This window comes from Phocoena phocoena, chromosome 8 (assembly GCF_963924675.1).
Source record: "Phocoena phocoena chromosome 8, mPhoPho1.1, whole genome shotgun sequence".
Classification (NCBI taxonomy): domain Eukaryota; kingdom Metazoa; phylum Chordata; class Mammalia; order Artiodactyla; family Phocoenidae; genus Phocoena; species Phocoena phocoena.
In genome coordinates, this window is record NC_089226.1 from 40,800,106 (window position 1) to 40,944,284 (window position 144,179).

Below are 144,179 nucleotides of genomic sequence, written 5' to 3' on the forward strand. Positions count from 1 at the left end.
CTCTGTGAGCACAGCCCCGCGTGTTCCACCTCTTCCTCCACGCCTCGAGCAGAGCCTGGCACATAGGAGGTGCTCAGGAAGGTTTGGGTGGATGGGTAAAGGATCAAATGGAGATCAGAAAAGTCGGTGCCTCCGGGTTCTCTTCGGCCCCAGTGAGGCTGCCGCAGCCTGCAGTCAGGCCCCGGGCTCGGGCAGGAAGGGAGCCACGGTCCTGGGATCTGCAGGCTGCCGGCGGTTCAGCGCTGGAGGTTAGCTGGGGAGACGGTGGGATTTAGAACAGTGAAGTAAATAGGTGGAGCCTTGGAAGGGAGAAGGGTGCCCCCCTTTCCGCTGAGTGGAGGCGGCATAGTTAGTGCTTCCAAGTCCCTTTGTGTCATGAAAGCAGTCTTGTTCATCTGGTGCCCAGCACCTGGCCAGCTGCCCCTGGAGCTGAGGGGCCCTGTCTCAGTGTGCCGGTCACCTGTGCACAGCACACCTGCAGAAGTGCTGACGGTGATAGAGCCCCAGGAGCGTCCTGCTTAGCTCCACCACCCACCACTCAGAGGGGCTACGAGACCTCTTCTGTCCTTAATCCTTGGGCTGCTAAGCTGCAGATACTCTTCCTGGTTTAGCGTTTGCCTTTGACTTTGCGATTCCTTTTCCTTTCAGTCCGTTCATTCTTGATCATGGTTCTCTCTACAGGAGATTCTGCACCCTGACCAGAGGAGCGTGACCCTTCCTTCAAATCCCTCTCCGGACGCACCCTCCTAGCATCCCCTAGGAAAGATGCGGCAGCTCAAGGGGAAGCCCAAGAAGGAGACGTCCAAGGATAAGAAGGAGCGAAAGCAGGCCATGCAGGAGGCCCGGCAGCAGATCACCACGGTGGTACTGCCCACGCTGGCTGTGGTCGTGCTGCTGATCGTGGTGTTCGTGTACGTGGCCACGCGCCCCGCCATCACCGAGTGAGGGACCTCCCCCCCAGAGCGGAGGCGCGGGAGGGGAGAGCAGAAGAAGAATGGCTTTCATCTGCAGAGATTTTCCTGATGCTGAGCTCTGAGCCAGAGGACCCTGTCTTCTCTGGTCTGTGACTTGATTAAAGTTTCTCCACTTTTCTTGGGAGGGAATAGGGAACGCTTTATCAGTGAATGTGCCACACACCTTATGGTCCACTTCATGTGCCTTTCAGACTTCAAAGCCGTGTGTGTGTGTGTGTGTGTGTGTGTGTGTGCGCGCTTCTCGCCTACAATCGATATGTAGCTCCACCTGGTGAGAGGAGGAATCTCTGGGTCATGGATCAGTTGGAATCAGTGCTCACCCCATCCCCTTTGCTTTGAACATGACTCTTTGCTACACGTGTTCATGATTTCCAAAGGGACTGTATTTCTTCTCTGTGCTTCATGTGATTTGAAATATGTCGACTCAAAAGTGAAATATTTATTTTTTGAATAAAGGAGATAATAGCCTTAAACTGGATGTTTATCTTGTTTTGCCAGGAGGTGGCCTTGCTCTCCCGGGAGCACAGGAAGGTGCTCTCCGTGCGGGTCCCCTGGCTGGGAGGTATGTCCCTCTCACCTCCAGTCCTCTGGGCTTTCTCCGTCTCCCCCCCTTCACTCCCTGCTGTGAATCACTTCCGGTAAAATTGTGTTTTTTGACGGGCTCGTTTTAAGATTGAGAGCCTCTTGAGAGGGCCAGAAAGGATGCATAAATTGGACTGTTTCAGCAAAAATAAGAGTTCTAATTGGAATGAGACCACAACTGCTTTTGACACCAGTTAGCAAACAGCAGCAACACAGATGTGGTCCTGGAGGTAAAGGTCAGGCTTGGTTCAGTTCCTGCAGAAAGGGTACAAATTGTCAACAGTCCAGCTGAGTTTGGGATGCAAATTGGCTGTGCTGGAAGGGTTGCTTCATTGTATTTTAGGGCATCGTTAGCCGTCCTGGTGGCTGGTGGAGTGGGCCCCTTTTGGAAGTCAGATTCATGGTTACTGCTCTGAGGGTGTCTGCTCCTCTGTCATTGCTGATTAGGGGGAGATCTGTGGGGAGACAAGTGCTTGTCTAATCTCCGTGGCTGCATGACTCGCTCACTGATTGCACAGGCGTGTTCTGGGGGCATGGAGCGTCTTGGAGTGAGTCTCTAAGAAGACGAAGCAGCTGCTGGAAGGAAGGGCTCCAGCTGAAGCTCGGATGCTGGGCTGGGCAGCGCCGACGGAGCTCTGCGGGCCTCCGAGGGAGACCGCGTGCTGCCCCACGCTCACTCCAGTGCCTGTGGCCCTGGAAAGAGATTCGCTGAAACATTTATCAAATGCAGAGGCTGCTAGCATCAAGTTCCCCTTAGGTTTCCGTTTTCCTCCCCCTTATTTGGTTCTCTGAGGAGCCTTAGTGCTTGCTGGTCTGAGAAAGCCTGGAGCCTCCTGCCCCCAGGACGGCTCATTGGGGTGAAGGAGGGGGCGGGGCTTCTGCACCATCCCTGCCCTCACGATGGCCACTTAGCCACGAAATGCAGAGCTCCGCCCCTCCCTCCCCAAGGACAGCCTGTGTGAGGACAGCCTGTCCGCTCCAGAAGGAAGAGCCCAGGCTGTGCTGGGTCCTGGCCTCATCTGTGTTCAGTTTCCAGCCTACCCCTCAGAGCTGTGGATTTCCCAAACCCCCAGAGCTCAGTTTCCCCATCTGTAGTAGGCAGTCCAGGCACTTTCAGGGAAGTGGGCCTCTAGGGGAAACAAGGCTTTTAGAGCCAACCTGACTTTTTATGCAGGTTTTGCTGCCAGAACCCCTCTCAGTCCACTTCCTCCTGTGAAAATGGAGGCTCTCTTGCCTCGTAGGACTGTTGGGAGGAATCAATTGAAACAATACATTTGTGATGCCAAGTCTAGCACCTGGGATGTAGTAGTTACTCTGTAGTAATTTCTAGCATTTGACATGTATTCATGTAATACAGGTAATGTATACATGCACTGTTTTCCACGTATTAACTCATTTATTTCTCATATAGCCCTAGGAGTAGGTACTGTTAGCACTCAATTTTACTGCTGAGGAAACTGAGGTGGGCCAAAGGACTTGTTGCTGTCATACAGCTAGTCAGCGGAGGAACCCAGGTTTGCTTATTTTAATGCTTTTGTTATGGGAAGTTTCGCACATACACAAAAATAGAACGGTAATACAATATACCTCACATACACCTCGACCAGCTTCAGCAAACCGCAACACGTGGCCACTCCTGCTCACCCATCTCCACTGCCCCTCACACCCAGACACCTTCCTGTGCACACGCACACCGGATTATTCTGTAGCAGGACAGGAGATGGGATTTAAACCCGGGCAGTCTGGCTCCAGAGTCCGTGCTCTTCATTATGAAGACCTGTTACCTCTTAATAAACACTAATTTCCCCCTCTCCACTCTCCCAGCCTAAAGTAAGCTTTCCTGCCCAGGTGTGTGAACAGCCCTCACTTGCCCACAGCTGCCGTGAACAACCTTAGATGCCATCTTTGGACCAACAGGCCGTAGTTTAGCTTTACCCACTGAGCGTCTGACACCCTGCTCAATCTCTCACCCTGTAGCGATCAAGGAGAAATACCTGTTTCGTGGGCTTCTCAGTATTCGTGCTTCGGACATTTCGGGTGTGACGTGAAAAGAGCCTGAGGTTTGGGGAGCAAAGACACGTGTGAATCCTCACCCCGCCACTTTCTAACCAGATGACCTCAGTCAGGTCCCGTGACCTGAGCTGTAGTTGCCCCACATCTGTCAGGTAAGGTTCATTTTAACTATGTAGAGGATGTTGGGAGGATAAATGGAAATAAAAAAGGGGTGTGACATTGTTCCTAGGACATTGTAGATGCTCAATAAATAGCCATTCTCTGTTTGTCAGTGCGTTCAAACCTCACAGGACATGGATGAAGGAAGGCCAGCCTCCCAGGGTGTCACTTGCCAGACTGACACAAGACCTCACACTGGATGACAGATCCTGAGGTGCTTCTGGCCCTTATTTTCTCCCACTGTTTTTCTCTTTTGTTGTCCATCGGGAAGCCTGGTGGAGTTGCACTGGATTTTCAGGTGAAGGCAATTACCAGGCAGGCTTGGTGAAAGCAGGCTGAAGATGGACTTCTGAAAGTTAACATAACTTTGATGTGAGCCCCCTCCTGGCGGGAACGAGGTGCCAATTTATTGTGGACTTGCTGGGTGGAATCGAACGATTCTCAGGGTAAACGGTACTCTCGTGTGGAGGCCCTGGGTGATGATTTGAGACACCAGCTTCCAAACTGGGCTCAGTTATTCAGTGGCTTCAAGGCAAAACCGAGTGATTTATTAGGAGTTTCACAGAAGGTCATGCTGGGGTTCTGCAACAGGATCTGGGGCTCTTGGCTTTCGGGGTCCTCATTTCAAAGCCTAACATTTCTCGAAGAGCAAATTCCAAAAGAGGAATCAGATTAGAAACAGGAATAGAAACCATTGTCGTTGGTTTGAAAGGCGTCACTTGTTGTCTTTTAAGAAAATCATACCAAGATGTATTTGTGTGTCTGCCGGTTCTAAAACCACCAGCTTTAATTCCTTCTCAGTCGGTTCAAAGGCAGAACAGCACACGCCTGTCTTTCCTTCCTGCATCCTTCGTGAGGTAACAGGAAGGAAACCTGTAGCCAGACTCATCTGTAAACTGGAGATGGTTTTTAACACCTGCCTCAGGTTTGTTTCGGAAGATGAACGAGATGACTGTCTTTCCCTTTTCCCCCAAAGGGTCTCACATCATTATTTACTTGCTAGAGGTAGAAAAAGAAGGAAGTCAATTATGGCTCTTGGATTTCGTTTTGGAAGGCTGCCATCACATATATGTGTGTGTGTATGTATTTGTGTGTGTGCATATACATGAATATATGTATCTTTTTTTTTTTTTTTTTTTTTTTTTTTTTTGCGGTACACAGGCCTCTCACTGTTGTGGCCTCTCCCACTTACGGAGCACAGGCTCCAGACGCGCAGGCTCAGCGGCCATGGCTCATGGGCCCAGCCGCTCCGCGGCACGTGGGATCCTCCCAGACCGGGGCACGAACCCGAGTCCCCTGCATCGGCAGGCGGACTCTCAACCACTGCGCCACCAGGGAAGCCCTGAATATATGTATCTTTTATAGCTCTGTGTTGAAAATGCCCCACGTGCTCTGTCACCGGAAGATGTCTGCCTTACTTTGAATGCAATTTCTTTTTCGGGAACCACCTTTAATTCTGTGTTCTCTACAACAGCGGTCCCCAACCTTTTCGGCACCAGGGACTGGTTTCGTGGAAGACAATCTTTCCGTGGACTGGGGGTGGGGGGATGGTTCAGGCGGTAATGGGAGCGATGGGGAGCGGCTGTAAATACAGATGAAGCTTCGCTCGCTCACTGCTCACCTCCTGCTGTGTGGCCTGGTTCCTAACAGGCCGCGGACTGGTAGTGGTCTGAGGCCCTGGGGTTGGGGACCCCTGCTCGACAATATTTGTCATGGACTCGCTTAAGCATTAAAAATCAGATACAGAATCTTTGGATCAAGGAGATAGATGAGTACCTTCCTCAGCTCTTCCAGAACATCTGTACTAGGATTGGGTAGGGGCTTGCACATCCTCGGAGGCCTGTCCCACCTGCCCCTGTGCCTCAGAGATCGGGGAAGAGCAGTTGTGCACGTATGTCCTGCCTCACCCACTGCATCAGGCTTAATTTTTCCTTATGAGTCTATGTCGTGCAGTAGCCAGGCTGTCCTCTTCTGTTCTGAGTATTTTCTCATTACTCTACAAGGCAAATGTTTCTGACTTCAGACTATGTCAGTTGGGTCATCTGTATTATCCCCCCGCCTGCCAGTTCTGTGGAAAGGAGCCAGTCTTTTCAAAAAGATTTTAATCACTTCAGCTGTTGAGTAATAACTTCAGGAGGGTAGACCAGAGTGAGCTTTGGGTACTCAGTGATGCCACGGTTAAGGGTCTCTCTCCTTCTTTTGTTCACTTCCTAATCATTGCATGAAGGCTGTCTCTTTGAACCCTCCCAGGAAGGAAACTTCTCCAACCTGTGACTGTTCCTTTTCCAACTGAAACAAAGCACAGCTGGCCACACGGATCACAGCCACTCTTGCAGAAAGCACAGTGAACTCTTTGGGATAAGGCCCAACTCCCAAGGCATCAACTCGTTTGGATTGGAATAAATTAAGAAAGCCCGTGATGAACTCCTCCTGCAAGGCCCTCCACCTGGAGTTACTTCTGCCTCTTACTGCATTACTGGTTCATTGAAAGTCTTCCATTTAATTCATCCACCCACATTCTCCAGAGACATTGTAATTCCCTGCCTCACACAGTCCTCCCAGGTTGGGCTTTAAAAGATGTAGCAATATCTACAAAAGATATATTTAAAGCAAAATTATACTAAAGATTGAAAATTTAAAAGATGGAAAAAATATGTGTCAGGCAGATTGAACAAAAGCCATGGTAGCAGTTTTAACATTAGCAAAACAGTTGTAAGATGAATATGCCATAAGGGGCAAAGGATGTCATATTAGTAGTAACAAATGATATTTTATCGTGGACATGTATGTTGCCATCAATATAGCCTCAAAATATATAAAGCAAGTGACTATCACCAGACTAGAAAGTTTTAGTTGAAGATTTTAAGATATACCGTGCAGAAATGGATAGATCAAAAGCTGAAAAGAGCAGAGATATAGATTTGAATTGTAAAATTAATGAACTTGATCTAGTAGATAAATATAGATCTTTTCACTCAAGAGAGAATAAAGACTTTTTAAGAGCACACATGGTACAGAAACAAAAGCTAGCTTAAACATTTTCAAATTTGATGAAAAATATAAACCCATAGATTCAAGATGTATAACAATTTCAAGTAAGATTAAACACAAAGAAAATGACACTTAGGCACCTCAAGGTCAAATTGCTGAAAACCAAAACTAAATTGTACTGGGGTAGAAATCAGAGAGGCCTCAAACTTCTCTCTTTTAGTATTTGGCACTAGAAAAGCCATGCTGACAAAATTCTCAGAAGGAAAAAGCCCAACCCCAAACCTTTTTTTGTAATTTTCCTTTGTATATTGTTCATTTAACAAATATTTATAGTGCAGCTATGTGCCAGCTACTGTTCTTGGCATCGGAGATACACCAGTGAGCAAAACAGACACACGTTCCTGCCTGTGTAGTGTATACTCTAGTGAGGGAATATGTCAGACTGCCACTTATGTTTGAGTGTAATACATCGACGTTTATAAACATGGGAGAATTGACTGTATTTCTTATGAGCATTTCATGAAAAAACTGCAAGAGGATAAGCTCCAAACAAGCGGTAAATGAGAAATCACAGCAAAGGAATTTGCTATAGGATGAAGACAGGATCCACAGTGGAAGTTACAGTTACAAAAGTTGGAAGTAAGAGAAGGTAAGAGGTGGCATAAGTATTCTGATTTCTTACTCTTTTATTATTAGGAGTAAAAAAGTTCATAATATACTTTATCAATTTATTTATTTATTTTTGTCTGCATTGTTTCTTCGTTGCTGCACGTGGGCTTTCTCTAGTTGCAGCAAGCGGGGTGTGCGTGCTTCTCACTGCAGTGGCTTCTCTTGTTGTGGAACACAGGCTCTAGGCGTGCGGGCTTCAGTAGTTGCAGCACGCGGGCTCAGTAGTTGTGTCTCGCAGGCTCTAGAGTGCAGGCTCAGTAGTTGTGGCGCACGGGCTTAGTTGCTCTGCGGCACGTGGCATCTTCCTGGACCAGGGCTCAGACCTGTGGCCCCCGCATTGGCAGGCGGATTCTTAACCACTGCGCCACCAGGGAAATCCAGTAATATACTTTAAAGTATAAAGGTAAGTACTGAAAGAATAAATAGAAATAATCAGCTAATTTAGTGGAGAGGAGAGTATGAGGAAGTAAAAGCATACCATTATTTTATTTTTTATATATGGTGTCAGTAGATAGAAGCTAAGAAATAGAGCGTTCATCAATAGGATAACCGCTGAAAGGTAAGACAGCGTAAACATTTTTTGAATGATCAGAACACATACATGAGCAAAGGAAACAAACCATATATTGGAAGTTATTTTAAAGCATCAATGGAAATAGTTTGTGTAATGTAAAACATGATGACAGAAACAAGACCAAACAGCCGTCCTATCTGTAAATGTAAATGGTCCAGATATACTTAAAGAAAAAGGCTCAAATTGGATTATAAGGAAAACCCAAGTATATGCTATATAAAAAAAGATACACCTTGAAGTGATTCAGAACAGTTGAAAGTAAAAGGATGGGCAAAATGTATGTCAGTGATACATGTGGAAAATAACAATACCATTAAAGGAGTGCTGAGAGGAACATTCACAGCTTTAAATACTTATATCTGTAAACATGAAGAAATGACACTGTCAGAGAAGAAGGAAACAGTGTTCACAGCCTCACTGTTAAAGTTGAATGGGAACGAGATATAAGAGGGAGAAAGGACACATGATAAAGTATATAATTCATGATGAAGATCTAAAAATTATGGATATGTATAAAAATCACATTTTTCTCAACAAAAATTACAGGAACTACAAAGCAATAGAAGCATATCAGTAAATGGAGACTTTAGTTCACCATATTCAGCCCATGAGAGAGCAAGTAAGTAAAAGATAAGGGTTTATAAGACCTAAACAACATAATAAAATAGACCTGACTCATATATATCAAATTCTGTCCTAACGATAGAGGCTGTGTCTTTTCAGGTTCCAGAAATATTTACAAAAATTATGTTACTGGGGCTTCCCTGGTGGCACAGTGGTTGAGAGTCCGCCTGCCGATGCAGGGGACACGGGTTCGTGCCCCGGTCCGGAAGGATCCCACATGCCGTGGAGCGGCTGGGCCTGTGAGCCATGGCCGCTGAGCCTGCGCGTCCGGAGCCTGTGCTCCGCAACGGGAGAGGTCACAACAGTGAGAGGCCTGCGTACCGCAAAAAACAAAAAAACAAACAAACAAAAAAAGTTACTTATGTTTGTCTACTTCCTGTAAATGATGAGCTCTGTGAGATGAAAAGGGAAATTTTAGAACCTTAGAGCTGAAAGCTCTATAGAAATGACTGGTTTAATCGCCTACTTCTTCCTGTATCACCCTGATAACCCTTTATCCCAGGAAGTAACAGAGGTGACCAATAAATATTTTTGAGTAAGTGAAAGAACAATGCACAAAAGAAAAACATAAATGGTCAATAAGCTCATGGGGGAAAAAAAGCACAACTTTATAACCAAAGTTATTTCTATTCAGATATCATAAGAATATAATTTTACCTATCAAGTTGGCAAAGCTTAAAAAAAAATAACATGCTCTAAATCCTTGCTTTATATATATATAAATGCATACCTAGATACTGTGTCAGCTCTGCAAAATGTCAAGCAGAACAGGTAACACACACGGTTCTTCCCAGTTCCAGATCCTCTCACGCAAACGTCCAAGGTGAGCCATGACCTTGAGGAAATGTACTACTTGTGTTAGGTCACATTCTAACTTTCCCTTTATTTCAGTGGGTGGCGTGGCCACAGGCAAGATGGCATCTCATCCTGATAGGCCCACAGCTGAGGTCGACCCATTTCCGAACAGCGCCCAGGAACTCTCTGCTTAGCTGCTCTTGCCCGTCACTGTGAGTCTGCCCCGCTTTGGTGCTCTCCCCCAAGGGAGTATCTACCCTAGGCTGACATTTAGCCTATAGCTGACGTGTAAATTTGCTACATGAAACTCAGAGTGCATTTCCACATAGCAATAAAAGGTGCATATTTCATGGTTAGGTTTCCAGACTGGCCCACAAAAAACTGTTTGAATTTTAGAAGCTTAGAGCTGAAAGCTCTATAGAAATGACTGGTTTAATCGCCTACTTCTTCCTGTATCACCCTGATAGATTCTGATTAGGTATCTAGGATTAGGAGAGCCTACAACTGGAGAGGATGGGCCCCAAATGCTTGTATTAATGAAACAAAATCAAAAGCAGGCGAAAGGGTGTTGAAGAAGATTCCACATCCAAAAACTTCCTCCTTCAAGTTAGGCTTTTGGGATTTGACCTCCTGCCTTCTTGTCTAACCACCTCCAGTTATGATGAGAGCTCATCTCAGCTACATCCAGAGTGGTAATTTGAGTCCATGTGCCTGAAGTAACCATGGGGCTGGGGCACATGATGACAAACCCAGATGTCATGTTAAACCCTTACAACCACTTTAATTCCTCATGTGTCGGCGCAGACTATGATTATTTAAATAAAGACCTCTGGTTAATGAAGGCGAGTCAAACACATGCTCCCTCCTGACGATAAAACAACAGTGAAGGAAAAGGAACTAAATTCCCAGGAAGAAGAGAAAGTGAGAGGCCCTTTTTCCACATCTAGGCCCCCAGAATGCGTCAAGGAGGATCATAAACTTCAGACAGAAGAGTATCTTCTCCAGGTAATTTAATAGACCCAGGAGAAAAGACCTAAGGACTAATGTTGTGGGCTCCCCAAGGAAGCGATCTATTTGGATTAGCCTTCAGTAGAGCCCTGGGCTTCAGTAAGCTCCACCAAGCCTCACCCACGACGCAGAGCTTTTTAGTGCCTCACCCTTACATACAATCAGACAGCTAAGGATCACAATACAATTGTTAAGAGGCCAAAATAAACAATTACAAAGCAATGCAGCGGAAACAGAGACCACACCGAATGGCTGGGTAATGACTGCTGTATTGGATGAAAGATTTCCTAACAGGAATGTGAATACGGATGCTTTAAATATGGTATTAAATTTTTTGTGTGTACTGCACAGTGGACAAAACTGAGATCGTTAACGGGAAGACTGAGAAAGTTAATACCAGTCCATGCAATTTAAACAGAACTCCTGTTCAGAGAGCAACCATATTTACATGGACCACAGCAGAGTTGAATAAAACAAACAACTAGCATCCATGATGCGGTGAATATCCGGGATGTAGGAAAATAGGGGTGGCGTATAACTGGAGAAGATGCGCTCACAATACTGATATGAGAGCAACGATAAGAGAAAGAGGATTTTGAAGAATCCAAATCCGGAGGGGGTTTCATACCCACTGCTCTTATCCCCTTCCAGGTTAACTTTGGGAATGGACACTTGCCACCTAGGAAACCGCTGCAAAAAGTGTAAGAACTAACTACTGTAAACACATTTTAAGACCTCTGATTGTGTCTAGATTTCTCTAAAGTTTTAGCATCTAAGACAGCATTGAAGGAACATGTAGTGTTTCTTGTTGTTTGCATTAAGCTCTATAAACTACTACAGCCTGTGGGCCAAATTCAGGCTACCACCTGTTTTTGAACAGATGGAGAGCTAAGAATAGTTACTTTTTAAAAAATTAAGCCTTTTATTTTGAGATAATTGTAGATTCAAATGCAGTTGTAAAAAGTAATACAGAGCGATCCTATGTTTCCTCTACCTAGTTCTCCCCAATATTAACTTCTTCAAACCTGTAGTACAATGACCTAGTACAACCAGGATATTGACACTGGCACAGTCAACGGAGGATACAAGGACGCTCTGTTCCCCTTTTATAGCTACACCGACTTCCCTCTTGCCCCACTCCCTCCATTGTCCCGTGGTGACCACTAACCTGGTCTCTATTTCAATGGCTTTGTTATGTATATATTTGTTATATAACAAAATGTACCCATTTAGGCTTTTTTTGCTCAGCGTAATTCTCTGGAGAGTCCTCTAGGTTTTATATAAGTCAGTTTTTTGTTTGTTTTTTTTTTTAATTGCTGTGTGGTTATTTCATGATAAGGATGTACCCTGTACCACTCCCCCGTTAAACTATTCACCTGTTGAAGGACATCTGTGTTGTTTCCAGTTTGGGGCTGTTATGAATAAGGCGGCTATGAACATTCATGTATAGCTTTTTGTGTGTGAACATAAGTCTTTACTTCTCTGGGATAAATGCCAAGGAGTGCAATTGCTGGGTCATGTGGTAGCTACCAAACGGTTTTCTAGAGTTGTGGCGGTACCACTTTACATTCCTACCAGCAATATAGTCCAATTTCTCTGTGTTCTTGCCAGCATTTCGTGTTGTCACTATTTTAAAATTTTAACTATGCTGATAGATCTGTAATGATACCTTACTGTGGTTTTAATTTGCATTTCCCTAACGACTAAACATGTTGAACATCTTTTTATGTGCTTATTTGTAACCTGTATATCCTCTTCAGTGAAATGTGTCTTCATATTTTTTACCCATATTCTAATTGGATTATTTGTTTTTTTGCTGTTGAGTTTTGAGAGATTTGTATACATTCAGATGCTAGCTCTTTTTCAGATGTGTGATTTGCAAATATTTTCTCCTGGTGGTAGCTTTTTTCATTCTCTTAATAGGGCCTTTAGCAGAGCAAAAGTTTTAAATTTCGATGACTTCCAATTTATCAATTTTCCCTTTTATGGAATGTGCTTTTCCTTTACATCTAAGAACTCTTCACCTAGCCCCAGGTCTCATAGCTTTTCTCGTATGTTTTGTTCTAAAACTTTTATAGTTTTACATTTAAGTCCATGATCCATTTTTGTATAATTAATTTTATAATTTTTTAATTACCAAAAAAGTTAATTATTGTATAAAGCATGACAAATTCTCTTGGTTTTCCTTCAGCTGAGAGTGTCTTGACTTCACTCTCATGCCTGAAGGACTTTTTCACTGTGTATAAGATACCGGGTTAATAGTTCTTTTCTTTCAGCCCTCAAAAATATTGTGCCAGTTACTTCTGGTCTCCATGATTTCTGATTAGAAATTTGCTTTAATTAAAATTGTTTTCTCTTTATAGCTAAGGTGTTGTTTCTCTCTTGATGCTTCCAAGATTGTTTTGTTTTGTTTTCAGAAGTTTGACTATAATATAGGCTTCCCCTGTTACCTGAAAGTAGAGCATTCCTGTGAAGCCTTTTGTAAGCCGAAACGGTGTAAAGCAAAGAAGCAATTCTTTTTTTCATAAAAGCAAAAGTTTTCTTCAGATTCCTTTTAGTGAGTGAAAACAGATACTAGCATAGGTCTTTTGTAGAAGCAAAGTGGTTTAAAGCAAACTTGCGAAAAGTAGGAGACACCTGTATGTCACAATGTGGATTTCCTTGGGTTTATCCCATTTGGGGTTTGCTCAGCCTCTTGGGAAATTTTCAGGCATGATTTCTTTGAGTACTTTTTTAGCCCTTGCCTTTCTCTCCTCTCCTTCCAAGACTCCAGTGACACAATTGTTGGGTCCCTTGTTATAGTTTCACATGTTCCTGAGAATCTGTTGATTTTCATTTTCATTCTGTTTTCTCCATGTTGTTCAGGTTGGGTAATTTCTATTGTTCACTGATTGTTTCTTGCATCTCCTCCATTCTGCTTGAGCCCCTCTGCTGAGTTTTTATTTGATATGGTATTTTTCAGTTCTAAGATTTCCATTTGGTTTTACTTTACATCTTCTATTTCTCTGCTGAAACTTCCCTTATTTTCATTTCTTCCTGTTACGTTTCTGATTGCTTGCTGAAGCATTTTATGGTGGCTGCTTGAAATCTTCGTTGGTTCATTCTAACGTCTGTGTCATCTCCGTGTTGTCCCTCATTGATTGTCTTTTCTCATTCAGGTTGAGATCTTCCTGGTTCTTGGTATGACAGTTGATTGAAACCTGGATATTTCGGGCATTATATAATGAGATTCAGGATCTTAATTAAAGCTTGTGTTTTAGTGGGCCTATTCTGACAATGTTAGAGCACAGATGGGGTGCAGCATCGTTCCCATCAGATGGTAGAGGAAACCCCAGTTTTTGACTCAGCTTCTATTGACACCTGGGGAGAGGGGTTCCTCATTACTGCTGGATGGGTGGGAGTTCTGGCCCCCCGGTAGTCTGTTACTGATACCACCCTGGCTGAGAGGGGCAGGGGTTCCTCATTACTGCTTCTGACATGGACTCCAGTCTCACTGTGGGGCACAGGAGGGTGGCCTCATTACCACCCAGCTGTGGTTAATATCCTGACTCTCCACTAGACCTCACTGATGCCCCCTAGTGGAGAAGGGTAAGGATGTTTTGTTACTGCCTCCTGGGGGCACCCCACATTAGTCTCCACTGGTACTCCTGAGGTGATGCCTCCTTACCTGCTGGCTGGGATGAAAGTGCTGCTGTTCTGCGGCCCTCTTGACACCACTTTGGTGGGGGATTTGGGTTGACGGTGGAAATCTAGGTGCTCTGCCTACCTTTGCTGGTGTGGTGGGAGAGGGGCTCCAGGTTGCTCTGTGGTGTTTGGCTCAATTAGAGTGGTTGTTGTCTAGAGGTTTTCTGCCTTGCTCTGCTGCCCCTTTCCTTGTCTTTTGTCTAGAGAGAGCAGACTCTGCGGGGGCTTTTTTGTTTGGGCCCATTGCCCTTTCAAGGTTGTCAGCGTTTTCAGCTCCAAGTCTGGGATATATAAGTGGATTAGTTTGCCTGGGCTCCTGTAACAGAGTACTACAAACTGGGTGGCTTAAATAATAGACGCAAAATTTGGAGTGCCTTATACATCTAGCATAGTGTCTTCAATTAAATAAATGCATTTTCTCCAAAATGAAGCTTTTATGTTTGGCCATTAAATCCTTTATTTCCTAAAGTACTCGTTTTTTTTTTTTTTTTTGCGGTGCGCGGGCCTCTCACTGTTGTGGCCTCTCCCGTTGCGGAGCACAGGCTCCGGACGCGCAGGCTCAGCGGCCATGGCTCACGGGCCCAGCCGCTCTGTGGCATGTGGGATCCTCCTGGACCGGGGCACGAACCCGTGTCCCCTGCATCGGCAGGCGGACTCTCAACCACTGCGCCACCAGGGAAGCCCTCATATTTTTAATATTCAAGTAGCGTCTAAACTAAGTTTTTATTTTCTAACCTCTGAGACTTATTTTTTTAACTTATTTTATTTTTATTTATTTTTGGCTGTGTTGGTCTTTGTTGCTGCACACGGGCTTTCTCCAGTTGCAGTGAGCAGGGGCTACTCTTCATTTTGGTGCGCAGGCTTCTCACTGTGGTGGCTTCTCTTGTTGCGGAACGTGGGCTCTAGGCGCGCGGGCTTCAGTAGGCTCGAACCCATGTCCCCTGCATTGGCAGGCGGATTCTTAACCACTGTGCCACCAGGGAAGCCCTGAGACTGTTTTTAAAATTAATTAATTAATTAATCAATTTATTCATTTTGGCTGCATTGGGTGTTTGTTGCTACATGCGGGATTTCTCTAGTTGTGGCAAGCAGGGGCTACTCGTGGTGAGCGGGCTTCTCATTGCGGTGGCTTCTCTTGTTGTGGAGCACAGGCCCTATGCACGTGGGCTTCAGTAATTGTGGCACGTGGGCTCAGTACTTGTGGCCTGCGGGCTCTAGAGCACAGGCCCAATAGTTGTGGCACAAGGGCTTAATTACTCAGTGGCATGTGGGATCTTCCTGGACACTGGACAAGGGCTCAAACCCATGTCCCCTGCATTGGCAGGCAGACTCTTAACCACTGCGCCACCAGGGAAGTCCCACTGAGACTGTTTTGATTCATGCTTGTTTTTGTAAACTACTGTATTGAGATATAATTGACATATTAAAAAGCTGTGCATATTTAATGTATACAACTTGATGAGTTTAGAGATAAATATACATCTGTGAAATCATCTGTGCCGTTAACTTATCTATCAACTTCAAAAGTTTCTCCCCCTCTTTATTTATTATTTTACTGATGATTATTTTCAGAACATTGTGTGTATATATGTATGTATGTGTATACGTTGCTTACATATACATACACGTCTATGTACATATACACACATTTGTGTGTATACATATATATGTATATGTTTATTTTCCTGAAATTCTTGGGTGCAACTCTTGTTAATATAAAAACCTTTTGTTATAAGCTAAACATTTTATGCAGCAAATGAAGCCAAAGAGCTGTTTTAATTTGGTTACTCATCATTTTATCCATCAAAGTCATTTGGGAGTGACTCATCAAATAATTTATCTCAGCTGAGAGATATGTTTGGGATTGGAAATGGTTTGAACTGAAACAGTACTGACTTTTGGAAAATTTTCCTCAAGCTGATGAAAATGAGGAATTTCAAAGCTGTTCTGATTTTCAGAAACAAACAAACAAAAAAGAAAAAGAAATCAAACCAAAATGGGAAGAATGTTAGCTCAGTTCTTTTTTTTTTTTTGCAGTACGCGGGCCTCTCACTGTTGTGGCCTCTCCCGTTGCGGAGCATAGGCTCCGGATGCGCAGGCTCAGCGGCCATGGCTCACGGGCCCAGCCGCTCTGCGGCATGTGGGATCTTCCTGGACCGGGACACGAACCCATGTCCCCTGCATCAGCAGGCGGACCCTCAACCACTGCGCCACCAGGGAAGCCCAGCTCAGTTCTTTTCTATTTTGTCACTTTAATGTATAAAATTTTCTGATATAGATCTGTTATGTGCACCTCAAGTACAGCATAGCATCTACTTAGTATGGGCCCTTTGGCCTCATCTTATATAATAATCCTTTAGGTGGTTCACCATCCCTGATAAAAGGCATGTTGACTGGATAAGTGAGAAGCCTAGTTCTTTATTTTATGTGAAGCACACAGAGCCAAATAAATTTTATTGCTGATGGTTCTTCCTGTTAAAGGAGCAACCATATCATTTCTGTGTGAGTAAACAAAATTTAGGGAGTCACACATCAGGCTTCTCTTAATCTAGAAGCGATCTGGATTATCAGTTGTCAACTGTCATTGTCAAAACAAGTGTGGTTCAGTCTGACCACTTATGTCCTTGGGCATATTTTGTTTTTCCCCTCCTTGGCAGGCAGGGGAGGAAGGTGTACCAGTTTAAACTGTTAAGTGCAGCCTCTGCCATTAGGTGCCTTCCCGAGAGGGTTTACCTCTATCATGCTGAGTGGGATTCCTAAGGCAATGATTCTCAATGGGGCTTTAAAGAAGGGAGAACCCTGGGCTGTGGGTGGCATCCCTGCTGCCAGCAACTCGTATTGCAGGGAGTCACAAGTCTTTCTTTGATTAAAAAAAACCCCAAACGTGGATAGATTAAGTCATCCACAAAAAAGGATTGTTTTTAGTGGTGACTCTGGGGGTTGGGGGTCACCTTATAAAGCCCTATGTCTGTTTAGAGGCAGTGTGACCTGGTAGAAGCAGCATGGACTTTGCAGTCCCACTGACTGGACATATTCCAGATATCTGACCTTGAGATAAATCACTCAATCTTTTAAGTCTCAAAATAAAATGGGCCTAATTATTATTTTGAGGGGTTATTATAAAGATTACATTTAATGTAAAAGTCACCAATCATCGAAATTGACTCAAGAAGAAATAGAAAACCTTAATGGATCTATAACAAGGAGAAAAATTGAATTAATTACTAAAATTTTCTCACAAACAAAAACCCAGGTCCAGATAGCTTCACTAGTGAAATCCATCAGATATTTGAAGAAATAATGCTAGTTCTTTACAAACTCTTCCACAAAATAGAGGAGTAAGGGAAACTTCCCAGTTTGTTCTATGATGTAAAAACTGGGTTTCCCCTGGTGGTGCAGTGGTTAAGAATCCGCCTGCTAATGCAGGGGACACGGGTTCGAGCCCTGGTCCAGGAAGATCCCACATGCGGCAGAGCAACTAACCCCATGTGCCATAACTCCTGAGCCTGTGCTCTAGAGCCCGCATGCCACACTACTCAGCCTGTGTGCCACAACCACTGAAGCCTGTGTGCCTAGAGCCCGTGATCAACAACAAGAGAAGCCCACACAATGAGAAGCCCGCGTGCTGCAACGAAGAGTAGCCCCTGCTCGATGCAACTAAAGAAAGCTCGCGTGCAGCAGCGAAGACCCAACACAGCCAAAAATAAATAAATAAATAAGTAAAACTTTTTAAAGATTAAAAAGATAAAATAAAATAAAAATTGCCCTGATACCAAAGCCAGATAAGACATGACAAGAAAACTGCAAACCATTATTGCTTATGAATATAGACACAAAATCCTCAACAAAATGTTAGTAAACCAAATCCAACAGCGTGTAAGAAAGGATTATACATTATGATTAAGCAGGATTTGTCCCAAGAATGCAAGATTGGTTCATCCTAAAAATAAGTTTATATAATATACTATATTAATAAAGAACAAAAACCACATGATCACCTCAATAGATGCAAAAAAAGCATTTGACAAAATCTAACAGCCAGTCATGAAAGCTTTCAACAAATTAGGAATAGATGGGAACTTCCTTAACCTGATAAAAAGCATATAGAAAAAAACCTACAGCTAACATCATGCTTAATGGTGAAAGACTGAAACATTTTCCATAAGATCAGGCACAAGGAAAACATGGTTGCTTTCACTACTTCAAGTTGACATTGTACTGGAGTTTCCAGCTAGTGCAATCAGGTAAGAAAGAAAAAAAAAGACAGTGCACCCAGAATGGAAAGGAAGAAGTAAAAGCTGTCTTTATTTAAAGACAACATGATCCTTATGTAGAAAATTTTCTCTTTTACGGACTGTGATTTTGGCATCATAGCTAAGAAATATTTGCTTGACTCAACGACACAAATATTTTCTGCTACATTTTCTTCTAAAAGTTTTACAGTTTCAGGTTTTACATCAGGTTTATGATCCACTCTTAGTTAACATTTTTGTATAGTGTAAGGGTCTAGATTCTTCCTTTTACATGCAGATGGATACCCCATTGTTCCAGACCATTTGTTGAAGACTATTCTTTACCCCATTGAATTATCTTGGTACTTTTTGTTGAAAAATCAACTGACCATAAATATAAAGCTTTATTTCTAGACTCTTAATTATTTCCCATTGATCTATATGTTTTTCCTTATGCCACTACCACAGTCTTTTTTTTGAATATTGGAATTTTATTTCATTTCTTTATACAGCAGGTTCTTATTAGTTATCTGTTTTAGACATATAAGTGTATACATGTCAATCCCAATCTGCCAATTCATCACACCCCACCCCCACCGCCCAGAATAAATGAGCTCAGCAAAGTCACAGATGACAAGACCAATGTACAAAAATTGATTATATTTGGACTGGCTAAAAGTGCCTTCAGTTTTTAAGTAAAAATAAAAGACACATTTTTCATTTTCACCGAGAACTTGATAGAACAACGTATTCATCCTTTTGTTCCACTACCTTCTGCAATTTTTCCAGGACAACATTAAACACAACATTTGCAGTATAGGGGTCCCAGAAGGTGAAGAGAGAGAGAAAGGACCCGAGAAAATATTTGAAGAGATTATAGTTGAAAACTTCCCTAACATGGGACAGGAAATAGCCACCCAAGTCCAGGAAGTGCAGAGAGTCCCAGGCAGGATAAACCCAAGGAAAAACGTGCCGAGACACATAGTAATCAAATTGACAAAAATTAAAGGCAAAGAAAAATTATTGAAAGCAACAAGGGAAAAATGACAAATAACATAAAAGGGAACTCCCATAAAGTTAACAGCTGATTTCTCAGCAGAAACTCTACAAGCCAGAAGGGAGTGGCACAATATGTTTAAAGTGATGAAAGGGAAGAACCTACAACAAAGATTACACTACCCGGCAAGTATCTCATTCAGATTCGATGGAGAAATCAAAAGCTTTACAGACAAGCAAAAGCTAAGAGAATTCAGGAGCACCAAACCAGCTCTACAACAAATGGTGAAGGAACTTCTCTAAGTGGGAAACACAAGAGAAGAAAAGGACCTACAAAAACAAACTCAAAACAATTAAGAAACTGGTAATAGGACCATACATATCGATAATTACCTTAAACGTGAATGGATTAAATGCTCCAACCAAAAGACACAGGCTTGCTGAATGGATACATAAACAAGACCCGTACATAGGCTGTCTACAAGAGACCCACTTCCGTCCTAGGGACACATAAAGACTGAAAGTGAGGGGATGGAAAAACGTATTCCATGAATGGAGATCAAAAGAAAGCTGGAGTATCAATGCTCATATCAGATAAAAGACTTTAAAATAATGAATGTTACAAGAGACAAGGAAGGACACTACATAATGATCAAGGGATCAATCCAAGAAGAAGATATAACAATTACAAATATATATGCACCCAACATAGGAGCACCTCAATACATAAGGTAACTGCTAACAGCTATAAAAGAGGAAATTGACAGTAACACAATAATAGTGGGGGAGTTTAACACCTTAATTACACCAATGGACAGATCATCCAAAATGAAAATAAATAAGGAAACAGAAGCTTTAAATGACACAATAGACCAGATAGATTTAATTGATATTTATAGGACATTCCATCCAAAAACAGCAGGTTACACTTTCTTCTCAAGTGCGCATGGAACATTCTCCAGGATAGATGACACCTTGGGTCACAAATCAAGCCTCCAAAAATTTAAGAAAATTGAAAGCATATCAAGAATCTGTCCTGACCACAATGCTATGAGATTAGAAATGAATTACAGGGAAAAAAACGTAAAAAACCACAAACACATGGAGGCTAAACAATATGTTACTAAATAACAAAGAAATCACTGAAGAAATCAAAGAAGAAATCAGAAAATACCCAGAGACAAATTACAACGAAAACACGATGACCAAAAACCTATGGGATGCAGTAAAAGCACTTCTAAGAGGGAAGTTTATAGCAATACGCACCTACGTCAAGAAACAAGAAAAATCTCCAATAAACAATCTAATCTTAGACTTAAAGGAACTAGAGAAAGAAGAACAAACAAAACCCAAAGTTAGTAGAAGGAAAGAAATCATAAAGATCAGAGCAGAAATAAATGAAATAGAAACAAAGAAAACAATAGGAAAGATCAGTAAAGCTAAAAGCTGGTTCTTTGAGAAGATAAAAAAAATTGATAAACCTTTAGCCAGACTCATCAAGAAAAAGAGGGAGAGGACTCAAATCAATAAAATTAGAAATGAAAAAGGAAAAGTTACAACAGACACCACAGAAATACAAAGCATCCTAGAGACTACTACAAGCAACTCTATGCCACTAAAATGGACAACCTGGAGGAAATGGACAAATTCTTAGAAAGGTATAAACTTCCAAGCCTGAACCAGGAAGAAATAGAAAATATGAAAAGAGCAATCACAAGTAATGAAATTGAAACTGTGATTAAAAATCTTCCAACAAACAGAAGTCCAGGACCAGATGGCTTCACAGGTGAATTCTATCAAACATTTAGAGAAGAGTTAACACCCATCCTTCTCAAACTCTTCCAAAAAATTGAAGAGGAAGGAACACTCCCAAACTCATTCTATGAGGCCATTCTATGAGGCCTGATACCAAAACCAGATGAAGATGCTAGAATAAAAGAAAATTACAGACCAATATCACTGATGGCTATAGATGCAAAAATTCTCAACAAAATACCAGCAAACAGGGCTTCCCTGGTGGCACAGTGGTTGAGAGTCCGCCTGCCGATGCAGGGGACACGGGTTCGTGCCCCGGTCCGGGAAGATCCCACATACTGCAGAGTGGCTGGGACCGTGAGCCATGGCCGCTGAGCCTGAGCGTCCAGAGCCTGTGCTCCGCAACGGGAGAGGCCACAACAGTGAGAGGCCCGCGTACCGCAAAAAAAAAAAAAAAAAAAAAACACCAGCAAACAGAATCCAACAACACATTAAAAGGATCATACACCGTGACCAAGTGGGATTTATCCCAGGGATGCAAGGATTCTTCAATATATGCAAATCAATCAACGTGATACACCATATTAACAAATTGAAGAATAAAAACCATATGGTCGTCTCAAAAGATGCAGAAAAAGCTTTCAACAAAATTTAACACCCATTTATGATAAAAACTCTCCAGAAAGTGGGCATAGAGGAAACCTACCTCAACATAATAAAGGCCATTTATAACAAACCCACAGCAAACATCATTCTCATTGGTGAAAAACATAAAGCATTTTCTCTAAGATCAAGAACAAGACAAGGATGTCCACTCTCGCCACTATTATTCAACGTAGTTTAGAAAGTCCTAGCCACAGCAGTCAGAGAAGAAAAAGAATTAAAAGGAATACAAATTGGAAAAGAAGAAGTAAAACTGTCACTGTTTGCAGATGACATGATACTATACATAGAGAACCCTAAAGATGCTACCAGAAAACTACTAGAGCTAATCAATGAATTTGGTAAAGTTGCAGGATACAAAATTAATGCACAGATATCTCTTGCATTCCTATACACTAATGATGAAAAATCTGAAAGAGGAATTAAGGAAACACTCCCATTTACCACTGCAACAAAAAGAATAAAATACCTAGGAATAAACCTACCTAGGGAGCCAAAGACCTGTATGCAGAAAACTATAAGACACTGATGAAAGAAATTAAAGACAATACAAACAAATGGAGAGATATACCATGTTCTTGGTTTGGAAGAATCAATATTGTGAAAATGACTCTACTACCCAAAGCAATCTACAGATTCAATGCAATCCCTATCAAATTACCAATGGCATTTTTTACAGAACTAGAACAAAAAATCTTAAAATTTGTATGGAGACACAAAAGACCCCGAATAGCCTCAAGCAGTCTTGAGGGGAAAAAACGGAGCTGGAGGAATCAGGCTCCCTGACTTCAGACTATACTATAAAGCTACAGTAACCAAGACACTATGATACTGGCACAAAAGCAGAAATATAGATCAATGGAACAGGATAGAAAGCCCAGAGATAAACCCACGCACCTATGGTCAACTAGTCTATGACAAAGGAGGCAAGGATATACAATGGAGAAAAGACAGTCTCTTCAATAAGTGGTGCTGGGAAAACTGGACAGCTACATGTAAAAGAACAAAATTAGAACACTCCCTAACACCGTACACAAAATTAAACTCTAAATGGATTACAGACCTAAATGTAAGACTGGACACTATAAAACTCTTAGAGGAAAACATAGGAAGGACACTCTTTGACATAAATCACAGCAAGATCTTTTTTGACCCACGTCCTAGAGTATGGAAATAAAAACAAAAATACACAAATGGGACCTAATGAAACTTAAAAGCTTTTGCAAAGCAAAGGAAACTACAAACAAGACGAAAAGACAACCCTCAGAATGGGAGAAAATATTTGCAAATGAATCAATGGACAAAGGAGTAATCTCCAAAATATATAAACAGCTCATGCAGCTCGATATTAAAGAAAAAACAACCCAATCCAAAAATGGGCAGAAGACCTCAATAGACATTTCTCCAAAGAAGACATACAAATGGCCAAGAGGCACATGAAAAGCTGCTCAACATCACTAATTATTAGAGAAATGCAAATCAAAACTACAATGAGGTATCACCTCACAGCAGTTAGAATGGGCATCATCAGAAAATCTACAAACAACAAACGCTGGAGAGGGCGTGGAGAAAAGGGAACCCTCTTGCACTGTTGGTGGGAATGTAAATTGTTACAGCCACTATGGAGAATAGTATGGAGGCTCCTTAAAGAACTAAAAATAGAATTACCATATGACCCAGCAATCTCACTACTGGGTATACCCAGAGAAAACCATAATTCAAAAAGACACATGTACCCCAATGTTCATTGCAGCACTATTTACGATAGCCAGGTCATGGAAGCAACCTAAATGCCCATCGACAGACAAATGGATAAAGAAGATGTGCTACATATATACAATGGAATATTACTCAGACATAAAAACGAATGAAATTGGGTCGTTTGTAGAGGCGTTAATGGATCTAGAGATTGTCATACAGAGTGAAGTAAGTCAGAAAGAGAAAAACAAATATCGTATATTAATGCATGTATGTGGAACCTAGAAAAATGGTACAGATGAACCGGTTTGCAGGGAAGAAATAGAGATGCAGATGTAGAGAAGAAACGAATGCATACCAAGGGGGAAAGTGGCGGCAGGAGGGTGGTGGTGTTGTGATGAATTGGGATATTGAGATTGACATATATACAGTAATATGTATAAAATAGGTAACTATTAAGAACCTCCTGTATAAAAAAATAAAATTCAAGTTTTCAAAAGAAAAGACTATGTGGTAGTGGCATAAGGATAAACATATAGATCAATGGAAAATAACTGAGTCTAGAAATAAAGCCTTATATTTATGGTCAGTTGATTTTTCAACAAAAAGTACCAAGATAATTCAATGGGGTTAAGAATAGTCTTCAACAAATGGTCTGGGACAATGGGGTATCCATCTGCATGTAAAAGGATGAATCTAGACCCTTGCACTATACAAAAATGTTAACTAAGAGTGGATCATAAACCTGATGTAAAACCTGAAACTGTAAAACTTTTAGAAGAAAATGTAGCAGAAAATATTTGTGTCGTTGAGTCAAGCAAATATTTCTTAGCTATGATGCCAAAATCACAGTCCGTAAAAGAGAAAATTGATTAACTGTACTACATCAAAATTCAAAACTTTATGTGCTTCAAAAGACACCATGAAGAAAACGAAAAGAGAAGCCACAGACTGGGAGAGAATATATGCAAATCATATATCTGATAAAGCATTTATATCCAAAATATATAAAGAATTCTTATAGCTCAATAAAAGAAGAAATAATTATAAAATGGGCAAAAGATCTGAACAGACATTTCACCAAAAAAAATATATGAATACTCAATAAGCACACAAAAGATGCTCACATGATTAGTCATTAGGGAAATGCAAGTTAAAACTAGCATGAAATACCACTCACACCCACTGAAATGACTCACCAAAAAGATAGTACCAGGCATGGGAGAGGATATGGAGAAATCGGAACTCTTAGGCCTTGCTGGTAGGAATGTAAAATGGTGTAGCTACTTAGGAAAACAGTTGGACAGTTTCTTTTAAAAGTTAAACATAAATTTACCATGTGACTCAAATTCTACTCATAGGAATGTACTAAATAGAAACAAAAAGATGTCCACACACAGACTTGTATGTAAACGTTCATCATGGCTTTATTCATAATAGCCTCAGTGGAAACAACTCAGATGTCAATGAACTCGTGCAATGGACAAAGGGAAATGTGGTTTATTGATACAACAGAACACTATTCAGCAACAATAAAAACAACAAAATATCAATACATGCTACAGTATGGACCACAAAAACATACCAAATGAAAGAAGCCAGATGCAAAAACCCACACTGTATATGAATCCATTTATACGAAATGTCCAGGTAAGTCATAGAGACAAAGTAGTTTAGCAGCTTCCTGGGGTCGGGCGTGGGAAGGGGGGTGACGGCACATGGGCACTAGGGATCTTTGGGGAATGATGGAAATGTCGTAAAATTGGGTTGTGGCAATGGTTGCAAAACTTTGTAAATTTAGTAAAAATCATTGCATTATACCCTTGAAATGGCTGAATTTTATGGCTTGTAAATTATTAATAGAACTGTTAATGATTAAATGAGTATATATTATAGTGGCCGGCACGTGGTCCTCCATAAATGATAGTCTTATTCTTTGAAGATGTATTTTCTCTTCTATGCCTCAAGAGGGCAAGGATGGCACGTGCTCACAGCTAGCATTTACTGAGTACTCACTGTTCCAGACTCTTTGCTAACCGTTTTATGTGTATTGCCTTCTTTAATCTCACAACTCTCTGACATTGTGCCTGTTCTACAGAAAAGGAAACGGAAGCTTTGTTATGGTCCTGGGGTCAAGGCATGAAGAATACCTGGCCTCCAACAGATCTAACCTGTCCAAATGTGTCAGGAACCTTTAAGACCTAAGAATTTCTAGTCTGTTCATGGGTCTGGCTAGGTGGCTCTGAGCATCTCCTTTGTGCTCTGCTTGGCCCTCCTGAAGCCTTTGCTGTTTGAAGCCTTGCTGTTCTAGATTACCTGGCAGTTCTGTGCAGTGAAATTGCTGGTCACCATAGCAATAATTACCTGGCTGACTCTGACTCATGTTTCTCCTTGTCACAAGACTGTGACTGCTCTTTGAGGTGTCAAAAATTTTTTTGAATGAAGTATAGTTGATTTACCATGTTTCAGGTGTACAGCATAGTGATTCAGTTTTGTATATATACACACACACACATATATAAACATATATATGTGTTTTTCGGATTCTTTTCTATTATAGGTTATTACAAGATATTGAGTATAGTTCCCTGTGCTATACAGTAGGTCCTTGTTGTTTATCTATTTTATATATAGTGGTGTGTATCCATTAAACCCAAACTCCTAATTTTTCCCTCCCCTGCCTTCCCCTATGGTAACCATAAGTTTGTTTTCCATGTCTATGAGTCTTTCTGTTTTGTAAATAAATTCATTTTTATCGTTTTTTTTTTTTAGATTCCACATAGAAGTGATATCATATATTTGTCTTCCTCTGACTTACTTCACTTAGTATGATAATCTCTTGATCCATCCATGTTGCTGCAAATGGCATTATTTCATTCTTTTTTATGGCTGAATAATATTCTATTGTATATGTCTAACACATCTTCTTTATCCATTCATCTGTCGATGAGCATTTAGGTTGCTTCCAGGTCTTGGCTATTGTACATAGTGCTGCTGTGAACATTGGGTGCATGTATCTTTTTGAATTAGAGTTTTTGTCTTTTCTGGATATATGCCCAGAAGTGGGATTGCTGGATCATATGGTAACTCTATCTTTAGTTTTTTAAGGAACTGTTCTCCATAGTGGCTTCACCACTTTACATTCCCACCAACAGTGTAGAGGGCTCCCTTTTTGCCACACCTTCTCCGGCATTTATTATTTGTAGACTTTTTAACGGTGGCCATTCTGACCGGTGTGAAGTGATACCTCATTGAGGTTTTGATTTGCATTTCTCTAATAATTAGCAACACTGAGCTTCTTTTCATGTGCCTGTTGGCCATCTTTATGTCTTCTTTGGAGAAATGTCTATTTAGGTCTTCTGCCCATTGTTTGATTTGTTTGTTTGTTTGTTATTGAGCTTCATGAGCTACTGTGACCCTTCTTGACCCGTGTTGGAGGATGGTGCTGTGTGGCAGGTAGCCTCTGAACACTGCCCAGTTGGCTTCTGTGACTTGTGCCAATGTTTTTGCCTCATGCCTGCCTTGGGAGTCCCTGGTGGTCATGAAAATTTTTCCCCAGGCTCTTCCCTCAGCCAGGACTCATAGGCCCATTGCGCATTCATTGTCATCCCTGGCACAGTGAGTGCATCCTCTCTGTAGCAGGAAAGAGCCTTTCATCAGTTTGGAATGCTTTATCCCTTAGGGTTTAGCTCTTGGTGATGCTCTAGGCTGTGGGATTGGGAGGGTAGGACAGAGTTTCAGTTGCTAGTTGGGTATAAGTCCCTGGGCCCAAATCCCTCTCACAATCCTGGGATTCTAATGGTTTCATTTGCTCTATTAAGCACCATGGCTGCTGTTCTATATTAGATTCCTATTAGACATTAGTTAAAACACATAAAAGGAGTGTGTAGATGCTCAGATGGTCCTACGTTAGGTCAAGTATGAAGTGAAAATCTCCCCCCACGCCCATCACCATTCAGACAAATTCACAGTTCTGTGCTCCTTTCTGCAGCTGACAATTTGATATGGCTAGTAGTTTGTCTTGTATCTAAACTGCCTCAAACTTCCCCTACTTTTTGCCTTTGCTAAAGGCATTCCCCATGTTTGGATTCAATCCACCCACTGACTGCTACTTATCCAATACCTCCCTGTGCTAGGTGCACAGGGGAGGCAAAGAAGCCTAATACTCCTCTTTTCTAGGAGCTTTCAGGCCAGTTGGAGAGACTGGAGGCGCATGTATAAAGAGGAAATGTACATTAAGTGAGATAACGGGATGGGGAGGGGATAACTGCACAGCACTGTGAAAACCACGATTACGGATTGCTTGGGTCAGGTTAACCATGGTTGAGGCATGGCAGGGATCTAGACAAACTCACTGCAGGGCAGGCCTCTGTTTAGGCAGCCCAAGCTGCTGAGCTGATTTCTCTCCCAGAGGGGAGGGCGCTGTCTCAGGATCATGGTCCTGGGGCGACTGCATCCCACTTAGCTGGAGGGCGCTGTTGACAGATAATCCAGAGCTGTCCATCATTTTGTTTTAACTGACATTTGGGGGTTATCTGTGTTTTTCCAGCAGCCTTCCCTCCTTCAAATTTGGTTGATTCTCAAACCAGTTTGCTCCTGGATAATTAAGAAGTAAAAGTATATATTTAGGCCATTACAATGCAAAAGTTAACTCAAGTCCCACCTCCTCTTTGAGTTGACTCCCAGCGTTAGGTGACCTGATTGGTCTTTCTCCTGCGGCTCTGCTTCTACTCCTTCCATTGTGTTTTAGCTCAATCATGGGCTAAACTGACTTTTGTAATATGAAGGGGGTTATAACCCTCTTCATGGCATGGTTTCTGTAGGAAACTGTATTCTGTCCTGAGGTAGTAACAGCACAGCTGCCTCTCCTTCGACCCCTCCCACAGCAACACATGGGCAACTGCTCTGTCAACTCCCTGGGTCCGGGGAGGGGAGGGGACGGGAGGAGGGGGGGGAGGGGAGGGGAGGGGCTGGGAGGGGGGGAGGGGAGGGGAGGGGCTGGGAGGGGGAGGGGACTGGAGGGGAGGGGAGGGGAAGAGGAGGGAGGGGAGGGGGAAGAGCAGGGAGGGGGGGGAGGAGGGGAGAGGGGCTGGGAGGGGGAGGGAGGGGGGGCTGGGGGGGAGGGGGAAGGGGAGGGCGGGGAAGGGAGGAGCAGCAGGTAGGCCTCACTCCTCTCCTTTCACCATTCAACCAGAGCTGCTTGCTTTTTATCTTGACTGTATATATGTTGGGCTTCAGCATATGATTCCTTTCAAACATTGAATCCTGCAGTTAAGCAAAAACTATTGAAAACCAGTGTTTTAAGAAAGTGGGTATGAAGAGGAATGCCGAACCTAGTGATTTAAAAGAAGTTTGCTCGTGGACTTGACATAATAATCTGGAGGGGCAAATGCACTGTGAGTCCTGGCCATATTCCAGGTTCATGCTCTCTTGACTTTGTTAAGTTTTAAAATCATTGTAGTCCAGAGTCTTCGATTCAGCATGCAGACGTAGCGTATTTTAAAGATACGTACCTTTAAATTTTTGCATTGTTTGCATTTGCATTAGGGATATAAAGGTTTTAGAATTTGTTTATGGACTGTCCTTCACCTAAACATACTTTTTCTTCCCATCTTCTAAAGATAACACTGAAAAGTATTCTATTTTCTCTGTGTCCAGGCTAGAAATTACTAAATTTCTAATTAAAGGTATGGTCACGGGCTATTTTCCTCATGTGGGTCATTGTACCCTCTGATGTTTTGCCATGAAACATGGCTTCTGTGGATAGAGCACTGCTCACCACCTGCTTGCTGACAAGACATAATGCTGGGAAGTGGTAAGAGCCAGAGCTGGGAATCAGAGGCTGGCGTCTCTGACTCTTGCTCACCGTGATTCTAGTAAGTTCTTAACAGCTTGATTCCCAGGAACAAGGATACTAGCCTTGCTGACTGCACAGGCTTGTTTTGGGCTGAAATAAATAATGCTCTCTGAAGGCTTTTTGCAAATATCAAGAGCTCTACAAACCCACGTGGTTGTTTCAGCTGAAGTGAACAGGGCTCTGCATTTCCCGTGGCAATGACACTTGTCTAAGGACATTGTGACTTATCTTTCCGTATGTGGAGATTTAGTTTCTTCAAAGAGAAAAAGAAAACTATAAAAACTGTAGGACTTAACCTGGAGTAATGACATGGGGATTTTTCGTAATCTTTATATAAATGTCATTTTTAAAGAAAGAAAAATGGATTATCATGCTTGTGTATCTGGAACTTGAGTTTCCTTGTTCACCACCACGCTATTACTATTCTTTACAGACTTGGCATTTATGTTTTAAGTCCAAAGAATTTCTCATTCTTTAATTGTATTTAAAACAGAGGTATGACAAAGGAGAAGGTAACAACAGCAGTGCTTTATAGTTTCTTTATCTTATGTCCATGAAGTAATAATTAGTACGAACAGGAAAGCATTAATATTTGGCACGTATGTTTTAAGTGTGCAAACAGCACATTCCAGGTCTTTTGTGTTAAAACAGAGAGACAGGGGGCTTCCCTCGTAGCGCAGTGGTTGAGAGTCCGCCTGACGATACAGGGGACACGGGTTCGTGCCCCGGTCTGGGAAAGATCCCACATGCCGCGGAGCGGCTGGGCCCGTGAGCCATGGCCGCTGAGCCTGCGCGTCCGAAGCCTGTGCTCTGCAACAGGAGAGGCCACAACAGTGAGAGGCCCGCGTACCAAAAAACAAACAAACAAACAAAAAACAGAGAGACATTACAAAGATGAATGCAGTAACAGTAAGCTGTATCTTTTTTTCCTAAAAGAAATGTTAGGATGTTTACATAGCTATTCGTTTCAAAAAATCATTGGGTTTTCAAACCTAGTACAACAGAGCTGCACTTGATCTGTTTGTATTTAGAATATAGTGTGTCCCTTTCCCTCATCATGTGTTGTTACAGAGGAAATGGGTTTCAGTATACATGATTCAGGGGGGGAAAAAACTGCATATTTAATTCCAAACTATTCCTCAGACTGGAGAAAAAAATCTCTTTTGGAGAAGTCATGTTTATTTTAGAGTAACTGTAGCTGAACAATTTGTTTGTTAATGCAGAAATACAAACAGCTTTATTGAACAAAATACTATTTTCTAGCTGCCTTACAGAAATGATTTACTCAGGAAAACAGAACAAAATTTCTCAGTTTCGTGAATCAGCTTTGTAAATATTTTGCCAGAGCTTTTTTCCTTGGGGTGGGCGAAGCAAATAAAAAAGTTTAAAAGCTCATATGTGTCTGTTTTGTTTTAGCTTGGTGTATTTATTAAGAGTAAATTCTGTGTGTCTTTGCAGTTCATCAATATGTGTATTCAGAAGTTTTTCAAGTTCTTTTGCTCGCTTCTCCTCCTCCAGAAAGAAATGCTGTGCGGCCAAAGAAGCGGGGAAGGCTATATCTGGGGGCGACTAAAAAAAGAAAAAGAAAAGTTAGATGAGGAACACAAGGTCTTTTACAAAAAGTTTTCATATTTCTTGGTAAGCTTCACCCCTGACAAAACACCGCGACTCTTAATGAAATAATGTGTCTTAAGCTGAACTCTCTACACCAGTGTAATACAGCTGCTGCTAATGAAACCCTTAAGGAACGAAAACAGCAAGTGAAGAGTACAGTCGAGTCGGGCAAAGAAAGCTTATAGAGGAAAGAAACTTAAGGCTGGGCTTCAAGGGAGCTCGCTGCTGCATGGCGGTGGCCAGGTGAGGTGGGATAAAAGCATGATGTATAGTGGAGGTGGGTGCGTAATGCTGGGGCTATCTTGTTTGTCCAACTGCAGTTGAGAACACTTCAGTGATGAGTGCCTGCTTCCACCCTTCATGTGGTATGGAAGTGCTCAGTTAACTGTGACCTGTGTAGTGCTTATTTACACACGCACACATATACAATGTGTGGCTGAGGAATAAAGGGCAATGATACCATAATTTTAGTGTTTCATTCAAAATAATTTGTTCAGTTTAAAAAAAAAAATAAGTTGGGGAAATCTGTACTTTAATTTTTTTAGTTCTGCGGCACCCCCCAGACTTTTCTTCAACTTTTGTTTTATGGGAAGAATGGGATTTTTATAAAGCGTTTGGAGAGTCAGCGATCTGTATGCAGGTGAACTGTTATAGGGGGATGTAGTTCACAAGTCTGGCCTCTGCCAGAAGTGTAGGGATTGTGGCAGATGACAGTGGAGTACTGCCAGCTTATCCAAGTAGTAGCCCCAACTGTAGCTGCCGTGCCAGGTATCACATCTTTACTGAAGTAGAATGTCACAGTCTTGGGGACATGGTATGCTGCTGTTGATCTGGCAAATGCATTCTTTTTAATACTCAGCAAGGAGGAAGATCAGAAGCAGTTAGCATTCTCATGGGATAGACGGTACACATCCATGTTCTCGCCCCAACATGTTTTATGTTAACGATGCTGTCATAATACACTCTCAAGGAGCCTGGACCACCTGGACGTTCCACGGACTGCAGACTATAGGACATGATACAGTAACATGAACATCATGCTAAGCCCTGATGAGCAAGAATTGGCAAGCATGTTGAAGGCTTGGAAAGACACAGGTACTCCAGAGAGTGAAAGGTAAACCCCAGAAGCAATTCAAGGCTTGACACTTTGTTTGTAGGTGTCTGGTGATATGGAACATGTCAGGACATCTCCTTTTAAGCACAAATTAATGTGCCTTGCATTTCTTATCACTACGAAAGGAGCATAAAGCTTGGTAGGTCTCTTCGGGTTTGGAAGGCAGCATGTTCCACTCTTGGGAGGAATAACCTGACTCATTTATTAAGTGGACACAGAGGTAGTTTTGTTTGTTTTTGAGCAGGGCCCAGAGCAAGAAAGGGCTTTGCAGTAAGTTGGGAATGGGGGGGAAAGCAGTCCTGCTAGTTGGGTGAAATGACTTAGCAGCTCTCATACTAGAAGAATTTCTCATAGAGAAAAGTGCTCTGTGGAGCCTTTGGCAAGGTTTGGCGGGGAGTTGTGTTACAAACCCTTGAGATTCTGCAGCAAGGCCATGCCATCTGCTGCAGAAAACTGTATACTATGTGCAGAACAGTTCCTGTCACGCTAGTGTGCCCCGGTTGAGACAGAGCATCTAAGAAGTAGACAGGATGACTTGATCTAGCTTCTGTCCTTGGCCACTCCAGTGGAAATTATGCATGGGCCGAACAGCACCATCTCCCTTTTACCCAGGTTCATCTAGCTGCTGTTCCTGTTGAATGGCTGATCTGCTTGCAGTAGAGGCCAAAGCTGAGCTTCTGATACGGCACCGTCCCTCAAGGACATCAACCAGCCTCTCGGTGGCAATTAGATTACATCAGGTCCCTTACACTTTGGAAAGGGCAATGTGTTATCCTTACCAGAACTGATGGGTATCCTATAATTTGCCTTTCCTGCCTGCAGGGCCTCGGTCAGCACCACTATCCGAGGGCTCATAGAGTAACTGATTTACTGACATGAGATCCTGATTAATAATAAACGAACCTACTTTACAGCAGAGGAGTATGGCAGTGAGGGCATGACCGGGTATCTACTGGTTCTACCACATACAGCATGAAGTGTCTCCAGAGGATGCTGGCCTGATAGGCTTCTTGAAGGCACAGCTGAGGAATTAGCTTGGAAATCATATCCCGTGAGGATGGGGTGCCATTCTTCAGCATATGGTAGAGACTTTAAACCAATGGCTGTTATAGGCTACTGTGTTTGTAACAGTGATCTGGGAACAGAAGGGAGGATGTAGGAATGGCTTCACTCCTGTTGGCCCTCTTGGAGAATTTGTTCCTTCTGTCTCTGTCTGGTTGGTCTACAGGTCTTTGGTCTCAGAGAAGCAATGCCTCTCACCAAGTGAGACTGTAAGAGTCTCCCTAAACTTAAAGCTTTGGCTGTACCTACTCACTTTGGCCTCCTAATGCTGACAGATCAGAGGCACAGAAAAGAGGTACTATACTGGCGGCAGTAACTGACCCCAAGCATCACGAAGAGGTAAGTCTACTACTACATAATGGAAGCAGTGAGGAATATGTTTGCAACTCAGGTAATCCACTGAGGTGGTCTTTTGGTGCTCTCATGCCCAGATTTAACTGTAGATGACAAACCACATCCTGATAAGGGCACGGGAACCAGGGGCTCACCCCACGAGGCAAGCCACCTGGACCAACAGAAGTGCCAGCTGAGGGGGCCGGGAACCTAGAGTGGGTGAGGAGATGATGAGTATCAGTTAAGCCCTTGAGACAGCATCAAGGGCTGTAGTTTGCTCTACCAACCCTCCTCTGCAAATTTTCCCAGAAATTATAACCAGCCAGAATCTTGGAGAAGCTATGCCTGAATGGAATGAACAACATGAAAAGCACATGTGGCTCCGAGTGGTTCAAGAAGTGGACCGCAGTGGATGCCGCTGGTGCTCCACCTGGATCCCTTCACCAGGCTGGTGCACCTATCCTCCAGCTGCTGTGGGTTTCGGCTGCTAACAGCTCAGAGCTGGCCACTTCTCTGGAGATCTGCCTGTGGCTAAACTGGAGCCTCCTGCCTCACCTGGGAAGTTACTCTTCCCCCCCTCTTCTCAGAGGCAGTGACTGATTGACACAGGGCCCAAAACACCAGCCAAGAAGATGGCAGAGTAGAAAGGCCCTGAGCTCACGTCCTCTCACAGGCACATCACAATCACAACTGTCTGCAGAACAACCATCGATGAAAAAGACTGGAACCTTCCAGGAAAGATCTTCTACGATGAAAGGCATAGAGAAGGAACCACAACAAGACGGGACTTGCGATATAATCAAATCCCATACCCTCCCAGGTGGGCGACTCACAAATGGGAGAATAATTATATTGTAGAGGTTCTCCCACAGGTGTGAGAGTCCTGAGCCCCACATCAGGCTCCCCAGCCTGGGGTTCCACCACTGGGAAGAGAAGCCCCCAGAGCATTTGGCTTTGAAGGCCAGCAGGGCTTAACTGCAGGAGCCCCACAAGACTAGGGGAAATAAAGACTTCACTCTTAAAGGGCTCACACAAAACCTCACGTGCACCAGGACCCAGGGCAAAAGTAGTAATTTGATAAGAGCCTGGGTCAGATCTACCTGCTGACCTTGGAGAGTCTCCTGGAGAGGTAAGGAGTGGCTGTGGCTAACCCTGGGGACAAAGACACTGGTGTCAGACATACCGGGAAACATTCAACTGCATGAACACTCCTGACAACTGACATCTTGGATCATTAGCACCAAGACCAGGCCCCACCCGACAGCCAGCAGGCTCCAGTGCTGGGGTGCTTCAGGCCAAACAACTAAGTGCGCAGGGACACAACCCTACCCATCAGCAGACAGGCTGCCTACAGACTAAAGAACCTACAGCCGCCTGTGGACACACCCCTAGACAGGGCCCAGCCCACCAGAGGGCCAAGACCCAACTCTACCTACCAGTGGGCAGGCACTGGCCCCTCTTGCCAGGAAGCCTGCACAAACCTCTAGATCAGCCTCACCCACCACAGAGCAGACACCAGAAGCAAGAAAACTACAATCCCACAATGCAGGCCTCCTGGGACTAGCTGGGCCCTGGCCCTGCCCAGTAGCAGGCCAACGCAACCTTCCAGACACCTTGGACCCCATAGTCAACTGCCTCCCCCCACAGTGATCTGAAATGAGCTCTGGGATCCCAGGGCCCTGCAGCCAGACTCTAGGAACCAGCTCTCCCTGCCACTATTCCAGCACTAACCCCAGGATCTGGCTTTACCTGCCAGTGAGTTGGCAACAGCCTCAGTCTTTGGGACCCTGATTCCACCCACCAGTGAGCACTAGCCCCAGGGCCCCCTAGGATTCCACAACCAGCTGCCTCGTGACCAGGCCCCACTAAACAGCAGCCAGCAGCAACTGCACAAGGCAGGGCCTGGAAATCAACCAGACTAGGGGCCAACCAAGCCTACCAGACCACCCACATAGCCTGTCATAAGAGGAGGACCCACCCAGCCCTCTTAGGGGGAACCCCTAGAGCATATACCGTGGGTGCACTGCTCGGATGCATAGGATGCCTTCTCCAAGGTCGAGAAACGTTAACTTACCAACCACATACATAAAAATACAAATAGCAACTTAGACAAAATGAGGTGGTAGAGGAGTATGTTCCAGACAAGATAAACCTTTAGAAGAAGAACTAAGTGATATGGAGATAGTCAATCTACCCGAGAAGGAGTTCAGAGTAATGATCATAAAGATGATCAAAGAACTCAGGAGGAGAATGGATACACAGAGCAAGAAGTTAGAAGTTTTTAACTAAGAGTTAGAAAACATAGAGAACAACCAGAGATGAAGAATACAATAACTCAAATGAAAAATACACTAGAAGGAATCAATAATAGAATAAATGATTCAGAAGAATGGATCAGTGAGCTGGAAGACAGAGTAGTAGACATCACTGTTGCCGAACAGAAAAAAGAATGAAAAGAAATGAGGACAGTTAAGAGACCTCTGGGACAACATCAGGTGCACTAATATTCACATTATAGGGGTCCCAGAAGGAGAAGGGAGAGAAAGTGCCCAAGAAAATATCTGAAGAGGTAATAGCTGAAAACCTCCCTAACCTGGGAAAGGAAATAGTTACCTAAGTCCAGGAAATGCAGAGACTCCCATACAGGATTAAGCCACAGAGGAGTACACTAAGACACATAGTAACCAAAATGAAAAAAAAATTAAAGATAAAGAGAGAATACTAAAAGCAGCAAGGGAAAAGCAACAAATAACATACAAGGGCATCCCCATAAGGCTATCAGCTGATTTTTCAGCAGAAACTCTGCAGTTCAGAAGGAAGTGGCATAATATATTTAAAATAATGAAAGGGAAAAACCTACAATCAAGAATACTCTACCCAGCAAGGCTCTCATTCAGATTGGATGGAGAGATCAAAAGCTTTATAGACAAACAAAAGCTAAAAGAATTCAGTACCACCAAACCAGCTTTACAACAAATATTAAAGGAACTTCTCTAGGCAAAAAAGAAAGGCCACAACTAGAAACAAGAAAATTATGGAAGGAAACCCCTCACCAGTAAAGGAAAACATAGGAAATCATCCACACACAAAGCTAGTAGGGAGGTTAAAACACAAAAGTAGTAAAATTGTCTATATCCACAATAAGCAGTTAAGGGATACACAAAACAATTAGATGTAAAATATGATATCAAAAACAGTAATTGGGCTTCCCTGGTGGTGCAGTAGTTGAGAGTCTCCCTGCCAATGCAGGGGACACAGGTTCGTTCCCCAGTCCAGGAAGATCCCACATGCCACGGAGCGGCTGTGCCCGTGAGCCATGGCCGCTGAGCCTGCGCATCCGGAGCCTGTGCTCCGCAACGGAAGAGGCCACAACAGTGAGAGGCCCGCGTACCGCAAACAACAACAACAAAAAACAAACAAACAAACAGTAATCATGAGGGAAGGAGAGTACAAATGCAAGGCATTTAAAATGCATCTGAAATTAAGAGATTAGCAACTTAAAACAATCATGTATATATGTAGACTGCTATACCAAAACCTCATTGTAACTACAAATGAAAAATCTATAATAGATAAACACACAAAAAAGAAAAAGGAATCCAAACATAACACTAAAGATAGTAATCAAATCACAAAAGAAGAGAACGAAGAAAAGGAAAAAAAAAAAGACCTACAGAAACGATTAACAAAATGGCAATAAGCACATACATATCAATAATTACCTTAAATGTAAATGGATTAAATGCTCCACTAAAATACACACACTGGCTGAATGGATACCAAAACAAGACCTGTATATTTGCTGCCTACAAATTACCCACTTCAGTTCTAGAGACACATACAGGCTAAAAGTGGGGGGGTGGAAAAAGATATTCTATGCAAATGGAAATCAAAAGAAAGCCAGAGTTGCAGTACTTATATCAGGCAAAATAGACTTTAAAATAAAGGCTGTTAAAGAGACAAAGATGGACACTACATAATGATCAAAGGATCAATCCAAGAAGAAGATATAACAATTGTCAATATATATGCACCCAACATAGGAGCACCTCAATATATAAGGCAGATGTTAACAGACATAAAAGAAATTTACAGTAATATACTAATAGTGGGGGACTTTAACACCCCACTTACATCAATGGACAGATCATCCAGACAAAATCAATAAGGAAACACAGGTCTTAAATACCACATTAGACCAAATGGACTTAATTGATATTTATAGAGCACTCCACCCAAAAGCAGCAGAATACACATTCTCTTCAAGTGCACATGGAACATTCTCCAGGATAGATCGTGTGCTAGGCCACAAAACAAGCCTTGGTAAATTTAAGAAACCTGAAATCAAATCATGCATCTTTTCTGATCACAACGTTATAAGACTAGAAATCAACTACAAGAAAAAGAATTGCAAAAAGCACAAACATGTGGAGGCTAAACAATATGCTACTGAACAACCAATGGATCACTGAAGAAATCAAAGAGGAAATTAAAAAAATACCTAGAGCACAGCGATCCAACACCTCTGGGATGCAGCAATAGCAGTTCTAAGAGGAAAGTTTATAGCAATACAATCCTACCTCAGGAAACAAGAAAGATCCCAAATAAACAACCTAACCTTACACCTAAAGCAACTAGAGAAAGGAGAACAAACAAAGCAAAAAGTTAGTAGAAGGAAAGAAATCATAAAGATCAAAGCAGAAATAAATGAAATAGAGACTAAAAAAATAGAAAAGATCAATTAAATTAAAAGCTGGGTCTTTGAAAAGATAAATAAAATTGATACATTTTTTTAGCCAGACTCACCAAGAAAAAAGAGAGGACCCATATCTTAGAAATGAAAAAGCAGAAGTTACAATGCAACCAACACAACATAAATACAAAAGATCATAAGAGACTACTATGAGCAACTATGTACCAATAAAATGGACAACCTAGAAATGGACAAATTCTTATAAAGGTATTGATACAATCTCCCAACACTGAGAAATAGAAAATATGAACAGACCAATTACCAGTACTGACATTAAATCAGTAATTTTAAAACTTCCAACAAAAAAAGTCCAGGACCAAATGGCTTCACGGGTGAATTCTATCAAACATTTAGAGAAGAGTTAAGACCTATCCTTTTGAAACTATTCCAAACAACTGCAGAGGAAGGAACACTTCTGAACTCATTCTGTGAGGCCATCACCCTGATACTAAAACCAGAAAAAGATATCACAAAAAAAGAAAATTACAGACCAATATCACTGATGAACATAGAAGCAAAAATTCTCAACAAAATACTAGCAAACAGAATCCAACAACACATTAAAAGGAGCAAGTGGGATTTATCCCAGGGATGCAAGGATTCTTCAATATATACAAATCAATCAATGTGATACACCATATTAAGAAATTGAAGGAGAAAAACCATATGATCATCTCAATAGATGCAGTAAAAGCTTTTAATAAAATTCAACATTCATTTACGATAAAAACTCTCCAGAAAGTGGGCATAGAGGGAACATACCTCAATATTAATAAAGGCCATACAGACAAACCCCCAACTAACATCATACTCAATGGTGAAAAGCTGAAAGCATTCCCTCTAAGATCAGGAACAAGATAAGGATGTCCACTCTTGCCACGTTTATTCAACATAGTTTTAGAAGTTCTAGCCACAGCAATCAGAGAAGAAAAAGAAATAAAAGGAATCCAAATTGGAAAGAAGTAAAACTGTCACTGTTTGCAGATGACATGATGCTATACATAGAAAGTCCCAAAGACGCTACCAGAAAACTACTGGAGCTCATCAATGAATTTGGTAAAGTTGTAGGATACAAAATTAATATACAGAAATCTGTTGCAGTTCTATACATTAACAAGAAAATATCAGAAAGAAACTTAAGGAAACAATTCCATTTACCATCGTATCAAAAAGAATAAAATACCTAGGAATAAACCTACATAAGGATGCAAAAGACCTGTACTCCAAAAGCTCTAAGACACTAATGAAAGAAATTGAAGACCACACAAACAGATGGAAAGATATACCATGTTCTTGGATTGGAAGAATCAATATTGTTAAAAATGACCATACTACTCATGGCAATCTACAGATTCAATGCAATCCCTATCAAATTACTAGTGGCATTTTCCACAGACCTAGAACAAAGGATTTTTAAATTTGTATGGAAACACAAAAGTCCCCAAATAGCCAAAACAATCTTGAGAAAGAACGGAGCTGGAGGACTCATAATCCCTAACTTCAAACTGTACTACAAAGCTACTGTAATTAAAACAGTATGGTACTAGCACAAAAACAGACACATAAATCAATGGAACAGGACAGAAAGCCCAGAAATAAACCCATGCACTTACGGTCAATTACTCTATGAGAAAGGAGGCAATAATATACGATGGAGAAAAGATCATCTCTTCAATAAGTGGTGCTGGGAAAAGTGGATAGCTACAGGTAAAAGAATGAAATTAGAAGATTCTCTAACACCATATACAAAAATAAACTCAAAATGGTTTAAAGGCCGAAATGTAGGACCAGATACTATAAAACTCCTAGAGGAAAACGTAGGGGAACACTTCATTTCAGGCACCCACTCCCGTGGTCATATTCTTGACATTGTCATCAGTGATAACTGCATTACTTACTAATAAAGATTTTATGCAACCCACCTATTATCCTTCCATCTGACTTAGTCTAGTATTCCCACTTTCTCATATCTTCCATTCTTTTCTAACTCTGCTCATATTCCATATCCATTATGGTAACCATTCAGCAACTTGTCCCTCCCTATATCCTGGCTCTATCCTAGGTATTTGGTATAACCCAGGCCTAATTAAACTGCCTGCACCATGCCTGTACCTGAGCAACTGAATGCTGGGCAGGTGGATGGAGGAGAAATTACATTACTGTAGGGACTGGTTTCACTTGAAATTCATGACCACAAATTCAAATGGTTAGTTAGCACTGCCTGGCCATTCTACTGCACTTCCCTAGTATGTTCACTTTCTCACTCATGGCATTGTGGCATTGCCTCTTTCTCAGGTGGAAACTCCTTCATCTCTCCACACCACTTGCACCTGGAGCCATATTTTAGACCATACTCTGTTTCAGAAGTCTTCCTTCTACCTACACTGTGGATTCTATTCCTTCTTACCTGCTTAATGACTTCTACAAATGAACCTCATCCCTCCCTGGGTCCCACCCCCACCTCTTTCACCATCAAACTTTCCTCCTCTCCTTGAAGATGCCCATTGGACCATTAAATGTTATGGTTTAAGGCTCTGTCTTGGGAAAACTTTTCCATTTATACTCTTTTAAGTATTATCAACCAGTCTGATAGATTTAAGTATCAGCCTTATGCTGATTACTCCCATATTTTATTTCCAGCTCTGATCTTTTCCTTGATTAACAGGTTCACATATCTATTGCCTATTTAATATCTCCATTTGAATGTTTAATAAACACTTTAAATGTCTAACCTAGAAATCATGATTTTCTCCTCTAACCCTGGCTCCTTCCTAGCCTTCCATGTCAGAGAGTGGTATGAGCATCTACCTGAGGCTCAGGCTGAGATCCTAGGAGTCATCTTTGAGTCCTCTCTTTCCCTCGCTCCCATAGCCAATCCACTGTCAAGTCTGATCTCTCCAAAACATTTCCTGGATCTAACATGTGGTTCCACCTCCACCGTTCCCAAGCCAGCAGCATCATCCCTTGCTTCGACTACTGAAATAGGCTGACAATTGTTCTCCCCACTTCTACCTTTGCCCATCTATAATTTATAATTTATTCTTTATTTGGCAGTCAAATGGATCTCTTAAAAATTTTTAAACAGATCATATACTCCCCCACTTGCAACTTTCCCATGGCTTCCCATTGCTTTAAAATAAAATCCAAATTCCTTCCCATGGCCTACAGTCTCTACATACCTGGACTTCCCCTGCCTATTTCTCTGTCCCCATTTCATTACATTCTCTCTCTGTCCTTCTAAGCTCCAGACCACCCCCTTCCCTTTTTCTGCTTCTCAAACTTACCAAACTTCTTCCTGCCATACAGATTTGCACCAGTGGTTCCCTCTGCCCGAAGTGCTCTACTTCCAGATCTTTTCAAGGCTGGATCTTTTTTTGTTATTTAGGTCTCATCCTAAACGTCCCCTCCTCAGTAATCATTTTCTTGGCCACTCAACCTAAAGTCATCCCCCATACTCTCATCACTTCCTATCACATCGTCTGCTTTCTTTTCATCATTTTTTATAGCATTTATAACTTTTTGATATTTTCTTACTTGTTCATTTGTTTCTAGTCATTAACTGTTCCCTCTTTTTTGAGATAAAATGCACATAAAGTAAGATTAACCATTTCAAAATGAACAATTCAGTGGATTTAGCATATTCACAATGTACTAAAACCACACCTCTATCTAGTTCCAAAATATTTTCATCATCCCAAAAGGAAACTCTATAGCCATTAAGCCACTGCTCCCTAATCCTCCCTCCCCCTTTACTCCTGGTAACCACCAACCTTCATTCTGTTTCTATGTATTTACCTATTCTGGGCATTTTGTATAAATGGAATCATATAATATACGACCTTTTGTGTCTGGCTTCCTTCACGTAGCATAATATTATCCAGGTTCATCCACATTATAGCATATATCAGTACTTTACTCCTTTTTGTGACTGACTAGTATCGCACCATGTATACATACCACTCTTTGTTTATCCATTCACCCATTGATGGAGTTCTCCTCATTTTTCACCAGTCTATAGACTTGTCTGTCTCATCAAAGATGTGTTTAGAACAGAACCTGCCATACAGTGAGTGCTTAATACATGTTTATTTTATCAGTGACTGAGTGAATGATGAACTCTAGTATTTAAGGGACAGGTATAGGAGGGAGAACCTTGGAAGCAGACTGGGAAAGAGTAACCAGAAAGGCAGTAGGGGAATCAGTGGAGAACAGCATCTTAGAAGTCAGAGAACATAAGAGTATCAAGAGAAAAGGGTTAAGGAAGATGAGTTCTTTAAACTGTGTATTTAATTAACAACTAGGATGTCACTGGTGGTCTGAGTAGGAACACTATTGGTGTAGAAGTAAAAATGCAGCAGTGGATGGAAATCACTGGACCCAGAACGGTGGGTTGGGCTATGTCTTTCAGGAAATTCTACGGCCACCATCACTTCTTAAGTTCCCTGTGCCCAGACCTACAACAGTAGAGAATTTTCTTTCCTGGTTGACTCTGTAGTTATGAACTCTTCAAAGGAATAATGTAGAATTTTAGAGGTGGAAAGAAACCCCGTGTTAAGTTATACAATACCCTTGAATGCTTTTTGTGCCTGCTAGTGCCAGGCACTGTTTTAGGTGTTGGGGTTAAAACAGAAAACAAAAATAGAAAAAAAAAATCCTACTTTAATGCAGCTTAAGTTCTAGAAGAGGGAGGCAAACAAACAAAATATCTTATGGTAAAGTGCTATGGAAAAACAAAAAATAGGATGAGGGGACAGGGAGTCTACAAAGGAGGTGCTACTGTAGGGTAGCTGTGCAGGTGTTTCTGATGAGGTGATATTTGAGCAGAGACAAATCATCCTAAAATCATCTGATATTAGAACAATGAAGGATTTAGCAGTTTATCCCTTTTTTTTCTCTTGCTGGACTGGAGTATGTGCTTACTTTGGAGTACTTAAAGATCAGTTTTGTTGATCAAAATTTGCTAAGTCCCCTTAGATGTTCCCTTAGCTTAAATGAGGAAATTTATGTACTTTACTTTATTGTTATGGAATTTTATTCTGTTCAAATAATTTTGGCATTTTATGTTGAGATGAAACAAAAGAGCATTTCAGGGCTATAGAGATCTCTAAAACATCCAAAGTTAATGGACTTACGTCTTCTTCTTCCACAATAGCTTAAATCTTACTACCAGTCTCACCCAAAGAAGGTGATAGATTCCAGAAAAGCAGAAAAGTACTCATGGGATGCCTAACCAGTTTAAACATTTTCTGGGTTTTTTTGTTATTGTTTGTTTTTATAATTTGTATCTAATAGTGGTATATCATGGAGAGGCACTGAAAAATTACATAATACACTTTGAATATAAGCAAAGGTAACTGCTAAGAGTACTACTAGTTTCTGAGGTGAAAAACCTACATATCTTTTAAAAATATGTGATTATGTTCAGTAAATCAAATCACAAGGTAGAAAATTTCAGCCAAGAACTGGAAACTAAAAAGAAAAATCAAATGAAAATCCAAGAACAGAAAAATAATAAAACTGAAATTAACCTACATGAGGCCACTTCCTCAAGCCTGGGAGAGGTCAAGGCTGGGAGAGGTGGCTCTTTATCTTATGCAGAGAAACCAACACAGAGAGTCCGGGAAAAGGAAGAACAAAGGAATATGAAATTTAAAACCCTTCCCACCTATTTTATGAGGTCGGCAAAATATGATACCAATGCTTGACAAAGACAACAAAGAAACATTACAGACTAATTTTTCTCATGAACATAAAGCAAAAATTCTAAACCAATATGAACAGACCAAAGCCAGTAATCAAGTGTGTTTATTCTAAGAATTCAAAGTTGGGTTAACAATCTAACGTCAAGAAAAAAACACCACATTAACAGAGCAAAGGAGAAATTATATGGTCATTTCAATAGCAGTGGAAAAAGCATTTGATAAATTCAATATCAACTCGTGAAAACAAATTTAGCAACCTAGGAATAAAAGGAACCTTCTTAATCTTTTAAAAGGAACCTACAAAATATATATAGCAAATATTATGTACAATGATGACATATTGAATGCTTTCCCTTTGCAATTGAAAATAAGAGAAAGATGCTGGCAATACCACTTTTACTACTGAACATTTACTAGAGGTCCTAGTGTACAATAAGGCAAGAAGAAGAAAAGAAAGGTATAAAGATTTGAAAGTAGGAAGTCTAACTATCATTATTTTGATTCTGAATATAGAAAATTCAAAGAATCTACAGAACTGGAAAACATGTATAAATTCAATTGAGTATTTCCATGGGAAAAGGGACTGAGGTCATACCTTGCACTAAATGCAAAAAATTAATTCCAGGTGTATACTTAAGTAAAAAATAAAGAGCCAAAGCTTCCAGAAGATAACATAGGATAATATCTTTTATAACTTTGGGACAGACAAAAGCTTTAAGTAGGACACCAAAAATATGAAGCATAAAGGAAAAGATTCATAAGTACGAATGTATTAAAACTAGGAACTTCTGGTTATCAAAACATTCCATTAAGGGAAGAGGCAAGCAAGAGTGCGAGAAGATACTTGCAATACATATACTCAACAAAGGGCTTATATCTAGAATATACCAAGAACTCCTATAAATCAAGAAGAATAAAGAGAATCCAGTAGAAAATTAGGCAAGAAAATCAAACAGATACTTTACAAAGGAGAATATCAAAATAGCCAATAAATTTATGAAGAGGTGCTCACCTCATTAGTCACCAGGAAACAAGAATTAAAATCACAATAAGATGTTGCTACACACTGACCATAAAGGTTAAAATTAAGACCAATAACACCAACTGTTAGAATATAGAAAAGGAGACTACTCACACACTACTTGTAGGGATAAGAACTGACTCAAACAGTTAGGAAAACAGCTTGACAGTACCTGCTAAAGCTGACCTTATGCATATTCTATAACCTAGCAATTCCACTCTTAGATATAGGTCCAATGGAAACATGTACACATGTGCACCAAAGGACACTTGCAAGAATGTTTTTAGAAGCAGTATTTGTAATTGCCCCAAACAGCAATAATTCAAATATCTGTCAATAGTAGGATGGATAAATTGTATCAGTATCATTATATAACACTATCATTATATATAGTATTTATATACAATGTAATACTATAGAGAAACAAAAAGGGATAAACTACAGCCAACAATATGGATGATGACTCTCATCAAACAATGTTGAAACAATGTTGAGCAAGGGAAGCTATACAAAAGAACACATATAGTGTAATACCATTTATATAAAATTTACAAATTGCCACAACTAATTTACGATGTTAAAGGTCAAGACAGTGGTTATCTTGAGAGCAAATCAGAGTGACTGGAAGGGCACAGAAGGGAGCCTCTGGAGTACAACTAATGCTCTTTTTATTACTTGGGTGGTAGTTACACTGCTGTGTTCCCTTTTCAATAATTCATCAAGCTGTCCAGTTCTGATTTGCACATGTTTCTGTATGTATGTCAGAGTCAACAAAAGTTGTTTGTTTTTTTTTAAAAAAAACAGGCACAAAAAATCACTTGTAGCTCTTTAAAATATACAGATCTTTGAGAGGTCTTAGAATGTGCAGAGGTGACTTGCATTTTTTTAAAAAAAGAGTCACCAGTAATTCTGGCCTGTTCTATAAGTGAAATACTTCATGAAACATTATGGATCCTTTCCTTCTATAGGTAGTCATGGCCAGATGATTCACAAGACCCATCTTGGAGTCCTATTCAAGGAGCAATGTTTTTTTTTTAACCACTATGTACACATCAGTATATCAGTATCAGTGTAAGAGTAATCACCCTATAAAGGAAAAAACAATAACCAATAATCAGCAACTCACCACTGGGAATACTTCATCATCACTAACCAAAGGACTTGTCATTTCTTTGGTTTGAAATGGCGAAGGTGGCAACGAAGGTGTTGCACTTTTGTTTGGCTCACGATCGTGGTTAAATCTAAAAGAGAAGGACTGGTTGTCGTTATTGCTCCCAAGGACACCTGCTTATTTATGGGGCTAAGGATTTAAATATCTCTGATATCTAACTGTGAGGAAAACACAACAAAACGTTTGTGCTTGTTATCTAGGTATTTCTTGGAAAATAATTTTCCTGATAATTTCTATTCCACTTAAAAGACTTAGAACAATTAATAATGAAGCAGAAAACTTTTATAATTGTTAAAAAATATTCTGCCATTCTTATTGCCTACGTTTTTTCCCTTTCTGTGTTTTACTGTTTTATCTCTTGGCCATTTAATTAAATAATATTAAAACAGTTTGAGAAAAATTTCAAAACAGTTAACACGGCTGCCCTTGACAGTTATAAATAGGTACTCTTTTTTTTTAAATTTTTTATTTCACTTAACCTCACTGGCTTTCTTAGCAGAGTTATTCCTTTTTTTTTTTTTGATGCTAATACGTCTCTGTATAATAATAATTCTAATTTCTAAGGAGCTTAATAATTTATAGCATGTTTTCAATTTACATCATCTCTTGAACTCCTCCACCCTTAGTTGTATGACCTTGAGCAGGTGACTATATCTTTCTGTGACCTTAATTTTTTCATTTATAAAAAAAGGTTGTTATGAGAATTGAACTCCACAATTTGATGAAAGGCGCCGTATAGAATTTGCTGTTTATGCTAAGATATGGGGTAGAAGATGAGACTGAACAAAGTACCAGTGAGATTTTAAATTTTGGTATGCTGACTAAACAAATGAATAATGAAACAAAGAAAGAAACTTACCCTAAAATTTTACACAAAAAGGTCCTAACAGTAGGGGCTGTTTGGAGCTTGATAAATATTTTTTCTGAACCTTAATTCATGAAAATGGGGTTTAAATTTAATCAAAATCATCAAAGACCATGAAAACATAAAAACCCCTTGAATTTAAAATTATTTATTTTTACTAATAATCCAAATTCTCCACAGGTATTGATTAACCATTTTCAAAGTCTTCATATTTTAACTTCACACCATTCAAAAAAGTTTCATTCTTTTCCTCTGTTCTTATCCAAAGACTATCTATATAAACTTGTTTTTTATTATGCAAACATTTTCAAAGCTATGCATACAAATAGCAATAAAAGGTAAGTGAGGCATCTGTAAACTGGTACATAAAAACAAACACAACATGCTTTACATTTTTACTTATCTTGAAATAGATCTTTTTTTAAAATTCGTTCTTCCAAACCATAATTACCATGGAAACAGAACAGCAAATTAAACTGAAATAACATGGTTTATGATGTGCACAATAAAATGAAACATCCCACAATTCAAGTAGAATTACAACAATTGCCTAGTACATCTGCATAGAGTCTTCAGCTGAACCTTTTAATTTGAGTGAGGCTACCATCTACACTTCAAAGCACAGTGGGGAAAAAATAAGATAATTATAGAAGTGGTTCAAGAAATATACGTCTCTCTATAATCTCAACTATACAGAGAATTCAGGGAAAGTATTATTTGTCTTAAATTATCTAAATAATTATCTCAATTATCCATTTGGCTTTGGATGTATAGATACAATTGTACGGTCTTAACTACTAAAATTTATGTACGAACATTCTCTTTATTGTAAGATCAATAAAATGTAGAAATTGAAAGGAAAGACTACATTATGAAGTAAAGTACTTTTGCTTTAAATCATCTTTATATCTAAGTTGTTCTTCTAGAATACAGCTATTCAAATACTTCATAAAACCACCTTGCAAAAACACGCTAAGAATATCAATTTAAAAGCTATCTTAAAAATTATTTCAGAAGGCTTTTAATACACTCTCACAAGCCGGTCTGTTCAATTAGCTTTTCCACAGGCCCCATTCTAAGGCCTCTGCCTACTTTGCCAGGAGTGCAGGACCTGGCTGCTTTGTTGGGGAGCAGAACTCTATCCAACGGGAGTCAGCTTGAGACCTCAGTCAACTCTGCACAGTTTACAGAGTTGTCCGACTGTACATCCAATCCTGGCCCTCCATTAATTTTATAACCCTCCTTGGGCTGTCGCGTAATGTCCTCAGCATGGAACAGGATCCCTGCACAAACTATGCTAATTTACCTGCTTCCAGCCTTGCCTTCTAACACTCCACATAACGCTCCCTTATTCTATGAACTACTCATTATTTCCTGGCCTAGAACTCTTTCGCCTGCTGTGTTTTTCTCCTGATTAAGCAACACCATGGTGCCAAAACTTACTCAACTTACTTTTTTTGCTTCTAACCAGCTATTCATTCCTTGACAAGGGATCCTGTAGAGTGATTAAGACAAGCCTGACTTTGTGGTTTTTTAGTATTACAAACTTTTAATTTATTGACTAGATTTGCTTGTGAATACCAAAATCTTTCCAGTACAGGATATAATTTTTAAAGCTGTATATTCAGTTTTAAGTATGAATCGTATATAAAGCTCCATTTATTATAAAACTGATTTGCCATTAAAATTAGTTGTATATTAATAGCTCTGGATACCACTACTCTAAGTGAGAATGTAAATGATCCTTAAACTTCAAAACTCTAATTTAAAAAACTTTTAAGACATTTAATGCATCCTCACCAAATTCAATTTCATCTCATTCATTAATTTTTTTTAAAGTGCTGAATAACTTTCTTATTGGAAAGTAAATCCTCTGGAATATCCTAAAATGCTTCACATTTTAAGTGGATGAGCATGAAAATTTTCTTATCACTTCTAACAGGAGTGAAAAACAACAACAAAAACTGAGTCACCTCCAAGTGGATAAAAGATTATTTTAATAATACAGTATACAAATCTTCCTCAGGTAAAAGCAAGAAGTGGCTAAAAATTAGACTACAGACTTAAAAATTTTGTGGAACGTTATCTTTATATACCTTTACCTAAAAGCTTTTTCCTTTCTAAAATAGCTTAATATGACCTTATTGCATTAACCATTGATATGTAAATATGACTATGTATTTTTTAAAATTATTTTCTGCCTAATCAATACACACAGCTTTCACTATTTGACTTCACTGAGCCGTGCTGTGAGGGAAGGAAAGCACATTGCCTTTTTCACTTGCTAAAATTAATAGATATGTGCTTTACAGTTCTCCACTGGTGAGTTCACAGTGTCCTTGCCTCTCAACAACTCTTTCCCCATAGTGGGTTTTACATGGTAATAATTTATTCAGAACATTTGAAATGCTGTTTCTTTTAAAAAAAAAAAAATCAGGTCACTGGAGAACACTGAAATCAGACAAGCCATTAAAACAAATTTAATGAAACTTTCAACAAATCAGACTGGCAGGACACAAGGCTTTGCAGCAGGAATAGTCACCCAAACTGCTTATTAAGAGTCTCCTGCTGAGCATTTTACCTCTTATGCTGCTCTCTGTGTCCCCTACTGTCTTGTTTTCGTCAGGCATGTTTAACACATTCCCTACTGCCTGGCAAAGAGAAAAGGGAGCAATCCAAACAATAAAAACACTCTTTTAAAATAGTAAAAAGCAGAGTAGCTGTCTTTTTGTTTAAATAACAACACCTAGTACCTTCATCCAAGGCTTTCAAAGTTATTCCCAACAAGCAAGAATAGGAAACAGTGTTGTGCATCTAATGGGCACTCAACACAGACCAGTGACTAAGATACACTGGAAGATCCTTTGTAACACAGGGGCCTGCTTTCTCCTACAATGAGAAACTATACAGATGGGGTGGTGAGTTGACCCATGGAGAAATGAATCCATAGTGTAGGGAAGCACTTTGTAAAGCGTTCATTCTATATTAGAAAATACATTCTTACCCTCAAATCAAGATTAGGCCCCTTTGGACAGATTTTCAGTTATACTGGCCGGTCAACGTGGGCACGCTCACCAGAGAACCGGGCCCTGGTGGCGCAGTGCCCGCTTTCATCCTCCCCACACTGCTTTTGTGCTGCTGCTCCCACCCCATCACAGCACCCCATGCACAGTGCTTGTTTTGGGTAGCAGCCAGTCTTCCCTCATTCCCTTCCCTAACCACCTGAAGAGGAGTTATTACTTTAGCACTTCTGAATGCTTTCTGTTTCTTACATCAGTTTAGAATATATCCCTCTAATACATACAGGGCTGGGGCGGTGAAAGTGGGAGAGAGCTGTACTACATCCGCAAGAATGCTGAGCAGACATTTTTAGTACGGCCCCTGGATTTATGGATTTATCTACCTGTAGAACTGGACCGCTTAGTTACAAAAATGAGCCTGGCATCACTCCTCCCCAACAGGACTATCTTTTGAGGAAATGTCAGATTCAGCCATTCGTTTATCCACCAAAATAATATAGTTTTTAGGTACTGTGAGTTGTTGGAGCAGTATTAACATTATTATAAATACTAACAATTTTGTTGGTAATAATAACATCAATGATAATGGCTAACATTTAGGGGACTATATATTTTACATGGAAATATGTTTTCTCCTATAATCCTCAGAAAACCCCTATAACTATTATCTGTATTTGTCAGATGGGAAAACAAAGGTTAAGTGAATTTCCCAAAGTTGCAAATATTAATTATATTTTATGAAAACAATATGTAAAGTTTTCATGCTAAGTATTATGAGCTTCAAAGCAAAAGTTGTATTGAAGTTGGGTCTGGACTTATTAATTTGCCGTTTCTAAGCACCATGGAATGTTAATAAATCAAATAAGTTTGGGGAATGTTGCACATCATACCTGTTCCTGGAAACTCACAATGTAATTAGCAATATTAATGGCTTTGAGAAATCCTGTAGAAAAGAAACTTGTTTGTCTTGCTGAGCATTTTCCAAGTATGGGAAAATGGTGAAAGAACTCCAGAGACAGTTCTGACTCCATAAATACTTTACTAAAGTTGAAGAAATTAGCCAATTTTATGGCTGATGTATTTACTTAAATTTTGAACTAAGACTTTTTTTTTTTTTTTTTTTTGCGGTACGCAGGCCTCTCACTGTTGTGGCCTCTCCTGTTGCGGAGCACAGGCTCCGGACGCGCAGGCTCAGCGGCCATGGCTCACGGGCCCAGCCGCTCCGCGGCATGTGGGATCTTCCCGGACCGGAACACGAACCCGCGTCCCCTGCATCGGCAGGCAGACTCTCAACCACTGCACCACCAGGGAAGCCCTGAACTAAGACATTTTAAAGAGCCTGGGGATAACGAGGGCAGCAGATATTGATTTTCCACACTCTTCTTTTCACACAGAAAAGACCTCTCTTACACATTCATAGATTCTTTCCTATGAAATGACCACAGTTTTTCACCACTGCCGGGGTGTCAATATAAAGTGTATATATATTTGAAGTTAAGTCAGACATGCTATCTTCCTATATTTTGACGTAAAAAATAAGATTACTTATTTGTATATTTTGTGTGCCACATCAGGTTCTAAGAAGGGTGTGAAGTGACGAAAACTCATTTTAACATTCTACCCATTTCACTGTTATACTTTGAAAGCTATTGGCAACACAGAATTTCATATAAAAAACGGTATATCTAGACTATTGAATTATCACCATAAAATAAATGTTAAACAACTGAAGAGAAAGTATATAAAATTATAATTTGAATTGTTTAAAAATAAATGTCTGTACATTTATGTCCTTATGTGATGGTGTCAGCATACCAATCTTCATTTTTTCCCTTATTTTTTTGGCTCTGATAGGCATACCTTCCTGTTTCTTTGTAGGTATTTTGGTTAGCCCATGCTGATTTTCCAATGGCATGAAGTTTTGCAAGACCATTTCGGAGCCTTTCATTCTCATATTCCAGTTTGTTAATAGATGTATGCCTTGCATGTTCCCTGTTAGTGAAGTCCATACTCTAGAGAATAAAATAAACTATCATTGAAAAAATTGTTACTTACAAGTGACACACGTTGGAAAGACCCTTTAATTTGAGTCAAGTGATGTCGCTCTACTCCTGTATGCCTCCTTAATGCCTCTTCTCACCCCCGCCTTCTCACAACACAGGTACTCAGGGACAGCTGCCACTGAACACATCGCAGTAAAAGGGGTGCACACACTACTGCCCACGCTCCAGTACAGAAAAGGCTCACTCCATGCATTACCGTTCTCTGCAGCTAGAAGAAATTGGCTAGATAAAGGAGTTTTTGTGTTTATAGGGTATGCCTTCTAGTGCTGATTAATAATGGAACCAGAATTAACATAGCTTTCAATTTTAAAAGATTTTTTTCTGATTAAAACAATACGTGTCATTATAGAAAATCACACATCAATTCCCCACTGTTGGGTGATGCAACAAATTATATACTAAATCCATGTAGACTGGGATATGATTCTGGACCATTCTATACCAAGATCATTAGATCCTGGTTGAGACCGTGCCAAAACCACACAGTTTTGAGCAATGTAGCTACATGATAAAGTTTTACTCTCTAGTACGGGCAACCCAATTTTAATGTCTTCATAAAAGAATAAGCAGCATATTTAAATCACAAAATGAGAGGTTTAGAGCAAGAAGAAAGATTCCTGATGCTGTTTTAATTAAATGCTGTAAGAAGTTTCTTAGGGAGAGTCTAAACTTTTTTTTTTTTTTTTTTTTTTTTTTGCGGTACTCGGGCCTCTCACTGTTGTGGCCTCTCCCATTGCGGAGCAACAGGCTCCGGACGCGCAGGCTCAGTGGCCATGGCTCACGGCCCCAGCCGCTCCGCGGCATGTGGGATCTTCCCGGACCGGGGCATGAACCCATGTCCCCTGCATGGGCAGGCAGACTCTCAACCACTGCGCCACCAGGGAAGCCCTAAACTTTTTTCTCACAAAAATTTAAAAAACAGGATATATACTCACATGAAAATGCTTTAAATGACCCCATGTAGTCCTTTACAGTGTTACGATTCGAATACCCATGAATTATGTAGTTGCTGATTAAACAATAGCTCTCTGCTTTCAGAAGGATAATATTTTAGCACAAAAAGCATGGCATGAGTAAAATATCTTTTGAAGCTACACATGTCTATGTTTCAAAGCTCATAAGACTATAGTTGATTATGGCTTAGAACTTTCATTTATAAGTTTCTAAATTTAAGGCTTTGAGTGCCATTTCATATGGGCTGCCATGCCATAAAGTCATTCAAAAATTTTTGACTAATTGCACATTTAAAATCATTCATATACTATCATATTAGTATCAACATTGATACGTATAGAACTATATATTAGGCATTTAAAATGTTTACCTATTTGTTTTATTTTTTGCTTCACAGGCAAAGTCTGTTTATTAAAATTTTTGTTTACTGCCTAATGTATTATAGAAGTTTATGAATTTTAGAAAGATCTTACTTTTGAATGAAAAAAAAAAGTGCTCCAGGAGATCAAGTGTCCTCAAAACAGTACAGCAAGGGTTATATACTTATATGTCTATTGACCAAGATGCCCTTTGGGAAAGAAGAGCCATTCAAGGTATTTCTCTGCTTGTTAGGCCCTTGCCTTTAGTATATCTCAACTTTGCTCATTTGAGATACACTGGTGCATATAAAAGAGTAATCTATAATCTGCTTTAAAAGAGAAAGGATTGTTTATTCTAAAATTAGAGATTTGTGATAAACATAAAGGAGGCAGATCTTATAAAATTTGTACTCATAAGGAGAATACTCATATGCACAGATCTGTTTGAAAAAGATCTTGGAAAAGATTCAAAATTTTACTCCTAAAAAGACATCTACTGGTCAAAATCTATAATTCTTGATGGTCTGCTGCTCTGTTACAATTTTATTCAAAAATTTTCTATAAAATTAGATTTCATCTGTGACTCTTTGGCCCAGTGTTGGTTTAAAGTAATTAAGAATGATAGTAATGATTTTTTTAAAAACCCAGAATTTTCTAAATGCACCAAAATTAAATGTGTTGTGAACATGACCTGAAAGAATTACACAGGTAATGTATTTACACGATTTGTATTTAAAAGCATCTTCCAGTTTCCTGGACAACATTTTGGGGCTCTCTCATTTTATTTTTTTCCTAAATACTTTTCTAGGGATTTCAGAAATGTATCCTCCACTAGATGGTTATCATGCATTGATTAAACTTTACCTCTGTACTGCTGATGGGTTCTTTTACAGGCCCATTATCTCAATTTCTTGTTTTTTTCCTCCCAAATTTTAGGGTTTCATAGTTTTAATCGACTTTTTTTCTTGAAATGGAAAAACCTGCTGGTGCCTGTTTACTTGAACTCACTGGCTCAAGGCCATCTGAGTTGCTGAACTGTCTGAATGATAGTACTTTGTATGTGCACTTTTCCTCTTAAATTCATGTGTATTCTACAATAGTAATTAGGCTAACAAAGTACTTCTACAGAAGGACTGGCTTTAATCATGTTAATTTAAGGTTACTATATTAATTTTTAGTATATAAATGGATGTTTTAGATGCTTATGAGGGTACTAATTTTTTATACTGTTATTTTGTTTAGCAAACTTTATGGATAGTGAAAGGCAAATTAGCCTTAAAATTACCATATATTCTGAGTTCTGATTAAATCTAACTGGATTACACCTTCATTAAATAAAAGAAAATTTAACAAATACAAATATAGGTCTAAATAAATATGGAATCACAAAAATCTATCATGATAAAATTGATTCTTCATAATTTACCCAGGAGCAGAATAAAGATAAACCCCTCACTTTTCTCCATACAGTCAAGTTTTTGCACAAAAAACCTCTTGCTGGTACTGTTCCTATTCTAAGTGTCTCACTGAGACCGTCGGAAAACTTACATACCAGGTGGATAGTCCCAACAGTAAATTCTCCAGAGGAAAATGGGGGTGGTCACAGCCCCAGGTATGCAATAGGTTAGAACTGAGTGCAGGGCTGCTGTTCCTACCTGGGTAGGTCCTACCACTGGGTGGGTGTCATTTTTCAACCTTTTTTTCCCCTAAGTGTAAATAATCAGGGAGTTTCACAATTAATTAAGCAGAAAAGTTCTCAAAGCTCTAGTTATTCAGAAATGACCTACCTTTATATCAGTAATTCCATTTGTCTAGGAAGGAAAAAATAATTGTTATTTTAATATTATACAAATACTACATATTTTAGAAGATCTAAAAATAATGATGTAAATATTATGTTTCTTATTGCACGAGGTAAAGTTTCAGCACAAATTATTTAATTGTATGTTTACTTATTAATTTTAGTGATTTCAGAGCAAATTAACTATCTAATTATGGGATTTTAACATATAGCAGATACGAGTTTTCTTTATTTAATCTTTAAACAGATAAGTGCTAAATAGGTGACAATAGATTATAAAGGCTTAAAGAGCCGAGTCATATTGAATTCTTTTTTATTATTCAATAGACACAAGATTTTTCTCTTTGGGCAGTGGCTTGACTATTTCAATTATCAAAGTCAATTCCAAATCTTCATATATAAAAAATGGAGAGCAATTATAAAGTCAACTTCCTATGAGGGGAATGTGTTCAAGATGGCATAGTAGGAAGATCCTGAACTCACCTTGTCCCAGGGGCACACCAAAATTACAACTACTTATAGAGCAACTACCTATGAGAACGACCTGAAGACTAGCAGAGAAGATTTTCCATGACTAAAGTTATAAAGAAAGAACCACAGTGAGACGGGTAGAAGGGGTGGAGACATGGTATGGTCAGGACCCACATTCCTGGATCAGCAACTTTCAAACCGGAAGAATATCATAATTGCAGAAGTTCTCCCCAAGGAGCAAGGGATCTGAGCCCCACATCAGACTCCCCAGACTGGGGGTCCTGTACCAGGAAGATGAGCCCCTAGGATGTCTGGCTTTGAACACCAGCAGGACTTATGTTAAGCCGGATGGCTCTAGGGAACAGAGACTCTGCTCTTCAAGAAAACACACAAAATTTCTCATGCTCCAAGTCTCAGCACAGAGGCAGAATTTGAAAGGATCCGGGATCAGATAAACTTGCTAATCTTGGAGAGCCTCCTGGAGAGGCAGGAGGCAACTAGGACTCCCCTGGGGATGATGATACAGGTGGCAGCCATTCTTGGGAGCTCATTCTACCACATGGACACCAGCACTGGCAAGCGCCATTTTGGAGACCTCCCTCTAGCCTCTTAGTGCCAGGGGTTACCTGCCCACCAGCTGGATGGCACCAGTCCCAGGACTTCATGGGCTGCACATCCAGCTGTGCCAGGACATGGCCCCACCTATCAGAGGTCTGGAACCAGCCTCAGGCCCCACAGGCCCCATGGTCAGCTATGCTGGGGCCCAACCCCACCCACCTGTGGGCCAGCATTCACCACATGAGGCAAAGCCTGGCAGCCACCCTCGCAAGGGCCCAGCCCTGACAACTAGTGTGCCCACAGTAGTTAGCCATGCCATAAGAGAAGGGTTCATGCAGCCCACATATGAGGCATCCCAAGAGCACACAACTCTGGTGAATAGAGGGGAGTGTTCTGCTGGGCCCCATAGGACATCTCCTACATAAGGCCACTTCTCCAAAATCAGGAATCATAATCAACCTACCTACTATGAAGAAATAAAAACAGAAAATTAGGCAAAATGAGGTGAGAGAGATATATATTCCATATGTAGAAGAGGTAGGTGAAGGGAGATAAGCAATCTACCCAATAAAGAGTTCAAGGCAATGATTTTAAAGATGCTCAATGAGCTCAGGAGAAGAATGGATGAACACAATGATAAGTTTAACAAAGAGTTAGAAAATACAAAGAAGAACCAAAAAGAGCTGAAGAATACAATAACTGAAAAAATACACTAGAAGGGATCAATAGGAGATTAGATGATAGAGAGGAATGGGCCAGTGAACTGGAAGACAGTAGTGGAAATCACCCAACCTGAACAGAAAAAAGAAAAAATAATTTAAAAAAATGAGGACAGTTTAAGATACCTTTGGGACAACATCAAGGATACTAATATTCACATTATAGGGGTCACAGAAGGAGAAGGGAGAGGGAAAGGAGCAGAGAACTTACTGGAGGAAATAATAGCTGTAAATCTCCCTAACCTGGGGAAGGAAACAGACATCTAGGTCCAGGAAGCACAGAGAGTCCCAAATAAGATGAACCCAAAGGGCCCTTCACCAAGACACATTATAATTAAAATGGAAAAAAATTAAGGTAAAGAGAATCTTAAAAGCAGTAAGAGAAAGCAACTAGTTACATACAAGGGAACTCCGAAAGACTGTCAGCTGACTTTTCAGCAGAAACTTTGCAGTGCATCAGAGGATGGCATGATATATTTAAAGTGATGAAAGGGAAAAGCCTACAACCAGGAATACTCTACCCAGTAAGGCTATTATTAAGATTTGAAGGAGAGACAAAGCTTTTAGCAAAAGCTATAAGTGTTCAGCACCACTAAACCAGATTTACAGGAAATGTTACAGGGACTTCCTTAAGCAGAAAAGAAAAGGTCACTACTAGAAATATGAAAATTAGGAAAGGAAAAACTCTCATTGGTAAAGGCAAACATACAGAAGGTAGTAAAGCTAGTAGAAGGTTAAAAGACAAAAGTATTAAAATCATCTATATGTAAAGATGTACAGCTTTACATATGTAAAGCTAGTAGAAGGTTAAAAGACAAAAGTATTAAAATCATCTATATCTATAATAAATAGTTAAGGAATACACAAAACAAAGAGATATAAAACATGACCTCAAAAACATTAAACGTGAGTGGGGAGTAGAGTTGTCATGTACAAATGTAGAGTTGTCAAAATGCATCTGAACTTAAGAAATCATCATAAACATAGTCATCAAATCACAAGGAAAAAAGCAAAAGAAGAAGAAAAGAACAAAAAAGAACTATGAAAACAATGAACAAGATGGCAGTAAGCACATAATTATTAATAATTACTTTAAATATAAGTGGCCCAAACACTCCAATCAAAAGACACAGAGTGGCTGAACAGATTAAAAAACAAGACCCATATATATGCTGCCTACAAGAGACACACTTAGATCTAAAGACACAAACAGACTGAAAGTGAGGGGATGGAAAAAGGTGTTCTATGCAAATGGAAATGAAAAGAAAGTTGGGGTAGCAATACTATCAGACAAAATAGACTTTAAAACGAAGACTATAACGAGCCAAAGAAGGACATAGCATAATGACAAAGGGATCAATTCAAGAAAAAGATATAACAATTGTAAATATATATGCACCCAACATGGGAGCACCTAAATACACAAGCAAATATTAACAAACATAAAAGGAGAAAGTGAAAGTAATACAATAATAGTAGGGGACTATAACAACCTACTTACATCAATGGACTCATCATCCAGATAGAAAATCAATAAGGAAATACTGCCCATAAATGACACACTAGAGCAGTTAGAGTTAATAGATACATACAAAACATTTCATCCCAAACCAGCAGAATACACATTCTTTTCAAGTGCACATGGAAAATTCTCTAGAATAGATCACATGCTAGGCCAGAAACAAGTCTCAATACATTTAAGAAAATTGAAATGATATCAAGCATCTTTTTCGACTACAATACTATAAGACTAGAAATAACTAAATGGAAAATTGTAAAAACAAAACAAAACAAAACAAAACATGCTGTTAAACAACAAATTGGTCACTGAAGAAATAAAGAGAAAATACAAATATCTGGAGACAAATGAAAATGGAAACACAATTTGAAATCTATGGGAATGAAGCAAAAGCAGTTCCAAGAGAGAAGTTTATAGTGATACCAGCCTACCTCAGGAAACAATAAAAATCTCAAACAATCTAACCTTGCACCTAAAGAAACTAGAAAAAGAAGAATAAACAAAACCCACACTTAGCAGAAGGAAAGAAATCATAAGATCAGAGCATAAATAGATGAATTAGAAGCTAAAAAAATAGAAAACATTAATGACACTAAGAGCTGCTCCTTTTAAAAGACAAAAAATTGATAAACTTTTTAAAAGATAAAAAATTGATAAACTTTTAAAATGAGTCAGACTCATAAAGAAAAAAAAAAGAAATACAGCCCAAATAAATAAAATCAGAAATGAAAATGGAGAAATTACAACTGACACCACAGAAACACCAAGGATTGTAAAAGATTATTATGAATAATTATACACCAATAAAATGGACAACAAGAGGAAATAGATAAATTTTTAGAAATGTACAATCTTCCCAAACTGAATCAAGAAGTAGAAAATATGAACAGACATTACCAGTCATGAAATTAAAGCAGTAATCAAAAAACTCCCGATAAATAAAAGTTAAGGATCAGACAACTTCACGGGTTAATTCTACCAAACATTTAAAGAAGAGTTAATGCTGATCCTTTTCAAACTATTCCAAAATATTGAGGGGGAAGGAATGCTTCTGAACTCATTCTGTGAGGTCAGCATCAGATTGATGCTGAAACCAAACAAAGACACCATACACATACACACACACACACACACACACACACACACACACACACACATACACACCCCACAGGCCAATATCACTGCTGAACACAGATGCAAAAGTCCTCAACAAAATACCAGCAAATCTAGCTCAACAACACTTTAAAAAGATCATACACCATGATCAAGTGGGATTTATCCCAGGGATGCATGGATGGTTGAATATCTGCAAATCAATCAATTTGATACACCACAGTAACAAATTGAAGAATAAAAGTTATGTGATCATCACAATAGATACAGATAAAGCTTTTGACAAAATTCAACATCCATTTATGATAAAAGCTCTCCAGAAAGTGGGCATAGAGGGAACATACCTCAACATAATAGAGGCCCTATATGACAAACCCACAGTTAACATCATACTCAACAGTGAAAAGCTGAAAGCAATTCCTCTAAGATCAATACCAAGACAAGGATACCCACTCTTGCCACTTATTTAACATAGTACTGGAAGTCCTAGCCACAGTAATGAGACAAGAAAAACAAATAAAAGGATTTCAAATTGGAAAAGAAGAAGTAAAACTGTCACTGTTTGTAGATGACACGAAACGATATATAGAAAACCCTCAAGATGCCACCAAAAAACTATTAGATGTAATAAATGAATTCAATAAGTTTCAGGATACAAAATTAATATACAGAAATCCTTTGCATTCCTATACACTAATAATGAACTATCAGAAAGAGAAATTAAAAAAACATTCCCATTTATAATCACATTAAAAAAATAAAATACCTAGGAATAAATCGACCTAAGGGGGTGAAAGACCTATACCTGGAAAACTATAAGACACTGATGAAAGAAACTGAAGATTACTGAAACAAATGGAAAGATATACTGTGCCCATAAGTTGGAAGAATTAATATTGTTAAAATGACCCTTTTCCCCAAGGCAATCTACAGATTCAATGCAATCCCTTTCAAAATACCAACCGTATTTTTCACAGCACTAGCAGAAATAATTCTAAAACTTGTTTAGAAATGCAAAAGACCTTGAATAACCAAAAGAAATCTTGAGAATGGAGAACAAAGCTGGATATATCATGCTCCCTGACTTTAGACTATACTACAAAGCTACTGTAATCAAAATAGTATGGCACTGGCACAAAAATAGTACATTGATCAATGGAACAGACTAGAGAGCCCAGAAATAAATCCACACTTATATGGTCATTAATCTACAACAAAGGAGGCAAGAATATACAATGGGAAAAAGCCTCTTCAATAAATGGTGTTGGGAAAACTGGACAGCTACATGCAAAAGAATCAAACTGGACTACTCTCAACGCCATTCACAAAATAAACACAGAATGGATTAAACATTTAAATGTAAGACCTGAAACCAAAGAACTCCTAGAAGGAAACATAGGCAGTATACTCATTTACACTGGTCTTAGTAATATCGTTTTTGGATCTGTCTCCTCAGGCAAGGGAAACAAAAGCAAAAATAAACAAGTGTGTTTACATCAAACTAAAAAGCTTTTGCACAGGGAAGGAAACTATAAACAAAATGAAAAGGCAGCTTAACAAATGGGAGAAGATATTTGTAAATGATACATCTGATAAGGGGTTAATATCCAAAATATATAAAGAACTGATACAACTCAACATCAAAAAATAAAACTGATTAAAAAATGTGGATGTCAATAGACATACAGATGACTAAAAGACATGAAAAGATGCTCAACATCACTAATCATCAAGGAAATGCAAATCAAAACCACAATGTGATTATCTGTTAACACCTGTTAGAAAGGCTATCATAAAAAAGACAGAAAATAACAAGTGTTGGTGAGGATGTGGAGAAAAGCAATGTTCGTGCACTACTGGGGGGAATATAAATTGGTACAGCCTCTAAGGAAAAAAATATGGAGGTTCCTCAAAAAATTAAAAACAGAACTGTCATATGATCCAGCAATTTCACATCTGGGTATTTACCTAAAGAAAACAAAAACACTAACTCAATAGCTAAGATACGGAAACAACCTAAATGTCTATCAATAGACAAATGGATAAAGAAGATGTGGTGTATATATACAATGGAATATTATTCAGCCATAATTTTAAAAAAATGAAATCTTGCTATTTGGGACAACAAGTGGATCTAGTGGATGGATCTAGAGGCTATTATGCTAACTGAAATAAGTCAGACTGAGAAGGACAAATACCATATAATCTCACTTATACGTGGAATCTAAAAAACAAAACAAAACAGACTCAAGGATACACAGAACAAACTGATGGTTGCCAGAGTGGAGGGCGTAAGGGTGGATGGGTGAAATAAGTGAAGGGGATTAAGAGGTACAAATCTCCAGGTATAAAATAAATAAGCAATGGGATGTACTAAACAGCATATGGAATATGGTCAATAATACTGAAATAACTTTATATGGGACAGATGGTTACTAGACGATTGTGATCATTTCATAATATATGCAAATGTTAAATCACTATGAGGCACACCTGAAACCAACATATTTTATGTCAAGTACATTTCAATTAAAATAACCTTCCTGTATGAAGTAAAATGTTACATAAAATATATATGATTAAATGCTATTTTAATAAGTTCACATTGAAGGCTATACATCAATGGCATTCCATTTTATGATAGCCCATTAACAAATCTTTAGACATATATATTATATATGTATATATATATATATATATATATATGTGCTAAGTTCTCCAGATGTAATCAAATATCAAAAAGTGACTCCGCCTTTATGGAAAATATAATAAAATTGAGTAGGCTAAAGTAACATGTATGAAAAAATAGTAAATAATATAGATATGGTATAATTATGTGTTAAATTATGTTGCACCAAGTAGGAACTCTAATGTTTTCTGAATCAATGAATGTCAACAATTATTGGGATTGAGATCATCCAGAAAGTGAGATAAGACAAGGCTTCAGTGATCTTTTTAATGATATTAGAAATGATTTTCATGATAACTTATTCATGCTTCTTAGACTACAGGTGAGTCCCATAAATCCGCAAGTATTCATTGAGTCCTACACTATACCAAACCCTACATGAAGAAAAAGTATAAAACATAGTCCACTTCTTCCCTCAAGAAGTCTATGATTGATGAGACAAAACATACCCATACTAAATAATTAAAAAACTAAAAGAAGACAATTCTAAACTTAGTGCTAAACTGTTATAACTAAGTGCTAAAGAAAGTCAAAGACAGGAGAACTAAATGGGCCCTAGAGTAATGGGAAATGAATTCATGGAGGAAATAAAATTTAATCTAGTCCCTTAAGGGACTGGTAGGATTTCTTTTTTTTTTTTTTGCAGTACGCGGGCCTCTCACTGTTGTGGCCTCTCGCATTGCGGAACACAGGCTCCGGACGCGCAGGCTCAGCGGCCATGGCTCACGGGCCCAGCCGCTCCGTGGCACGTGGGATCCTCCCGGACCGGGGCACGAACCCGTGTCCCCTGCATCGGCAGGCGGACTCTCAACCACTGCGCCACCAGGGAAGCCCGGGACTGGTAGGATTTAATAAAGAAAAGGGTATGTCTTTACTCTCGTAAAGTAAAGGAAAGGTGGAGGACATATAATAGGTTAATTAATTCATCATTCACTCATTCATTTATTCATTCACTCAACCAACAGAAGATTTTTTCAGTGCCTCCTATATTCAGGCACTATAGTAAGTGCTGAGGTACAATGGTAAACTAGGACCATAACTGCCCTCAGTGAGCCTACTGGTAAGGGAATGGGTAGCTGACAAGAAACAGGTAATTTTAATATTGTGGTATGATAGGTGTTAAGTAAAGGATGCTATGATGGCTTCGAGGAGGGACTCTTAACAGAGGAAAATCGGGGAAGATTTCGTATAACATGTAAAATTTATGTGGAGAGACTTGAAACATTAATAGGGCATGGCCATGTGAAGTAGGGAAAGGGGATTTTTAGGTAGAAGGAAAAGCATGTGCAAAGGCCTGGTAATAAGAAAGAACATGAGAAATGAGCATCACACACACAGATGAGAATAAGCTACTCTAGCTATAGTGGAGGCTTTGTGTAAGTCGCTACAGGGAAACAAAGTGGGTGAGCCAGATTAAGGAAGCCGTGGAATGTAAAGAGTTCTGACTTCCTATGAGAAATTGAGCACATGTTCTACAAGGAAAGCTTATGTAAAGAAAGCATATCTGGTCTGAGAAGTGCCCAACTTGGAAGCCATTCTATGATCCAGAAGAGATAACTGACATTATCTCTATCCTTTAAGAGAACGTACACAGCCAGAGAAGCAGAGGGCCAAGGCCAAATCTGAAGGATGAGTAGAGGAAGAAGGGTGAGGAGCCAGTGAAGAAAACAGAAGAAACAGAACCACGGGATATAATAACAGTTAATATCATGCACTTGGAGTTATCAAGCTATGTGATCTTGGGCAAATTACTTACAAGCTATGTGATCTTGGGCAAATTACTTAAAAACTTAAAGATTTCATTTCTTTTTCTGTGAAATGGGGATAATAATACCTACCCTACACACACGGTATAAGGATGTAGACACTAATGTATGTAAAGTATTCGGCAGAGGGCAAGGCATGTAGTAAACACCCAATGAACAGCAGCTCTTTGTTGTTATACAGTTCTACCAGTCTCCCTGACTTTTTATCTCTAGTCTCTGTTCATTATATTACCTTATCATGACTCATTCCCACTACTCTGTCTGGCTAATTATTCCTCAGATGCCTTTTCTGACTCCCAATACTGGGTTAGGTAACCCCTATACAGCCCCCTGCACTCTGCAATTTCCTATCACTCTTTAGCATAACTATCTAGTTAATTGTCTGTATCCACTAATGTATGTCTCCTTCCACTAATATTAAGCTCCATGAATTCAAGGATGTAGTCTGACTTACAATCCTAACATACTGCCTGACACATAGCAGACATTCAATAAGTATTTATAGAATGAATGAAAACATTCTGTGGTGATTGTGGCATGCGATAAATACAGAACAGAATAGAGAACCCAGAAATAAACCCATACATGTACAGTCAACTAATCTTTGACAAGGGCACCAAGAACACACCATGGGGAAAGGATGGTCTTTTCAATAAGTGTTGTTGGGAAAACTAGACGTTCACAAGCAAACAAATGAAACTAGACCTCTATCGTAGACTACTCACAAAAACTAACTCAAAATAGATTAAAGACTTAAATGTAAAACCTGAAGCTGTGAAACTCTTAGAAGAAAACACAAGGGAAACAGCTGTTTAACATGGGCCCTGGCAATGATATTTTAGATATAATACCAAAAGCACAGGCAACAAAAGCAAGAATAGACAAGTGGGACTACACCAAACTGAAAAGCTTCCTGCACGGCAAAGGAAACAATCAACAGAGTGAAGAGGCAACCTATGGAATGGGAGAAAATATTTGCCAACCATATATATGAAAAGGGGTTAATTTCCACAATGTATAACAAACTCATTCAACTTAACAGCAAAAATACGAACAATAAAAATTGGGCAAAGGGCCTGAATAGACATTTTTCTAAAGAAGACATACAAATGGCAAGAGACACATGAAAAAGTTATTAACATCACTAATCATCAAGGAAATGCAAATCGAAACCGCAATGAGATATCACCTCACACCTGTTAGGATGGCTAGTATCAAAATGGCAAAAGATAACAAGTGTTGGTGAGAATGTGGAGCAAAGAGAACTCTTGTACACTGCTGATGGGAATATAAAGTGGAGAAGCCACTATGGAAAACTGTACGGAGGTTCCTGAAAAAATTAAAAATAGAACTACCATATGACCCAGCAATCCCACATCTGGGTATATATCTAAAGGAAATGAAATCAGTATTTTGAAGAGATATCTGCACTCCCATGTTCATTGCAGCATTGTTCACAATAGCTAAAATATGGAAACAACCTAAGTGTCTATGAATGGATGAATGGATACAGAAAATTCCACATAATGGAATATTATTCAGCCATGAAAAGAAGGAAATCCTGCCATTTGTGACAACATGGGTGAACCTGGAGGACATTATGCTAAGTGACATGATCCAGACAGAGAAAAACAAATGCTGTATGATTGCAGTTATATGTGGAATTTCTTTAAAAAGTCAAACTGATAGAAGCAGAGAGTAGAATGGTGGTTGCCAGGGGCTATCTGGGTGGGGGGGTGGAATGAGCAGATGTTGAATCAAAGAATACAAACTTTCATTTATAAGGTGAAAAACTTCAGGAGATCTAATGTACAGCATAATGACTATAGTTAATAATACTGTATTGTACACTGAGAATTAGCAAAGAGAGTAGATCTTAAGTGTTCTTACCACGTACACACACAAATGGTAACTATGTGAGTGAAGGATGTGTTAAATAATTTGTGGTAATCATTTCACAATGTATATATACATCAAATCGTCACATTGTATACTTTAAATATATACAATTTTACTTGTCAATTATATCTTAATAAATCTAGGGGGGAACAAAAGAAAGCTTTAAGAAACCAATGTGAAACTGACTAACTTCATTAAAACTTGAGTGCTAACTTCTCTGTGGGATATATATTTTCTAATATTCTTGTTTTGAGGAGTGAGGGAGACTTCGAAGTTGGCATCTTGCTGCATCTCCCCTGTACCATGTTTACTTCTAACCTTTTGCTCCTGAGCCAAGTGAGTGAGGCTCCTGTCGGGGAAAGCTGGTGAAGACTCCTTCCCTCCCTCAGAGCAAGCAGGGCCACGTAACCTAGGAGGGGCTTGGCTGGGTCATATTAGCCCTCTTGGGTGTGCCTGATCGTCCAGTTCTCAGAGACCAAGCCCACTCTATGACTGGCAGAGTGCATTTGAAGAGAAACATATAGGAAAACATTTCACAGCAAAATTGATGGGATGCAGCAAAAGCTATATCCAGAGGAACACATAGAGCTTTAAAAACCCTTACAATTAAAGAAAAAGATATAAAATTAAGAAATTCAGTATTTATCTTACGATATTAGACAAAGTACAACAAAACAAATCAGGAAGAGGAAATTAATAAAAGACAGTAATAATGAAATTAGGAAGAATAACTAATAACAAATCCAAAGTCAATACTTTTAATACTAATAAAATAAGCAATGATTCTGTGTGCCAGACTTAAAAAAGAGAGAGAGTTAAACTATACAAACTTAGAATTAAGAAAGGAAACAAATACAGAATATAGAAGAGATGCAAAGAACTTTAGGATATTACTCCCTTTGGTAACAAGGAAACATACTGGAATGGGTAAAGATTTCCTAGAAAAATAAAAATGACCACAAACAACCTAAGAAGAAGTGAAATTTGAATATACCAGGTACCCTGAAAGAGAATAGAAAGGTAATTGAAAATCTACTTCGCTGAAACTTCAGTTACATATATATACATTCTTTTTTATATTCTTTTCCATTATGGTTTATCTTCACTGGTTCAACGTCCAGACAGTTTCATAGCTAAGCTCCTTCTAACCTTTAAAGAACTGTAATTCCAATATTATTTAAACCATGCTAGACTGCTCATAAATATGGAAAGCCCCCAATTTATGTTATAAAGACAGCATAACTGTATTACAAGAAAAAAGAGAACTATACACAAATCTCATTTATATACACACATCTTAATTTCTAAATAAAATATTACCACATAGAATCCAGAAATATATCAAAACTGTTAGACTGTGATATGTTGAAGTCCTAACCATTATTAATGCCGTAGAATGGGACTTTACTTGTAAACAGGATCTTTACTGAGGTAATCAAATAAAAAACGAGGTCATTAGGGTGGACCCTAATCCAATATGACAGGTATTCTATAAAAAAGGGAAATGTGGACACCGGGAAAGACATGCATAGAGGGAAGATGATATGAAGAAACAGAAAGAAGATGGCCATGTGAAGACAAAGCATTGGAGTGATGCATCTACAATCCAAGGATTGCCAAAGATTGTTGGCAAATCACTAGAGGCTATAAACAGGCAAGGATGAATCCTCCCACACAGGTTTCAGAGGGAGCATGGCCCTGTTGACACCTTGATTTTAGACTTCTAGCTTCCAGAACTATACAACAGTTTCTATTGTTTTAAGCCTTTGTGGTACTTTGTTATGACAGCACTAGAAAGTGAATACAATGACCAAGAAGGTTTATTCCAGGAATTCAAAGGTGGATCAATATCAGCAAATCTGTCAATCATAGTCTATTACACATTGACAAATTAATGGACAAAAACTACATGATGTCACATATGCTGAAAAGGCATTTGATAAAACCGGCAGCAAATCTTAAAAACCCTAATTAGGAATAGAAAGACAAAATAAAGACCATAAGTCAAGAATAAATATTATCCTAAACAGTAAAATTCTAAAACAATTTCATCAATTAGACAAATTTGTCAACAATCACTATTATTATTTAATATTCTCTTGGAAGTGCTAGCAAGTTCAATATGACAAAAATTACTGATATGAACAGGAGAAAGGAAGAGATACAGCTATTTTTGTTGAGACAACTGCATATCTCAAAAAACTTAAGAATCTCTAGTAAAATGCCTACTAAAATTAAAAGATAATTTGGCTTTTTTTTCTATATTAGCAGTAAGTTTTTAGATATGGAAAAAGGAAAATATTCTACTTACAATAGTGACAAGAATTATAAAATGCTTGAGAACAAATTTAAAAAGAAAGGCACAGAATTTATACAAAGATGATTGTAAGGTCTTATTGAAGAGCATAAAATAAGAGATGAAGAAATGGAAAGCCATGCCATATTCTTGGATGGCAAATTTTACTATTATAAAAATGCCAATTCTTTCAAAGATAATATATAAACTTAATTCAATTCCAAATAGAATCCAACAGGAAATTATCAGGAGAAACTGGATTAATTGAGCTTAATATTTATATAAAAATTTAAATCGGATCCCTGTTTTATATCACACGCAAAAGTGTAATTCAAATGGATTAAAGACTTAGATGAAGAATATAAAAATCTTTGAATAAACTATATGTATTGTCTAGAAGTTGGAAGAACCATGTTACATACACAAGGAAGGAAATTCAGATGCTATAAACAAAAGGATGTACATGTTTGACAAATAAAAGTTAAAAAATTTTTGTATGATAAAAAGATATCATAAATAAAATTAGAAACAACAACTTTAGAAAAACGCTGTTATAAATTGACAAGATTGCCCAAAGAAAATGAGCTTGAGCTTTGCTCAAGAAAAACGAGCAAAGAATATAACTAATTTATAGTACATTGTCAATAAATACACAAAAATATGCTTACTGTAGTCAGGGAAATGCAAATTACACTACTACTGAGATATCACTTTACACCCATCAGACCGACAAAAATATAAAAGAGCAATAACACCTGTTATTGCCACTAAGGATGAAAGAAAAGGGTACTCTCATACAGAGATGGCAGAAATATGATTCAACAAATATTTTAAAATTAAAACATATTCTTTGAATTGGCAATTCCATTCTCAGAAAGCTATTCCGAGATGTATGTACAAGGATGATTTTGACAGTATTGTGTATCTGTGTAAAAATCTAGAAACAGTTATTAATTATGAATGAATTACAGTTGACCCTTGAACAACAGGGGTTTGAACTGTGTGGGCCCACTATACATGGATTTTTTTCACTAAATACGTACCACAGTACTACAAGACCCACAGTTGGTTGAATCCTCAGATATGCAGAAGGGCTGACTATAAAGTTATGTACAGACTTTTGACTGCATGGAGTCAGCACCCTTGACCCCTGCGTTATTCAAGGGTCAACCATAATTCTGAAAAAATAGCTGAATAACTTTTGATACATTCACATCATGGGATATTATTAAGCTACTCTATACAATCAAATAAGACCTAAACTTGTTGACATAGGATCTGCAGAGGATACAAGACACAGAGAAGTGTGTAAAATCGAAACCATTTAAAAAAAAAAATTAAAACCACTAAATAGGTATATGACTACACACACACACAAACATATATGAGAAAACACAAAATGATACATACTGAATAGTTAACGTGCTATCTGGTGGATGGGTTATGAGGTGGCTAGAGAAATGGAGGAAAGGGGAAGGGGAGAAGCAAGAGAAAAAGAGAGACTGCACTAAAATCACTAGTGTGTAAGTTACTCTTCAATTCATTAAAATTTGTATATACCTTACATGACTATATATACATTTATTTTTTCTAAGAAATTAAGAAAAATAAAAAGGTGTTTCTCTCCTGACTTGTAGAGATGTCCGTGATACATAGTCAAAAGGCAGTTTAGAATAATGTATATATTACACATGTATTTCTGTAAAACAACACTCAGCTCATCCTTCCTAAGTGCGTACACCAGCAAGGAAAAAGTTAAAGAAGGCTACACACTAGCTGGTTAGCACTGAATATCTCTGGAGTCCAAACTGGGATTGGGGATAGGAGCAGAGATAATTAGCTTCTTCTTTACACATCTTCACGTGTTTTATTTCTTGAAAAAATGAAAACCAATAAATGAACAAAGCCAAATGCCTACAGGAGCCAGAGTGAAGCAGGCTTAGTTGGGGGCTGTGACGAACTGTGAATACACAGCTTTTTTAGTTTTAGTTGTGAATGCACAACTAAAAACATCCAGAATGGAGGCTTCCCTGGTGGCGCAGTGGTTGAGAGTCCACCTGCCGATGCAGCGGACACGGGTTCGTGCCCCAGTCCGGGAAGATCCCACATGCCGCAGAGCGGCTGGGCCCGTGAGCCATGGCCGCTGAGCCTGCGCGTCCGGAGCCTGTGCTCTGCAACGAGAGAGGCCACAACAGTGAGAGGCCCGTGTACCGCAAAAAAAAAAAAAAAAAAAAAATCCAGATTGAAATGTAAAAAATTAACATAAAAACCATATATTTGAGAGAGAAAAAGACACAGATGAGGGCAGGATTCTAAATAACGTTTTCGTGTGTCCAGTTTAGAAAAAAAAGTCCTTGTGTTAAACAGATTTTCTGTAACAGACAGGGAAATCACACATACTTTACTTTTTATCCATTTATACTCCAATCACAGGATCCATAACAAGGCCGAAAGAAGAATGCAGAATGCTTCTATTCTTTGATGCTAGAATACAGACTATTAGGAGAACAAGGACATACTATCACAGAAATATAGTATCATCATAGGCAGAACACGCTTTGACATAAATTGTAGCAATATTTTTCTGGATCTGTCTCCTAAAGCAAAGGAAATAAAAGCAAAAAAAACACAAATGAGACCTAATTAAACTTAAAAGCTTTTGCATAACAAAGGAAACCATCAACAAAATGAGAAGACAACCTACTGAATGGGAGAAAATATTTGCAAATGATATGACCAATAAGGGTTAATATCAAAAACAGCTCATACACTCAACATCAAAAAAACAAACAACCCGATTAAAAAATAGGCAGAAGAACTGACTAGACATTTTTCCAACGAGGACATTCAGATGGCCAACAGGCACATGAAAAAATGCTCAACATTCTTAATCATCAGAGAAATGCAAATTAAAACCACAATGAGATATCACCTCACACCTGTTGGAATGGCTCTCATCAAAAAGAACACAAATAACAAATGTTGGTGAGAATGTGGAGAAAAGGAACTGTCACACACTGTTGATGGGAATGTAAATTGGTGCAGTCACTGTGGAAAACAGTATGGAGGTTTTTCAGAAAACTAAAAATAGAAATACCATATGACCCAGCAATTTCATTCACGGGTATGTATCTGAGAAAAACAAAAAACACTGATTCAAAAAGATATATGCACCCCAATGTTCACAGCAGCATTATTTACAATTGCCAAGATACAGAAGCAACCTAAGTGTCCACCAACAGATGAATGGATAAAGATGATGTGGTACACACACACACACACACACACACACACACACACACACACAATGGAGTACTACTCAGCCATAAAAAAGAATGAAATTTTGCCATGTGCAACAACATGGATGGACTTGGAGGGTATTATGCTAAGTGAAATAAGTCAGAGAAAGACAAATACTGTATGATATCACTTATATGTATAATCTAAAAAATACAACAAACTGGTGAACATAACAAAAAAGAAAGAGATTCACAGATATAGAGATAGGGCTAGGGGATTAAGAGGTACAAACTATCATGTATAAAATAAACTATGAGGATATATTGTATAACACAGGGACTATAGCCAATATTTTATAACTATAAATAGTGTATAACCTTTAAAACTGTGAGTCACTATGTAGTATACCTGTAACTTATATAATATTGTAAATCAACTATACTTCAATTAAAAAAGCAAAAATAAAATACTGACAAAAAAAGACATACAGTATCCTGGCTTAAGAAAGGACCTTGGAAAATGCCCGATCCAACTTCCTCACTTTACAGCTGAGGAACGTGAGGCCAGGTTAAGCGACTGCCGTACTCGATTCCCTCCATTCCCTGCATGGCAGAAAATTATTTTATCTCAGAATTTTCACTCAGAGCAAATAAATGGTAGACAAGTAACAATGGTATTTCATTAGTTCAATAAATAAAAGTTCTTCTATTTTACATGTAAAAAACCAACCCTCAACTGTTATATTAAACATTTGAAATGAAAGGCACAGAACCTGTTTAAGTTGCCTTGTGTAAACCTGTAAAGACACTGCTTGAAACCACACGGTCAGTCCTCAATCATTCGCTGATCCATCCTATTTATTCAACCAGCATTCACTGAACACCGTCTATACTCCTGACGCTGGGAGGTACTCTTGACACACACATTAGTGAGGCACAGTCTTTGTTCACCATCCAGTGGGGAAGTGATAAGCTATGAAACAAGTTGGACCCAAAATACAAACCAAGTGTAGATGGAATGATTTATTCTGACTGGAGTTTCAGGAGCAGCTTCATCAAGGGGAAAGTTGACACATGAGTCAGGCCATGTAGGATGTAGGATTCCAGAGGCAACAGCAAGAGCAAAAGCAAGGAAGTAGTGTGTTTGAGGAAATGATCAGAATTGAGCCCAACGCAAGAAAAGAACAAGGGAGAAAACTAGAAATTCACATGTTCTAGCCTGAGGATAAAAGTAAATTCAATCTAAGTGCAAGATAATTTGCCACCCCATCTCCTGCATGCCTGACATGTGGGAAGCATTCAGTAAAGAATGTCTGGGTAAATCCTGACCAACTAAGTAATCTCTCTGTTCAAGTTACTGAATGATTTCAGCATATTACCATGTACCGTCCAGGGTCTAAATCTCCCATCATGCCTTTCAGGTGTGTGTTTTCAGTTCTGACAGCTTTATCTCTCTTATCTGAGACCTGAAAGGAGATTAGTAGTTAAAAGTGAATGTAAAATTCATAATAAAAGTTCACAATTCTATGAAAATTAATTTTATTTTGTTAATGTAAATATTTTCAAAGTGTAGCGAAGGGAAACACTTCTGAGGCAGGATCATCATAAATCAGGTATTTTCATTCAGTTCGCAGATCTTTAGCAGGCCCCATTTTACCCTCCTTTTCTGATTGGTGCTAAATTAAAAATAGATACTTACAATAATGATTCATTATACTTTTCTATTCCAAAATTCCATTTCTCACTTCTATTTTTTTATGGTATGCAAATTACCATCAGAAAAATTACAGTTTTAAAAACATGCTTGAATAATAGTGTCCGTTAAATTTGTTCATGACCTGATTAATTTTTACAGTATGCAAATATGATTTCATGTTTAATTTTGTTCTTCTTGATACTTCTGCCAAATTTCCTTCTTTTTTGTGACAACTTCATTTTGTCTCCTCATTTATTTTTTCCCCTAATTTCTTCTACTTAAGAGCGCTTAGACATAGCATTTGCCCTTTTATTTATCTAGGGCTCATTTCCATATAAAACACTTCCCTTAAAAAGGTTTACTTTTGTAAATTACAAAATATATTCTCCTTGACAAAAATCTAAAAATATAGAAGAATGTAAAGGTGAAAATAAAAATCATTCATGATCCAACTACCCAGATCACTGTTAACACCTGTAAAAATATCATTTCCTTTACAGGTGCAACCAATGCTATTGTCCTATCTATGCTGTTTTCCTGTAACATTATACAAATTAATCACAGTTTAAAGCTTATAATTGGGCAAAGGCAGAATCTTTTCTTGTTTTTACAATATTCAGGATTGAAATAGCCCTGTTATTTATGAAGTAACCCTCATATGCCTAGAAAATTATTGAATGGTGCTCTCAAAAACCCTATTTGGTGGTGAGATGAATTGGGAGATTGGGATTGACATATATACACTGATATGTATAAAATAGCTAACAAATAAGAACTTGCTGTATAAAAATGAATAAATAAAATAAAATTTAAAAATCCCTCTATATTTGGGGTAAAAACACTGAGAAACCCTATACTTTCAGTAGCAGGCCACCAATTTGATGATGAGTATGGGACTGAGGGAATTTCAAAATGAATAGGAGGGGAGGGAGGGAGGGAAGACTTAGAAGTCACTTGCAGTATTTTAACAGTAGAACGTTATAATGGCTGTTTTTCCCCATGAACCACGCTACGCATTGAGTGAATGTTCAGTAAATATGAACTAATCTTTGTGTTTCATGTCCATTTTTTAAAACTCTAAAATAAAGGTATGAAATGTCCAAGAAAAACTGGAGTAGAAGCTTTTTTTAAGATACAAATGTTAATAGAAGAGAACTATGGAAAACAAATTCAGGAAGAAACCTTTGACCAGAGCATGCTGTGGGAGGTGATCAGAATATGGGTCACTAGAAAATGTTAGCATGAGATTTAAAGAAATTTTCTTGTGCTGTCACTTGTTTCCCTGGTTCTTGTTTGATGACACTTTGCATTATCTCACCAAGGTTTTATGTGACTCCACAAAGCATTCCTGTGCTGTTAGTCTCAGAAACAATACAAGAAATACAACCCTTTTATTAATCAATAAGGAAGGCGACTATTTGCACTGAGCAAGAGTGACCTGGACAGGTGCTTCCTGCCGCTTGCATACCTGTTGTTTCACCAACATTTTCTCTTTTATTTCTAACTCCATTTTTAACCGTCTTTCCAGAAATGCAGCTTTCTTCATGATAGTTGCTATAGTGATTTCCTTCTGATGAAGCTCCTCTGTTAGGTCAGAGATTTCATTCCTCATTCTTTCCTGCTCAGAGCTATGGTACTCTTCCTCCTGACAGAGTTGGCTTCTTATCTGCAGCAGCTGTTTTCCAGAAAATAGTAACAAATCCTTTATACAGCAGCTGAAAGGTTTTATTAGCCATGTTCGGTCTTCCCATCCTATCTTAAAACTTTGCCAGACCTCACTTTACCCTCCTTTTCTGATCAATGCTAAATGAAAAAGATACTTACAATAATGGTTCATTTACTTTTTCCTTCCAATTTCAAAATTTTGTTTTCACTTCTATTTTCTATTGTATATAAGTCCTCACCAACTACTGATACCACTTTAATGACGACTTTGACAGGAAGGTGAGGAAAGTATTATCAAGCACTTTCCCCCCAGCTTCATTGAGGTATAATTGCTATACAAAAACTGTACATAGTTCGTGGATAAAATTTGGTGAGTTTGGACATACACTTGTGTTACTATCACCATAATCAAGAAAATAAACATGACCATTACCCCTAAAAGTTTCTTTGTGTCCCTTTGTTGTTTTAATTTTGTGTACGTGTGGTAAGAATACTTAACTCAAGCTCTACCTTCTTAACACATTTTTAAGTGCACAATACCTTATTGTTTACTGTTGCACTGTGTTGTACAGCAGACTGTGGAACTCACTCATCTCGTGTAACTTACTTGATACCCATTAAACCACCACCCCGGACTTGGTGCCATGGAAGAGCTCTGGACCCACAGCGCAGAGGCTGATGAACCATTTTTTAGGGAGAAAATAATTGGCTAAGAGAGGTTAAGTGACCTGCTCAAATTCATAAAACTATTAACTGGCAGAGTTAGGTCTAGAACTTAGGACTGTTGGATCTAAATTCAGTGCTTTTTGGGACTAAATCATGCTGTACTATTTGCGACTGAACACTATGTTTTTTAGAATCTTGCTACAATAAATTTCAAACTTAAAGTGTCCATCAAAAAGCAACACCTACATTTCTTAAGCCGGTGGAGTCTCATATTCTTAACTTTAGCTAAACCTTCCACGGTAGAAACCTCTGGATCACCCTGGACTCCTCCCGTCCCTCATCCTCCCAAATCAAGTCAGGTAGCAAATTCTGTCCCTTCTGTTTCAACCTCTCTTAAATCTCACCTCTGCTTTCCATTCCTACTACCACTGTCTTAGTCCAGACTCCTCCCGTCTTTCTAGAAATCTTTCACTCTCTCTAATTCTTGAGGTTCAGAGATAAAGTATGTAATTACCGGCCTCAAAAAAAAAAAAAAAAAATCACAGTCCATCGGGGGAAACAGGAAAATAAACAGTTAGAACACAGTGTAGCAACTGATATCAGCAGTATGTAGTGGAGTAGGGCTTACTCCAGCCTGGGGATGCCAGGATAGGATTCCCAGAGGAAGGGACATCGCACTGAATACTGAAGGATGAATGGAAGCCAGATGGAAGAGAGTGATGGAGGTGAGCTCCCAGGCAACGAATGCAGTGAAGGAGTGGGGTCAGAGGGAGAAGGCACACTCAGTGAACCAAAAGGAGTTTGGAGTGGCTGGGACTTGGCGCGTTGTGAGAAGTAAGGCTGGACAGTTAAGGAGGGGCCATTCACAAAGAGATTTATATGAATTTACCCCTCGGAACTTACTTCAAAAACTTTTTTTCCATTTCATCTTTAAACATCTATATCTCTAAAAGAATAGCGGTGTGCTCTCTCTCTTTTCTAACATAACCAGAATACCATTATAATGTCTTAAAAATATTAACAACAATTCCTCGATATCATACAATATCCAGGCACTATCAAATTTAAAATTATATCAGAAGTGTAATGAATGGTTTTCAGGTTTGCTTATTTGAATTGAGATCTAAATATGGTCCACACATTGAGACTGGCACCTATCTTCTTTTTTTTTTCCGGTACGCGGGCCTCTCACTGTTGTGGCCTCTCCCGTTGCAGAGCACAGGCTCCGGACACGCAGGCTCAGCGGCCATGGCTCATGGGCCCAGCCGCTCCGCGGCACGTGGGATCTTCCCGGACCGGGGCACGAACCCATGTCCTCTGCATCGGCAGGCGGACTCAACCACTGCACCACCAGGGAAGCCCCTGGCACCTATCTTTTTAAAGCCGCTCTTTGTGCATGCATGTGTGTGTGCACGTGTGTGTGTGTGTGTTCTGAGTACTCTGCATACATCGTCTTATTTAATCACCACAATCTCTATATTCCAGAGCAGAAAATTAAGATACATAACTGTTCACAGTCACATTCTTGGTGACAGGCAGTCCGATTCCAGGTCCTTACCCATTGTTCTATGTAACCTCTGTGAGCATAGCCCTAGAATGTGGTTCCCACATTGGAAAAAAGCCAGAGTGGGATGACCTAACATGGAAAGTTCTCAGGTCAGTAAGGCAACCATGGTCCAGCCTCAGGCTTTATACCATCAATTTCTCATCTGAGTCTATTCTTTTTACTAAAATTTTTAGAATTTCAGAGTTGGACATAACCTTAGAAATCACATGGTCTAACTCCATCATTAAAAAAATGGAAAAACAAAGGCTCATAGGGAAAGGAACTGACTGGGTCTAAGTTATCCAGCTCCTAAGAGCAGAAACGTAGACTAGGAGACTGAAGTACAAATACCCTCACCCCAGGACAATATTACACATCTCCCATCTTCTCTCTCCAATTTTTTCTCTTATAATTTATTTGATGAACAATGGGGTTGTTCTATCATTTGCCCCAATTTGGATTTTGCTGATTGCATCCCCATGGTGTAGTTTAACATGTTCTCTTAAAATGGTATTTTTTAAAATGTGGGGAAAAAAAGAATATATTATCATGAAGAAGGAGTAAACTATTTTCATTATTTTCACAACATTTAGATATTAAAACACGCTATACTGCAAAATTTCTTTTTAAATGAGATTAATTTACCTAGCTGTAAATGACTTTTGGCTTTATTAAAAATGTCAATTTTGTCACAAAATAAGTTACTAAAAATCGTTCTATATTGACAAAAGAGAAAGAAATAAAACACTTGCAAGATTCATAATACATGGCTCTTGTTGGTTTTATTACAAGAGAATGAAAATGCTCTCTACAAACACTTCCCAGAAACTATAGCTATTTATACACAATTCATTTGTTACCTTTTCTGCACAGCAATGCATTATCTAGAGGTCTCCCAGAGTCTGTAAAGAGATTTGTGTCTTGCAGTCTCTCCCTCCACATCAAAACTGTGCAAAATCAGTAGATTCCTTCTAAGTTTTATTACTCTACTTAAATCTATGAGGTTAAGAACGGTGTAACTATACTTTAGGAGGATTTAATCAACCTTTTATCATAATGTATTCACTGGGGACTCCAGTCAAGAACAGTTTTTAAAGTTATATTTTAAAATATCAGTAAAATAAGTTTCATGGGATTATGTGAAAAATATAAGGAAAATGATAATTAATTCATAACACCTTTTCTACACTTAATAGTTGCCTGACAGTCAATTCTTCAGGAGATGGGATTTGGCTTTTACATTATTATATTTCCTACAGAAATAAGCAGTACAGCAACAGTCCTACTAGATACTCAATAAATGTTTGGTTAATTTATACAAACAACTGAATTTATGACCCTATACAATTATGGGAGACTTCAGCCTTAATATTAATTAATTTGTTCTCTAAATATTTATTTTCACTCATCGTGTGTCAGGCACTTTGCTGGGCACTGGATGATAATTCAAAGCCACATCCAGTATTTTCCTGCTTTTAACAATTGTTTAGACTATATAGCATTGAATATTCTGTGTAATCCTTAAACTGAAAGACCAGAGAAGTGGGTAGCAGCCGTGAGAAACTCATGGGAAAGCCACTACTGAATTTGATGAGAGGATGAAGAGAAGACAGTTTTTGTAGCTGCCTAGCTCCTGGCAGAGTACTTGGCACATGTTAGGTGCTCAATGACAAAATGTGGGTGTCACCAATAACAATAGCAGCCAACATCTATTAGGTGCCTCCTCTGAGCTAGGTAGGCCCCATTTTAAGCACTTTACTTGCATTACTTTATGGATTTAATGGAAGAGTATGAATTCACACTCTTAAAGGAAGAGTATGAATTCTGGAGCCAGATTGCCTGGATTCAAATCCGGCCACTGCTACTTACTATTTATATAATATTGGTGGAAATTACTGACCTTCTCTGTGCCTTAGCTTCCTTAAGTGTAAAGGAGTAAAGGAGGATAGTATTAGTACCTACCTTATAAGATGGTTGTGAGGAATACATGAATTAGGATTTGTTAAGCCCTTAGAACAGCTTCTGGCACATGGCAAGAGTTGTTTAAGCTTGTTTAATCCTCATCACAACCTTGTGAGGTAGGGCGAATTATCCCACCCCCATCCTAGAAATGAGAAACATAAGCAGCTCGCATAGGCAACTTCCCAAAGCTCATGCACCTAGTGTGTGGTTGAGTGCAGGCCTCTGCTCTCACACTTCCTGCACTCAGCTACCCTGCACCGAGCCACAGGCCCTCTGTGTTTCCTGGGCAGTCTCCCAGCAGCAGAGTGATGACCTAAGTTTGTCTTTCTTATAGCATCACACAGAAGAGTGTCAGAATTAGCAGCTCGGTAGGTTATTATCTTAGGAGAAAACACAGAAGGAAAAAGAAGGGAGTGTGGGGGCTTCCCTGGTGGCGCAGTGGTTGAAAGTCCGCCTGCCGATGCAGGGGACACGGGTTCGTGCCCTGGTCCAGGAAGATCCCACATGCCGCGGAGAGGCTGGGCCCGTGAGCCATGGCCGCTGAGCCTAGGCCACGACAGTGAGAGGCCCGCGTACCGCAAAAAAAAAAAAAAAAAGAACAGAGTGAGAGGGAAGATGTTTTTCCCCCTATGTATTCAGAGACTTCAGATCTGCCTGGAAGAACAAAGCTTTTTTTTATTTGCCATACCTTGTTCAATTCTTTTTCATGATTTGGTTGATCTGGGGTCACTGCAAACAGCTCTTTCCGTTGTTTTTCTGATTCTTTAATAGATGGTGAATAAGATGATTCAAGTCTACAAATTATAATGAGTAAAAATTAAGCTTAACTTGATAAATTGTTATGATTATATTGTTAATTTAGGCCATCATAGGATGCAGAGATAGATTATTAGTCTGCTGGAAACATTTCTAGTTACAGAAATGGCAAGTTCTAATACATTCAGGTCCTATAAGTATTTGCATATTTAACTGAGTGCAAATAGTCTTAGTGAAAAAAATAAAACCTAGTTATTAATATGGAATTTCAATTATACATTAAAAATTGGCTGAATACTGGATTTGCATATGTAGATAAGATTTTTGGATAAGATGAAAAGACTGTTTGGTATAATAAAATAGCTTGGGAGCCAGTTTAAAAAAGAAAATACACCTGACCTGCTTCTACATAGTGGAAAGGAACTATGTCAGGAGATGTCCGAGGGGAGCCGCTACTCTGTAAAAGTGATTCAAAATGATTAAATCTGACAGGCTACCCAGAGAGAGTGCAAATATGTCTATTTTTTGGCTGCTCAATTTATAAAATGGAATAGCAACCATATATGGACACTAGAGAGGAAAGGCAGAAACTAGTATAAAAAGTACCATTTCCAAAGGAAGGTTGGAGAACTAGAAACAGGTAATGTTCACTTCCACATCAGGGAGGTTGGTAAAATTAAAAAAACATTAAAACAAAAAAATAAAGATAACCAGGCAAGGAAAGAAACATGCTTTCCACTATTGCTGGACTAACCTGGTAGAGTCTGGGGTTTTGAGGAATGTACCCACCTATAAGTGAGCATAATTTTAGATTTCCAAAGAGCTTTTAAAAAAGTTCCACAAATCAAAAACTTAAGCCACACATTCAAACACAACAAAATCTGAGTAATGATAGAGAAATAGCTAATGTAAAGATGGAAAATAAAGGGCTCTTTTAAAAGGTATAAATGAATAGTGATATCCCTGACGTACATATGTCTGGACTGGACTGCTTTTTTTCTGATTATCAAATATACATGTTAAGTGTAGAAAACAGTTTATCAGAGTATATACTGTGATAAATTGTCATCTAGGAAAAACTGTTGTCAGCATTTTTGTGTATATTAATTGTCTTTTTTGCCTGTGCATATGTGTATAAAAACATACATGTTTCCTGTACAATTAGAATGTACTGAACACATTATTTTTCAGTCCCCTTTTGTTTCCCACTCAGTAATATATTGTGAGTGTTTTATCCAATATTCTCCTAAAACATTATTTCAGGATCAATCTTAAATTTCTCTTGTTTGCTATGATTTTAAAAAGGTGAAAAATGAAATTTCCTATTTTTTTAATTCTTCCTAAGCACTTCAGGGAGTGGAATGCTGAACTGAATGGTAAAACCTCATAATGATCTTATAAATTTCAGTGAGTGAATGGAACAAACGTCAAGCTTTAATGTGGACAAGTTCAAAGAAGAAAACAATAATCATGCTAATATAAAGGAACTATTATTTAGCTTGTAAGAAGGGAATGTAGAAATTATTTTTATAACTCTCAGAACATATCAGTCCAAGGTGTTTCTATAAGTGAGAAAAGAAAAAGCTAACAAAATCTTAGCATTATGGAGAAAGGCTCTGAAAATGAAGACATTATAATGCTACTATTATAAAGCTATTGTGTGTCTACAGTCAGTCGCCTTGGCTGCTTCACCTTAATAGAGCTGTAAAGACAAAACAGAGTCTAAATAAAAAAAAAAACCAAAACGATAAAGAGGATAGAATCATGTTCATATGAGAACAAACTAAAAGAATTAGAAACTTTCAGTGGGAAAGATGAAGGCTGAGAAGACCCTGCCCAAAGTCTAAAATACAATGGAAGCTGTGAAAAGTTAAATATCTATCTTTTCATCAAATCTCAGAATACTAGAACTGAAGAATATCCTCCAAGTTAGAAAGATGTAGCTTGGAGACCAAAATATATACCAACTTAAATAGAAGACGGCAAGCAGGCATACCAGAAGAGTCGTATTAGCCAAATATGCGAATAACTGCAAGATTTTAGATTAAATCATGTATTGAAGGACAGTTGGCAATGTCTGGAATTCAGCATTGGCCTTGTGAGGAAGTTCCAGAGAAAATACCTACAATGCTCTTCACAAACCAGAGCTAGACATGGGTTGAATGGTTTGCTCTTGTAGGAAACTTCTTACGTTTTTAGGCATATACATTCCTTGCGCGAAGACATTTCTCACCAACTCACCACGCTGGGACAGTGCCTTGCACATAATATATTTCCAATGGATTTATTAATGATCAGTAGTGATGACATATAGCTTATATATTTGAGCATTCTATAATGCTAACTGGCTAACAGGCATTCTACCATCCCTGGTTAGATGCACAGTAGGTCATTTTTACGGATCTTAATTTGCCATTTGTTGTTAAGTGTAGATCTCAAAGAAATGCTAGCAGATCCCACAACTTTGAAGAAATAGTTATTGCCTTTAAAATAATGTAATTATCCTTCAATAAAATATCCCTTACCATTTAGCTATTCAGTTTCTAAAGTCCTATCATTGGTCTGGCATTAGCCTTCAGATGTATGAAGGATTCAAGTTCTAATGAGAATTAGAACATCAGTGAATAGTTAGAACAGTCAAACTGTCTATTCACAAACATAAACATTTAATAATCCTCTGAAGTCCCATTTCCTTTGTGGTTATGTAGTACACAATATCTGTCTGATTTTAAAAAAGGGAAAAAAAGTCTGGTCTAACAAAACATCTAATGGAACTGACACGGTGGTGAGCGTGGAGGCCAAAATAAATACAACATTTATGAGTGAAAAGTTAGTAACAGGTTTAAGGCCAATAAAATAAAAACATTTGAAAACTATGGAATAAATCTTATGTATCAACACTGATAATTAAATACCAGCTCTATACTATTGCTTTTACGATATTCTGAAGAATAAAGTTCTAAGAAAGTCTCTAACTTCATTATGACACATAAATATCCACATATCAGAACATGATATAATTTTCTAGGTGAGTAAAGATACTGATTTTGAAGATAAAATAATCACTAACTTTTTTTTTTTTTGCGGTATTCGGGCCTCTCACTGTTGTGGCCTCTCCCGTTGCAGAGCACAGGCTCCGGACGCGCAGGCTCAGCGGACATGGCTCACAGGCCCAGCCGCTCCGCGGACCTGTGCACGACCGGGGCACGATCCCGTGTCCCCTGCATCGGCAGGCGGACTCTCAACCACTGCGCCACCAGGGAAGCCCCCACTAACTTTATTTTTAATATTACCTAATAATTAACAGCATGTTAATATAAAACTGACTTTTAATTCTAGTTTCAAATATAAAACTCTTAAAAATATTCAAACATGATGTTTTGAATAGTTTTTCTCTGGCTGCTGAATATAAAAATATACCTTTTTTTATTTTCTGGAGCACTTTGGCACTCTCCTAGCTTTAATAATTCTCTGTGCAACTGCAATCGTTCCATTTCTATAATTCTCAAGAGATCATCACGTGATTGTAACTCACTTTTCACCTCTGAGAGTCCTGCTGCCATGGCCTAAATAAAAACATCAAAACATTTCAATCCTCACATTTGGATACCATGATGTATAATACTTTTAAAAATATTTAACATCTATGAAGCAGCCTAATTTCCAATGAACTGATATATAATCCTTTGCTGGCTCTGTCTTACAGAATTTCATTCATTTATTCAACAAATATTTACTGAGCTCTTACTCTATGCTCAGCACTGAGGATACAGTCACAGGATCTGTCCTCATGAGCTTACAGTCTAGTGATAAAGACAAAGAAGCATCCAAATATGGCCATACTGTATGAAAGAGGGAAACATAAAAAGTATGAATAAAATATCAATGCATAAAATTTGAATTAATGCAAATAATTCCCAATTTAAATAAGATAATAGCCAAGAAAAATCTAATTTCAAAGCTGGCCAACAAAGTGAATTATAAACCATGGTTTACGGTTCCACTATTGCCCAATAGTAGCCCTACTTCAGCTGGTAACTAGAAATACCAGCAATCCTGTGAGCCCAGTGTTTTATTTGGCTAATAGCAAGGGATTTGAGCAAGTTTAGAAGCTGTTGGGAAGGATCTAGTTGGGAGAGAGAAGGGGTAATACTAACAGTGTCAGGTTCCTGAGAAGGTAGGTGAGGTGGGTCCCAAAGCACAAGTGAAAGAACTGCCTAAAGCAAAAGAGTCCCTCTGCTCCTGCAGTAGGAAAGAAGGAAGGAAGATGGAATGGAGACACGTATATGCATTTGGAAATGGGGAGCTAGGAGAGGGGCTACCTGTTGGCTTTTATTTTCCTTGTGAAGGAAAAAGGCAATGTCAGGTCAGTGGAAGGAGAGGTGGAGGTGGGGGTAAGGGAGGGGTTTTTGAGAGTGGAGAAGGTTTGAGATGGCCTTCAATGGGCATGGGAGAGTTAGTTGTTTGGAGCAACACAGTAGGACTCCTGGTAATGTTGATACTCATTTGAGGTTTGTGCCCATGACCTGTTGAGTGATCTTCTCCAGCAGAACTTGGCTGTTCTCTGGGAGAGAGGAATGGAAGAGTCCTTTCATATCAACAGGTCTCCTCCACTCAATTACACAGAGAAATGAACATTTATTAATGTAATTAATATTAAATACATATTAATATATTTGATGACCCAAGTCATCAAATCCATCGCCATTTTTATAGATGAGGAAATTGAGGGCCAGACTTGGTCCAAAGTTACATAGCTCATAACTGGCAGATTCTGGAATGGAAAAATCCAGATCTTTTGTCTACTAGTCCAGTTAGAACATTCAAGACGCAAAAATAATTGTTTCGTGCAAAATAAGTAAAGCAGACCTGTAGCTTATCGGTAAAGATGGGGGGGGATGTTGCTCTGAGGGCACTGCTAATAAAGGCTGTAAAGAAACCACTGTTGACATTTTCAAAAAATCATTTGTTCAATAATGCTTTATATATCAATAATAGATTCATTCAAATATAATCCATATACCATAAGATGCACCCACTTAAAGTGTACAGTTCGGTGGATTTGAGAATATTCACAAAGTTGTGCAAGCATCACCACTATCTAACTCCAGAACAGTTTCATCACTCCTAAAATAAACCACATACCCATTAGCAACCGCTCCTCATTTTCCCTTCCTTCCAACCCCTGGCAACCACTACCGTATGTTGTGTCTCTATGGAATTACCTATTCAGCACAATTCATACAAATGGAATCATATGACATGTGGCCTTTTGTGATTGGTGTCTTTCTCTGGGCATAACGCTTCCAAGGTTCATCCATGTTGTAGCATGTATCAGTACTTCATTCCTTTTTATTAATAATATTTAATTGTATAGATATACCACTTTATTTATTCATCAATTGATGAACGTTTGGGTATTTCCTTTTTTTAGCTATTACGAATAATGCTGTTATGAAATTCATGTATAAGCTTTTACGTGGACATACGTTTTCTTATTCATTAATTCTTATGCAAAAATTCACAGCTTAGAATTATAATCATGTAGACAGTATAGGACATATGGGTTCCCAGATAAACTTTCTTTTTTTTTTTTTACCAAAGCCTTAAATATAATGTATTATTTTCCAGGAGACCTAGAGACCTGGGCTCAGTAAAAGACCTAGCTGCAATACTTTAGCCCCAGAAATTCCTGGCTGATTTGGAAATAAGAATGAAAATATATTCAAATAGGTGACCTAACAGACTTGTTTGGATAAAGTCCTTGTCTCAAACAGCGGGGATTTTTCAGATGAGGTTAAAATTCCAAAATAAACAAAAGAAATGTGAAACAATAGATTAGCAAATAGAAAGACAAATTAACTTGATGTGAATTTCATCGATTACTTTACCCAATTGAGGAAGGCACTCTCCCGGCTCCCTGCATTGCAGATTTACTACCAGGAAGCAATCTAACATGAACCTGCATGTAGAAGAGTGGGCCTGCCTTCACTTGCGGAAGGGGTGGGGTACAAAAGGGCTCTAACTCCAGGACAATGAAATGTAGTGTCACCATGGAATTCTGTAAAATGTGATAACAATGGAGTCTATTTGTGTACTGTCATTAGAAAATAATACCTAAAAGAGAGACATTTGGGGCTTCCCTGGTGGCACAGTGGTTGAGAGTCCACCTGCCGATGCAGGGGACATGGGTTCGTGCTCCGGTCCGGGAGGATCCCATGTGCCACGGAGCGGCTGGGCCCGTGAGCCATGGCCACTGAGCCTGAGCGTCTGGAGCCTGTGCTCCGCAACGGGAGAGGCCACAACTGTGAGAGGCCCACGTACCGCCAAAAAAAAAGAGTGACATTTGGAGATATCATTAAGGGAAAAAAAAGCTTATTTGTGATCTAGCTGCACAGGTAGAAGAATTTATGTTAGAATTGAAACTTTTACAATAATAATGATTTGACAGGTTTTTCTAACATGAAGGAATATGTGAAAGTTTTTAATTATAATTGACAGCATTATGTAAAATTGACTAGAAAGTGCAAAAAAAGAAGCTTTGTTGATAGTGATAAATTGATTTGTTTTTTGACTTGTGTAGTATCCCTTTGAATTCAATGTTAATAATACTGAGTTGACACAAGAATTGGTGATTTAACTTAGATTAGGTGATTTAAAATTAGCATGCTTTTGTATAAAAGTCAAATCAATTATTTGTCAGTGTGGATGCAAATATTCAGGAAAAATGATTCTTTGGTACTTGATTCAGTTACTGGAACACTTTCAAGTTTGCTTGGAACAACTTGGGTATGTAAATCTCTACTTTTTTAACTGTAAATTTTATGAAATCTTAATACAGATTGGGAACTTCCGGTGAATACTAAACATCCAAATTGAGATGTGTAAGTGTAACATACACACCAGATTTTGAAGACTTAGTATGAAAAGAAATGTAAAATACTTCATTAATAATTTTTTACATTGATTATATGTTGAAATGATAACTCTTTGGATATATGTTGTGTTACATAAAGTTTATTACTATTATCTATTAATTTCATCCATTTTGTATTACTTCTTTTAGTGTGGCTACTAGAAAAGTTTAAATTACGTTTGTGGTTTGCATTATATTTCTATTGGACAGTGCTGCTCTAGTACCTTAATGACACATTAACAAGCAAACAAAAAAGGTCCATTTTTTGGGCATAGATATTAGAAAAAATGCTGAACAATTTATTTCTGTCATTAACTGCCAATGGGAAATATTGTACACTTTCAAAATGTGAGTAATGCAGCACAGTAAATAAACATACGCAAAGGAATTAATAGCTATGCTGACACATTTCAAGGTTGTGGAAAGACAAGTGAGAAGATGTGATTCGTGTGAAAATTCAGAAGCAGCTGGCATTAAAGTGTGTTGTAAACTAAAGAGAATTTTATATACAATCAGTGACAGTAATTCAGACTGAAATGGTTGTCTTTTTAAATTCATGTGCAAGACGTGGAACACCATCATATGACAGTTTTGCAAAAAGAGAAGAGAAACTTCTTTCTAAATACATGCACTGGTTACAGTGATTATTCACTTCTAATTATTCCCATTTGGTAAAATATAAATTTTGTAAAACTAGTTTGAGGCCCATCTGTTTAGTTAGAAATTTGCTTAATGGTTTGAGAGAAGCAGTGAGTTTGAACCCTCAATCAGCTATCAAGCAGTAAATAATTGATACTTATTCTAAAGCAAAAGAATGAAACGTAAGTAAAATTTGGAAGTAAAACAGGGAAAAGGCCAAACAAAAGCATCATTTTCAGCATTTTTTTCTAGTTGCATCAAAATTAATTAGTGTTTTCCTGGAAGTAGAAATCTTAGCTTTTAGACACCTTGAAGTTTTTGAAGCAAATTACTTCTCAAAAATCTTTTCATTAGAACTATAATATATATTTTTTGTGTGTGTGTGAAACATACTCCAGAATAATTTGCTTTTTTTTCCTGCAAGTGAACCCTTGTGATCCTGGTACAGCCTCTAGCAGTATAAAGACAGCTGCAAAATGTAAATTTAAGTCGTCTTTAAATCAGGGCCAGAGGTGTGACCCGTGGCCCCTGTCCAGGGGGATGAAGGGGAAGCAGCCCCTGGGAGGAAGGGGAGCCTGTCAGAACTAGTAGTCACGCAAACCCAGCTCCACCAGGACTGGTGGGCTGATGGCGAGCTAAACACTAGAAAACTAGAACCTGGACAAGCTCTAGAGCAGAAGAGGGGGGCTCGTCTCACTTACATTCTAGTGAATCCAGAGAAAGCATCATGGATAACTTTTCTGTTTCTAGAAGATATATGACTTTCTCAGTGTTTAGCATTTGTGGTTTAGCCTGGTTTGTGTACATCTGCTTTCTCATTTGTATTGGAATAACACCCCCTCCCCAAACAAAGCTGGAGTTTGGGGTGGGAAGCTGTACTTCTCGTAGAAATGCCACAGGATAGGAGAAGCTGGGAGCCTGTGCTCTGTCCCCTTCCCAACGTGGGGACAGGGGAACACAGAAGATAGATGCTGGCAGAGAAAGAAGTGAAAGGATGAATCCCACACGTAATCCCACATACAATGTGGCAGAAGGAGGGAAGGAGAAGTCGGCCCAACACTAAGAAGTGACCCTGGGAAGAAGAGCCTGAGGTGGAATATCTTAGAGAAGTGGGAGTCTGCTCAGGCAATGACCTGGAAAGGTGACCTCAGCCTGAGGAGGGAATAGAGCGGAACTAAGAAATGGGCCAACTGACACAGAGGAATCAGTAGAAAGAGGCTGAATGTTTGCTGGTGGGAGATAAGACCTAGAATGGGAGAGAAAACCACAGAATGTCTCAAGTAACTGGGAGAGCCATGAATAAGAAATACATATTTAGTCGAGAAATTGGTAATGATCAATTTTGATGAATTCTGCATAACCTTCTTAGCGGTTCCAAGAGAGAGACAAAAAAAAGATTTTTGAGTTAAGAAAAAAATTAATCCTTGGAAAAACCATCCATCACATCTACCAAGGTGGAGTTACCTCCTATTTGGTAAACGATTATGATAAGGTTAATGGTGATAAATCACAGGGAGTGACCCTCATGCCTCTCAGGGAGGTGATTAGATTGTCAAACCCTTAATCATTTCCTGGATCTCCAGCCCAGGATTCCTGAGAGGCGAAGAGGCACAGTGTCAGAGAGAATGAACACTGGGGACAGAGGGTGTGGTGTGGCTAAAGGGCCATGGCTTTTAGGAAGAGAGGTCTGTGAGAGACCACTGTTCTACTGCACTGGTAATATTTATTATCACGTCGCTGCAGAACCTGAGTGCACCTAGTGGGGAAAAGTACCCATGGAAATACTGAATTTACTCATCAAGTAAGAATTACTTATTAAGAGGAAATATGAGCTGGATTTACATATGTAATAAAAAATTAGCTTTCTAATCCACATGGCTGTTGAGTCATCATTTGTACAACTCATGGGCTACAACAGTTGAAAAACAAATAAATCTTTACCTGGCACTGTCTTTGGTACATTTTCAGTTCTTGTAAGAGCTTCTGATTTTCATCTTGTAACTTATTCCTGCTTAACGCTATTTCACTCACAGCTGATTTTAATTTTTCAATAATGAACTCATCTCTTTCATTGGTTTCACAACTGGTATCTGGTTCGCATATCCAAGGAATTTCAGAGCTGCTGTCTTCTTCTATGCCCTGTTTTTTACTATTTAGTGGAGTTTGGTAACTTTGCGCCTGTTTCTGAGAAATATGAAAATTGTGTCAGTTAAGTGAAGAATATCATATTTAAGCTTACATAAAGCTCAAGAATGATAGAAAAGAATTAGTAAAAAATCTTTAAATATATTATTAGATAATGAAGCTTTGTCCTTCATAATTCAGTCTTGGGTTTATTCTAAAACCTCAATTTCAGGTGGCATAAAGAGAAAATATATCTGTATAACCTCAGAGCAAAGATGCAGAGTAGAGCAGATGGCTTTTGCTAGGGAATTCTTATTCAGCAAAAAAGAAAATATAGAAGATATGAAAAAAAGCATAGATTCAATTACATAATAGCTGAAAATGTCTCTATGACAAAAAATAAACAAAATAAAACAAAAAATCTGGATTGTACAAAAAAGTTGTCAACATGTATAACAAGGGTAGTTTCTGATGTACAAAAACTTCTACACATCAATAAGAAAAAGACAAACAACACAAAAGAAAAGTGGGCAAAGTTTATGCACAGGCAATTCACAGAAGAGGAAATGAAAAAGGCTGAGAAACACAAGAAGAGATGCTCAACCTTACAAGTAGTCAGAGAAACGTAAAGCAAATGAAGTCAAGGTTACTATTAGTCCATCAAGTTAGTAAAAATCAAAAGACAGATAGTCCATGCTGGTGAGAGTAGGGGTAGTCTTGTTGCCTGTTCATGAATTATAAATTACTATCATTTTTAAGAAAGGAATCTGCTATTTATTAAAATTTTGAATGAACACACCCTTTGGCTCAGCGATCATTTCTAGGATTTTTATTTAACAAAACGAAAGTATTCGTATTTAAAGATGTACATACAAGGGTATTTGTTACACTACTGTAATAGCAGAAAACTGGAAACAACCTGAGTGTTAGTTAATAAGGAAATGATTGAAAGAATTATGGTACATCTGCGATATACTATGGTATATATGATATATATACACTATATACTTTGAAATATTTTAATTAAGTAGTGACTCAAAAGGCTATTCATGGCTTATTAAGTAAAAAAGCAAAATTTAAAAAAGAAAAATATACAATTTCCACACAAGCATATATTTACATATCTGTACAAACAAAAGAAAATGTATGTGAAGATAAACACCTAATTGTTAACAGTGTTTATATTAAATGGATAAGAATGAAATAGAGGATGAGGCTATCAGTTTTACATCACATTATTTTGTATTGTTTAATTCAGGGAACATGTATAACATATAATTCAAGTAACTTAAAGAAAGAATGAAAAATAAGTATATATCAAACAAAAATGTTTCTTACCAGCTTTAATAAAAATTCAAAATTCCTTAGGTAAGCCTTTAAGGCTTATTACAATCTAATATCCAACTCGCCAGCCTTCCCTCCCGCCTACTGCCCCTTCACCTCCCACATGGACTTCTAGCCAATTGGCCCACTTTCCATTCCCTGAATTTGCCTTTTGCTCTCTTGCCTCAGTGACTTTGCTCATGTTATTTCCACCACCTGGAATACATTCTCTCTTGTCTCAAAGTATAGCCATTCTTCTTCTAGGCCCAGGCCTAGGCCCACCCCTGCTGAAGGATGTTTCCTGACTATCTCAGTCCAAATTTTTCTCTTACTCCTTCGACCTCCAAAAGGATTTGTATCCTTTTCATTCTCTTGTCAGTAATTATCTGTAAACCTGTACATGTATTATCTGTGTCTAGGCTGTAAGGTTCTAGAGTGCCAGGACCAAGCAATCTTAAGACTTTCTAAATGACTTGCTCATAGGCATGCAAAAACATGTTATTTAATGACATAATAACAATGGAGACTTTTAATAGCACCACCTTCTGAGACATACAGACTAAAGTCACCATTACAGATATTTCATGCACTTGTAACTCTACCCAGTGTTGGACCTACTCTGGTTATTTTCCCTTAGTTGGCATTTGTATCTGTAGAAGGATTACATGCTGAATGGTAAAAAGAGTAATAGTATTTAACCTCTAATTTATTCTGATTTAGAGGATAGTATTAGATAATGTACCTGAAATTGATTACACTTCTCAGATAATACTTTTTGTTGAGCATCTAAAGAAACCAGATGAGTCTGATATAGTATCTCCTGCTTGTCCCATTCTCTTGACTTTGCTCCAAATTCCTGTAAAAAGTGGAGAGAGAAATATAAATTGAAAAAATTATTCATTTTAAAGCACAATGAACAGGGCTTCTTTCATTTGTACATCTTCTGAGAAAAAAAGTAAATCCATTCTTTCCCCATTAGGAAAACAAAAAAGTATCAAATCACTCATCTTGGATTTACTAATAGATATATCTTCTAATTTTTGCTAGGAAAGTATGGAATTGAATCCACTATTTTATTTTTATTTTTATTGGAGTATCGTTCCTCTACTGCATCTTTTTAAAAATAAGGATTTTGTTTGTTAAAAATATAAACAAATTTTATAACAAATACTGATAACAAATAGCAGAGTTTCAAACAATTTTTTGCATCAACCAGTACTTCCTTTCTATTTCCTGAGCTGACACCAGAAGTTTTTTTCCCTTCTTTCATTCTTTACACTCAGTCACCAAACCTGCTCCCTTGTTTTTGAGGGGGTGGGGCTTGGACTGATTTAGTGCCCTTGTCCCCTGTGGCTTTCAAAACTGTTATCCCAGGTGAAGCCAAGATTGACCCATTCTTGAGAACAGACAGAACAACCATCTCAGGCCTCCGTTAGGCAGTACCAACTGGGCTAAGCTGGAGAAGAAGTGGTAGAACTCCTTGATACAGCATGCTCTCAGTTCTTCACCGTTTTGCTCAAGTAGTGTCTTCATGGAGCCTGGTTATCTGTTCACAAATTTATAAGAGGAAAGAATGTGGCTTTGGGAATCCCAAAGAAAACTTCACTGCTTCTCAATTTTGCCTAGGGCTGGCCATCATATCTCATCTTTCTGTCCAGGCTGTAAGCAACTTAAGGGTAAGGACTATGTATTTCATTATTTTGTATTGCTCACAGTGCATGACAAAGTGCCAGGCACCACGTACAGGGATGTACAAACAAAAGCATGGTATTAATATTTCCAAAAATGTAAACATTTCTCACTAAATTTTGCAAAGAAAACAATGTGGTTGGAAACAAACTCTATAGCTACTAAGTCCATAGCGATATATTACTGAATGTAGATACATGGCATGAATGCACCGATGTTTCCAATTATCAACTCAGTAGTATTAAGTGTAGTATTAGTAGTATTAGTGTCCAGCAGGTACTGTGGAGAGAGGAGAATTTGGAAGTATTTCATGATTAAAAGAAACAAATTTTTGAAAGAAAAAATCAATTTATATATAAAATAAAGTAGGGAAATGTACATGTAAATAATTGTGAAGTATTAGTACAATAATAGTGCCACATAAAAGCCATGCAGATGATGCCATGATTATCTTAGCCATCCCCAATAATACGTCAATTGGAAAAGAGTTCATTTGGCTAGAGAGATTGGCGATGTTTTGAAGATGGTTGAAATGACTGGATTGGCTAGCTGGAAAATAAATATACTAATTTAGAGAATGAAAGCTACAACTTGCTTAAAATGAGAATATGGCATATAGAGAAATGATTTTAAAGACTATTTGGGGAAATCTTCATTTTATAAATCCAAAAGTCCCAAAATAATCAGTGAAAGAAGGCTATAAATTGGGAGGCTTTTATAGTAATTAAAGGTGACCTGAAATTGAGTGGTGGTAAGAAAGATGGAGAAATATAGATAGACCCTGTTTTAAATATATAATAATACCCTGATAAATAGACCATATTTATTAAGATAAATGGACACAGTTCATTTAAAGTTATTGACTTTGATTCTGATATTTGACAATTTAAAATTAGGTACATGAAAACAGGGTCTTCAGAAATAGTGACAAATTTACAAAACTAGGTACACTTCAAATCAGTACAAGGTGGATTAAAAAATTGCTGTTTAATTTAGAAAGGAGTATTTGGAGTCAGAAGTCAAAATGTGGGCAAGGTTGACTTGCACAGTTCATATCTTTCAATGATATTAATACTTAACACCCAACAATCTCAATCTTGACAATAAATATTTCCTAGCATGCTTTAGGAGGAGGCAGGAACATCAGCCTCACTTCCTTACAAATTCTACAACAGGTAGAAATGAGGCCAAAAATTAGGCCAAACAAGGCTAAAAATGTGTGTCACAAGCATATAGGCTGGTCCTTATAACAGTCCTGGCTTCCTTGGTCTTACAGATGTATTGGTTTCAAGATCAGCAAACAAGCAAGCACATCTCCAGCAGTCATGGGGCCGTGCAAAGACAGAGAAAAGCTTTATGAGGATTTTGTAGAGACTGGAGGTGTCGGCCCAGGCTCCAGTTCCAGAGGCTCTGTACACTTGCTTAAACCTCCAGAGTACGTTCTCCACAGCTAGAAACCTTTTCTGGGTCTTGAAGTTTGAGAGTGGATCAGAGGCATTAAATCAAAGTTTCTAGCAGAAGCTATATAATTATATATAGCTTTTAATCCCTCTACTAAATCTTGAGAGGTAGAATGACCATTTCTTTAGTGATTACTGTATGTCAGGGACTCTACAAACCTCCACTTGCAAGATAGTCTTAACTTTTTAGTATGAAAATGTCCATACTTACATAAAAGTAGAGAGTAAAACAAACTCCCATATACCCTTCACCCAGCTTAACTACTGTCAACTCAGTCCATCTATATTTCATCTATCGCTCCACCCATTCTTGTTGGAGTATTTTAAGGCAACTTCCAGACTTCATGTATTTTTACCCCCAAATGCTTGAGTGTGCATCTAAACACACATACACACACATATATTTTTTTCTTCCATAACCACAATGTCACTTATATTTTTAGTCCCCATTTATTGGTGAAAACTGTAATCTCTGTGAAGTTAACAGCTTGTCTAAAGGTCACAGGGCAAATAAATGAGTCAGTCAGGTCCTATTTTAAGTTGTAAACTGTCAGGTTCTTCCACTATAGCAAGCTGCTTCCCATTGCTCGATCGCTGTACCAGTGTATAAATGTTTGTCCCCAAGGAGAAACATGCTTAGATGTAGACTAAAACTGGAACAGCCCATCTCCTACACATTAATTTTTCAGATGCTTCTAAGCAAAAACAGGTACATGAAGCATTTCTGTAATAAAATAGATTAAACTGTATCTACATAGTGTGCTTAAAAATGTTTGTATAAGTACAAACATATCAAGTCATACTTTGCTACTAATTTCCACTATAATTTCATGAGATACATTTTATATAAATATTTAGCTCCCTAAATGTAAAATGTATACACACAAAGTACTTAATTTAAGGCTTTTTCTTTGTCCAAACAATTTATATGAATGTAATTCTCCCACTAATCCCCATGAGAAGTCAATCAATTGGAACATCAGTGACTTAACTGCATTTTCAGTGAAAGCTCGTGTATATTATGTCGCAGTCTTTGGGCATCTTCTGTGAGACCAGAATATTTCAGAAGCCAGTCGAGTTACACCACTGCAAGAGCCAGGGAGTTATACACAGTGCATTTTCCTAGAGGGTCAACCTTACTCAGTGGTAGTAATTTTGTATTTAAAAGAAGGTACATTTATTATTCAGTACAATATAAAATTTGCAGGAATTTAAAAACTAAAACCAAAGACTTCCAACAAAGTTCTTGCAATAGGCTGGTTTTAGGACTGTGATTCCAGATTTTTTTTTTTTCCTGCTCTTAAAAATATTTTGGAGGAAAAGTTTGAGAAGGACTTAATTGAAGAGTCATGATAAAGATGAAGAAGTATGAAACAGGGCAAGGACAATTAGATAGGAGAAAGACAGAGATAAGAGGCATTAGACAAAGGAAAGGGGCAAATCTGGGCTGGAATATGAGAGTAAGAGAAAGGAACACATCAAAGATTCCTCAGGGGTTTCTACCTGGTTGATTGGGAAGTACAGAACCATTACCTATTAACAAAGTAGAAGAAACTGAAATCATTGGCTGACGGTGGGAGAAGCTGGGGTTTAGGGCTTGAGAACAGTGAAAAAAAAATGACTGGGATAACATGATAGGGGTCAACTTGAGGTCAATTAAAAAACAATGATTGAGCAGCGCTGGGAATTTAGCTAAGGTTAGAGAACAGGGATTCATACTAGAATCTATTTGCTGTTATGTGACCAGTAGCAGGAATGCTCAAGGGCACAGGGAAGAAAAATAGCTGGTTTATTTTTTCCAAGGTTGGAAAGTTAAGGGGATTAAAATAAGTGTATCTATGTCATAGTAAACCTTTATAGGGACTGAGATTTTAGAATTTCCGGGTAACATGGGGTAGCTATATTGGAGTGGCACTACCTCTTCAAAGAAAAGATCCTGAAACTTCAAGCTCTGTTCTGAAAACTGCTATGAGGCTTCATTGGGATTTAAGTACCTCATAGTTAAACAGCCATTAAAAGATTTACTAGACACTCGCTTTAAGTGACCCCAGGGATGTCCTTCAACTTCACTCAACATCTGCATTCCTTTGAACTTTTTTTTTTGCTCTCCAAAAATGCTGATATACATAAAAGATGTATAAATCGAAGTGATGTTTTAATTCACTAAGTGCCTGAAGGGAAGGTGCACTAAGAAAATATATTCAATGAGAAGTTGATTTCTAATGGAGTTTGTTACCACAGCGGTACATGTCATTGTGTACACTAGAGACAAATAGCCCTCAACAGCAACAACAAAAACCCATCTCAATACACAGGGAGAAACTAAGAAAATATAGCTCACCTCTAATTTCTGGTTCAAATTGCTCAGTTCAAAGGGTATTTCTTCTTTGACGTGTGGTACTTCTTTTTGTCGAAATTTATTTTGTTTCATCTGGTGTAATCTCAGTTTTTCAAAGCTATTAGTTAGTTTGGAGAACTGTAAATAATACAGAATGATAACATTTTACTATTGGTTATTTCTAACTCGATTTCACGATAGTTCTTTTCTTGTGTACCTCTTTCAAAATTTAAGTCACGATTAGCAAATGCAGTAAAGCTTAAATGTTCCAATTAGTGAAGATAGAACTAGTTATTAAAACTAAATTATTGAAGTTGAACGCAATTCAGCTTTCATGTAAATTTGGAACTTCATTAACTGCCCAGTTAAACAGCGATTCACTTGATAAAATGTTTTGTTCAGTTTTGTCTTAACCATATGTAGCAAGGCTCAAAATTTAAAACAACCAAGTTTTTTTCTTATTTTTATTTAGTGACATCTTGTGTTGACGATTTTAATTTCAGTAACTCAATCTATAAAATAACCAACTTATACTCCATTTAAGAAAACTGAGGACTTAATTTAAAAGATACAAACAACATACACTTATTCATGTTGATATAAGTTTAAATAAAATTAAATATCAAGCTTGATATGATCTTTTTCTTACCAGTAATTCTTGTTATAACTTAGACTCTGTATTATTTTTTTTCTTGCTTCTACTTTCAAGTAATTGATTATAAGTGTCATGGTCTATCAACATCTGTTGATAGGAAATTTCTAAATAACAAGATTTTTTGTTTTTTTTTTTATCTTGAAATAAGTATAGATTCAGAGGAAGTTGCAAAGATATTACAGAGGGGTTCTGGGTCCTCTTCATCCAGTTTCCCCAAATATTTACATCTTATTGAACTATATAGTACAGTATCAAACCCAGGAAATTTATGTCGGTACAATATGTGCATGAGTGTATCAATAGTTCATTCCTTTTAATTGCTCAGTATTATTCCATGGTATGGATGTAACCACAGTTTGTTTGACCATTCACGTATTGAGACCTTTTTGGTTGCTCCCAGTTTTTGACTATTATAAGTAAATCTGTGACAATTGTGTCTACTTTATCTGACAGTAATGTAGTCATTGCTGCTTCCTTTTTCCTTCTCACATTGTTTTTAAAATTGATATATAATTCACCTACTATAAAATTCACCCTTTAGAGTATATATTTCATTGGTTTCTAGTATATTCATAGTTGTATAACTATCACACTATCTAATTTCAGAGTATTTTCATCACCTCCGTTAGAAACCCTATATCTATTAACAGTGACTACACATTTCCTCCTTCCCCAAGGCCTGGCAACAACTAATCTACTTTCTGTTTCTATAGATTTGCCTATTCTGATCATTTCATATTAATGGAGTCATACAACATGTAGTCTTTTGTGTCTGGTTTCTTTCACTTAGCATAATGTTTTCAAGGTTCATCCATGTTGTAGCATGTATCAACATTTCATTCCTTTTAATGGCTGAATAATATTTCATTGCATGGATATACCACATTTTGTTTATCAATTGATGGACATTTGGATTGTTTCCACTTTTTGGATATTATGGAAAAATGCTGCTATGAACATCTGTGTACAAGTTTTTGTGTGGATATATGTTTTAATTTCTCTTGGGTATATACCTAGGAGTAGAATAGCTGGGTCATATGGAAACTCTAAGTTTAACTTTTTAAGGAACTGCCAAACAGTTTTCCAAAGTGGCTGCACCATTTTTCATTTCCAGTGGTAATGTATAGGGTTCCGATTTCTCCATATCCTCACCAACATTTGCTGTTATCTATCATTTGGTTATAGCTATCAGCAGGTGTGAAGGGGTATCTCATTATGGTTTTGATTTGCATTTCCCTAATGACTAATGATGTTCAGCACTTTTTCATGTGCTTATTGGTCATTTATATATCTCCTTTATAGAAACGCCTATTTATACCTATGCCCATTTTAAAATTTGGTCTTCTTTTTATTGTTGACTAGTAAGAGTTTTTTTCTTTTAATTCTGGACACTAGTCCCTTATCAAATATATGATTTGCAAATGTTTTCTCCCATTTTGTCGGTTGTCTTTTCACTTTCTTTTGGTGTGCTCTGAAGCACAAAGGTTTTTAAAATTTTCATGAAATCAAGTTTACCTAATTTTTCTTGTGCTTTTGGTGCCAAATCTAAGAAACTATTGCCTAATCCGAAATCATGAGGATTTACTCCTATGTTTTCTTCTAAGAGTTTTACAGATTTAGTTTTTATATTTAGGTCTTTGATCCATTTTGAGTTAATTTTTTTCTATGGTAAGGGTTGAACTTAATTCTTTTTCATGTGGATATCCAGCTGTCCTGTCACTGTTGAAAAGACTATTTTTTCTCCATTGAATTATTTTGGCACCACTTCTGCTTTCTGTTGATTAATATTTGTAGGGTACATATTTTTCTATTTTTTTTGTTTTTTCTATTTTTTACTTTCAATTTACATATGTAGTTATATTTGAAGTGAGTTTCTGGAACACAGCATATAATTTGGTCATTTTAAAAATTTACTCTGTAAATCTCTATCTTTTAACACGTGTATTTAGACCATTTTCATTTAATGTAATTATTATTATGTTAGGGTTTAAGCCCGACATTTTTTTGTTTTCTGTTTGTTATCCAGGTTTTGTTTTCTCTGTTTTAGCTTTCCTGACTTCCTCTGGGTTCTTTGAACATTATTTAGAATTCCATTTTGATTTATCTATAGTATTTTTGAATGTATTTCTCTGTATAGCATTTTTAGTTATTGCTCTAGGTGTAATATTATAGATACATAGCTTATTACAATCTACTGGTGTCAACATTTTACCAGTTCAAGTGAAGTGCAGCATCTTAGTTCTCTTTATTTCCCTTTGCCATGACCCATTTCTAACATTATTGTCTTTAAGAAATTTCTCAATATACATTAAGAATCACTTTAGACACTGTTATAATTTTTGCTTCAGCTGTCAAACAATTTATCAATAGAAAACTCAAGAGAAGTAAAGTCTATTGCATTTACCCATGTTTTCACTTTTTCCATTTTTTTTCTTCCTTCCTGATGTCTCAAAAGTCTTTATCATTTCCTTTCTACCAAGAGAACTTCCTTTGGCTATCCTTTTAGGGCAGATCTATTACTGACAAAATCTCTTAGTTTTCCTTCATTTGAGAATTTCTCAATTTCCTCTTGATTCTTAAGGATATTTTCTCTGAACATGGAATTCTGGGTTGACACTTTTTCTCTTTCAGCAATTGAAAAACATTCCACTTCCTTCTGGCCTCCGTGGTCTCTGATAAGAAATCCATTATCTGAATTGGTTTTTCTATATAGGCAAAGTGTTATTTCTCTCTTCCTGTTTCCAAGACTTTGTCTTAGTTTTCAGAACTTTGACCATGATGTGTCTTGGTGTAGATTTGTTTGGATTTATCATATTTGAGTGTCACACAGCCTCTTGAATCTTTTGCCAGGTTTTGAAACTTTTCAGTCATTACTTCTTTGAATACTTTTTCAGTCCTACCCTTTTTTCTCCTCTTTTCTGGGACTCTGATGATACAAGTTTTCAACCTCTTGTAATAATACTACAGGTCCTTGAGGTTCATTTTCTTTTAGTCTGTTTTCTCTCTGTTGTTCAGATTGGGTAATTTCTATTTTGCTATATTCAGGTTCACTGATTATGTCCTCTGTCCTCTCCATTCTGCTTTTGAGCCTATCCATTGAATTTTTTTAGTTTGGTTATTGTATTTTTCAGTTATAAAATTTCTAACTGCTTGCTCTTTAGTTTTATTTCTTTGCTAAAACGTTCTAATTTAATTTGTTTCAGGGATGTTTGTAATTGCTCACTGAAGCATTTTTATAATAGCTGCTTTAAACTCCTTGTCAGATAATTCTAACACCTATATCAACTCAGTGTTGGTGTCTCTTGATTTCCTATTCTCATTCAAGTTGAGATCTTCCTTGTCTTTGGCGTGATGAGCGATTTTTTAACTGAGGCCAGTTTTGGGTATTGTGTTACATGACTCTGGATTTTATTTAAATATTGTGTTTTAGCAGTCCTTTTCTGACAACATCCCAGTAGGGAAGAATAGAATGCTGCCTCGTTGCTGTCAGCTGGCAGGGAAAGTCCAGGTCTTAACTTGGCCTCAGCTGGTAACTGGGAGGAGGTATTCCTCATTACTGCTGAGTGGGAGTGAGAGTTCAGGCTCCCCACATTTTCCACTGACAACACTTTGATTGGAGGGGCATAGGTGCCTTGTTACTGCTTCTCACACGGCCTTCAATGATGCTGTAGTGAGGGGCATAGCCCTGTTACTATGGAGAGGTGGTGAATGTCCTGACTCCTCATTAGGCTTCCTTGGATACCATTCCAGAGAAGAGGAGGAGGGCTGCCTCATCACCACCAGATGGGCAGAGAAGTCCAGGCTCTCCACATGGTCTCCACTGACACCATGGGCTGGGGAGGGCCTTGTTGACACCCTGTGGTGATGAAACTCCTGGATTTCCACTCAGTCTTCTCTGATTCCATCCAGGTTGGGGCCTGAGCTACCTCATTATAGATAGTAAGGGTGGAACTGAGGCTGTCCACTCAGTCTCTGCCAGTGAAGTGGGTTTGCAGCCATAGTCTTATTCTGTGGCCTTTGGCTAGTGTCAAGCAGTTATTATCTAAAAGTGTTTAATCTTGGTAGGTTGTCTTTTCTTCTGGTTTTTCAGTTGTAGGCAACAGGCTTTCCTTGGGGCTCTTTTTGTTTGATTGTGTCCACTGGAGTGTCTGGGTTGCTGGCTTCTCTGTTATCCAGTCTGGGATATAAGAGGTAAAAAGAAATTCCAGGAACTCATCACCATGTTGTTCTTTGGATCCCAAGGTCCTAGTTGGTCTGTCTTTCCTCTCCACTTCTCAGAGTCTTCTTATTGTTTTATAAATAATGCCCAGGATTTCTAGTTCCATTTAGCAGGAAGAATAGGGGAAAGTACATTGACTCCATCTTTCCAGAAGTAGAAATCTCAAATATATATATAATTATAGTTTTATAATGGTTAGAAGGAAAAGAAAATATCCCATTTTATAAAAGGAAGCAATTTCTACAAGAAAATTTTGACAGAGTTGAGTTTTTTAAGACAGAGTATGGTAAAATGTACCCTTAAGAAATTTTAGGAAAATAAGGTTGTAAAGAAATGAGGAATTTCAAAGAAAGAAGCAGTAGAGTGAGCCAGCAGCAACAAAAGCATGTTTGCCACAAGATATCATTTTCTGGTTAGAGAAATGACATAATACTAGTTATTATGCAAACCAAGTCATATACATAGTACTTTTCTTTTTCTCTCTTTTTCCCTCCTTTCCTCTTCCTTCTCTTCTGCCTTCTCCCCCCAACTCTCTCCTTTCTTTTCTTTTAACCAGAGAAGAAAAGAGAGGCAGAAAACTGCAGCGGAAGCATATGGCTGTTCTCTCAACAACAATGTAGTGTTTCCAAAGTGTATTCTATGAAATACCTGTTTATGGTGTTTACACTGTAGCTGTGCTATGGTGTTAGTTGGTTTTAGTTTAAAAAACAAAAGGGTTCCATGGTCAAATATGTTTGAAAAATGATGGATTAAAAAGGCTAAATGGATGTTTTTAAAGCAAGACTTCTCACAGCCTGTAATATGCCACTATGCACTGTGAATGTCCAGGAGAAGAGGAAGAGTAAATAGCATTTCCTAAGCTTTCAGTGTTAGTACACAGAACAAATTTTTGTGAAAATTGCCGTAAAGACATTTGTTGGCTAGCTGGCAGTTGAGTAATAAAATAGAGCTGCAAAGCATCAAATGGCAAGGATTCATATATTAAATGACTGCTCAGTGCCTGTAAACAAGCCCAAAACTTTTTACCAACAGACATGAAAAAAAAAAATCCAGAAATTAAAGATCTGGTAAGCTGCAGCTGAACTCGTTAAATATAATTTAGAGATGGTACTTAACTTGTATCTAGATTTCTGTATTTTTTCAAACTTATTCCAGGTTGTGATCTCTTTGTTTATACTGAAAAATTATAGTGATTCAGTATTTATGTTGCTATGTTAGAGCTTCATCTTTATAGAAAAAGTAAGGTTGATTGACTTAAGTGTTAAATGCTTAGAGTCTTAACTAGGAAAACCCATATAAAGTTTCATAATTCAAGCTACCATCTAGCAGCAGCTATTTAAATTGCAGGCAAAATATCTAGGTAGACTTAAGAGCTAGTCTTGTAAGATCATACCCATTAAGTGGAATCAAATGCTTCATATTCCTATTGTAATGGCTGATCACCTCCCTAAAAAGGTACATAAGGAGAAACTTTAACTTCTTTGGGCTCCTTTAACTATATTATCATCTGTGAAATCTCTGCACTCCAGAGAAAGCTGGTTATAAAGTAAAATTCATAATCAAACCATATTTCCCATTGATTAATTTACTAAGTGAAGCAAGGATACAGTACCTATGAGACCTGAGATGCTCAGATGCTTATTGCCCTATGTGTCACCTGTGGGAAGAAAGAGAAGACTTTTTGCTTCCTAGCACAGTGGGGAGTATAATATAGGGATAAATCAGAAAGAAATCAGTATCCCTCTCATCATATATGCAGAAGCCCTCTCATTTATGAAACAGCCCTACTAGTAATAAAGCAATAAAGACCAGTTTTGTTCTTTCAAATATCTATTTCATAATAGCAAACCTCCATATTTTAAATTGCCATAGAAGAAAGGACACCCCTATTAGGAAGTAGTGACTACAAAAGATAATACTTTGTTTTTGTTGTTCACAAAGCTAATTATCATGATATAATTAATCTACTAATCACTTGATAAATAGAAAGCCATTGGTCTAGCACTGTGCTAAGAGTTAAAGGGATACAGAGCTGACAATCTAATAAAAGAGACAAAATCAATACACATAAAACAATGAAAGACAGGGCCAAACATATAACCTGTAGTTGAAATACTGGAACTTTTGCTTGTACTAAAAATAATTCATTTTAACAAAATTAACACAATTTTATAGGTCAAAACATATACCAAAACATATAATATTAAATTGTAATAAGTTTCCTTACTTGAGCTCTTAGGGTTTGTAGTTGTCCTTCGTAATTCTGAGTCATTGCTAAGTTACATTTTTCCAAACTGTCCAACTTCTGTCTAAGTAACCCCACCTGAATTAAGAATAAAATTTAATTTTTCTAAATTTTGCCTGACAAAATCAGAAAATATACAAAAGAGGAGTACAGTTCAAATAAAACTGCTGTACCAAACCAAGAATAAATATTTGTACTGTGGTTCTTAGAATAGTTATTAATAATTAAATTCACAAAAACCAAATGTAGCTAGCACTATTCCACTGGGTACACATTAAGACAGTATGGTATGGATGTTTGACAAAAGATCCTTCTCACCGGCACATTCTAAAGCAAGATTTAAAATTTACTTCACATTATCTTTTTGGGAGGCTTATGTCATCGTTCCTGGGGCAGAACCTCTGCAGACACACTTCAGCCTTTATTTTAGGTGCTACTACCTTCAATGGGAGCTCTGTTTTAGTGGTGTTGTGGAATAATTGTTACATTTTTATAAGAACTAACAAATTAAAAAGAAAAAGAAAAATGTCTAAGAGGAGTTCTTAGGGATTTGGCTTACAGAATTTGTCTGCTTAAAAAGTAGGCGAGGCCCCTGTTCACACATCTGTATTGTGACAGGTACAAAAGTGAGAAAGTAGTCCCTTCCATATGCCAGGTCTTATGACCTGCCTCTATTGATAACTAACTAGGCCAAACATTAACTTAGTTAACCATGACAAAAAACTAAGTTCCATTGAGAGGCCACTAGAGTTAGAAAAACGGCCACTGAACAAGTTGACTTGATGTTTTAGTTATTAGCATGTGATCAGTAAACATGTTTCTTATGCCTCACCCCAAAGAAAAATTCACAGACATGAAAGTCCACATCAGGTGAAGCGTATGCCTTTCCTGAACTCCTCTGCAGGCCCGAGAGCACTCAGACCTCCTTCTACCATCACCAGCTTGGCCACAAGCACCTTCACCGGGGCCCAGGGCATTCCTCCCAAGTGGGCGCCCAGGTAGACACACACTCCCTTCACCAAACTGTTTTCTCTCTTGTTATGCAATCAAGGCTTTACCTTTTACTTCTTTTAGGAAAGATTTTTCTAGCAGATGAGAAAAGGCAAATGCTCCTGAACTCTGCCTCATCCAAAGGCACAGCTTTGTTGACTACTTTGTTTCTACAGCAGCAAAAGCACGGACATCTTTGCTTGCAAACAGCATTTACTTCACATACGTATTGAATGTTTGTTCACTTCCCTAGAGGACATTGACTAGACTCTATTTCTGTCTGCATTGGCAAATTACTACCGGTTTAAGCTCTGCTTGCCGCTTATTTGATAGAATACACGTAGCACACTGTGACAGAATTTCAAGCTATGAATGCTATTGCTGATGCCTGATAAAAAGTATGTGTAATGAAAAATATATTCGGACAGGACAAATACTATTTATAACAGTCTGAGGAATTAACAATTTATTAACACATCTATGCAGTACCTCTTGACCTTTCTGTTCTAAACAAGTTTGTGCACTTGCCAACTCTTGATCCCGAAGATCTAATCGTGTCTCCAGAGCCCGCATCTTCCTTTCCCAATCCAGTTTTTTGTTGTTTACCATGATGTCAATTTGTTCCATTAATTCCTTAAGCTCAGCCTCACAAGGAGAAACTCTGGCAATTGTAGAAAAGTAAAATACATTTAAAAAGAGTGAAATGTGAGAACAAGAAAAATTATGATCTTGCTTTGAATAGCTTGATCGTTATTTCCTCAAATTGTTCAATTATTTAAATAGGAAGAATTCCGAAAACCAGAGGTTAACGTTTTAAATTAAAACTAAAAGCTAATTTCAGAGCTAACAGTGTACATACTTTTCAAAGGCATTTTAAAAAGTACAGTTGCTGCCATAATATAATGCAATATATTGATAGTCACTGCCTGCATTTCTCTTATGTACTGGTGGTAATGCATGGATCTCCCTGGCCCAAAAGTTTTGACTTAGACAAGGGAGTCCTAAAATGAAAAAAATATTGTGTGGATTACATCAAAAATAAGGTCACAATAAAGAAAGTTAGTTTAAAAATAATAAATTAATTAATTTTAGAGTGGGCTAATTCAAAGGAAAATTCTAATTATGAAAAATGATTCCATGCTCTTACATGTAAATATACATATACCTATGTGCCTATCGTAAGTTGAGGAGGTTTGACGGCAGGTCAGCTGGGGCTTCAATTGTGCCTGCCAGGGAGAGAGGAACAAGCCCAGGCTAGGTAGGCCCAGATTCAAATGTACTATCTGGGCTACACTGCTGCTCCTTCGGGAGAGAAACTTGGTGTGATCTGGCTGGTGGTATCTCTTCGGAAGGAATCTAAGTAGGCAGGTGTGGGCAGAGTAATGTAAGATTTTAGACAACGGGGATATTATTAGTCAGAAAAGTGGTAATATTTTGAGTCTAGGAAGGTCTACTGTGTTTGAAACAAGACGCTTGATGATAACTAGAATTACAGAGACCGAGAGTAGGAGAGATTGCTAAGTGCTTCCAGGGCAGGGTTCTCCTTCATAGAAGCTGAAGCATTCTGCAAGGACCTGGTATAAATCCAGTCATTCAGCCTGGATAAGTAGGTAGATGTTGAGACCTCAGACTTCAGCTTAAAGAACACACAAATGTCCAGATGAGAAAAGCAAGTTACTTCAGTATCCATTCAGTGGTGCTAATAGGGCTTCCAATATATTTGCCTAGCTGGGAGGAAGGCAGGAGAGGCAGGTGTAAAAGACATCATTTCCTCCATTTAGTTGCACCAAATCAGAATTTTAGGGCTAATTAAGGATCATTTAGCATTTTTAAAAAACTGAAGCCCAGAGACATCAAGGTCACACATTAATTAATGGAAGAGACAGAACTAGATCTTAGACGGCTGCTTCCCGTCTTAATTAAGCTCCTTCCTGTATACCACACAGCAAAAGACATGATGTTTTGCATAAGAACTTGTTTGAAAAATGTAGTACAAATTAGCTCTGTTGCAATAGGTTTAGAAATAGGTATTTGAACTCAAAGAACTCAGAATTTCCAGAATCCCTTTCTCAAGTACCCAGAGTCATCCTGAACAAGAGATGTCCCTTTGATTGGCTTATTCAACAGCAGATTCACCAGTTTTGACACCACAGAGGTTTTAAGTACAAAATGCCATTCTTAAGTCTTCTAACATTCCTGGGCTAAGGCCCAAAGGCTCTCAATTTTTACTTAAAACCTAAAACAAGTCTGAGGAAAGGAAATACTAGTTCCTCTATAAAAAACTTGATTGGATTTTGGTTGGAGTTCTGATGTGGGGAAAAACAACAGAACGAAAAGAATGGTTTTCACACCATTTTTATTTCATAACAACATGTATCACCCTTTACTGTAAATACATTTTGTCTATTTTTTTCTGCTGGTGTAAGCTCTGAAAGATAAAGGACTACATCAGTCTTGTTCATCACCATCTCCCCAAGGCTTAGCACAGTGCTCCAGCACATAGCAGATGCTCAATAAATCTCTGAAGAGTCAACAAATGAGTTTTTTCCATTACTATCTCCTTGGCATATAGGAATGTACTATGCTAATAGAATTAAAATATAGGCCTAAAGTAGAGTGTGGCATAATATGAGCTACTCAATCAGTATTGTTAAATAAGTGAACAAAGTGTTTATTTCCTGGTTATGACTATGATATGCAAAAGTAAGAATATTAGACTTCAAGGTGGAAGGGCTTTTACAAGTCATCTAGTCCAACTACCCATTCAGTGTTTGCATACCTTCCATAAATGTTTCTGGAGAGAATCATCTATCATAACCCACTGATCAGATTCAGCAAATCTAGGACAGAGCCCAGATTCTGCATTAGTAACAAAGGTATCAAGTACATGCCACTTGGTGCATGCCAAAGTTTGTGATCTATTTTGTAATATCACTGCCAAGAGGTCACCCAGCCTAGGTCTGAACTTTTCCTTTAGCAGGTAACCACTGTCTGAGATTGCATCTAAACAGAAGTGGGTTTTTAAAAGTTCTTTCTTATACTGAAGAACTTTTTCATCCACTGGTCCTAATTTGATCCATTGTAACCATTGATAACAAATGCCTTTTCAACACTGTAGACTATAAAATACTTGAATACAGTTATCAATATGCTGAATACAGTTATCAGTGTACCTCCAGATTCTCCCTGAGTCTTCTCAATGTTCAATATTTGAGACTGAACATACTAACAGACAATGCCAGAATATACGGTAATGGATTCTGACCCAAAACCTTTGCAGCAACAGTCCTAGAATGGTCAAGACTTGGTCAATGACTGACAGCTTCCCCAATTTTGCCTCCACTTCCAACTCAGGACCAACCAGAGAAAGGCAAATACGTTCCCCAAACCAATCACATAGGAGGCCCTGCTTCTAACCATCCTGCCTCTAGCTTCCCCATGTCGACGGCCTAGGGCTGAGGCATACCTGAAGCCTTCTGGTTTTTCACTGTTAAGCCTTCCCACTCTCCTGCCTGTCTTTGAGTCTGCCAAATGCAAGTGATAGCTGACTCCCTTTTTATAGAAATCTTTGAATAAATAGCCTTCATTTGTTCTTATTGGGTGGTCTTTGTTTATTTTCACAAGTTATCTTTATTTCCTTCAATTGCTTGTAGAGATTTTTTTTTCTCTACCATTCACTACCTAGTATACTGTCTAGGAAATACTACATGCTTAATATACAGTTGTTGAACTGTGTATTGGTTGAAGAAATGAATGACTATTTTAAGATTTTCAGAACCTTCATAATCCTGATGGCTCTCCTCTGAACAAGTTCCTTCCTGTTTGTCGATTTCCTCCTTGAAATGTATTGTTCAGAACTTTAACATGGTACCCAAGGTATGGTCTAATTAGCTCAGAGAGGGACTCTCACATCCTTTGTTTTAGGTGATACATACTTTCATTCAAGCAGATGAAGATCACCTCAGCTTTGAATTTGGGAGGGGGAAGGGTAAAGCAGTGATATCATATGACTTTTAAGGAGTTTTTTCTTGCTAAACACGCTTTTTCCTTTTCATGAATGCTATGAGTAGAGCCACCTACTCACTATCTTGTGATTGTTTCATTTTGGGGGATGCTCCAAGGGCAGGGATTTATATTTATTTTCATTACATTTCAGTGTTACAGTTTCAGCCTCGATGTAGGTTGTCATCACTGATTCTTTAAGGAAGCAAACATTCACAGGTGACTTCTCCCCACTGTGAGAGGAACTAGGAAGATAGAGACACAAGACCAACTGCCTGTGTGTAGGAAGACTTGCAAGGCAGGCAGGTACAGTAACAGATTGATGAATACATACAGTTCTTTTGGGAACAGAAAGGAGGGGCCCGAATACCCCTTGGGTATTGGACAGCGTGGACTATCACAGAAGACTTCCTGAAAGAGGTAACACCTGAGCATATATTTTGTGATCCTGGTACTGTCAGAGAATATATTCACTATACCTCCCAATTTTGTGTCAGCAGCAGATTTGATAAGCATTACTTGTTTTACATATACAGTTTTTTTTCATACAAGTGATTGTTAAATGTCATAAAGGACAGGAGACAGGACAGAGCCCTCTGGCCTTCCATTATCAAGCCCTTCAGGGTCACAGTGATCTGTTGATTATTTCTTTTATTATAATCAGATGTTAATCCACTTAATTAACCTTACTTTTTTTCCCCACAAAATATGTGGTGAAAAGCCCTATAAAATATGCCAAAGCCCAAGTACATCTCTGTCTATATGTTCTCTGATGTACCAGCATATTTGCACATTGAAGCAAGGCTGGTCTAGCATGCAGTGGTCCAGGTGCATCCACGCTGAGTCCTGGTGGCCACTGCTTTCTCTTCTGGATGCTCACAAACCACTGATAATCTTTACCAGAGTCTTACCTAAGATTTAGTCAAACACACTTTTATATCAAATTCAGCTTTTGGTCATATTTAATACTCCCTTTTGAAAGTCAATGGTCTAATCTTGTAGTATATTTTCCCTTCTTCAGTTTCTCAGAGATAATTAATAGTAGTTCAGCTGTCTCAGTATCAATATCTGTTCCTAAATCTAGTGAACTTTAAAATAAAATACAAAAGGCTTAGTTTAGCCTCCTCCATAACTGGACAGTACATTATTTATATTTGTATTTCTTCCTTTAGTCAAATGCTGACTAACACTATGCTAATTACTTTCCTGTACTTCCTGTCATGAAGCCTCATAACATCCCATAAAGTAGACCTTATTATTCCAAGTTTAGAAAAGTTGACTGAGGAGCTAAAAAAGAAAAAAAAAATTCTCCGAATCTTTCAGCATTGGAGACTGGTTGGATTGTGCTGGATAACACTACTTAAGACATGTAAACCCCCGCCCTAACTATTGGGTTTACCCTTGGGAGCAATTCACAAGAGAAAGATCCTGAGGTCAGGACAGCAGTCTGAATGCATTAAGCCAGAAAGGAGGGGGCACATTGAGACTTGCAGGGTAACATATCAGTCTGGGGATCCTAGAGTTAAAATATCAGGACATCATCATTTGGAGATGAAGAGAGAACAAACTAGAAAGCTGGTGATGTAAATGGAGGCAGTAGTGGCAAGTGTGTTGGGAAAGGGCAGGGGAATGGAATGTGGAGAGAGTCATTCAGAGTAAAAGGGGCTAGAGTAAGATACATGTAATATATGTCACCCCAAAGTCCTTTAACAATGGGCTTAGGTGCTGATTCTTTTTTTGTGTGTGTGTGATAGGCAGGCCTCTCACTGTTGTGGCCTCTCCCGTTGCAGAGCACAGGCTCCGGACGCGCAGGCTCAGCGGCCATGGCTCATGGGCCCAGCCACTCCACGGCATGTGGGCTCTTCCCAGACTGGGGCACGAACCCATGTCCCCTGCATAGGCAGGCGGACTCTCAACCACTGCATCACCAGGGAAGCCCAGGTGCTGATTCTTAAAAGGCAGATCTTCATCAGACAGATAACTATGGTGACCATATGATTTGTTATCCAACCCAGGACAATTTTAAAAGTGAAAGGGGCACTAATGTTAATTATTCCAGGACAACAGGTATAAACAGTGGCTGTTCTCGGCAAACTGAAATGTAGGGTCAGTCTATACATCACCAGTCTGGAAAACAGAAGAGGATAACAGGTCTATTTTAAAAAAAAAAAAAGAGTGAGTTCAGTTTAGGACATGAGAGGTGTCTGACAGAAATGGATCTTCACCTTGGGAGAGAGAAGAGGGGCTTTGCCTTAAAAAACAAATATAGAAGTCATCACGGAGAAAGGGGAGGGAGAGAGGAAGGGAAGCAGGGAGAAAAAATAAAGAGGACACTATTTCATGCAACATGGACAAGCCTAAGAAAATGAGTTTCCAAAAGGCTGATGAGCAATCTTATCAGGTCTTACCTTTTTCAAAATATTCTAATAAAACTCATTTTAAAAATGTATTAACATACTATCTGTCTTAGTTATATTACTATTATTTAGTTCTACTAAATGTATAGTGACACAATGTATTCAAAGTGGTGAAAGAAAAAAATTTTCAACCAAGACTATTCTAACCAGCAAAAGTTATCATTCAGAAAAGATATAAAGAATTTTCCAGAAAAGCAAAAGCTAAAGGAGTTCATCACCACTAAATTGGCCTGACAGGAAATGTTAAAGGAACTTCTTGAAGCTGAAAAGAAAGGGCACTGATTAATAACAAAAACACATATGAAAGAATAAATCTCACTGGAAAGGTAAATATATAGTAAAGGTAGTGAGTTAATCACTTATAAAGCTAGTAAGAAAATTCAAAAACAGGTAGTAAAAATAACTATGATTACAACAATTAAGGGATATACAAGATGAAAAGATGTAAAATGTGACATCAAAAACATTAAATGCAGCAAGGGGAAGAGTAAGAATGTTGAGCTTTACAATGGTATCAAACTTAAGTTATTATCAACTTTATATCAACTGTTATAGATAGCAATTGTTACATGTAAACCTCATGGTAACCACAAAGCAACAACCTATAGTAAATACCCAAAAGACAAAGGAATATAAGCATACCACTAAAAAAAGTCATCAAATCACAAAGGAAGAGAGCAAGAGAAGAAGAAAGGAACAGAGAGGAACTGTAAAAACAGCTAGAAAACAATTAACAAAGTGGCAGTAAGTGCACAGCTATCAATAATTACTTTAGGGATTTTCCTGGTGGTCCAGTGGGTAAGACTCCACACTCTGAACACAGGGGCCTGGATTCCATCCCTGGTCAGGGAACTAAATCCCACATGCATGCCACAACTAAGAGTTCACATGCTGCAACTAAGAGTCCGCACGCCACAACTAAGAAGTCCACATGCCGCAACTAAGAAGCCCTCATGCCACAACTAAGAGTCTGAATGTCACAGCTAAGAAGTCCACATGCCACAACTGAGACCCAGCACAGGCAAAATGAATAAATAATAAATAAAAATAATTTTTAAAATTGAAAAAAATAATTACTTTAAATGTAAATGGACTAAATTCTCCAATCAAAAGACACAGAGTGGCTGAACAGATAAGAAAATAAGGCCCATCTATATGCTGCCTACAAGACGCTCATTTAGGATGTAAGAACACACATAGACTGAAAGTGAAGGGATGGAAAAAGATATCTCATACAAATGGAAACTGAAAAAAAAGTTGGAGTAGCTATACTTTTATCAGACAAAATAGACTTTAAAACAAAAACTGTAACAGAGACAAAAAAGGGCATTGTATAATGATAAAGAAGTCAATCCAACAAGAAGATATAACATTTGTAAATATTTACACACCCAACATAGGAGCACCTAAATATATAAAGCAAATATTAACAGACCTAAAGGGAGAAATAGACAGCAATACACTAATAGTAGGACACTATAATACTCCACTTACATTAATGGATAGATCATCCAGACAGATAATCAATTAAAAAACATCAGCCTTTAAACAACACATTAGACCAGATGGACTTAGTAGATATTTATAAAATACTCTATCCAAAAGCAACAAAAACACAGTCTTCTCAAGTGTACATGGATCATATGTTAGGTCACAAAACAAGTCTTACTAAATTTAAAAGGACTGAAGTCATATCAAGCAACTTTTCTGACCACAGTGTTATGAAACTAGAAATTTATTATACAAGAAAACTGGAAAATTCACAAATGTGTGGATATTAAACAACATGCTACTGAATAACCAAAGGTTCAAAGAATAAATAAAAAGAGATAGTAAAAAAATACCTTGAGACAAATAAAAATGGGTATGTAACATACAAAATTTATGGAATGCAGCAAAAGTAGTCCTAAGAGGGAAGTTTTAGCTATAAATACCTACCTCAAGAAAAAAAAAAGTCTCAAATAAACAATCTAACTTTACACCTCAAGGAACTAGAAAAAGAACAAACAAAACCCAAAGTTAGTAGAAGGAAGGAAATAAAAAGATTAGAGCAGAAGTAAGTGAAATAGAGATTAAAAAGACAATAAAAAAAGATCAGTGAAACTAAGCTGGTTCTGTGAAAAAGATAAATAAAATTGACAAACCTCTAGCTAGACTCACCAAGAAAAAAAGAGAGGACTCAAAACCAGAAATGAAAGAGGAGATATTATAACTGATACCACAGAAATAAACAGATAAGAGACTACTATGAAAAATTATACACTAACAAATTGGACAATCTGGAAGAAATGGATAAACTCCTAGAAATATACAATCTACCAAGACTGAATCATAATGAAATAAAAAATCTAAACAGACTGACTGCTAGTAAAGAGATTGAATCAGTAATCAAAAACCTCTCAATAAACAAAAGTCCAGAACCAGATAGCTTCACTGGTGAATTTTACCAAACATTCAAAGAATTAATACCAATCCTTTTCAAACTCTTCCAAAAAAAAGGAGGAGGGAACTCTTCCAAACTCATTTTATGAGGCCAGCATTACCTTGATACTGAAACCGGACGAGAAAGTCACAAGAAAAGAAAATTACCTGGTGAACACAAATGCAAAATCCTCAACAAAATATTAGCAAACCAAATTCAATAGGCATACACTACGATCAAGTGGGATTTATTCTAGGGATGCAAGGATGATTCAACAACCACAAATCAGTCACTGTGATATGTCACATAGACAAAATAAAGGATAAAAATCATATGATCATATCAATAGATGCAGAAAAAGCATTTGACAAAATTCAACATCCATTATGACAAAACCCCTCAATAAAGTGGGTACAGAGGGGACATACAAAAGTACTTCAACATAATAAAGGCCACATGTGACATGCCTACATCATACTCATAGTTTTTCCTCTAAGATCAGGAACAAGAAAAGGATACCTACTCTTACCACTTTTATTAAATATAGCATTGGAAGTCCTAGCCAGAGTAATTGGGCAAGAAAAAGAAATAAAAGGCATCCAAATTGGAAAGGAAGAAGTAAAACTGTCACTCTATTAAGATGACACTATATATATATATATATATATATATATATATATATATAGTATAAAGACTCCATCAAAAAACTGTTAAAAACTAATAAACAAATTCAGTAAAGTTGTAGGATAAAACATCAATATACAAAAATCTGTTGTATTTAAATAAACTAATAATGAACTATCAGAAAGAGAAATTAAGCAAACAATCCCATTTACAATTGCATCAAAAAAGAATAAAATACCTAGCAATAAATTTAACCAAGGAGTTGGAAGACCTGTATATTGAAAACTACAAGACATTAAAGAAATTGAAAACAATACAGATAAATGGACAGATATTCCATGTTCATGGATTGGAAAAATTAATATTGTTAAAATGTCCATACCACCAAAATCAATCTACAGATTCAATGCAATCCCTATCAAAATCCCTATCCCAATGGAATTTTTCACAGAAATAGAACAAATAATCCTAAAATTTGTAGAAACCATAAAAGACCCCAAATAGCCAAAGCAATCTTGAGAAAGAACAAAGCTGAAGGTATCACACTCTCTAATTTCAAACTACATTACAAGCTATAGTAATTTAAACAGTATGATATTCAGAGAAAAGCAGACACACAGATCAAAGGAACAAAATAAAGAGCCCAGAAATAAACCCAAGCATATATGGCTAAATAATTGATGACAAAGAAGCCAAGAATACACAATGGGGAAAGGACAGTCTTTTCTATAAATGGTTTTGGGAAAATTGGACAGCCACATGCAGAAGATTGAAACTGGACTAATACTTTTACACTATACACAAATATTAACTCAGAATGGATTAAAGACTGGAGCATAAGCCCCAAAATTATAAAATTCCTAGAAGAAAACAGGTGGTAAAGCTCTTTGACATTATGCCTTGACGATGATTTTTTGATTCTCACACCAGAAGTACAAGGAACAAAAGCAAAAATAAACAAGTGGGACTACATCAAACTAAAAAGTTTCTGCATAGCAAAGGAAATCATTGACAAAATGAAAATGGAGAAAACATTTGCAAATATCCAAAATATATAAACAACTAATACAACTCAATACAAAAAAGTATGATTAATAAATGAGCAGATCTGGGGCTTCCCTGGTGGTGCAGTGGTTGAGAGTCCGCCTGCCGATGCAGGGGACACGGGTTCGTGCCCCGGTCTGGGAAGATCCCACATGCCACGGAGCGGCTGGGCCCGTGAGCCATGGCCACTGAGCCTGTGCGTCTGGAGCCTGTGCTCCACAACGGGAGAGGCCACAACAGTGAGAGGCCCCCATACCGCAAAAAAAAAAAAGCAGATCTGAATAAACATTTTTCCAAAAAAGACATATAGATGTCCAAAAGACACATGAAAAATGCTCTTTATCATTAATCTACATCACTAATCATTAAACATAATGCAAAAAACCCCCACAATGAGATATCACCTCACACCTGTCAGAATGGCTATTATCAAAATGACTAGAAATATAAAGTGTTGGCAAGGATGTGGAGAAGAGAGAACACTTGTACACTGTTGGTGGGAATGTAAATTGGTACAGTTGTTATGGAAAACCGTATAAAGGTTCCTCAAAAAATTAAAACTAGAACTACCATACGATCTAGCAATTACACCTCTGGGCATTTATCTGAAGAAAATGAAAACACTAACTTGAAAAGATATATGCATCCCCATGTTCCTTACAGCATTATTTAACAATAGCCAAGTTATGGAAACAAAGTAAACGTCCATTGATGGATAAATGGATGAAGATGTGGTACATGTATGTATATGTGTGTGTGTATAGACACACACACATACAATGGAATATTATTCAGCCACATAAAAGAGTGATATCTTGCCATTTGCAACAACATGGATGAACCCTGAGGGTATTATGCTAAGTGAAATAAGTCAGACACTGAAAGACAAATACCATATGTACTCTCTTATATGTGGAGTCTAAGATATATATATATATATATATATATATATATATATATATATGATATATGTATATATAAACCAAACTCATAGATACAGGTAACAGATTGGTGGTGGCCAGAGGCAAGAGGTGGAGGTAGGAGGAATGGATAAACTGTTTTTTCAGTTTCAAAAATAATAATAAATAAATAGAATTTAACATTTCTGTGGTGGCTCACAAATCCTATTTGCACGTCACATTCTGTACTACACCTGAAACATAATTAGAACCAAATGAGAGAGACTCCAGCAGAACTCCTAGAACTCACTTTTGTAGACATGTCTGTGGTGTCAGCCTGCTCTTTAGTCAATTGTCTCTCCTAAAACAGTAAATGAAAGATTTATCACTTTATGATTTTTAGGTCATAGTTTCATGGTTGCCCTTGTTCAAAATTAATTATTGAATTATAGTTAAAAGTAGCTTTTTCTCAAGCACTTTTTTTTGTTGTCCAAAAAATGTTATTTACTGTCACCATGAGTGTTTGCTGACATACTAGCATTGCAATGCCTATTCTTATTGCATATTTGAGATGGTAGCTCATATTCGGTCCATTCTTTGCTCTCATTTGATAAGCTTAATGTTAGGATGTGGAGGAGGTGTAAATCCCACTATTCCAATAAAGCATGCTTAACTGTACTTATAAAGGCCTTATTCTAAAGCCTTCATTATAATCATCAAAAAAAGATGTTTATAGAAAGAAAATGCAGTGTCATAGCTTTCAAGTCTCTATCAATGTTTTATAAGAATTCTAGGTACATACAAATTTAAAATCTCATTTTTTTTATGTTCTAAAGGGAATGGAAATTCTGTTTAAAGATCTACATTACAGATAAACTTTTTCTTGAAACTTTTCTATGATAATTATTCACATTCTGAGTAACATCTTGGTTCACAGATTGAACCAAGGTAAGGAGGTTTGGAGACAGTGTAAGGAGGTAAGGAGACAGTGAAATGTTAGCAAGCACTAACCCTCTTTCTTCAGGGTGATTTCTAAAATCATCTAGAAGCATAAATAATTATCTGAAAAATTATTCCATATTAATACATACAAACATAGGATACAATTAATAGTAAATAAATACTTACACACGCATTAGCTTAGATTTTTTTGTTTGTTTTTTTATATTTCTTTTCTTAAGCCTGTGGGAGAGGTTGAAACTAAAGCAAATCTGGACATATTATAAAGCCACTGAAAAAGTATGAACCCCAAATCAAATTTGTATCTGACGTATATTGCTATCCCATTTTCAACATCTAAAATTACCCTTTGTACTTTTTTTGACTATTTAAACATTTAAATATTTAATAATTGACTTCCACTAATAACCATAAGCATGGATTCTATAAGCCAATCTCTTAAGACAATTAAAATTCCCTCCTGCCAAAAGGTCTATCTGATGAGAGACTGCAGTGTTAGTACATGTGAGGACAGTCACTTTACCCTTTTTCTATTTAAAACTACAGCCATCTATTTCACTGGATCCTAACAGTGAAGAATTAGGCAAACACTGATAAAATCTGTTTTTCCAATGCTAGAAAACTAAGAAATATACTGTTCCCTAAATATTAGAAATTTCTAATGAAACTTCTAATGTCAGCTTGTTCTGATAACTTCCAAATCTGTATCTGCAGCCTGAGCTGCTGAGTTCCGGACTTCTCTAACCAACTACCTATTCCACACTGACATTCCCATAGGCATCTATAGGCATCTCAGTCTTCACAAGTTCAAAGCAGAGTGCTAGACTCCCTGTGCCACAAACCTGCTCCCACTCCAGTCCACTCCATTTCTTTAATTGGCACCATAGTTACAGTTACTCAAGATAAAAAAACTCTTCATGATTCTAGATTTGGGTTTTCCTCAAACCCCAGAACCATAGTCCTATTGACACTGCCTCCAGTATACTAAATTCTGACTACTTCTCACCATATCCAGTGATAAAACCCTAGCCTGAGTCATCCTTATCTCTTGTCTGCTTCCATCCTTATCTCCTATGTGGCTAGTTGCCTACTCAACATCCAGCTTTCCTTTCTTCCATACCAACAGAGCTCTGATGTTATTCAGTGTGGAAATGTATCCAGCGAAAAAAACAACTACATTTCCCAGTCTCCCCTGGAGTTAGGCATGGCCATGTAACAAAATCTGGCCTATGAAATGTAAGTGGAAGTTGCCGTGAAGCTGTTGAAAAGAAGGCCACAGCAGTTGCTGTTGGTGTCCCACACATCTCTCACACTTACCACTTCAGGGCACTCAGCCTGACTTCCAGTGGACAGAACCTGCATTTCTTTGCCTAAGTGTCTTCTCTTGCTACTGGAGTCCTCTTTGCCTCCTGTGTGATAGGCCAGCAGTGACAGGGAATTGAAGCCCTCCCAGGAGCAACCTTCAACCAATAACTGTCGGTTACTGGTGTATAAACATTCATTTGCTCCTTGGATGGAAGAACTCTGAGGAGTGTGATTTACACTGGGTTCCAGAGTTTCCCCATCAGGATTTTGCTCCAGTCACCCTCAGTGGTACTTGGTTTGATAACCTGCCTTTCCTTGTTTTAATTCCCCAACCCTACAGGTGATAGGCTGAAAAATGGCCACCAAAGATGTAAGGTCTGAGTCCCCGGAACCTATTAATGCTATTTTATTTGGAATAAAGTTCGTTGTATAAATTAAGTGTCTTGAGATGGGGAGATTATCCTACATTATCTGGGTGGGCCCTAAGAAAGAGGCAGAGGGAAATTTGACACACACAAGAAAAGGGGATATGAAGATGAATCAGACACAGATGAGAAGATGCTGGCCTTAAGGATCAGTGATGTAGCCACAAGCCAAGGGATGCTGGCAGTCACCAGAAGCCTGAAGAAGCAAGGAACGGATTGTCCCCTAGAGCATCTGGAGGGAATGCAGCCCTGCTGACACCTTGATTTTGGCCCAGTGACACTGATTTTGGACTTCTGGACCACAGAACTGTGAGTAAATGCATTTTAGTTGTTTTAAGCCACTGAGTTTGTTATACAGCAGTCATAGGAAACTAATAGACCATACTTTCATCTCCCAAATAAACTACTTGTATCCAAATCCTTGTTTCAGGGCTTTGGCTTCTGTAGGAACCCCAAATAAAATGCTGGCACGCTCTCTTTTGTTTTTACCCATTGCCCTTCCTCTGCTCCCTTCCTGGAAGGCAGATGTGATGCTGGAGGTGGTTCCGCCATCTTGCAATCATTAGTTGGGGCCAAACAATAAAGCCACACACTGAGGGTGATAAAGCAGAAAGATACATCTAGACTTGGATATACAGCTAATTATTTGATCTTTACTTGGATGGGTAACAGGCATCTCAAACCAAGCTTGCATTTTTTCCAGTCTTCTTTATTTTAATAAATGACAATCTTATCTTTCCAATTGGTGGGACAAAAGCCCACCATCGCATCTCCTTCCTGCACACTCCACATTCAATCTATGATTTCTAAATATTATCAGCTTTTCTGTCACAACATCCCCATTTGTCACTATTTCTACCAACCTGATCCAAACCACTGCCATCTCCCACTGAATTAGAGTTCAGCTTGTCTGTCTTTTCTACCCATGCTTTGCTATGGTCTAGTCTTCACATAGCAACCAGAATGAGCCTTTCAAAACTTTAGGTCAGAAAATGTCACTGCTTTGCTCAAAGCCTTCCAGTGACTTCCCATTGTACAGAGTGAAACCTAAAGTCTTTACCAGGTCTGCAAGGCCCTACAGGACTTGGTTCTATTTGTCTCTCTGAGGTCACCACCTACCACCTTCCTCCTGGCTTTCTCCTCTCTAAACACACTGGCCTTTTTTTTGTTCCTTGAAAATACTAAGTATGTTCCTGCCTCAGAACCTTTGCTTTTGCTGTCTCCTCTGTCTGGAATGCTATTCCCCAGGCCATATTGAATATATGAATACATATGAAGAGAACCCTCACTTTCTGTAGGTCTTTCTTCAGATTTCACCTTATCAGATTTACTTTGTAACTCTCTACTACCATAACCTGATTAATTTTTCTTCAAAGCAGTCACTACCATCCCCCTGACAGAATATACCCTCATTTATCTGTTAAAATCTGTCCCCCCACTGCACTGTAAGCTCCATGAATCCCTGATGGTATGGTAGAGCCAGTGTCAGCTGTGAACTGCCAACCTGCAGAAAAATTAAAACCCTAATCTGTTTGGGTATCATGTTATGAGACTCTGGATCCTTTATAAAATTTGTATTCAACAGGCCTTTTCTGAGAATGCACCATCAGAGAGATGGGGTGCTGTCTCACTCCTGCCAGGCCATGGTGGAATCCACGTTCTTGACTAAGCATCTGTTGCTACTTGGGAGAAGGGACTCCTCATTACTGCTGGGTGGCCGGGGGACGGGTTCAGGCTCCCCACTAGTCCTTTGCCAATACCACCACGGCTGAGAGGGGCAGGGGGTGTCCTCATGGCCCCCATGGACACTGTGGGAAGTGGGTGGCCTCGTTATCATTCACCGCTCAAAGTGTCTGTTTTTCTTTGCCATCGTAAGTATGTATGTATCTCCCTGAGATTGTCTGTGATCTGAGGCAAGATTTGGGTATTCCGGGATCCCTGGGCCACAGCACCGAACGTGCCTCATATCCCACTTCAGTTTCTTATATGAATGGGTACAGACTTCATCTGTACTCTGACCAGCTGTCCTTCATGAGTCAGCTGTTTTGCTGATCCACCCATTTTTTCCTATTCTTGAACTTTTTAAAAGTATTTTCATAATTTGAAAATAAGATTAGCACAAGATATTTGCATTTCTGCTTTTCTCTTTTTTAGAGAAAATTTGGAAGCCATTTCACTGCATGATTCTATAGTGCACCTGGCTCTGTTATGCTCTTTTTGTACATAGCTTTTACATGACCTATGGTCCAGTGAGACTGCTTTTTCCCCCGCAGGGGAGAGAACTAATGAGCTCCTCCTGTTTCTATCATTTTCATGTTTTAGCACCTCTCTGTTTCACCAATGCTCTGACAAGAGGCTCGCAACTGCTCCAAGTGGTTCCAAGGTGCCAGACCACGGAGCACCTGCAATGTCAGGTCAGGGTGAGTGTGCCTGGATCCTGATGTACATGCCTAGGTTTACACATATCATGGCTTATTTCTTTTTCATTTTTAAAAAATTGTAACTTGTAACTAACACAACCAACCTTTTGTAAACATTGTCCTGTAAAAATTACGTACAAATTTATCCTACACAGAGGTAATCTTTAATCTTTGCCTTAACTTAATAGCAGCTTGAGTCTTTCACAGGAATCTTTCTCTTCCCTTCTTTCTTCCCTCACTCCCTCCTCCCCTCTATCTCACTCCCTCCCCTTTCTTCCTAAGTGTCTTTCCCTCCTTTCAAAGTCACTCAGTGAATTCCTACAACCACTTAGCATTGTGCTAACACTTCAGGGTCTAACTTCAAAGTCTGAGATATCAGAATTCTACCCTAGGTCCACTTCACTTTGCTTCTTCAGAGAAACAAGAAACTAGAACTCGTTAAATGTGATTACTCTGGAGAGGAATATGTGTATTTTGTGGGGGATAAATTATGAGGGAGGGAGAATAATGGGGTATAGTCTGGGCCACTCAGATACGAGAATCAATTAAATTAAAAATAATTTTCAATGTGCAAAAATAATACATGACAATTTATTAAACTACAAATATATATTGACTTATATTAGAATTATTTACAAATTATAATTAAAACTGTATTTAACTCATAAGAAACAGGTAAATAAAGTTGTGATTATGAATATGCCTCAGAGGGAAAGGACACTCTAAAGGTTAAGAAAGTTGTATACTCGGGGTCTTTTGTCTTTCCATAAAAATTGTGAATTTTTTTTTTTTTCTTTGTGGTACGCGAACTCTCACCATTGTGGCCTCTCCCATTCCAGATGCACAGGATCAGCGGTCATGGCTCACGGGCCTAGTTGCTCCATGTCATGTGGGATCTTCCCAGACCGGGGCACAAACCCGTGTCCCCTGCATCAGCAGGCGGACTCTCAACCACTGCGCCACCAGGAAAGCCCAAATTGTGAAATTTTTGTTCTAGTTCTGTGAAAAATGCCAGTGGTAATTTGATAGGATTGCATTGAATCCACAGACTGCTTTGGGTAGTAGAGTCATTTTCACAATCCAAGAACATGGTATATCTCTCCATCTATTTGTATCATCTTTAATTTCTTTCATTAGTGTCTTATAATTTTCTACATACAGGTCTTTTGTCTCCTTAGGTAGGTTTATTCCTAGGTATTTTATTCTTTTTGTTGCAATGGTAAATGGGAGTGTTTTCTTGATTTCACTTTCAGATTTTTCATCATTAGTGTATAGGAATGCAAGAGATTTCTGTGCATTAATTTTGTATCCTGCTACTTTAACTAATTCATTGATTAGCTCTAGTAGTTTTCTGGTGGCATCTTTAGGATTCTCTATGTATAGTATCATGTCATCTGCAAACAGTTACAGCTTTACTTCTTCTTTTGCAATTTGGATTCCTTTTATTTCTTTTTCTTCTCTGATTGCTGTGGCTAAAACTTCCAAAACTATGTTGAATAAGAGTGGTGCGAGTGGGCAACCTTGTCTTGTTCCTGATCTTAATGGAAATGGTTTCAGTTTTTCACCATTGAGGACTATGTTGGCTGTGGGTTTGTCATATATGGCCTTTATTATGATGAGGAAAGTCCCCTCTATGCCTACTTTCTGGAGGGTTTTTATCATAAATGAGTGTTGAATTTTGTCAAAAGCTTTCTCTGCATCTATTGAGATGACCATATGGTTTTTCTCTTCAATTTGTTAATATGGTGTATCACACTGATTGATTTGCGTATATTGAAGAATCCTTGCATTCCTGGGATAAACCCCACTTGATCATGGTGTACGATCCTTTTAATGTGCTGTTGGATTCTGGAGGAATCAGGCTCCTAGACTTCAGACTATACTACAAAGCTACAGTAATCAAGACAATACGGTACTGGCACAAAAACAGAAATATAGATCAATGGAACAGGATAGAAAGCCCAGAAATAAACCCATGCACATATGGTCACCTTATCTTTGATAAAGGAGGCAAGAATATACAATGGAGAAAAGACAGCCTCTTCAGTAAGTGGCACTGGGAAAACTAGACAGGCACATGTAAAAGAATGAAATTAGAACACTCCCTAACAGCATACAGAAACATAAACTCAAAGTGGATTAAAGACCTAAATGTAAGGCCAGACACTATAAAACTCTTAGAGGAAAACATAGGCAGAACACTCTATGACATAAATCACAGCAAGATCCTTTTTGACTCACCTCCTAGAAAAATGGAAGTAAAAGCAAAAATAAACAAATGGGACCTAATGAAACTTAAAAAAATTTGCACAGCAAAGGAAACCATAAACAAGATGAAAAGAGAACCCTCAGAATGGGAGAAAATATTTGCAAATGAAGCAACTGACAAAGGATTAATCTCCAAAATTTACAAGCAGCTCACGCAGCTCAATATCAAAAAAACAAACAACCCAATCCAAAAATGGGCAGAAGACCTAAATAGACATTTCACTAGAGAAGATATACAGATTGCCAACAAACACATGAAAGAATGCTCAACATCATTAATAATTAGAGAAATGCAAGTCAAAACTACAATGCGATATAATCTCACACCGGTCAGAATGGCCATCATCAAAAATCTATAAACAGGGCTTCCCTGGTGGCGCAGTGGTTAAGGGTCCACCTGCAGATGCAGGGAACACGGGTTCGTGCCCCGGTCTGGGAAGATCCCACATGCCACAGAGAGGTTAAGCCCATGAGCCATGGCTGCTGAGCCTGCGCATCCAGAGCCTGTGCTCTGCAACAGGAGAGGCCACAACAGTGAGGGGCCTGCTTACCGCAAAAAAAAAAAAAAAAAAAACTACAAACAATAAATGCTGGAGAGGGTGTGGAGAAAAGGGAACCCTCTTGCACTGTTGGTAGGAATGTAAACTGATACAGCCACTATGGAGCACAGCATGGAGGTTCCTTAAAAAACTAAAAATAGAACTACCATATGACCCAGCAATCCCACTACTTGGTATATACCCTGAGAAAACCATAATTCAAAAAGAGTCATGTACCCCAATGTTCATTGCAGCTCTATTTACAATAGCCAGGACATGGAAGCAACCCAAGTGTCCATTGACAGATGAATGGATAAAGAAGATGTGGAACATATATACAATGGAATACTACTCAACCATAAAAAGGAACGAAATTGAGTTATTTGTAGTGAGGTGGATGGACCTAGAGTCTGTCATACAGAGTGAAATAAGTCAGAAAGAGAAAAACAAATACCGTATGCTAACATATATATATGGAATCTAAATAAATAAATGGTTATGAAGAACCTAGGGGCAAGATGGGAATAAAGACGCAGACCTACTAGAGAATGGACTTGTGGACACAGGAAGGGGGAAGGGTAAGCTGGGACAAAGTGAGAGAGTGGTAGTGTATATATGGACATATACACACTATCAAATGTAAAATAGCTAGTGGGAAGCAGTCGCATAGCACAAGGAGATCAGCTTGGTGCTTTGTGACCAGCTAGAAGGGTGGCATAGGGAGGGTGGAGGGAGGGAGATGCAAGAGGGAAGAGATATGGGGATATATGTATATACATATAACTTATTCACTTTGTTATAAAGCAGAAACTAACACACCATTGTAAAGTAATTATACACCAATAAAAACATTAAAGAAAAAAAAAAGGAGGGCTTCCCTGGTGGTGCAGTGGTTGAGAGTCCGCCTGCCGATGCAGGGGACACGGGTTCGTGCCCCAGTCCTGGAAGATCCCACATGCCGCGGAGCGGTTAGGCCCGTGAGCCATGGCCGCTGAGCCTGTGCGTCCGGAGCCTGTGCTCCGCAACGGGAGAGGCCACACAACAGTAAGAGGCCTGCGTACCACAAAAAAAAAAAAAAAAAAGAAAGTTGTATGCATAGAAGAGTACTCCTTTAAAGGATTTTTCTGAATTCAGATGTGAGAATATGCTTTAATATTCATCTGCCTTGGTCTCTGAAAATATGACTTTCACAGCAGATAAAAACATTTTGGTAGATCATGTAGCAGTACCTAGATTTTTAGGAAGGATCTGACAAGATTCTATGAATGAGATCAATGACTCAGATATAAGTCACAGAATAAAGAGTAAATGATTCAGTAGAGAAAATGAGACTTTTGGTTGAAGGCGGATGAACATACAAATTTTGCTCCCTTCCCAAATCCTACTAAAATAAAGCAAAGGAATATTTTTAACCTACAAGGTTAAACCTACAGGACAAAAAAATGGGAGCTAGTATTGGAAAAAGCCAAGAAGCAACCCACTAGATATTTCTGGAAGTAGGAGGTGAACGCTGGCTGCCCAACTTATACCCTGTAAGCAGGAGGATTTCGAATCACGTTCTCTGGAAACTGATCAGCCTGAGACAAAGGAAAGAGACTACCCTGATAATCAGACAGTGAAGACCACTATCAACAAGCCCTACCCCTGTACACTGGATCTTCCCATCAGCTTCCGATGCCATTACTCTTAAATAGGAGCAAGCAGTCAGAGATCACAGACATCTGAGGAAAGCAGTTCACACAGCGAGGTCAAATACAAACAGAAAGACATTGTTTGAAGAAAATTATGCAGAAAGAAGAAAACTTCAAAAAACTTATAATTAAGATACTAGAGGTATTAGCTCCAGGAAAAACAAAACGTGCAGGAAAGGAAAAGTAATCACAGTATTCTATATGGCTCAGAGGTGAAGAGTATTTATAAAGGTAGAGGTATTTATAAAGTCATAACAAGGCAAACAGAATATTGATCCAACCAAAATTATGGTGTATTGAGAGAATGGAGGAATGGGGTGTGTGTGTGTGTGTGTGTGTGTGTGTGTGTGTATAGCAGGGATGACGAGGTGACCAAAACTGAAAAACCAAGAAGTAGCAAGGTAAGCATGTTCTTTAGAGATATGGAGATAAATATCAAAGGATTAGCCAAAAGAAATGAAAGTGGTTGCCTTTCGGGAGTGGAAAACTGGAGCAGGAATAGGAGATTGCTGTCTTTTGGTAACAGTGACAAAGAACCAAATGACTTTTTAAATTACATACATGAGTAACTAAGTAAAGGAAAATCTGGATAAATATTGTTTTTCAGTTAGAAAAGATATTTTAAAGAAAAAAATCCATCATATGTGCATCCACTTATACTGTACAAGGAAAATGACATTTTTCAAAACATCACTCCAGAATTCAGAAATTTTGGGACTCTCTGTTTTACTGACCTTAGCATTGCTCAGTGCATTTGTGGAATTCCTATTTAGAAATGACCTTCAGAGATAAGTTTATTAAACATAAGCTTTAATAATCTTAAATATATTACACTGCACAGCACATTGGATGGTGGTTATACTGAGCCCTTAGGGAGCTCAGTAATTGACAACTTGGTATATTCTCTAACCTGAATTTTTCTTAGTGTCACTAAACTCCCAATTCCTGTTTTCTAAAATTAGCACTATTAAAAGATATCTCTTTATGCCCACCCTCATCACTTAGATATTTAAGAATTTTCAATGCTATGAAACAAGGGAAAGACAAAACTATTCTCAAAGAATATCCAGGGCTTCCCTGGGGGTGCAGTGGTTGAGGGTCCGCCTGCCGATGCAGGGGACACGGGTTCGTGCCCCGGTCCGGAAGGATCCCACATGCCGCGGAGCGGCTGGTCCTGTGAGCCATGGCCGCTGGGCCTGCACGTCCAGAGCCTGTGCTCCGCGGTGGGTGAGGCCACAACAGTGAGAGGCCCGCGTACCGAAAAAAAAAAAAAATTTGTAAAAAATGTAAATTAAAAACTTATAAAATAGGATGTAGAACTTCTAAGAGAAAAAGAAAAAAAAGAAAACTAGGTAAGACTAGCAAATGCTGGCAAAGCAAAAAGGGTCAAATGTTAATATATTAATGATCATAAAATCCTCTTTTTAGTGGCAAAGACATTCCAATTGAGGTATATGTATACATTAATCTAACCATATGCTACTTATAAGAGACACAATATGATATTAAAAAAATATTGCAAACAAGGGTATGAGAGAATAGAAAATATGTATTGGTCTCTGCCCCCGGTTCTTGGCACAAAGTTCCTAAAACCCTTGTAATTTCCTAAGTGATAAGAACTCTAGGGGCATCTCTTGCTCTAATATTGGTCTTAGACCTTGGTTCCTGAAACCTTAGTAATTTCCTGGGTGATAGGAGTGTCTTTTGTTCTAATGAGGCAACTTTGGGCAGGTTCCTAGATGACTCCTGGATGAGGGCTGGTCACCAGAAAGACCAAGTCATGATTAGAAACTTGGAATTTTCAGCCCCGCCTCTCCCCCCTCCATTCCCTTGTGTAGGGAGATGGTCTGAAAATGGAGTTAGTGATCAATCATGCCTACGTGATGAAGTCTCTATAAAAATCCCCAAAGTATGGGGTTTGGAGAGCTTCTGGGTTGGTGACCAGGTGGACATGCTGGGAGAGTGGCATGCCGCTTCCCATATACCTTGCACTATGCATCCTTTCCATCTGGATGCTCATCTGTATCCTTTAACAAGCTGGATGAAAGTAAGAGTTTAAAGGTAAGTGTTTCCCCTAGTCTGTGAGCTACTCTAGCAAATTAATCAAATCCAAGGAGGGGCTATTGGAACCTCTGATCTGTAACTGGTTGGTCAGAAGCACAGGTGACAACCTGGGCTTGCAACTGGAGCTGAAGAGGGTGGTGAGCAGTCTTGTGGGACTAAGCCCTCAACCTGTGGGATCTGATGCTGTCTCTAGGTAGACAGTGTCAGAACTGAGTTGAATTGCAGGACACCCAGCTGGTGTCCCAGAGAATTGCTTGGTGGGGGAAAAAACCTCCACACATTTGGTGACCAGAAGTGAAGTGTTCTCTGTGAAGGTAAAGGAGACACACAGGGAAGAAAGACACAGTAGGGAAGAAATGGGTTTTTCCCTACAAAGGAATGTAAAAACTGAATTTTTTCCCTTATAAAAGGGATGAAGAAGGCTATTACAGACTAATGCAAATTAAGAAGAAAGCAGAGATGGCAATATCAATATCAGGCAAAGTAGAATTCAAATAAAAATCACTCACTTATACTTGTGAGACATTCTATAAAGTTAAACCATATAATATACCACGAAGATATAACATTCATGAACCTCAATATATCGAGCAACAGAACACTGGACATATAAAATAAAAACTGCCTGAAATAAAAGAAGAATTGGATACAAATTACGATTATAGTAAAGATCTTTCTTAAAATGTGACAGATCAAATAGACAAAAAGGTAATAATGGATTTGAAAAGCATAATTTAAACATAATAATAATAACAATTAAACAGTTTGGCTATATATGTATAACTTTTTAACCTTTTTTCTTAAGCAAAATATACATTTGTTTTCAATGCCTAAAGGACATTAATAAAAGTTGATCATGTAACAAATCATGAGAATAATCTTAATGAAACTGAACTATCACATAGGTCATATTCTATGACCATGGATGTAGGGGGATTAGAAAGTAATAATAAAAAGATAATTAAACCCCGCCCCCAGAAGTTACATCTCCCAAATCTCTCTTGAGTCAAAGAGGAAATCAAAGCTGAAATAATAGACAATTTAGAAAATGAGAGTGGGAACACTAATTCTACGGCCTGCAGCAAAGTTGAGCCCAAGAGGAACTTTAGCTTTAAATGCTTGTATTATTTAAAGAAATCATGAAATCCAGAAATCATGAAAATAACTGAATCATATTTTTCAACTCAAAAATCAGAACAGGATAAGTAAAATAAAACATAAAAGGACAAAGAGTAGTAATTCATGAATAAAACAAAAACAAAGTAAAATGTAGACATGGTTCTCTTAAAAAGTCCAATAAAAGTAGATTATTTGTTATTTATGTTCTGGGCATACACTCTGAAAACAAAAAGGACAAACTTGTCTGATTCCCTTTGTTGTACAACAGAAACTAGCACAGCATTGTGAAGCAGTTATACTCCAATAAAGATGTATAAAAAACAACAACAAAAAACCCCCATGACAAATATAAATAAATAAATGTTTCATTTAGAAGTTTAGGTTGATAATTATGGCACAAACACCTATAATTGGGAGAAATCTTGGACAAATAAAAATCAAACCCTGTTATAACCTAGATGTCAGAGAATCATGACTCACCCACATTATAAATGTTCTGTGTAAAAGCTCCCACTTCAGGCCTTTGTGTTTTCTGTTCTTTGTGTCTGGAACTGTCTTCTCCCAGACGTAAGCTCTGCTCAAACGCTGCCTTACCAGGAATCTTTGTTTGACCACCCCATTTTCATCCTCAGCCTGCTTTATTCTTCTTCATATCACATATGAAACGTGTTGATATCTCCCACTGTCTCTCCCACTAACGTAAAAATCCCTTGGAGGAGCGGGCTCTAGTGTGTTCATTGCTGTCTTCCTGGTGCTTAGACCAATGAATGGCTCATTGTAGACTTTAGATAAATGAAATCTTTGTCAAATGAAGGTTGCTCCACAAATCATTACTGTGTATATAGGTGACATGGTTTGATAAGCATATAACAAACCCCTGATGAGTGAGGTTTTATCATCTTCATGATCTAAATTTTTACATATTTCTCAATAGTGCATGGGACAGAGGCAAAGCCAACCCGGCTCTCCATTCTTTGGAGGCCAAGGTCGACAAGGTCTGGTCCCATGTCTGCTGTGGTAAGTGGTGGCTTTCTCATGGAAACCTCCAGTAATTCTCATTCACTTCTGGTTTGTAATTACATTGTACCCAAATGAGCTCTATGGCTCCCTACTAAATACTAAGTTCTTTAAGGTTTGTTTCTTAACGGTCTTTGTATGAGTCAGAGAGCTTAGTGTTGTGCCTGGCATACATCCAGTCCTCCATACTTTTTTCCAAAAGAATGAAGAGAAACAGCAGTCTCCATGCCTCAGATTTGCAGGAGTGAAGTGATAGCTGGTACCCAACCTTAGCTTCAAGACCTTCAATCTGCATCATAGCCCTCAGTGCCATCTTCACACCAGGGACTTACCACCTGCTCAATTCACAACCCTATCCTGGCTCTGCTATGGATTCCAGGCAGGATGCTCCCCACATCTTTTTCCCATCCATTTCTAACGTAGCAAAATGCTGGGATTGGAGCCAGACATATCTGCTGAATTCAAATCCTACCTTCTCCACAAACCAGCTGTGTATTCTGGGCCAAGTTCCTGCTTTATTTCTTTCTTTCTACCTTTCTGAACTCAATGTGACAGAGGCTGCTAGTTGTTCACCAATATCCATTCTTTTTCCTTTTATTATAGTACCTCTAAGCTTTAACTGGCCATATGGCTGCCCAGTTAGAGTCTGCATTTCTCAGCCTTCCTTGCAGCTAGCTCTTGCCCTGGGGCTAAGCTCTGGCCAATGCGGAGTGAACAGAAGCAAGGCTTGTCACTTCCAGGTCATACTCCTAAGGGGAATGGTCTTACTCTCTCCTCTTGCCCTTACCCCTTCCCTCTGGCAGGAGCACAGTCATGACGGTGGGAGCTGAAGCAATCACTTCAGGCCCAGAGCTGGAAATCATGTAGTGAGAATGGCAGAGCTGCCCTACCAGCCCTGGTCTGCTCATCTCTGGTCTTGTGGATGAAACAGAAATACACTTCGATCTTTTTTAAACCTCTGTATTTGGGGGTCTCTTTGTCACAAGAGCTTAGACTATACTCTAACTAATACGCTCAATTTTGTTAGTTGTAAAATGAGAATGATACCTAGCAGGGCTGTTCTAAGGAGGAGTATGCAGTAGAATTTTAAGACTCGTGCACCTTTTAGCCTGATGTCAAAGTCACAGTCTGAGCAGAATAACTGAAAGTAAGATATCTGGAGTGTTTGACTAGTGCCGAAGTGAGTCACAGTCAAGATCAGGTACTATAGTATCACCCCTACCCCCCGTGCCTCTCCCACTTTCTCCACTCCCTCTCAACTCCCTAAGCTCTAGGGTCAGCCAGTGGCCAGTTGGCTAATGAAACAGTAGGAAGAGAAACCTTTATGGTGCTGGTGGCAGGGCAGGACAGACATTTGTCAAAAAGAATTTAATTTTTTACAATGGCAAATGCCATACAAACTCTATTCCTTATCTCTTCCTGAAACGTTTGGTAAAATATCCAGTTCTTGCTGCAGTTTTGAGGAGCTAAATCTGTTTTGAGGCTATGTTTACGTTTTGAGTTCAGCCTTAAGGGCAAGCCTGGAGGGATGCTTGGACACTCAATGCAGCAGGAAAGGAGCAAGCTGGCCAGGAGCTGCTGCACTGTGGAAACCCAAGAGCACATGAGGTCTATGTGGGCATCCATCACCCTAGAACACTGGAAAATTTCACTAAAAGTTGGAAAATGGTGATTTTTGACTACAAATCCATAGTCAAAACTGGAAAGACTCAAACTATAGATTCTTAATTAAAGTTACTTGAATTGCTCCCAACCTCCTCACCAAAAATAATTGGTACATCCTCTATTAATACTAAATTTCAAAATTCACATATCATCAGGGAGATTTTGGCATAATTAAGTACCAACGTAATTAGAAAGCAATGTCTCAGCACTTACTCCACTGTATTATGAGCTTGGTTCTCCATGTCAAGAAACTGCTGCATCTGGTTTGAATTTCTTGATTTTTAATCTGTGAGGAGGAAAAAAAATGATCTAGATTCCTAAACTGCTTACATTTATTAACCTATAAAACAAGAAAATTTTGCTACTGGCAAACCATGTTGTTATATGAGTTTTTCTGAGTGTAGTAGCTCTTGGTTCCACAAAACGTAGAAACTTGCATGTGTGCGTGTGCCCCATGCATTTACTGGCTTAGTGATGAGTTGAAATAGATGCTACTGACTGAAGTGAACATTCATTCACTATCTAATGAACAACAGCTTGGTGCCAGGTACTTTGCAAAGTGCCAACACATGAGATAAGTAAAACAGAATTCCTACTCCAGATGGGTCCCAGCTGAAGGTACTCAAGCTTTCCTTCCTGGTGTTTCCCCTAAAGGACTGCCTTTATTTGAGTAGATTCTTTCTTTGGTCCTGTCTGGATTTAGTTAGAATGAATATACCATGAGATTTAGGACAAAAAACGTAAAATTGCCTAAAAATAGAAATCTTAACAATTCCTCAGTGGCTCTGTGGGCACCTGCTCACCCTTTTGACAAAATAGGAATGTTAGTACTTCCTAAAGTAAAAAAAAAAAAGGTTTTCCCAGCAACATAGTTTTAATTAAAAAGAAAAAAATCTATGAGGATAAATGGACAAATATTGAAAAGGACTTTGACTCCTCTGAATAAAAGTTAAACAGCATTCAAGATGGTAGAAAGAGGAGGAAGATAGGCGGGCTCAAGTCCCTGTCAAATCAAAGGGATTAAAGAGAGACCCTGGAATTGAGAGTGGAGCAGAAGGGCGAGGAGCAGGAATGGGCAATGAAAACTTGACCAGTACGTTGAGATGAATAATTTCATTTTGTAGGTTCTCAAATCCCTCACTTTAACATCAGCGAAACTGAGGCACAGACGAGCCAAGTGACTTGCCCAAAGCCACACAACTAGAACACAGACCTTCCAGTTTAGGGAGAATCTCTGTTCTGAATTCTACAGGGTCAGTCCGAGCCTCTCTCCACCCGCCCCGCAGCCCGCGCCCCCCAGGAGGGTTCAAGGCCAGCCTCCGCGGAACAGCCTGTCTGTTGGGGGTCCCCCGCCCCTCTTGGGCAAGCTGGGCTAAAGGTCGAGGGTCCGAGGAAGGTTACCTGCGCCGCGCCGCGCTCTCCCGAGAGGTCTGAAGCCCCGAGAGCAGGAACGCCGGGGCCACCGCCAGCCCGGCCCTCCCCGAGGGGCCCAGCCGCCCGCCTCCCGGGCCCGCCCGCCCGCCGCGCGGCCTCCGAGGCCGTTACGGCCTCTAGCTCCCGGCCCGCCGCCGCCGCAGAGCCACCGCTGGCTGCCATGGGGACGCGGCCGAACTCGCTGCTGCGGGGGGTGAGGCGGGGGATGGGCTCGGCGGCGCGGCGGGCTGACCCGCGGGAGGCCGCGGCTGGCGCGCCTTGCCGGGCTACCCGGGACCTCGCCGCCCTGCAGTTCTGCGTGTGGGGTCTGCTCAGCAGGCGGAGGGCTCCCCGCGACCATATTCTGGGTGCTGTCCTCTTTGTGGCTCCCACCGCTTAGCAGAGTGTCCGGCACTCGACGGGTTCCGAGAAATATTTGTCGAATGAATGAACGAAATAACGAGGGAACAAAGTGTAAACAGCTGGGGGGAGGGAGGGTTCTGCATCCAGGTTCCTTAAATCCCCCTGGCTTCCCCCCTCTCTTACCCACATTTGAAATGATAGGAAAAAGAAATAGACTTACGGCAAAGAGAGCTGCCTTTCGAGTCGCCCAAGTGTCCCCAGCTAGGAAGAGCTGGACTTTCAGCAGCAACTGTACCTGTCTTTCCCGTCCAGCGCATTGGGTCCTTAGAGCAACTCTGCGAGTTAGACGGAGCAGATAGTGTTGCTTCCCTTCTAGGGAGAAGGAAATACCTCCTAAGTGGGGGAACACGGACGGAACTCAGAGTGATTGATTCCAAATTCTTTCTTTTTTTCACCAAATTCCAAGTATAATTGATGACAGAAGCTCTGTCTCATGGTTCTGATTTCAAAGAAATGATAGGAAAGAATATATGCATAAATACTTGTACGTATACACACACACACACACACACGTATATATATACCCTTTTTTTTTCTACTGATACCACGAGTGATATTTTAAGCACTTAGATTTTGTGTTTGGAAAATATTCTAGCATCTATTTTAGGGACAATTCCTTGCAATACATTCAGTCGATTAATTCCTAATTCTTAAAATCTTTTATTTGCACTCCACTTTCATAATATTAACATTAATTTGCTACTTTAATATGGCTATCAATTTAATACTGACCTCAATTCCTCCATCCAAATTCCACCTGAATTTCAAAAAAACATTTGCTGTTTCTTGACAAATTGAGTTTCATAGATGAATTGTGTTAAAGTAACTCAGGTCGTTAGTGCTAATAAGTGTTTCATGGTTCTCATTATGATTGAATGAAGAAAGTGATCATTTTGTCTTAACTTGAGACCTTCCATTATTCTGTAAACCTTAGTCATATTCTCTATTCTTGTCTAAACTGAATGGATCAATGTATTTATTCTGACCCCAGGAAGGGAAAATGGAACTAGGAATGAAATTTAATGAAGTTTCAGGATACCCAATATCACTCACGCTGTGTAGCTCTTTACCATTGGTAAGTACTTTTATGTTCATTAGTTCCTTATATGCTCAAAATGTACCATGCAACACAAGTGTAACAGGTGTTATTATAGCTCCTTTTAGCATATTAGGAACCTAAGGTTTAGAGAGAATAAAAAAATTTTGTCCAAGAGGATACATCTAGTTCAAGTGCAGCTAAGATATGAACCAAGATCATCTTACTTCAAATCCAGTGCTCTTCAAACTCTGTCCTAAAATTGAGGTTGAGTAGGTTTCTTTAGCAGTAAGAATCTGGCACAGGTAACTGTAGATGTATTTAAAGCCATATTTTCACAAGAAAGAATGAATGTGAGCAGGGCTTGCAAAGCATAGGTATGTGAGAGTTCACATACTATGACAGATTTAAAGAAAATTTCAATACAGAATAGAAATACCCTATTCAATTTAATAGGAATAAAGGTTTCATTTCAGGGTGATACCTAAAACTTAAAATGCAAAGACCTACCCTCCCTCCCTCCTCACTGCTCCATGACTCCCCGCCATCAAGTAAGAACTGCAAAGCCTTGAATTTACCCTGAAATGTACCTATTATTAGATCTTTTCAGGTGAAATTGTTTTGAAAGGGATGAGGAGAGGATCGAGGATGGTCTTTGGAAGAAAAGCTAAGGGATGAATTATGTAGAAGAAATAATAATCATTATAGACTGAACCTTAAACATTGAAAAACCTTCATTAAGAAAACAGTTTTCATGCCAAAATTTATAATAGTAGTACAGAAAACAAACATACAACTTTAATATATGGAAGGTTATATAAATTATCTTTATGTCTGTCTTTTTATCAACATGGGAATATTTATTTTTATATCATTTTCAAAAGAAGGTTAAAAAATTATATATATATTACAATGAAAAGTTATGACTACCTTATGCATGGAAAATATTTTAGAAAAAAATTTTAATAATAATAATTATGAAATAACCATAGAATTGGAAGAATTCATTAAGGGCACCTAGTCCAACCCTTCATTTTATATAAAGAAACTCAGACCCAAAGAATTAAAATGATTTGACTAGTTTTATTTCTAGTTAATGACAAAAATAGAGATTAGAATCCAGGTTTTTTCCTTATGGTATCTTGCCACTTCTATAAGTGGAAGCAGGTTGAGGGAGTTTTCTGGAGATGCTTCAATGCATACTCCAGTTGAGAAAATAGCCATTCAGGAAAAGGAGATTCGGTCTTTAGAACCAAGGCCACCCTAGAGACAGCACTGTCCCATAGAAATATAATGCATACCACCTATCCACCCATGTAATTTAAAATATTCTAGTAGTCAAACTTAAAAAGTAAAAAGAAACAGGTGAAGTTAATTTGAATAGTATATTTATTTAACCCAACATATCCAAAATATGTTTTCAACATATAGTCAGTATAAAAAATTGAGATATTTTACATTCTTTTGTTCTATACTTAGTCTTCAAAATCTGGTGTGTAGTTTATACTTCCAGCACAATCAGTTCCTAGAGCCACATTCAAGTGTTGAATAGCCACACGTGACTGGTGGCTACCATATTGGACAGCATAGCTCTGGAATACAGGTGCCTGGTCAATGTACTAAAGCCTTTTGTTAAGTGTGAAGCCTCATACAATGAGAGAGATTCTAAGTAATTTGGGTGTGATTTGAGAGGGACTATGAAAGTCTCCTCCCTCAAAATCCTCATTAACCTTCTCTGCATTGGGAGAGGGATTGGAGAAAAGCATAACTAGGCCCCTTAGCCAGGCAGGGTGAGGCCTTTCACTGCATCATGACTCACAGTCCTGTCAATTCTCCTCATCAGGGCTGCTTCTCCAAAGAGAATTCAGACAATTCAGGTTTGATGGGAGGGCCTCTTTGTGTCGGCTGGCCAGGGGCCCAGGTGCCACAGAAGCACGTCCTCCTGATGGGAATTAGGAACACCGGATCTCATTTTAGGTTCAGAAAACAAAATTAAATTTTTTGGAAAATGGCTTCCATGATTTTTTCCTGTAGTTTTCCTTCTTAGAGGTCCTTAGTGTTTTGCTTTGTGGTTTTGGAAATGTAACCCTCTCTTGGATATTAAAGGGAACCAAAGATTTTTTACAGTCTTGAGCTAAAGTTTCATAGATGGAATAGCTTATTTCCTGGAATCAGGCATGGCAGGGTTAATGCTGAAGTGAAATGTTCCCAATGGGGAAGACAAATTTGGAGCCAGGGGTCAACTCTTTCCAAAAGCTCACCTCTGTTAAAACCTTTCAGGTCTCGAGCTAATATGATAGTGAGAAATTATCGGGTCAAAATCGAAGAAAGGCAAGAACCTAGAGAAGTGAGCCCAGAGCTCAATGCTGCTTTTGCCTGGAAGGCATTCGATGTTCTGGAAGGAATAACCACAAAACTGAGGGGCAGTTCTGGTAGTCTTGGGAAGCAAAGCGGCCAAAAGACAAAGCCTGGGCTCACCCCAGATAAGGAGTCAATAAATACCCTCTGCCTTTAAGCTGGAATCCCAAAGAGCTTTGCCCTCAGGAAAATGGTGAAGTGGAAATAAATCAGTCCTCTCACTAACCTGCAGCCCAGCTTTGGATCACCTAAGTAATTCAGGACAATCTCAGTCTCTGAGCATGGATAAGGCAGTGTTGGACTGGTAGATTAAAACACCTGGAGAATGTTAGCAAAAATTTTCTCTGGTGAAGATTAAAATCATTCTAGTCCTCAAATTCTTCCTAAGAATAATTTCTCAAATAGCAGAACAGACGCAAATATAATCTAGGAGCAGGAAACAAGATACCATCAGGGAAAACTGGTAGAAAGTACACACCACAGAAACAGAACCATAGAAGATTTATATATTGGAATCAGACAAAGATTATAAAAATATGGATAATATGATTAAAGAAATAAAAATAAGATTGAAAAATCTGTAAGGAGTGCTAAATATAAAAAGCAACTTGGTGTATTTGAAAAGGAACCAAATAGAAATTCTAAAGCTAAAAAAATTACTAATAACAAAAATTAAGAACACAGCAGATGTGTGTAATAGTAGATTTGATACAGGTACAGAGAGAATTTGTGAACTGGAAAATAGATCAGAAGAAATTTTCCAGATTGTAGGGAAAAGACAAAATATTGGAAAATATTTTAAGATGAAGGTTTACAACTTTAGTACTTATTAATAGAATTATTTGTTGTTATGAAAATAAAAATAGATACTATATATGAAAGTATCTAGTACATGCCCTTGCATTTAGTGGGTACTCAAGAAGTATTTGTTGAATTTGAAATTTGGTTATTTCACAAATCATCTTTGTCACTTTTTATAAGTTCCATTTCTTTGTCAAAGTGTTCAGGTTTCTCTTTTAATTTTTAAACATATTAATCATAGTCATTTTTTATTCTGTGTCTTATAATTCCAATCTGAAATTTTGGGATCTATTACTGCTATTTCTTATCATGTTATCTTAACTTCTTGTATGTTTTATGAGTTTTGACTATAAGATAATTTGGGGGAGGATTTATTTCTGGGACATCTTTGAGGCTAGAATTGAGGTTAAATTCTTCCAGAGGATTTGCATTTGCTTTTGAGAGTTGCCTTCCGGCATAACAAACCCCAAATTATTTTATATTAAATTTTTGACAGGAGATTTTTAAGACAACACAGGTAATATGAATGATTGAAAAATAAGTGTAGGGACAACTTATGATACAAATTTCCAGAGAAAGAATTTTCCTTCACTTAGGGTCAAAGTTAAGATAGGTATGTGTTCTGCTGTTCCATTTTTGTTACAAAAAATAAGTGTCTTTTATTTTAGAATAGTTTTAGATTTACAGAAAAATTATGAAGATAATACAGAGAGTTTCCATATACCCCACATCCAATAGCCCTTATTATTGACATCTTTTATTAGTATGGTCCATTTGTTACAATTAATAAACAAATGCTGATGTATTATTATTAACTACAGTTTGTACTTTACTCAGATTTCCTTAGTTTTTACCTAACATCCTTTTTTCTGTTGCAAGATCCCACCCAGGATAACACATTACCTTTAGTTATCATGTCTGCTTAGGCATCTCTTGGCTGTGACAGCTTCTAAGAATTTCCTTGTTTTTGATGATCTTGACAGTTTTGAGAAGTGCTGGTCAGGTATTTTGTAGAATGTCCTTCAATTGGAATTTGTCTTGTGTTTTTCTCATGATTAGACTGGGATTATGGGTTTGGGGGAAGAAGATCACAGAAGTAAACTGCCATTTTCATCACATTATATCAAGGGTACCTACTGTCAACATGGTTTATGACTGTGGGTGTTGATCTTGGTCACCTGATTGAGATAGTGTTTGTCAGGTCTCCCCACTGTAAAGTTACTCTCCCCTCCCTTTCCACTCTGTGCTCTTTGGATGGAAGTTATTATGTAGAGCCCACACTTAAGGAGTAAGGAGTTTTGCTCCATCACTTCCTTAAGGGTAGGGTATCTATATAAATTATTTGAAATTCTTCTGCATGGAAGTTTTGTCTCCTCTCTCTCATTTATTTATATCTGTATGGACTCATGGATATTTATTGTATACTTTGAATTATAATTCAAAGCTTTTTTATTTAGTTTGTTTCTCAAATTGTTCCAGTTTTGGCCATCGGGAATTCTTTCAGTTAACTTCTATGTCCCTTTGACATACTCTCATCATTGTGGGTTTTAGTTTAGTTTAGTTTGGGGTTTTTTTGAAGCACTTCATGACTTTCTGGCATTATAAGATGTTCCAGGCTCATCTATATCTATAAATATCTATATCTACAAGTATCTATGAATGCTTCTGTACGTAACCATTTGTTTCTTTATTAGGCTAAACATGAGTTCCCATTGTAATCTCCAACTAACCTATTATGTGGATCATTCTAACCTCCTCTCCTTGCTTATGTGTAAACTTCTACTCCAACAGGAAAAAACTGGCTCCCACCATCCACCATCTATTTACTTAATTACTCAACTGCATAAGTATACAGGTATCACAGTATTGGAAGCGTTAACCTGTATCCTCTGAAAAACAACTTTATCAGTTAGAGTACAGTACTTAGGTACAGTTAATTTTGCCTTTTTTACAGATTCTATTCATACCTAAAGTTACTTAGATCAGTACCTTTTCCCCTTACCTCTTTCATACATTTATAATACAGTTAGAATGTCACATTTTGCATTCCATCCTGGGATCCTTCAACCCCCTAAATCACTTTTTAAAAATTTGTATGCATTAAAGTTTACTCTTTGTCTGTCATTTACTTTTATAGTGAGAGTAGACTTTGGGGATCCCAGTTTTTTGCAGGGGTCTTCTATTGGAATCCTCACCTGGGCTGGTCCTGGGCTTTATATCCATTGCCCTTCTGCCCATAGTCATCACACTGTAAGAAGAAACACTCAGGGCAAAGCTGCTGTTAGCATTCACTCCCTTGTTAGAGGACTTGCTTCTACTTGGGTTTATAAATCTATCGGTTCCGTTCTTTCTTTCCGACTCAGCGATATATTTATATTTTATATTTTATTTGTTTTGATAAGGAGGGTTGTTCAGTATACCTAATCAAACATGCTGCCAGAAATGGAAGTCTTTTCTACATTATTTAAATTTTTTCATATCATATTATATATAAATGTTCTTTAAGTTTCCTCAGCTCTTTATTTTTAGAAACAGCAACAGTAAAAATTATGAATGAGTTAAATAAATAATGCTTCAAGATCAGCCCCCATCTGCTATAGATAGTGTTGTTAGTGAGAGATTAAAGAACAGACTATAGCAATGTGTAGAGTAAGAGAATATGGCTTTAAAATATATTTAGAACACAGATTTTATATTAGGAAATCTAACTATCATTATTTTATTGTTATTTAATTTTATTGAAATGACTTCTATGAATTGAGAATTCCTTTCTGTGTATCTCTGAGTGTCATGTTTCCTAGTTATCCTATAAACAGTGGTCAATGTGCAGGTGGCTGAGTAAAACTGAATTAGAGATACATGAAGAAACAAATTTCAATGGATAAACATTCTATCATCACCATGAGAGACTGCAGCTCCTGTTTTAGAGAGATACCAGTGTTTTATCCATTTTAGTGTCACCCTTCATTGAGCATGTGAAACAACATGAAGGTTGAAGGAAAGTGACTCCTAGTACCTTTGTTTCTTAGGTTTGTGTTGCAAGACTACTCATCATGTTGCCACCATTATGCCTCTTTTCGTTCCTGGTATAAAGCATGTTAGCACTGTCCCTGTTGCTACCTAATATGAGTTGTTATGCCTATAATAAAACATTATTCCAGGAGGCATCTGAGTTCAGTGTTGAGGGAACATGAGTTTGCCACATTCAATAGGAAAAAAGAAAACCAGAACATTTTTCTCTTTTCCTTTTCCTGGACAAAAATGATGAAACCTCTTAGATGTGTCTCAGAAAAGGAAGCAGAGAAATATGTACCATGAAATCTAGTTCCCAGTGCCCTTACATAGAGAGCCACTTACTCCCCACCTGCTTGCATTCTACGGTGCTTGATTCTACAGAAAACTTGTTAGAAAACAACATTTGACAATTTAGGGATTGATCATCTCTAAAAAATAAATTTACATCATTCTGATGGAACATTGTGGAGTGTCACCTGAAAAGTATACTTGCCTTCAGTTTATGGTAACCTCAACATCCAGAAACCAAAATTATCTCTGAAAGTTTGTAAATTGCTTTGTAAAGAAGGCATCAATCTCATTATCATGGGGTTGTGCCGAAATTCATTATGCAGTCCTATATCTGAACTGACTGGGAGAATTTTCTCAGCTTGACATAGATCCTTAGATGGTAGAGACTGATGATCATTGTGAGAAGAAACCACATTTTCTTTTTTTTTTCTCTTTTCATTGTTAAATGTTTCAATTGCATTTCTCACTTTAACTGGGGCTAAGTCACTTACCTGTAGATGGCTGAATTAGGTTTGTTAACAATGAAGGAAGGGAAATTCATTCTTCTGAAAAAAGAATCAATAGCAGTAGACAGTGCCCTCCAAGCAGGAAAAAATATATAATTTCAATGTCCATCATTTAAAATTGTGGAATTCTTATCTTGAACCCTTCTTTTCCTTTGAATATACAATATTAAAATACAACTATACAAGTGATTTATTTCTGAGAAATTCAGCTGAGCATTACAGAAAGAAGATGGGCTTTGAATTCAGACAGACGAGAGTTTGAATCCCAACTCTGTTATTTAACAGCCATATGACTGGCTAATTTATTTAATTTCACTGAATATTAGTTTCCTCCTTTCCATAGTGGGAAATAACAGTAGTTACAGGGCTGTAGTAAATATTAAATTAGGTCAATGATGTATTTAATGTGCTGTGCTTGTCACTCAGTAGGTACCTAAGAACAGTTGGAATTAGCATCACTACATGGTTGTTTCTATTGTAGTGTTATTATTTGTTATATAACTATTCTGCTGTGTTTTATATATTCAGAGAGAAAAACTTTTAGAAGCAAATTAGCCTGGACAAGTTAAAATAAAGAGCTTATTCAGAGAACACCTGAATGATAATTAAATATTGATAAAGGGAAAGGGAAAGGTAATTAAATTAATTGGTTGCTAAGGTATTTTTCCCAATTAAAAGTCAATCCCATGGGGTTAAATAAAGACTTTCTGTGTGTCAAAATTTCGTTTACTATTCCATTATTCATCCATTCAAAAACAGCACATTTATGTAATGTGAACTATATGCTAGGCATTGTGGGAGAGGAAAGATCAAGGGATAGGAGCATGCAAAGAGAAATTCATATGATAAGCAAGGTGCTTTTTTCAAACCATAAATGCTCATCCTCACCAATAAAGAATACAAATTAATAAAACTATCAAATAGGACTGAGAAAAATTAGAAAGACTAATAACATTTAAAATTGGCAAAGAGAGAGAGACATTCTCATCTACTGTTTGGGAGAGTATAAATTGTTACAATTATTCTGGGGAGGCAATTTAACAATATCTACCTAAATTTAAAATGTGCAAGCCTAAAATTCCAATTTTAAGAATTTATCCTATTGAAATAATTTCTTGAGGACATAAAGATATACATATAAAGAGGTTTTGTTGCAGCATTGTTTATAATAGCAAAAAAGGAAGGGGGAGAGCAACAGAATAGTGTACACCTGTATTAGCTATGTATTGCTGTGTAACAAATTACCCCCCAAATTATCAGTTGAAAACAACAAATATCTATTACCTTATTTCTTTAAGGATCATGAATTTGGTTTTGGCTTAGCTGGGTGCTTCTGGCTCAGAGTCTCTCATGAGATTACAGTCAGGATGTTGACCAGGACTGGAGGCTTTGAAGACTTGACTGGGACTAAAGGATCTGTTTCCAAGATGGCCCACTCCTGTCTGTTGGCAGAGGACCTCAGTCTCTCTCTACATGGACCGTGTGAATCTTTCCATGGAGCTTCTTGAGCATCCTCATGACATGGCAGCTGGCTTCTCTCAGGAAAGATGATCTAAAAGACAGCAAGAAGGAAGCTGCAATGCCTTTTATGAACTAGTCTTGGAGATCACACATTATCATTTCTATAATATTCTATTCATTAGCACCAAGTCACCAAATCCAGTCTAAGCTCAAGGGAAAGTGAATTAGGCTCCATTTTTGGAGGGAAGGGTGTTGAATGATTTATGGATGTATTTTAAAACTGTTTAACTTGTCCTCTGGCCACAGATTAAAATTATTCTCACATAGAAAATATACTCATCCCCTTCCAACACCCCCCAACCAACCCTGTTTCAACAATTTATTGCATTGGTTTAAAGTCCAGAAACATGTCAACTTAATCAGATCCAGGTGAGGCTTCGGCTTGTCAGGTGTCATTCCTTAAGTGAAACTCCTTGAGTATGGTTCCCTAGATCTCAAGCCCTGTGAACTAAAGAGACAAGTTATCCATATATATATACACCCATATACACACACATAAATACATACATGAGGGGATAACTCATCCTATATATGTACATACATATATATATATATATGTATGTATATATATGTATATGTATATATGGGACAGACACAGGATAACCACTCTGGACATTCTTGTTCAAAAAGAGAAAAAAATGGGATGTCCAAAGCAGTCACTGTTCCATAGCAATTCTGAAATCCACTCAGCTACATGTTAGAAGTTCTTGATTCAAACTCATTCCTACTCCTGACCAGGAATGATTGTTCATGGCTCTTGGCTTCAAGAACCTCTGAAGGTCACCTGGTACATCAGGTACATTTTCTACTTTCCTGATTCATTCCTTGAAAGTTAGCCTATTTTGGAGCTGTGTAGTTTTCTCAGTAAAATTTTGGAGTTCCAAATGCCTGTTTTCATTGTGTACTATCTCCTTCATTCTAAGCTGGTGTTATTTCTGTAATTATAATTATTTTTAGAAACTCTGTGGGCCTCCCATGAATCTTTTCAGGGTTCACTTAATTAGACAAAAGCCACACCCACAGATCTCTTCAAGGTAAATTCTTCTCTACCTTGAGCTTCTGCTGAACTATGGAAGGATTGTATCCTTTAGCTTCTTCAAAGCTCTGTTGTTTGAACAGTTCTCTAAGGCACCATCTTAGATCTTCCTGAGGTCATAAGCAAAGTATTTTAAAGCTATACTCCTAGCCTCATCTCTAAACTAGGCTTTCTTGGCAGTGGCCTGGAATTGATCTTTGCTACAAACCCATTTCTTCATTTTAGTTTTGTTTGCCGTCTGCAAAGACAGAATTTTAAAAAACCATCCAGTTCTGGCTTCTTTGTGTTTAACAATCCTTCCTTTGGATTCTCTCTTTCCTCTCATATTTCATTACAATCAGCAAGAAGAAACCAGGTGGCACCTTCAGCATTTTACCTGGAAATGTCCTTAGCTAGATCACCTGGCACATCAGGTACATTTTCTACTTTCCACATTACCACAGGGGACAGTCTTACTAAACTTTCTGCCACTATGTAACAAGGATCCCCTTTTCTCCAGTTTCCCTAAAGCTGTTCCTCACTTTCCTGTAAGCTCTCACCCTATGGCAACCAGGCCTCTATTGACACTTTCTGACACTCTCCTCAAAGCCTTTACAGCCTTTGCCCACTACCCAGTTCCAAAGCCACTTCCACA

General features: G+C 38.4%; 1 protein-coding gene across 1 annotated transcript; it reads right to left on the bottom strand.

Moving 5' to 3' along the window:
• Nucleotides 1-30,666: 30,666 nt before the first annotated feature.
• DEUP1 (deuterosome assembly protein 1) lies at nt 30,667-104,915 on the bottom strand. The gene is given in 12 exon segments (XM_065882674.1): nt 30,667-30,843; nt 46,000-46,114; nt 51,745-51,941; nt 72,755-72,841; nt 74,540-74,737; nt 79,599-79,704; nt 83,087-83,232; nt 89,163-89,405; nt 91,411-91,524; nt 96,159-96,293; nt 103,257-103,352; nt 104,754-104,915. Coding segments are annotated over 12 exon segments (1,752 nt in total). The 5' UTR covers nt 104,892-104,915.
• Between the last annotated feature and the right edge of the window lie 39,264 nt (nt 104,916-144,179).